The sequence below is a fragment of the Poecilia reticulata genome, chromosome 19 (assembly GCF_904066995.2).
Source record: "Poecilia reticulata chromosome 19, P_reticulata-male-v2, whole genome shotgun sequence".
Classification (NCBI taxonomy): Eukaryota; Metazoa; Chordata; class Actinopteri; order Cyprinodontiformes; family Poeciliidae; genus Poecilia; species Poecilia reticulata.
This window is the reverse complement of record NC_088848.1, coordinates 12,039,722-12,181,141: the sequence shown is the minus strand read 5'-3', so window position 1 is coordinate 12,181,141 and position 141,420 is coordinate 12,039,722. Positions and strand designations below refer to the sequence as shown.

Sequence of the window (141,420 nt, the reverse complement as noted above, 5' to 3'; positions counted from 1 at the left end):
CCTACGTAAACTTCAGAACACATTGAGAGAATATGACAGAAAAATTAAAGCGGGACAAGGCCGACCAATTGTTATGAAAGAAGCCGACAGAGACATAGGGTTAATGGCAAAGAAGTAACACACACACACACACACAGAGGGGCACCTGTCAAGTTAATCACTCAGACATAGTGACAGATAAGGGTAAGAGAACGACGGTGACTTGTCAGGCCTCCAACACCAGCCAGCACACATATAATGAGCTATTTTTGTCTCTCCTACTAACACAAACACTTTACAGCTCCACAAACTTAAAAGATATCATTGTACTAATTCATCCCTTAAAAAACAAACAGTTTTGCTCTGAGGGGTATTATTAATGTAGCTTTACTTTTCTCATGCAGTCTTGTTCATTTTGTAATTTTGTTTTTACTCTTTTTGTGTAGTTCAATTTTGTAGGAAGGATCCTGGGCCCACGTGGCCTGACAGCCAAGCAGCTAGAGGCAGAGACTGGCTGCAAGATTATGGTGCGAGGAAAGGGCTCCATGAGAGACAAGAAGAAGGTAAGGATTTTAATAAACACAGAAGGTGCACACTTTCTCCTTCCAATGTACATACTGTCATTGGGCAGATCAACGAGCTGACTCGTTGGTCAGTCACCTCTGACCAACGAGTAGCTTAAGTACAGGAATATAGTTTTTTACTTGCATTAAAGGTATCACATCTGATTGGCTATTAAATTAGATATTTTTACTAAAACAAGTTTATAGACATGTACATTTATGCATCAATGGAGGTAATTTTGAAAATCATTATATGTTGGATCTAAAACAGTTATGTTGGCAAACTTGTGCCTATATTTTCTTTATGTATGTCACATTTAGGCAATTGGTACTCTGTTCTGCATGTTCCTGACTTGAGTTTTAAGAAAATAATCTTCATCTTTAACGCTGTACCAATGAATCATCAGCAGGTGGAAAAACTGTTTGCATAACAACTTTATGCTACAGAGACTAATATCTACAGTCTTCCATATGTGTGGGCAGCTAATCCAGGAAAATTTCCTGGATTGGCTGCTTGTGTGAAGTAGCAATGTGCCTTGGTATTTTTACTTCCATAGATGCATTTTCTTTTGAATATTTTGAATATTTTCCTCTATGACAAAACTTTCACTAATAGGCACAATTTTCCACAAGGAATTTGTAGCTATGTTCCACAGATAAATCCTCAAAAGCTGAACCATGAATACTTGGCGGTCCACTGTACAGGTCAGATATCTTTGCCTCAATAATGTTTAGGGATTCTTTTGGCAAATATTAAAATGTTGAAAGAGAAGAGATTCTTAATAGAACGAAAGTGTAAACGTTTTTTACACTTTGGTTCTAATAGAGAGTGGACCAATGAAGCTAGGGATTGACCATGCTACCACCCTTCTGTGTACAGCTATCAGTGCTGAACAGTAATATTCACGAGTTCATTTTTATAAGTCAAGTCTTTGAAGGTAAAGTTCAAGTCGGATTTAAGTTTATAAGGGAGACGTCCAAGTTAAGTCACTTACCTTTCACCCCAAGTCAAGCTGATAAAGAGAAAGCCAAAGCCTGGTCCCAAGTCTTTGTTGACCAACTGTTCATATCTCATGTTTTTTACCCCACGTCAAGTCTCAAGTTCATATGTTAAAAGTCCAAGTGAAGTCTCAAGTTTAAGAGACAATTGTGAGAAGCAAATCAATGTCAAGTTTCAAATTGTGAGGAGCAAGATTGTGTCTTTTCTCTACAAGCGGCATGACCAAGTGAAGTTTCACATCTTTTCTTGATGTGAAGCTTCAAAGAAAGATGTGAACACGACAAGTTAAAGTCGTGTTTCAATTCTCAAAGGGACAACTTTACTTCAAGCCTTTAGTCTTTAATAGAAAAGACCATGTCATGTTTCAAGTTAATCCGATCTCAAGTGTTTTGCCGTATGTTGAAGTAATCCAGGGACAGCTCCACCAAATTTCTGGTCTTTCGCATCAAGACCAGTCGAAGTTTAAAGTTTTTGAGTAGCAAGTCCAAGTTGAGTCTCAAGTTTTTCAGTTCAAGTCCAAGGCGGCTCTCAATTCTTTGAGGGTCAGGTAAAGTGCCTCAGTCCGTCATGATCAGCTGAAGTCAAGCCTTTAGCCTTTAAGTGTCAAGTTTTGGTCAAGTTTTAAGCCTTTGAGGGGTCAAATCAAATTATTTCCACGTGGCTGAATGGCCGAGTCTAAGTCTACATCTAGAGCCAATTGGGAATCTGCGACAGAACTTGAGCATTTATTTTTATAGATGCTTTCCATTCAACCTGATTGCAAAAAAGGACGGGTGAAATCTCAGCTTCTACACGTGTAAAGCTGGAAGAGACAAACCCCAGAAGCTGTAAGTGCAACATAAGCGTCTCTGCAAGTATTTCCTCAGACGGGATGAATGCATCATCCCAGCACATCATAATTTTCAGATTTATATTTGGAAAACATTTATTTTCACCTTGAAATTATGCAATACAGTGAGTTACCTAACACTTAAAATGACAATAAAATGCATCAATGTTTGGGGTTGTAGCATACCAAAATGCAAAAGACTTCAACCGGTGTGAATACTTTTGCGAGACCCTTTGTGTATCCTTCTGGGCTGAGTTTTGCTTTCCTGTCCTGGTGTTCAGTCCATCTGTCCTCCCTTCCTCTCCCCTGGTGTCTGCTGTTGGACGGAGTCGGCTCCAGCTCTTCCAAACGGCAGGTGGAGCAAGTCCAGCATTCCTCCACCACCTCCGCCCCCCTCCCTTGTGTCTCTCGCTCGCTCTCTCTCTTCTTCTCTCCAGAACATTCCCTACCCTGCACGCCCCTCAGAGGGAGACACACAGAGAAACATGCAGAGAGAGAGAGGAAGGAAAACAGAGACACAGTGGGAGGCAACTGGGGAAGAAGAGAAAAAGATGTTGACTTTCAGTGTTCCTCAGAATGATACATCTCACTTGACAAAACAGCCTCAGAGGAAACCGTTTGCAAGAAGGCCACGCAAAGATACAAGATTCACAATTTTCAGCCGTTGCTTTGACTACAACTGGCTGCTATATGACCCACTTACATTCTTCACTATCTTCCAGTTGATAAAAAAAAAACCTCATAGAGGGTGGAGTGATCTTCAGAGGTTAAGGGTGATGGTTTTGATCATCTCTCGTCATCCAATCACAAGTGGACAGCTATGAGTACATAGGTTCACACCTGGCGCTGGAATGTGTCTCCACATATGTCTTCAGTCACCATTTGTGATGCAAACCTCAACTCCCTGCTGTGAATGTAAATATACTTTATTTCCCAAAGAGCATCGACTAACCAGGATCTGCGAACAACCAGAGGCAGTTGACCTATTTCTGCTGTTATCATCTGGATCCTTTCCAAACTTTGGGTACAAGTCCCACAAAGCTGAAACATATCTAAACTGATATGCTAAGTGTTTGCTTACTTTAACGTGGTTTAATCTTTTCTTGCGCGCTTGGACACATGAAAGTCATCGTTCATTTGTGTGGATAAGTGCCAAATTATTAGTTGTTTTTCATTGGAAATAAGCACGGATAATGGAGGACTATAACTCTCTTTAAAAGACTGATAGAGCTGGATAAGAAGTTGGGAGGATGAAAATAGAATATAAAAAATGTCTGTATCTCTATCCCTCCAATCAGCTAGCATTCTGGGATTGCATAATTTTCCTAGAGTTGTTCAGATAAGCGAGGACCTTGTGAAACCCAAATGGACTTGGTTTGATTGGGGACTAAAATTGCAACATTTGTTGCATTTTCAGCTAATACAGTTCACTTTCACAGTGCATTGTGCCAAACAAACCAAACCCTTTGAGAAACGTGTCCCCCCCCCCTTGCTTGTGGAGACCTGGACCAAGAACCACTGAAGGAAACAGCACAAAAACCTCTGAAGAAGACACTGAGCTTATCTTCCTTCTTTACGAAATGTAAACCAAAGTGGAATGGCATGAGATTTTAGTATTTGCAGGATTTACCTTTTGTCTTTGACAAAAGACCATGGGACATTTCTCCTGAGACTTGCACATTTGTTGTGCTTGTATTTACCCAAAATGTACTACACATTAGTTTGCTCCCTGCTTTTGGAACGGTCTCTGGTCCGCTTGAATTCACATAGTCATTCAAACCACACCAGAGTTCACTTCAACAGAACCAAGGTTTAGGTTTTCAGGTGGACCAGAGTTTGCTTTTTGTCCACATCAGTTTGATTGTGCATTCACACCTACCCAAATGAACTAGACGTTCTCTGCAAATGATCTGGAGTTTCATTAAAGCGGAGTAAACAGTCTTTGTGTGAATGCAGCCTAACTGAGCTTTTTGGCAAAATACAAATAAGACATGTCTTAAATATACAGAAAAATAGCCCATACCTACTGTTAATTTACATGGGGAAGCTGAGAGCTTGAGTCTCTTCTAATGGTCATTAGAACCTTGTTGGAGTACACAGCCTACTACATAGATGGGAGGTTTCGGGAAGTAATACACAAAGAATCAGAGTACTGAACGTCCACTAAAATGCAACATCAATCTTGTGTAACCACTCAGGGACAACATGGTCGTTTCATGAGACAAGAGCCCCCCCCCACCCCTCCAAAAGCCGCATTAGACAACCTTGAGTGTTTTGCGTGTTTGTTTGTGTGCGATCCAAAAACCAAGCCAAGTGAGAAGAAGAGGAGAAGAGAAATCCTGTTCTGAGATTGGCTGTGGCGCATTCAAATCAAAGGTGTTTAAAACATTTGTGTGCTTTTCAGGAGGAGATGAACCGAGGGAAGCCCAACTGGGAGCACCTCAGCGAGGACCTCCACGTCCTGATCACTGTGGAGGACACGCACAACCGCGCCAAGATCAAGCTCCAGCGAGCCATCAACGAGGTCAAGAAACTTCTCGTACCCGCTGTGAGTACCGGAGCAAAATCACGGACCACAAAGTTTTACTCGCAACGTTGCAGAAAAACACTCTGTGACTGGATGAGAGCTCACTGTGTTGGTATGCATGGAAGGGGGAAGGGGATTGTCAGTCTAAGAAGAGTGTGTGTGTGTCCTTGTGTGTATGAGGGTATGTGTAAGGGGTTAGGGTAATTAGGGAACATGCATAAAGGGGTTGCCATGGCAGCCCCGGGTTGTTTGAAAGGCTGAGGGAATGAATGGAGAGTCTGTTCACTCCTTCTCCCCACTCCATCACTCCTTTCACTCGTTCACAACTTACTTCGTTCCCAACTACCGGCTACAGTATTCCTTCTGCTCCCTGGGTTTTCTTTCTTGGGATTTTCGGGTCCTCACAAGAGAACATTTTGATGGCACTCCTCAACATTTCTGACATTCTCCGGCCCACCTACCGCCTCCCCACAGACACACATGCACATTCACTGATGTGAGGACTAAAAAGAAGCACATCAGAGGATGCGGACACACACTCTTCATTATCCGCAGTTTGACTCACATGAAGAAAAGCAGATATTTCGTAATCACAAGACTCCTTCCTTTTTCTTCTCTTCATTATTCACGACAATAGAGAGAGGCTGAAAGGGCCAGTGGGGTGGGCTTCTGTTGCAACAATTAGCTGTCACTTCCAGTTCCCTCGCAGGATAGGCAACCCTCACAGTCTATAGGCCGTCAGGAGCTGAGCACCTGTTAATCCGTGTTTGTGCATGTGTGCGTCTGTATGAGCAGCGAGCAAAGTCAATGATATGTGTTAGTTTAACCCAACTGACCTTTCACTCAGAATGTAAATCAGTCAAGCTTTTCACTGGGTTGTAACTAGAGCTAAGAAGCAAGCGTGTTTGACACTGAATATGTCCTGTGTGGTGAGGTGGTTGGATTTGAGCTCCGGGCAAGTCCGCTTCAAATGATCTGCGATTTGTTTTGTGACTGGCTTTAGTACGGGTAGGAGAACCTCATGGCGTGGTGACCTTCAACAAAAAATGCACTTTCACAAAATCAGAGTTTTTACTCCAAGTCTTATAAAGTAACCTACAATAAACAACTACTTTGTACGATACACTTTGCTGCATTGCTTTTGAACCGCCCTGATCCTCCTTGGCATAGATTCAACAAGGTGTCAGAAATGTTCCTCAGAGAGTTCTGTCTATTAACATGGAAGTCTGTTCTTCTGAGGCCATGTCTCTCAACCAGAAAGGAGTGAACTGCTCCCTACAAGTTGAGAATCCATTTCTGCCTCAAGTGAAAGAATTGAAGTGTCCTTGTGTCTTTTTTACATGGAATGTCAGGATGGAGGGGGAGATGGATAGATGTTTCTGGGCTCTGTCTGTGGCAATATTGGCACTGCATTGGTCTGTTGTGCTGAAGAAAGAGCGCAGCCAAAAATAGAGAGTGCCCATGCCTTGTCTATGTTTATGAGATATAGATCTTAACTGAAAAGATAAAGTCCCAACACAAGCCTGTAAAATTAACTTCCTGTATAGAGCTTCCTCCTCATAGAGTAGAGCCAGAAACACTGAAAGCAATCAGCTGAGGGGTTCAGGCATCAAGGTCAGGATGGCTCCTGGGTGACTGGGTGTTGCATGTCCCATAGGGAGAAAATATTTGATCTATAACTTAATGATGAGAATATATATATATATAGTGTCTCATCTGAGAACACAGTGGGATCTTCAGAATCATCAAGAGAGTGTTTTTGGGCATTAGGATTTCTGGGTTTCTAGATGGATCTGACTGAAACAAGCAGCACTATAGTTAGTTGTGTACTGTGGTGAACAAGCGTTTTAGCTTCTACCTTAACTCAACTGCAGTCTACAAGAACAAACTGCAGTGTATTTTATAAGACGACTTGACGATTTTAACATAGATAAAAGTGGTTTGTTGACAACATAGTTTAGTTTTGCAGATAATATGATAGTATCCTGTGGTAATCATCCTTGGAGGAGGGATTTTTTGTTCTTTACCCATCTAGTTGGAGATGCTGGCTGCAAAGTGCAATTGATTTGGGTTGTCATTTGCTCATTCAGCCAAATTCTTCTCTCCACTGTAGGAAGCAGTGGAGAGTTTTGACTGATTTAGCTGATTTTCATATTTGTATCTTTATTGGGTTTAATGTGGTATTGTAGATGTTATTATACTCAAATAATATTTTAAACTGCTGGACTGAGATCCAGTGACTTTGGAGGACTTTGGGCTAGACTAAACTTGTTGCGATGTTCAAAAAATAGCTTGAGATGATATGAGCTTTTAGGCATGAGGTATTATCTTGCTTGGAAGTATAGGCATCAGAAGAAGGGTACTACGGTTCTAACAGGGATAGACATGGTGAGCAATACTGGAAACTTATTACTGGACCTCATTTTTTCCTCATTGTCCTCTTCACTCTTCCTCCAGTCTCTGGCACCGTGATTTTCAAATGAAATGATACATTTAATTTTATCTTAAAAGGAGAGTTTTGGCTACTGGGCAGCAGTCCAGTTTCTGTTTTCTCTCGTCCATGTACGATGCGTTTGACTTTGTTGTGGTCTGAAGGGTGGCTTCACGCAAGGAATCCGTCAGCAGTAGCCCATGTCCTGGATATTGTCTGTGGTGTCTCTAAGCACTGCTGTCCATACCTTGTGAATATTTCTCAAAATCTTAAATGAACTTGGCTTCATAATCCTCTCAATGTCATGATCCGTGTTTCTATGTGTTTATTTCTAGTTTCTATGTGATCCTGTTCCCTGTTAGTCCTGTCTCTGCGTCTTTCCCCGTTGATTGTCTCCCAGGTGTGTCTCGTTCCCGTGATTGCCCCGTGTGTATTTAGTCTCCCCTGTTGTCTGTGTTCTTCGTCGGGTCCTTGTCAATCTATGTCGTCTGTTCCCGTAGATGCCTGTTTCCCGTGCTGCTCTCTGTTGTTCCTCGTGTGGATTATTGTCATTAAATTCATCATTTTTCACCATATCTGGGCCTAAGCGTCATCTCCTCACCTACCACCACACCGCCTCATGACAGAAGGACCCGACCAAACTAACGGTGAGGAAGCTATGGCCCATGAGGCGTGGATCCAGCAGCAGTTGGAGTTGGCACAACGGGATCTATATAAGGATGTAGAGATCCTGCCTTCTCCGCTGCTGCTGGAGGAATTGGGCCTACCCTCGGACCTAGACTTGCCCAGGAGACGGAAGCCGCGGCGGAGGTCTAAGGGCGGAGCAGCTCCTTCCAGCCCGAACCTGTGGCTGGGATCGCGGCTGATACGTTGCCCGCCCGAATATGGACCCCGCCGTTTCTGCCTTCCGGAGCCGCCGGAGGTCCCGGTCCCAAGACATCCAGGTCACCAACGCGACGACAAGCAGAGTCCCTGGTGGGGAGCACGTATGGCGTACTGCCCCCCAGGTGTGGGACCACGTCGCCACGAGCGCCCTGAGCCGCTGGAGGTCCCGGCCCCTGGGCGCTGGAATCACCAGCGCTCTGAGCCGCCGGAGGTCCCGGCCACTGGGCGCTGGCGTCACCATCGCTCTGGGCCACCGGAGGTCCCGGTCCCGGAGCATCGACGTCGTCGCCGCCATCGGCCTCCGAGGCTTCCTGCGCCCGCTGCCGGCGTGCAGCTCCCCGAGCTTCCTGCACCCGCTGCCGGCGTGCAGCTCCTCGAGCTTCCTGCACCCGCTGCCGGCGTGCAGCTCCCCGAGCCTCCAGAATTCCCCGCCGAGGCGCCGTCAGTCCCCGCTGCCTCCGGTCCCCGCGCCGAGGCGCCGTCAGTCCCCGCTGCCTCCGGTCCCCGCGCCGAGGCGCCGTCAGTCCCCGCTGCCTCCGGTCCCCGCGCCGAGGCGCCGTCAGTCCCCGCTGCCTCCGGTCCCCGCGCCGAGGCGCCGTCAGTCCCCGCTGCCTCCGGTCCCCGCGCCGAGGCGCCGTCAGTCCCCGCTGCCTCCGGTCCCCGCGCCGAGGCGCCGTCAGTCCCCGCTGCCTCCGGTCCCCGCGCCGAGGCGCCGTCAGTCCCCGCTGCCTCCGGTCCCCGCGCCGAGGCGCCGTCAGTCTCCTAGTGTCCCTCCAGAGCCTCCTAGTGTTCCCCCAGAGCCTCCTAGTGTCCCTCCAGAGTCCCCTAGTGTCCCTCCAGAGTCCCCTAGTGTCCCTCCAGAGTCCCCTAGTGTCCCTCCAGAGTCCCCTAGTGTCCCTCCAGAGTCCCCTAGTGTCCCTCCAGAGTCCCCTAGTGTCCCTCCAGAGTCCCCTAGTGTCCCTCCAGAGTCCCCTAGTGTCCCTCCAGAGTCCCCTAGTGTCCCTCCAGAGTCCCCTAGTGTCCCTCCAGAGTCCCCTAGTGTCCCTCCAGAGTCCCCTAGTGTCCCTCCAGAGTCCCCTAGCGTCCCTCCAGAGTCCCCTAGCGTCCCTCCAGAGTCCCCTAGCGTCCCTCCAGAGTCCCCTAGCGTCCCTCCAGAGTCCCCTAGCGTCCCTCCAGAGTCCCCTAGCGTCCCTCCAGAGTCCCCTAGCGTCCCTCCAGAGTCCCCTAGCGTCCCTCCAGAGTCCCCTAGCGTCCCTCCAGAGTCCCCTAGCGTCCCTCCAGAGTCCCCTAGCGTCCCTCCAGAGTCCCCTAGCGTCCCTCCAGAGTCCCCTAGCGTCCCTCCAGAGTCCCCTAGCGTCCCTCCAGAGTCCCCTAGCGTCCCTCCAGAGTCCCTAGCGTCCCTCCAGAGTCCCTAGCGTCCCTCCAGAGCTTCCTAGCGTCCTCCCGAGTTCCCTAGTGTCCTTCCCGAGCTCCCAGCTCCAGAGCTCCAGCGCCCGCAGCAGATGGCGCTCCGCCAGAGCTCCCAGCGCCCGCAGCAGATGGCGCTCCGCCAGAGCTCCCAGCGCCCGGAGCAGCCGGCGCTCCGCCTGAGCTCTCCGAGTCCGCTGCCGGTGAGCAGCTCCCCGGTGAACCTCCCGAGAATCCAGCCGGCCGTCCTGCCGGTTCCACAGCCTCGGCTCCGCCCGAGCTCCCAGCGCCTGCAGCAGCCGGCGCTCCGCCAGAGCTCCCTGAGTCCGCTGCCGGTGCGCAGCTCCCCGGCGCTCCGCCCGAGACTCCGCCCGGCCGTCCTGCCGGTTTCCCGGCCTCTGCTCCGCCCGGCCGTCCTGCCGGTTCCCCGGCCTCTGCTCCGCCCGAGCCCACGGCCTCTGCTCCGCCCGAGCCCACGGCCTCTGCTCCGCCCGAGCCCACGGTCTCTGCTCCGCCCGGACCCCAGTCTCCAGCGCCTGCAGCAGCCGGCGCTCCGACCGGCCCACCGCGGCACAAGCTCCGCCTCCAGCGTCGCCGCCCACCGCGGCTCAAGCTCCGCCTCCTGCGTCGCCGCCCACCGCGGCTCAAGCTCCGCCTCCTGCGTCGCCGCCCACCGCGGCTCAAGCTCCGCCTCCTGCGTCGCCGCCCACCGCGGCTCAAGCTCCGCCTCCTGCGTCGCCGCCCACCGCGGCTCAAGCTCCGCCTCCTGCGTCGCCGCCCGCCGGACCTCCCACGAGAGATCTGCCTCCTGTGCCGTGGTCGGCCCCGGAGGGTTTTGCGGTGCTTATTTCGTTTTGGATTTTTTTTTGTTTTTCTGGACTCTGGCCCTACCGTCGCCCCTCCGCCCACCCTGTTGGGATCTGGTTTTGTTTTCTGGACTCTGGCCCTCCTGCCGTCGCCCCTCCGCCCACCTGTTGGGTTTTTTGTTGTTTTTCGTTGGACTTTTTCTGTTGGGCGCCTGGTAGTCGCCCCTTGAGGAGGGGGTACTGTCATGATCCGTGTTTCTATGTGTTTATTTTCTAGTTTCTATGTGATCCTGTTCCCTGTTAGTCCTGTCTCTGCGTCTTTCCCCGTTGATTGTCTCCCAGGTGTGTCTCGTTCCCGTGATTGCCCCGTGTGTATTTAGTCTCCCCTGTTGTCTGTGTTCTTCGTCGGGTCCTTGTCAATCTATGTCGTCTGTTCCCGTAGATGCCTGTTTCCCGTGCTGCTCTCTGTTGTTCCTCGTGTGGATTATTGTCATTAAATTCATCATTTTTCACCATATCTGGGCCTAAGCGTCATCTCCTCACCTACCACCACACCGCCTCATGACACTCAAACCTGTGATAATCCTTGTAACCTTTGTCCCTTTGTTTTAAGATCACTTTTTCCTTCCACTCAACTTTCTTTTTACGTGCTTAGATATAAAACTTTATGAACAGGCAGCTTCTTCAGCAATGACATTTGTGTCCCGTCTTCCTTATTTAGGGTTCATAGGACTGTCTGCTGGATACCTGTGAAGTCAATGGTCTCCTCCATGATGGTGTTTTGAAAATTATTTTTGTTGTATTTATGTACAAATATTGGACTTTTATTCCAAGTAAGCCATAATTGTCCAAATGAACCAAAGTAACCAAATAACATATGACAATATTTGTGCTGTAGATCTGTATTCAACATTTTTTTGAATAATTTAGTTTCTTTCATTAGAGGGGGTTTAGAAGTATTATGGGAAAGGATGCGTAGCCCCGGTAGAAATTTAGGACTTTATTGTTGCAAAGAACAGCAATAACAACTGTACAGTCCTTCAATTGACTTTTTAATGAAATTATAATTTATTTAAATGTACCTATATAGCACAACTTATAAATATAATAGTTGCTTTTTAGTAAATGTCCTAATGCAGGTAATATCCCTTCTCTGACAAGAAATGCTGGGATCGTTGTACAAGCTAATTTTTTAATGCTCTACTTTTTGCACTTTGAAATTTGATCTAAAAACCTTTGAAACTTTGATATATCTCAAAATACCAGTCCAAATCCCAGCACCTTGTATAACTTCCAGACTTCTCCTGACAACATTTTCTTCATTTGCCTTTGAGCGTCAGTCATCGCTGTGATCTGATTGTGCTTTTCTTTTTGCCTGTGCCACTGCAGGCTGAGGGAGAGGACAACCTGAAGAAAATGCAGCTGATGGAGCTGGCCATTCTCAATGGGACCTACAGAGACGCCAATGTCAAGACACGTAAGCATGACCTCATAGTTAACATGTGGAGGAGGGTGAGTGGGTGACAAAGGAAGGGTCTCAGTACAGGACTTGACTGTAATATGAACAATGCCTCTGTTCCCCTTGTTAAATAGACTGTTTGTGCTCTCCTCTTCTTCCCTGTCTATTGTATGTGCGCTCATGTGGGTGTGTGCACACTTGCGTTATTGTACGTTTGCTTCGCCGCGCAGCCACTGCCGCCTTCCCGCTAGCGACCCCTCAGGCGCCTCGGATCATCACAGGCCCGACACCCGTCCTGCCTCCGACCCTGCGGAACCCTGCCCCGGTGACCACGCCCACCCTCATGCCTCTGATCCGTCAGATCCAAAGCTCCGCCCTCGTGCCGGGAGCCAATCCGCATCCAGCACTGGTGCAGCAAGGACCCGAATCTGGAATCATCTACACGCCTTACGAGTATCCCTACACACTCACGCCCTCCATATTGGAATACCCGATTGACTCAACTGGAGTATTAGGTAAATACCAATCAACAGTCTATCACTCTCATACATAGTCAATGGATGTATTACGAGAACTGGACACTGGACTCCAATGAAAGCAGTTTGTATTAACAGATAATCAGAACTCCAACTATGTAGAGTTAGTCAGAATATAGAGAGGGTGGAGCACTTGTAGCTTTGAGCTTCTTACTAAACTCTCTGCTCAATAGAAATATAGTAAAATCTTTCTGTTGCTTCTTTTTCCTTTTGCTTCTCATGTATTATATAAATAAGAAACATTCAGTAAGCCATGACCTGAATAAACGGCACAGTTTATACCCATACAAACACAAATACTGCTTTTAAAAATCTATTCACACATTATCAGACATGCTACTTTAGCACACCAGTTACATTAATAAGAAGTGCAGGGGCACCACTATAGCTACAGCTACAAAATAACTGCCTGGAGTCATACTGATAATATTCATGCTCTCACTAAACTAACAGTTAAAAAGTTAAAAACAGCAAAAGAAACAATTACAGCCATACTTGTGGTTTTTTGGGTCTGCACACATCATCAATAAGAGTTTAATGTTATTGTGTTAAAACACAGCCCTTATTGCGCTCATAATTGTTCCCAAACTAATGACAGAATAGATGCCCATTTCTATGAAGGTATATCCAACATTTTATCCAATACACCAGAGATAAACCCAAATTATCTCTGGCTGCAGTGATAACACACACCCTCCCCAACCTGTTGCTGTGTACCGCAGGTCAGTTGGCCTAAAGCCAACATAAAATATGTTTATTTTAAATGTTTGGGGAACAAAGTTCTCATATTGGTAATTGGATATTTGGAAAAAAAAAATCTGAAATGAATTTAAAAACTTTTGACATCTTTACCATTGATGCCAAAAAACTTTGTGTTGGGCACTCAAGAGCATCAAACAAATGACTTTATCTTTCTCTTATTTCTTTCCTCTTGGTCTTGGTTTCGTATCAGAATCAGGAACTGAACATTTTCGCCTCTGGCACTGATTGGCTGCCAAGGTCCAGTTCTTGTAATACATCCACATCACACACAGAAACCTGCTGAGGCTCATTGCTGGGCTAACAGTCCCTTCTCCCTGTGTTTTTGCAGGTATGGCATTCCCAACCAAAGGCTAAGCGATAGCAATCCCTTCCTAGCACACACCTGGACTGGCTTGCAGAGACCCCTCATCTTCTCCCACCCCCCTCCCCGTCACACACACACACACCCTTCACCACCATTCACCCCACACAAACACATATAGTTATCCCGCAGAGCAGACAGTCAGTTTGTTTCTACTTTAGGATGAGAGATTCCTGTTAATTTCCCTATGTTTGTATTAGCAATCTAGCATTGTGGTGTGACAACTACTTACCTTTTTATAATAATTCAGCTTCCGCTTGTAATTTTTAACACATTTTAGTGAACCTGTAGATGTTTTAGAGCTGTTCTTTGCGATTTAACATATGGTAAAAGCTTGTTTTGATCACAGAGCTATAAATGTGACTTTTGCTTAAAGCTGATTTTGAATCTACTAGTTAAGGTTAGTTGAAAACTAGCAGTTTGGATTAATATTTTCTTTAGGGAGCAGAAGACCACAAAACAACAAAAGATTCTCTTTTAGAGGCAATATATATATATATATATTTTTTTTTTTTCCCCCCTTTTTCACCCTCAGACTCAAGAACTTGTAAATTCCTGGTGTCACTGACGTTGGTGCCTTGGGTGGGACTGTCTGTTGTCTTTCTGATGAGTAACCCTTCTGTGTTTTGTTTTTGGGGGAAATATCAATGGCTGTTAGCAGGTGCCATGACCACTAAGGTACGACGCCACGACAAGAGAATCCATCCTTACCAAAGGGTAGTGACCACAGACAGAGGTTAGTTAGCTCACCAGCCACTCTATGTGTATATGTGTGTTAGTGTGTGTGCATGCAGACCAATGGACCAATTCCAGTTTACATGAGTCTTTAATACGGCATGCCTTAAAAGAAAAAGATGAAATCGCAGCAGGCAAAGTAAAGTGTGAAAGTGAAATATGTGATGGGATTGCGGAGGTGACAGCTGCTCACCTGTTTGCCCAAACCGGACAGCTCGCAGGGCCGGGGCCCGCTCATGTGACTCGGCCCTTGTGACTCCTCTGAGTCGTCTCTCTGAAAACGTTACGTTTCTCCTTCTAAGTACTACTTCTGATCAAGTAAACACTGTGGAAACTTTTATTTATACTCAACTTCATTCCACTAGATTTCCACATATTTTTGTTGTTTTTATATCTATATATATATATAATGAATTAAATCCTGTGTAATTCCCAATTCTTACATGACGGTTAAAGTAAAACATGAGAAAACACAGCGTGTGATAACTACTGAAGTCTGTGTTACGAGCTCTTTTGTATGAAATACTGTTGCTTGTGGTCTTATCAGTCGCCCACTGGACTTTATCATTGGGACTGTTTACATCTTTCATTTATTTCCTAGCCAGAGTGGTGCTGTTACCATGTATTTAGCTGCAAAAATAAATTTGTATATAGGGATTTTAAGGATTTAAGTGCTTATATGAAGCTTACGGAAAAAAAATTGCCTGGAAATACCTGTAGTTTTTTTTAGTTTGTAAATTTTTGTTTTGTTTTGTTTTATGATATGCTTTTTATAGATGAAGTGTCTCCATGTAAACTGTATTCAAAGTGTGTAGCTACTACTGTTTTAGTCACCGCGAAGGTGGCAATGAAGGCAGTGTTTTTCTCTGTGTATTTAAGATGAGGTGACCTTCTTGATTTCGCAGGCCTCCAGACTGTTATATGCAATAGAAATGGAGAAATGGATTAGCTAGCTACGATATATATATATTTATATATATATAGATATATATATATATATATATATGTGTGTGTGTGTGTGTGTGCGAGCAGTGGTGCTCCTATTGTATACGATGGACAAAAAAAAAAAACACTAAAAGGCAATAAAGATGAGTATTGAAACAAATCTCCAAAGCAAACCAAAGCCTGGAAATTCTTGTAGTTTAGCCTGTTTATTGTTAAATTGTTCCTCAAGTCCTTCTAAAGTCATCTGTTAACCTCTCATCACTGTCTTTACTGCACTAGGTGCTGCTCTAATACTTCATATTCAATACAGGTGCACCTCAGTACAGTAGAGTGTCCCTGATAATTTGATTTATTTCAGTAATTCAATTCAAAAACTGAAACTTCTAAATTTTTTTATAGATTCGTTACATACAGAGTGATATATTTCAGGTGTTGGAATAATTATGGCTTACAGCGAATAAAAACCAAAAACACGCTTCCTCTGAAAAGAAGGAAACATAGCATAAAACCAGTTAAAAGATTATTTTTAATACAGAAATGTTAGTCTGCTGAAAAGCCTGCAGTATACTGTGTCTGAATATGGGGCTCCTTTTGCATGAACCACTGATCACATTTTCCCACTGACTGTGGGAACGTCGCATTGGACTTCATGCAGCTTGGATTCTTTGCCTTTTCTACTCTTCCTCCAGACTTCGGGAAATGGATTTCCAAATGAAATTACAAGACTGACTTTAATCTAAAGCTTTTTACTTGGTGCAAGTGTGGTTTTAACATTAGGAATGCAATGCCGGGTCTTGAAGCATAGACTCCAACTGCAGTTCACAATCTTCTAAAGGCTGTCGCTGTTGCTTCTGCATTTTTCTCCGCTCCATCCCCCCATACTTTTCCCTTCCACTAAACTTTACAACAACACTCAGAGTTTTTTGTGATTTCAGTGACTGTCTGCTGGACAACGGTCAAGTCAGCAGCTTTCTCCATGATTATTTGGACAATATAATATTCTGAGAAAATGAACTTTTGGGTTTTCATTAACTGTAAGCCATAATCATCATCAAAATTAACCAAATGCTTGAAATATATCTCTCTGTGTGTGCATTAAACCTATTTTGAACTAAATTACCGAAATAAACTACCCTTTCATTGATATTCTGATTTATTGAGATGGACCTGTAAACCAATAATCAGTTAATCACAACTCTTAATCATCCAGATCTGACTCCTGCTGCTCTAAACAATAGCTCTACTTGTCAGTGAGTGAAAGGCCTGGAGAACTTTTCTTTGGACATAAAGGTCACTCTCTCACCCACATGAAACCATGCTGCCTCCCTCTCTTGTCCATGGTTTCACTGTCTGTCTGTGCTAGACGTAGCCCAGCTAGCATGAGTAGTGTCACTATAGCAGCAGTCTGGCAGCAGGAGGGGAAACCCTGCAGGTGCCTCCATGAGCACATGGGAGCATCTCTAACCAGCCGTTCCTTGTGTCAACACGCCAGGGTTGATGCGAGTCTTTGTGAATGGTTCTGCGGTGCTCATGAAGGCATTTTGTAACGACCCTCACGCTGCGCGGACCGCACTAGATCTGCCTTGTTGTCATCCCGACGCCACTAGCTGACACTAATCTCTCTTCTATCTTTTTTTCTTTTTATGTCCCCCCCTTTTATGTGCCCTTTTTGTTTCCTTTCCTCGTCTGTCCGTCTCTGTCCGTCTAACTCTAGCTGCCACGGCAACTAACCCATGACCCCACCCCCTCCGCCCCGCCCCTTGACCTTCTGACCTTTCCGCCCACTGATGACCCACCCATCTCTGCCCGCTGGCGTGCTCATTGGCCCGCGGCTCAGCCAACAAGAGACCAGAACATTGGGAACAAGCCGGCTGCTGCTGCTGCCTCTATCTAAACCAGCCAACCAGATGACAGCGATTCCGGGAATAAACCTCAGGACCCCACCCCACAGCCCCTTCCCATCACTTTACCAAACGTGCCTTCCTTCTAAAATCCCAAAGCCAGTCTAAGAATCTTCTCTGAATATCAAAATTACAATCTGTGACAGCTGTTTGACTTTACAAGGGGGGTGGGCCCCAAACTGGAGAAGGGCTTTCTAAACTGATTACTGTCCCGCTGTGCTGCCATGCCATGCAATAATGACTATTAATAACATGGTAACTATACTGATACCGGTGTTACTTATCAGCACACAAAAAAACCCTCCATACACACTAAACTGTGGGACATGTGTTAAGATTTTATTGCATTTCTCCCCTTAGTGAGTGCTTCTTTTCAGCGAGTTTTAACTGCACTGTAACATTTACAAACGGTGTTAAAACATGCATATGTTAACAAAACAAAAATCTATCTTGCCACCGAAAAAGCCATCATTCAGAAAAGGAAAATGCCAGCACAGAACCCTTTTCACCGTAAAGTGACAGGTGCCCTGCAAGGAAAAATGATCTCCTAAATGCCAGATCATGCTGTCCCGACACAAACCCACACCCTCAAACAGAAAAGGAAAGTTCTGTCCGAGTCCCTTTCACAATGATGCCTTCGCCTTTTTTCCACAGTACAGTATTGTACGACCTCGAACAACAGTGCCTTTATTTATTGAGAGTGAAGGAACAATGTTACACATAAATCTCTTCTTTTATTTGAATTGAAAAGTCTTGACGCAGAACAGAGGGCCAAAAATGTCATAATGCAAAAAATAACAATAATAATAACAATAATAATAATAATTAATTATAGTTAAAAATATATAAAACATATATACATGTGATTATTTCAATAAAATTTGAAATCCAATAATAAAATATCAGAACTTTAAAAAGTATAGAATTAAAATAAAAATAAAAATTATAAAATTTTAATTTGTTATATCTTCAATTTACAAATGATGAAATACATGATTAATCTTACTCTGGAATCCTCACCCATAAAAATCTAATGCAGCTAAAAACAAGGCAACTGATTTCTAGTTACGCTGTTTAGCCAATCTGCTGATGTTAGTGGCTACTTGTTGAGCTGCGATTATTCAGTGATGAAATGTAGCACAGTTCTTATAAAATACTTTAATGCAGAGGTTCCCAAACTGTGGGGCGCGCCCCATGGGGGGGCCGCCGTGCCATTGCAGGGGGGGCGCGGGAAGCCGTCTGGATGAAAAAAAAAAAACCTGAACACTGGATGCGCTTGGTTTTTACCTTAGAATGGCCAACTCTGTTATTCCTATGTCAATTTGATACAGTAGGGGCTTCCACGCTTCCCATATCTGTCTTCTCTGTCACTTTTATCAGCAGTTAAAACTGTTTAATCTGTTAACATGTGGTAACCTGTTTTTTCGAGCCGCCTTTAAACGCAACATGAGTGCTACGACACTTACGCTGGGTTTACACCTGTACGGCAGTGAAGGAGACCTGCTGCTGCTGTGCGGAGCTGCACAGGTGTGTGTTAGAATCATGGCAGCAAACCAGCAAAACGCAAAGAATTTTTCACAGTTTTCCCCCAAAACTAACAGACTGTTGAGTAAAGCTGTTGGATGCAGGTAATGTTAGCTGACTAGCTAATATCAATACATCACATTAAGCTTAACAAGTAGCCTGTAGGCTACTGATGTTGTCTATGTTCAGCTACGTAGATTCATTTTGCCCTCCCAAAAAAGTCGAATCCCCCACCCCCCTATGAGATGGGGGTGGAGAGATAGCCCAGAAAATGCTTGGAAACCACTGAGAAAAAGTTTGGGAACCACTGCTTTAATGAATAATACAAATAATTATATCTATGAGTTTTGAGTTAGATTGACACATTTACATAATTTTAATCATTCACATACTTACTACATATAATCATTTCTAATTTTATTGAAATTATCACAGTTCTCTATCAACCTATTTGATTTTGCCACTTTTGGCCCCCCATACCACCTCTGTGCCCAACCCCAAATTATATCATTTGGGGTTCATTTTGGTGAGTTACGAATGTAGGGAATATGAATCTGCATTTTTATTGTTTCCCCTTTTTTTGTGCCAAAATACAGAAGCATACAAATTTGTTTGCACCATTCGCAAAGATGCATGCAAACATTTTGAATATATTTATCAATATCGCAGTATCATAACAGTGAAAATGTTTGATTGTTTTATCATTTAAGTTAAGTAAATTTTTTTCAGAAGGAGAAAAAGTAATCTATTCTTACTGCATTCTTAATACTTTTTATTTGCTTCCATGGTCCAGTGTGTTGATCTGACGATATGCTTTGGATCATATACAGTATATATAGTCTATCAAATCTTTATTTTAAAAATTTTGCAAGGCCTTGCACCCAGTTTCTTACAAAAAGTTTGTGCTGAGCCTTATCTGATCACAGCTCCATTTAAAGTCTCGCACATCTTTAATCTTTTCTTTTTTTATGGAGACTTGGTAAACCTCACAATGGCTCATCATCTGATTCATTTGAACGGCATGTTCTCTTTTCACTTTCATTCTGAAGAGAATTAAGTCTGGGTCATGTCAAATTTGAACTCTATTACAACATTAAATAGGGGTTATGAATTAAAAGTTTCAATTTAGAAACTAAACTGTACCTGCAAAAAAAAAAAAAAAAATGGAGGCCAAATTTTTTTAACATTAGACTTTTTTTCCACTGACTGAATATACTGAAGATAAAGAGTGGAGCTTTCTGCAATTTCCATTAAGAGATAATGCTGCTGCAATGAAAATGATTTACTTTAAAGATATTTTACATGTGTTTTTCAGTAGGGGTGCCAATACTTTTGTTTGCAGTTGTAAGTATGAGCTAAAGTAATGATGCAGCAACTAAAAAGCATCTTTAAAACAAAAACAGTGTTAAATTTATCTTTGTTTTTTGTGTTGCTTGTTATTTTTTTTTCTTCTTGTTTTGCATGTGAATCTGCTTTTTGTCCAAAAGCAAAGTTTAACTTTCACACATTCAAACCAAGTGATGCCTTCAAATGAAAGAAAACCATGCAGTCATATCTTCTGTACCAAGTTGATATTGTATTTTTATATTCTATTTTGTACGCCAGAAAAAAAAAACATTAAATGACATTTTCAGATAAGAGCTATTATGCCTTATTATGGATAAAGAATCAGTTTAAGGTCAAACTATCCTTCATGTGCCATCAGTAATACTTATTTCCTGATAAACTGGAGTTCTCTGTTTTAACTTTTTTGAGCCTATGAGATCAGCATTGCTTGCCCTTTGTGCCTTTTTTTTGTGTATACGACGAGTGTGACAATTAACAGTGTAGTACAACATTAATCTACTCTTTGGTGCCAAGTTTAGGTTACTAACTGTTACCACTTCTGTGATTATTAACCACTTTAATGGTATCTGTCTCTGCCTCCTTTTTAAAGAATAAAAAGTGTGTCTAAGACGGTTTTTTTAAAAAACACGTGCTGAATGATGATCTTTTAACTTTTATCTGAGGAATAACTATTTGTTCAAGTATTAAACTCTTAGATGTAAAACTAACAAACTTTGTTGCTTCTTCTCTGTAGCTCTTAATTATGCAAAACAGCTTCCTTTCTGCATACTAATCGCCAAATACTCTTTAGATTCACAGAGGATTAAAAAAAAAACACCAAGTGGACTCTTTAGCCAAAATGCAGGGAAAAGGCCAAACTGTGTTTTTTCCCCACTTCTCCTTTTCAGTTTTTTTTTTTTCTTCCTGTGCAATTCAAGTGGACATCATACACACACACACACACATCCAAGTGGGTAATAAGAGAGAAGAAAACACCCAGCTCACCATGGTTTCTCACAGGCATGCACATGTTTAACAGAAAAAAGAAGGGGAGGGGAGCTGCAGGTTTGAAGGCCGAGCTGACCGGGGAATTGAAGGAAAATTGATTGTGCAAGCTCGCCCTCGAACATCTGCAAAAGTAAATATTAGACGGGATCAGAGTCTGTCCCTAAAGCCTCGGGAAAAACTAAGCTTTAACACCCTACACATGTCTTGGTGACTTACATTTGCTTGAGCTCATCTTTAAAGTCCCCCCCTTCCCCCCCCCCCTTTTTTTTTGTACAGTTCAACCCTCATGCTTTTGAGTTTGAGAGCGAAAATTCCCTTTAAAGTCTCATGTAAAAAGTTTCACACGCAGAAAAAAGGAGAGGAAAAAAAAGTAGAATCACGTGGGGGGGTTTTCAGTGGTGAATGCAGCAGTGGGTGGCTCATTCGTCCTCTCCCTGCCCTTCCTGCTTTCATTGTAAAGTTGGGGAGTGGGAGAGGGGAGAAAGAGGAGGGGGGAGGTCTGATATTGAACTTCATGTTTGGAGTTGATCCTGCTCTGTGGCTACAACCCCAACCCCCTGATCACGGACAGAGAAAGGACATAATGTGACCGCTGCTGACAATCCTCTGGACAGGAAGAAGCACGAGTGGAGATGGCGAGAGAGGAGAAGAGGGGTGGGGGGTATTAAAGTGTGACTGTGTGTGTTTGTTTGTGTGTATGTGTGGATTAAAATGGGTGGGGTCTGCGCGAGTGTTGGGCTGTGTGTGTGTCTATGTGCTCTCGTCTTTGCTTTTCCTGTTTTCTCTCCAGTTTTGTGCTGTTTTTCATCCCCCGTTCTCTTGGAATGAGACCCTCTTAAAAGCAGCTGGTAATGTATTCTGCAGTCAGCTCTCAGCACGGCCAGCACCGGGGGCCCAGCGTTCCCACAGCTCACAATTGAAGTGTGATTGTGCGCATGTGTGTGTCGGTGTCTGCGTGAGGCAAATAATAGAAGAGAGCGAAAGGGGAAGACAGGTTGGTTCAACATGTGCCCTTCGCAGATTTCTTCTGGTCTGGCTATTTTGTTTGTCAAACTTAAATGTACCAAATCCAGTTTTGATGTCATACAAAAAATAGCCTGAGTACATACCAAAAGCATTTTGTAAACGTTATTTATTTAGGGGGGAAAAAAGTTATTGAACTGGGCCCTGAGTGGAAAGAAGAAAAAAAATCTCAGTGATTTTTAAATCATTGACCTCTCATTTACATTTTCTTTAGAAATGTACAAATGGCAAAGCAGAGTCATTCCTAACTCTCCTATTTATTAAAGATTGCTGCTAAACTGAAAAGCTATTTGTTCCACTTATTAAGTGGGATTGCTGGTAATAAGCCTTTTACATTTTCAGGAATTTAGCCACATCCTTTTTTTGCAGAGTTGATTTGGGGTTTCCTTGTGTGACAAGGTCTGTTTAGCCTCATATCATAGCATCTCAATTGGATTTAGGCCCAGCCTTGGACTAGGCCACTTCAAAATCTTCACTTAGTGTTTTGTTGAGGTTAAGATCACCAACTGATGTCTGGGCATTCTCCCACAGGGTTTTCTGATACAAGAGCCGAATTCAATGGTTATATCAACTACAAAACACAGTAATTTCAGACCACCACCATGTTTGACTGTGATAATAATGAAACATAGCTTCAACTTAACTGTCTCTTCAGTCCACACAACATTTTCATGAGCTTGTGGGAGGATGTTTTCGGCAAATGTGGGATAGAACTATGTGTTCTTTTATGGTTAGCGGTGGTTTTAACCTTTAAGTTCTCCTGTTGGTGCCATTTTATGCCCAGTCTGCTTCTGCTTTTTTAATCGTAAACTCTGACCTTAACCGAGGTGAAGGAGGCTTGCGGTGCTTCAGATGTTGTCCTGGGTTGTTCTATGACCTCATGGATGAGTCATTGGTGTACTTCTGGACTAATTTCCTCCGTAGTAGGTTTATGTCATTAACTTAAGTGATTTCTTCAGTCAATTGATGAGACGGTTAATCGGCTTGGATGTGACGAGTGAAACTGTACTCAGCTTGCCAACAAAATGTGACTAATCACAGCTTAAAACCCAGTTTTATTCTGACTCTGGTTATCTTGTATGGCATAGAAAGTTACTAGATGATCTGATATACTTAGTTTTTGACCAAACAAAACCGAAAAATGAGAAGTCTGTAAGGGGACATCAATATTTTCACAGCACTGTATGAATTGACATAATGAAAAGCTCCAGATTTCTTCTGCCTGGTAAATATTTGATGACTGAGCGGAGGAGGAGTGATTTTAGTCCTGTAAGCTGCTCAAAAGTTGTATTTCAAACCCGTCTTTCTCCCCTTTCTCTCCCTTGTCCTCTTCCCATGTAAATAAGGCCAACTCCCCCTAACTCCACACACCCCTCGGAGGCAGTTTAAAGACCCAACACTGTCTCCTTGTCAACCGGCTTACACTGGGGTCCTGTCGTGGCCTCTCTGTCTTTTGTGTTTGGGAGCTCAGAGAGACAGAATGAAAGAGAGAGAGGGAGAGCTGAAGAGAGAGAGAGAGAAAAAGTAGGAAGCAAGGAGGGAGAGGATGAAAAGTTCCTGAAAAAAAGATAACAAAGATGACATCACAGCTATTTCATCCAACAAGTAAAAATGTGGTTTGTACCCCAGTGATGATGATTAGCCAGAAGCACAAAATGTGTGCTAGCTCCATCTGAGAGCGGAGAGAGAGAGGCCCACAGCTGAATGGCGCATTGTGGGAAAGACAGTGGGCACACTGGGCAGTAACACAGAGCACTAACTCACACATCATGCCAGAGAGTCTGAAAACACCCACACTGGGCGACAATGGCAAACTTCATCGCTTCGTTTGGCCCCTTCTGAATACACACACACAATGGCCACATCCAAATAAGACGCTCTGTTATTTGTGAAATTCAACACACTGCATTCCTTCAGAGTCTCTGTCCCTTTGACCGGCAGCAGATGTCCGCCTGGGCAGAGCTGCGGTGAACCTGCGTCTTCGCATATGCACATGCAAGAAGGATGTTTCAAATGAGGGTTGCATCATAAAGACTGCTATGAATCATATGGAAGATGTCTTTAAATAAATTGAGTGTTTCTACCTCAATTTCTCACAACGTCACGGTATCTTATCTTGTATCTGCATGTTCTGGGCCCCATTAAACTAAATCACTTAATCAAATCAGGTCTAATTAGAAAGGAGACTGAGGAGGACCGGGATAAACAAGTCTGACCCAATGTTTCTGGTCTCATCTGGACTGCTGGCTCTTTGCTGCTTCCCTGTGTAGCATGTCAGGAACTACAGCTGCTTTCAGGATGCGTTTAAAAGCTGAAACAGGTAAGAGAAGGAACATGAAGGACTACAAACCTGTACCTGTATTTCTGTACAGATGGGTTTAAAACGAATAGTTGTCCTTTTTGAAAAAAGCACGTCTTAGTAATCTAAGTTAAAATTATAGGACAGCATGTCAGCTATTTCATCCTACAAGTAAAAATGTGATTTACGCTCATTATGTCAAGATAAGAATTTAGTTGTGATTCTATCTTGTTTTTAAATTAAAGGACTATTTCATGTTTACCCAAATCCATTACATTTTCAAAAATAAGATTGAAGCTCATAAATGATACACATCTAAATCAAAGTTATGAAATGTTTAATAATTATTATTTAGATATATCAAAAATAATTAGCATTATCATGACTTACAGTTATGTCTAGGACTCAATTTTTTTCAGTGTGACAATAGATTTTATTAAAAATTGCCATTCGCAACACGCTATAAATCAGTGATTCTTGAGAATAGGGATAAAATGGGTTTTAATTTTCCCATGTATTCTTTTTTATCATTTCTCAACCTCATGTATTCAAATATGACAAATAATGTTTTGGAAATGTAAAGATGCTAAGGTACAGGCTCCAAGTTGCAACATTTTTTTAAAAATTTAATTTTTAATCGACCTGACCCAGAACTTTGTCATCACCATCTGACAAAAATAAATATAAAATGATTTTTAAAATACCCTGTTAGTGACATTTTTACTCATTTTACAGACAAATGCTTCTCAAGAAACAAAATAAAAAATTATTTAAAACAAAAAACAACAAAAAGTCCATCTGACAGAGTTGACAGTGCATGACGGAGTTGACACAGAACTGAAGGTGGTGACAAACTAGTGAGTAAAATGAAAAACTTGATACATGTGAAGTAATGCAATTTATGTAAAATACATTCAAATGAATTAATTGCACATTTAAGTGAGATTTGACAACAATTTCACTGAAAGAGTCACAAAAACTCTGGAGTTGACATCTGACGGAGTTGACGAAAAGCCAAACTACCTCAATTTATATGATGTTATTCTGAAGGACACCATATTGTAGCTCATCAGGTCCATGAAATCTTTACAATATACTAAAATTAAGCTTTTATTTCACAAAATTTCATCAAAGTTTTGTAAATTGTCAGTAATGGTGTTGACACATCATGGTTGTGACGAGCAACTTAGGAATAAAACAGAAGAAAAAACTAAAGAATAACATAAGCTAACCAGAGCTAACTAGCCCTCTCAGCAAAGGAAGAGAAAGGAAGAGGTCATGGGGTCCTCAGAAGTTCTGGTGCTCCCCAATAATGCCTGATTTATTTATTTTTTTACATTCTTTTCATGTCTGACGGTGTTGACAAAAACTAAGGACAAATTTCAACGGAGTTGGAAAATATCTAAAAATTGGACAAGGGATTTTACAGACATCATCCACCAACTACAATGTTTAAAATAAAAAAATATTCAGCAAACACCAGGAAAATATACATTGTTGTATTCACATGACACAGGTTAGTTTAGTCAGATATTTGAAAAACGTATATATTGTGTATATTTTATTAAAGTTTTGTGCTTTATCCATATGATCTGTTTTGTCCCTATTCTCAAGAATAACTGAAATATGACTTGACAAGTCATGGATAACTTTGTATAAAAAAAAACACAAACAAAACAATGAAAACAACATTTATATTAAAATTTTATATCCACGGGAAAAAAAATTGGCAAAACAAAAAAAAATAATTAATAAATATTTTAATCAAGATTACTCAAACTGAGCGAAAGAAATTTATTTGTAATATTCTGCTAGCAAAATTAAAGTAACAATTTAAGCACAATAAGTTTCGTAGTGGTAGTTATTTCTTAATTTGAATATGAGGAATTGTTTGTTTGCTAACAAAATCAGCATAAATAACTTTAGGTATAAACAAGTGATAAATATATTAGCAGAACGTAAACTTTAGTGCTCGTTTAATTCAGAAAATCCTATATATATAGGTATCCAAGATGGATTTGCCACTCATAACAGGGCGGATGCGCTGTCGTATCATTTTTACAGGGCAATGAGATCTACTCTTCCGTTTCAAAAAGCCATTGAGTTGTCGTAAATTTGTTCATGAATTTATTAAAGAGGGGAAGAAAACAAAAAATTTGACGCTTAAAATTCACTGCGACTTTTAATATTTAGGCATTACATTATACGTAGTGAAATATTTTTGGGGAAATGGGAGTTTTAATTTTAAGTCTTAACAACTTGGTTGTTGACGTAACAGTTTGTTACCGGTGATCGCTTTACGGCAGAGCGTGCTGCTGGAGGTCAGGGACATGATCACACGAGAATCTCAGTAGTTTCTTAGTAGTAAACGTTGATTTTGTAAGAAAGATTATACTGGAATACAGAATATTCTCGGATTGAATATTTTCTGCTGGTGTTGGAAAAATCCAGCGGCACGTTTTTAGAAGGTTCGTCATTTACTTTGTGTTACGACGTCTCTTGCTAAGGTTAGCCGCCTCGGCTCAGCTAGCTTCTTTTAGTTTACAGGCTCTAGTCCGAGTGTCCAGAGAGGGTTACAGCCATGGACAACAACTCTCAGGGCTCGGGAGGATTCAAAGGGGGCCTCGGGGGGCTCTTTGGTGGCGGTGGTGCTCCTGAATACTCCAACACAGAGCTCGCCGGTGTCCCACGTAAGTATCCTGTGATGCTAGCTGTAACAACACAGTAATGTTAGCTGCTGTCACATTGCTCACATGCAGTGTGGTGCAGATGGTTTTAAAACTTCGGATTGCTTTTGTATTCCAGTGACAGGCATGAGTCCTCTTTCACCTTATCTCAACGTCGACCCTCGTTTCCTGGTTCAGGTAGATTTCATCTCACCATCACCACGCAAAACTGTTGAGTTTTATTTTCCTCCTGTCTGTGCTAATCTAAAATGGTTGTGTTGCAGGACACAGATGAGTTCATTTTACCAACAGGGGCCAACAAGACAAGAGGGAGATTTGAACTGGCTTTCTTCACCATTGGAGGCTCGTGTATGACAGGTGAGTAACCACTCCTGTTCATCTGTAAACCTTATCTATTTAAGTGGGAACAAATTGCTGCTGAAGTCTGTAAAATTTCTTTCGAGGTTTAGCAGAAGTAATACTTCCAATGCTGAGAATATTCTACGCAATATTTGCGTTTCAGTGTACTCACACTGGAGTTAATGTCTTGCCTCACTCTAACACAGGAGCCTCACTGGGAGCTTTGAATGGTCTGAGGTTGGGCTTGAAGGAGACGAGAGACATGGCATGGTCCAAACCTCGCAACGTACAGTAAGCATGGACACAGTCCACTCTATGTCAATTGTACTGCCTTTGCAAAAGTATTCACACTTTTTCCATAAAACGAGATTTGTGAAGTTCACAAGTAACTGTCGTCCCTGGACAGATTCTCCTACATGAATTGTGACTCACAGATGAAATGCTTAAGGTTACTTCTGAAGAGAATTGGGATGATTACACGTGTATGTCACAGTTTTTGGATTTTTCTGTTTTTATGTGTCCCTTTGCTTCCATTTTATGGTTCGGAACTGCATTGTGTTGATCTATAACATAAAATACCTGTAAAATACACAATAGTTTGTGCTTGAAACATGATGAAATGCTAAAAAACGTGAAGGGTGTGAAAACTGTTGCAAAGTACCGTATGTTTATTTCCTCTTAAATCACTTCCCCTCTAAATGTTTTTACTTTTTCTTCACCAGAATTCTGAACATGGTGACCAGGCAGGGGGCTTCGTGGGCCAACTCTCTAGGCTCTGTCGGTAAGATTAGAATGAAAACTTAACTGTCACCAAACCAAACGTTTTAAAGGTTTGGTTTTTTTAAATTGCCTTTGCAGAGTCTTGTCTTTTTAACTCTGGTGCTTTTTTTTTATGTCCTTGCAGCTCTGTTGTATAGTGCTTTTGGTGTGGCGATAGAGAAAGCCAGAGGGGCAGAAGACGACATTAACACAGTGGCTGCTGGCACGTTAACAGGGATGCTCTTCAAATCCAGCGGTAGGTGTCTCTGCTTGGGCATTGGGCATTAATTTGGTCATCATGTTTATAATAGTTTGCCTTTTTTTTTTTTGTTTTTTAAATACCATTTTTCATGAACGTAATCTACATTAAAAAGATATAATCATTCTCAAACTAAAATTGAAAAGTAATGTTTTTTTAATTGGAAACCTGAAAGCATTTAAACTGTTTTTCTTGATTAAATGTGGAGCCAAATGAAGGAGTTGGGAGTTTATTTGGGAATTTTTTTGGGTGCAAACGTTGATTTTATGCAGTTTTTGTATGTCAACTTACTATTTATTTAATTTCAACATAAAAAAAAAGCCTTCCTGATTTTGGTGGAACCGATACTTGAGTTTTACAGAGTCATCATGTACAGATACCAGTAATTTTGAAACAGAATATGCTCTCTTGTCTTTCTCCTTTTGAATTGTCCAAGAGAAATTAGCCTCTGGATCATATCGTATTTATTTCCCAGGGTAACAGGAAGTCATGAGTGACTTCAAATTTTGCATAAACTTTGCTTCAACATTCATGCTCACATAATAAATAAAAACGCTTCAGTGAGATTAATTTTATCTGGATTGCTAAGAGTTTTCACACAACACATTCGTCCTCGGTTGTAACTGGGATTGAATTGCTCGGGTGCTAATTATTAACATAAAAATATTTGTTTTATATTAAAAAACGTATTTCTTGAGGCGTTTTCTCCCTGCTTAGTAAATGCTCTCAAACAGTGCTCTTTTTTGACATCTCATGTAAAAGATGAATTTATTATTCACCATTTCAATGGAAACCTGTGGTAGGTATCAAGAATTTAGTAAATTTATATATACGACAAAAATAACAGGTTGGGCATGTTGTAACAAACAGTTGACAGAGTAATAATTATGCAGATTCTAAGATGATCTTTAGAAAGCCTTTTAAAGCTCCAACTGAGCAGATTTCTTTGAGTTCCCATCCTGAGGTTAGGTCTTATTCACCGAACACCTAATATTATGTCTAATGATCGTTTTCAGAGATGATGATGATGATGATTCCATTTATTTTTTTCTCTCAGGGGGATTAAAGAGCGCGGCCCGTGGAGGTCTGGTTGGTTTAGCCGTATCCGGTGCCTACGCTCTTTACAACAACTGGGATCATCTCACCGGCTCCTCGCCCACGTCCCGCCTCTACTAGCCTCTTCCACGCCGTGGCTACTTCGTCGTTAGGTCCAAGTATCTGGAGGACACAGCCTTTAACCAAAACTGCTAGGTTTGAGTTAAATTCGGTGTTCTTTTCCCGACTCCTGTCACTCACAGGGGAATTGAGAGAAAAAGTTTATTCCTGTGGAAATCCAGATCATTTGTGTTAGTCCCGATCAGTGAGGATCTGGTATGAAATCCAGACACTTAAGTTTTATTGTTTATGAATGAGTCGTCCGTCTCCAGTGATGCCATGCTGAGAGACATTTAGGTTAAATGAGCCAATTTATGGGACAGCACCCGGAGTGTGGTCCAGACGAGGTGTTTTCAGACTGAAAGACTCGCCACCTGTAAAAATGGAACAAATCCTGATGGTCTGATGACTTGTATTTATTATTAAAACGTATGTTAGTGGTTTCTGCTCTGTGAGAGTGGAAGTCACCGTAAAGCTGTACCGGAACTGCTTACTTTTCGTGTTTCTCCATCAAGTACGCTGTTTGATAAAATGAAATAAAATGAAACGGAAATGTTCACAGATATTCAGCTTTTTTATCGCTTTTATTGCAGAAAGTATCTTGTAAATGCCGATGTACACAAATGAAAACTAGCTGCTCGTTTAGGGTTCATATTTACATCGTGAAGTGTTTGCTGGGTGGAAAAAGGAAAGGGAGCTGAGGTTAGGTTTTGCTGAGTCAGCAGGGCCCTCTCAGTGCAGGAAGAAGTCCCTGATGCGGGTCGCCTCTATCCAGGGGATGTAGGCGGTGGTGCGGGTGAAGACGCTGGGTTTGTTCTCCACGGTGCAGCCGATGGGGCCGAAGCTCACCACGCCGTGCACCTCCCAGCGATCACGGCCGAGCTGGCACAGCAGAGGACCACCTGAGTCGCCCTGAAGGGAAGAAAGCCGTGAAAAAAACGCCACCCAACAGACACAAAGTTTCTGTAAGCAATGGGAAGTCCTTACCTGACATGCCGCAGGCGGGCCCTCGGTGTCCCTGAACCCGGCGCAGATCATGGAGTCCCGGACACGGTCGCCCCAGAACTTCTTCTGCCGGCAAGTTTTGAAGTCGATGATGGGCAGACGGGCTTGATTCAGCGCTTCCGCCAGCGAGACGTTCTCCTTCCCTCCTGAAATGTGTTTATAGAGCGAGTAAAATTTTAATTGCAGTAATAAAATCTACAAACTTTGTATGTAATTCACTTCGGAGTTAACTCCTATACATCCACACACTCAGAGTCGGGTAAATTTTATGATTAGATGTGGTTCATCTAGAAAGAAATGCTACAAGGATGTTGTTAAGAAAGGGATTTTTTTTTATAAGGAAAAGTCATCATGGGAAGACTGCCAACTCGACAATTATCCAGCCAACAATCAAGGTCTCAGAGTGTGGAGGAAAGATTCTTCAAATCCGTGCTTTGAATGTCCGCAAGATAATTTGCAAACTGGATGGACTCATCACTTGGACTTTGGGATGATGCCAAAGAGATGATAAACTGCAGAAAATGTAGATTTAGTTGGAATTTCATCATTGTAAAATTTAGGAATGCACCGATGTTAGCATTTTGGGCCGATATTGACACAAGATGCTAATATTACTGTTATGACTGATGACCAATATTGTACACATTTCTCTACTCTTTTAACACCGTTTACAAAGAAAGAAACCACCACATCGCTTCTCTGCTTCAGTTAAACGTGCTGCATCACTATCGTATGACTGAATCCCTTCTCCTCCTGAGACTCGCATACAAAGATTAACGAGATGGAATCACTTAATAACATCGGCCGATACCGATATGTTTAAAAATGACTAACATCTGCCAACACTGATATTAATGTCGATATATATCGTTCACCCTTAGTAATGTTAAACGGCAATATCCAATTTGCCTGTTTCAGTGTTACTATTGTTGGTGCCCTACCTTTCCTCGGTGTCCGAGTCCCTCGTCCCCGACTCACCTCTGGTGTCTCCCCAGCCCGTCACCCAGCAGTAGTGCCCCGGTTTGAGGGGGCTCTGCTTGCGCGGCAGGCAGGCATAGCGGATGAAGTTTGAAGGCAGGATGTCCGTGCCGGCCTTCACCAGCGCGATGTCGTAGTCCAGCTCGCTGTGAGCAGGATAGCGGAAGTTCTCGTGCCGGTAGATCCTCTTGATGGGGAAAGTCCTCTCTGCAGACTCTGAGCGCTTCAGCTGGTGCTTCCCAAGGACAATCCTCCAGCTCCCAGGATCCTCCGCTTTACCCCTGAGAGTGTTTGACAAAAATAAAAAGATGTGCAGTTTATTTGTTTCTTTATCAGATGTTGTATTTAATTCATACAAACTTGCAGTTTCTTTAAGGTGTGAGATTTATGGAGTGTTTTTTACTTCTGGAAGCAGTGAGCTGCAGTGAGCACCCAGTTCTTATGGATGAGAGTTCCTCCACAGACATGGATGTAGTGTTTACTTCCTCTGGGTCGAACCTGTGACAGACAACCAGACAGTAGAGTCAAAATTTTTTAGTAAATGTATCTATTTTTGTCTTTTGAGTGCTGAAAATGGGAGCAGTAAAAGTCAATAACCAACTCCTGAAATTTTTAGGTTGTACATTAACAGCCTTTAGAGTTCAGGTATAGATGTGTCTGACTTGGATTTAATTTAATGCAACTCTATTTAAATTTACCACATTTAAATTAGGTTAAACAGTTATTTGTTTGCTGGTGTTATGTGATGTTGATGTCTGAAATAAATGAACTTTAATTCATTGCAATGTACTGATCTGATTTGATAAAAAAAAAAAATACTGAATAAAATTGTCTGTAAATAAGCAGAAACTATGACGTTTTCCTAAAAATAGAGGATCCTGTCTGTGTGTTTTACCTGCAGAGAGACCTGCCAGGGCCAGGAGTGAGGTCTGGCCTCATTTCCAGAGACAATCCTCTCAATCATGTTTGGCTTGAAGTGGGGCATGCCGCAATCATGTGGCCAGTCTAAAGAGGACAGAACCAACACATTCAGACACCACAGAGCCACTGCATGAGTAACACAAGCCTTGCTTTGGTGTTGGTGGAGTTTATTGGTTCTCACCCAGCTGGAGGACTTTGTGTTGTGGCTGTTGTGCTGGGATGAGCGTGTATGCAGCCGCAGGCAGGGAAGCCTTGCTCAAAAGCAGCAGCAGCAAAAGGGACAGAAACCAGAGCAGAGGAGGTCCTGATGCAGCCATCGTCTCCCACAGAATCACCGACCGGGCCACAAGTGGGCACTATTTATAGCAAGCAGTACCCAAATGTACGCAAACAGGTACAGTTCACACACACCCACCCACACACACACACAAGCACAACAGCAATCCTCCAGCGACAATGAGTTATTGTCACAACAAAAGCAGAGCACTGGATAGTTCTCATGTAGCTTTACTGCAGCTGAGAAAAAGGGGATTTTTTTTTTTTTTCAGGGGAGGCCCATCAGCACTTTCACATCCATACAGAATTCTCCCAGCACACGGACATGCGTGCAAGACAAAAGACATTGCGGTATTGTACACAAACAAGTGTATTTGTCATGTGACTGATTGGAGTGACACAGCGGCCTGAATGTAACCTTTGTCATGTTCGATGCGGGACAAGTGGAGCACAACAACTGCAGCCCGGTTTCTTTCTACATTTCATCACATTACAGCACCAAAAGTCAACAGCAGAAGCTACGTGTGGTTCTGGTGTTCCTGGAGGGCCAATCACTTTACGCCCTCTCCTTATAGATGGTGCATCTGTCTTTGTCTTTTTCTGTTTAATCCCGTCTCTCTCTTGGACAAAACTATTGAAGGAGCTACCTCTGCACTTAACTGTGTGCTGTCGTTCACTGAAACTGATGGATTTTCTCCTAGTACATGATGTCACTGCAGGACTTGCTGCTGCCATTAACTCTTTGCTTTTTCTTTACCATTAAAAGTATTCGTAATCTTATGTTGTTTTCCTCTCCCTAGCCAAAAAAACAAAAAGCATTCTGTCAGTATGATGCTACCAGAGCATAATACTCCCTCCCCATGCCTGTTCATCTGCCTTCTTCCTCCAAACAGGGCAAGTGGAGTTCATACTGAAAAGTTTTATTTTGGCCTCACCTGACCACATGACCTCCTCTGGATTATCCAAATGGTCATTGGGAGACGTCAGACAGTAGGTTTGTTTCTTAACATTACTAATTTACATTCATTTTAATAGCACTATAGTCGACATAACCCCGAGTAAATAGCTCGACTTTACAAAAAATATCTGCACACAAACATACATCTGTAAAAGTATGACAACAGTAGCTGCAGTCGAAGCCCCTGGTGAGCAGAGCTGTACTTGCTGCGGTGAATAAAAGAGAATGTGCCCGCTCATCTGAATGACAGAGCTTGACTGGTCAGATCTCACCACTGGGGTTCACCAAGTTTGCGTACAACTCTACTTTGAAAAACAAGCACGATACGGATAATTTAGCTTTAAAGCCCAGAAACAAGTATCAAATATACAACTTATAGAGGACATAACAATTTGAAATGGTCATGTTAATTTTGCGACTATTTTCCAATTCATAGTTTATGTAGTTTTCACCTGCCTATACCAATACCAGGTTAAAAAATATATTCACACAACCCTACTAATATTTAGTTAAATTTCATATATTTTGCAGGTATCAAAAAGTTTCTGATTTGTTGATTTGTTCACTCTTCTGAACAGAGCTTTAAACTCTTAAAATGAGTAGTTTCCTGGCACAGATGATTTTTTTAAAATCAAAATGTCCAAGTTACAATTCAAACTTTCAAAACTTGTTGAAATATTCCGACTTGAAACTTGGAAATTCTTCTTTCTACAAACAGAATGTAGCGATACATCCCTGAAATATTATGAAGTCACGGCTTTGAATAAAGTTCTGCTGTTTTATTATTCTGTCCTGTTATTTAAAATAACAACAACAAAAAAACCACAGGGACAACAAAACAACTGATGTTGCTACTGTTTAAAAAAATCTTTTAATGACCAGACTTTAATATGAATGACAAGAAATTAAGTTTATAGGTATCTAAAAAATACATACAGACTTCTACTGTGCTTAATTCATCAACTGAAAGTGATAAAAGGGCAAATCTTAACCTTTATTAAAAACATTAAACATATAAATACTGAAAGTATGGATGATAAGTAAATCCTAATTGGCTTTTTTTTTAATTGTCTTTAAATAGTTGTACTCTTGTCTCCCTTAAAAATAGTGAGTACCATATATAGACAATGACATATAGCCTGGATCAGTGGTGTTTGAAGTATTACAGTTCTTTTCCACCACTGCTGTTGTTTGTGAGGATACATTTTGCCACATAATAAATGATTTTCCTTTAGTGCAAATGTTTTCTCCTCCTTCAGTAAAAAAGATCTGCTGACGCTTGTAGATCAATAAGCTGTCACCAGTCCATTTTCCTGCATGTTCAGTCACAATAATTGGCTTTACCTGTTTGAGGTTTCTAACATATTATTAGCACTTGATGTTTTTGTCACACTTTTTGAGTTTACATATATTTCTCAGTTACAGAAATGCAATTGTATACAGCTGTCTTGAGCTAAAAGGCTTTACACAGTTGAAAGGGAAAAGCATAAAACCTCACTGAACGTCTATTCTGACAAGTCTTTATTTAGAGACTACATGATGAATCAGGTCAGTTTGACTCCAGTGGCAGACACTATCAGATTTACAGGAACTAAACGAATGCATGCTGTGGGAAGGCTTTGACCCCATCCTGACTCAACGTGTCTCTTCAAAACTCAGTTTTAATGCTACGCAAGAGTCACAGAGTCTCAGTCGTCCGTCTTTTTGGACAATCCGCACCATCCAGGCCTCCTCAGGGATCTGATCACTATTTTTTTCTTGCTGTGTCCACTCCCCTGTGTTGGTGACTTTACGCTATTGGCTGTCTTCTCTCCACCTTCCTCCTCTTCTATTTCCTGTATTTTGCCTTGCTCTTCTCTGCTTCTGCTACAGTTGGCCTCCTCCTTTTCCTGCTTTCTGCCCCCTGTTTCTGGCGGCACCTCGCTCGCTGCTTCAGTCTCCAGGTTCTCCTCACTCTCGCCCTCCACCATGCACTTAATGCTCATTGCTGGTGGGCTTGTGTCGGGGGCCATTGTTGTAACCATGTTTGATATGAGTGGAGGCATTGGTGCTTTCTTCTTCTTAGAGGAGCGCCTCTGTGGTTGTGGGCTGTTCTTGAGATCCAGATGTTTCTGTATGGCGGTGCTGAGCTCCTCGGGGTCCAAGGATGCTCCATGAATGTCCCACGTCAGCCCATCCTCGTCCCACAGCACCTGCTTCATGCTGCCCCTTCTGCCAAGCTCATCACAGTCTTCAGACTGGGCCTTCAGACATGATCTTTTTCTCTCCAGATACCGTGCAGAAGCGTCAGTGCCATCCCATTCTGGGGTGTTTTGTTGCTTCTCCTCCTCCTCCTCACCGCTGCTCACTGGGAACATGCTGGAAGACGCCGAGACCAGGTTGGAGTGGGATCCCACAGACGCCTTCAGGTTTAGTCTGGATCCGGGTGGAGAGCCCAAGAGCGAGTGCGAGCCACTGTTGGAGTTGGACATGTTCTTCTGAAAGTCGCAGCAGGAGCCCAAAGGGGAGCTTGTCTGCACCGCAGCATCCATCATCTCCAGCTGTGAGGTCATCGTTCCTTCCTCCCTAAGCAGTTCTGACTTTAGGTTATTGGCGGTAGCCTCCAAGTGCATCATGAGGTCACCCAACCGTGAGTCACTCAAGGAAGAAACAAGTGGTGTTCTCCAACTTTTGCCCGTCTGGCAACTTTGCTCCAATGACAGAAGGTAATGGCAACCTGAGAGTTTGGCCTTGAAATCAGTTTTTTCTGCAGAAGGACTTGGCTCTGGCTTGCAATCAGCTGGCAGTGGACTTTCCTCTCCTTTATCTTCCATTACTTGGGTGCCCGTGGGGCTGGGTGACTCTTTGCTCTCATCATTAACAAGGCATGCGGAATCTGCACACTGTCCTTCATCTGTTAAGCTTGCATGCGATTGGACTGGGGAAGGAAACTGAAATAAAAGTTTCTCAGGGGAGCTGCTGTTGTCTCTACAGGTTATCCGAGGGCGAGGTGAGTACTCAGACTCCCGGTGTGTGCTTGGTGTTAGTGGTGAAGAAGCCAAATGATCTTGAGGTGGTAAAGTAGGTGTGTGGAAGGGGGAAATCAATGGTGAGGGTGTGGTTGGAGGAGAGGTTACTCTGGACATTGGAGAATCTGGGGTGAAGCAGCCGGTTGCATCCTGGCTGAGACAACAGGAGCGCGAGGACCCATCCTTCCCTACAACCGTGTCTGGAGTGCTGCTGCGGCTGTGCGTGCTGCTGCTGCAGCCACTCCAGCGATGCATGTTGGAAATCCAGCGCTCACTGAGAGGCGGAGGGCTGTGCAAGTCCTCGTTCTGAGTTGTGACCGAGAACTGGTGGCTGTTGTGGTGCCACTTGTGATGGTGCAGCTGCTGCAGCGTCACTTGATTCTGGTCCGAGTGCGTGTTGGTGCTGGAGCTGCGCTTCAGATCCAGTCGCATCCAGGCTAGGTCTCGCTTGTGAGGAGGGCCTGTTGCTGTGACGACGTCTACTGAGCTTTTAGAAAGGGAGAAAATAGGAGTCCGGTCGTCTTCGTCCTCCAAAATGCCAACTTCACTGGACGAGGACAGTGACTGTCCGACCGAACAGCAGGCAGACTGGTAGCTCTCAGACGCAGGGCGACCAGACCTCGCCATGGCAACAGCACAGACCTGTAAGGACAAACACATATAGCATTTAAATAATCAACTCTTCAAAGTATGGAACTAAGATTTCCCTCTTGCTATTTTGGCACAGTTAAATATTTCTGATCCTACAACAAATTAGAATCAATAAGAGTAAAAGTCCAGGCCACTCTGAATTGATGTGTTAGTTTTACACCTGATCAAATTATCAAGTGTAAAAATATTCTAAAATATTCAGAGGCACCTTTATGAACTTCTGTGGGAATTTCTGTAACTTTTCCTCGGGGGCTAGCCTTAAGCCTGGGGAATTTTTATCAACTTCTAGAGAAAGCAAACCAGATTTGTAACTCCGGTTGGTTGAATACCGGTTTCTTCTTAGCCATCTTGGCTATCTCCTCAACTGCTAACCTCTGCTGCGCTCATTAGCTTGGTGCTAACTCTCTTTGTCACCCAGTTCAAAGCCCTGTAAAGCCAATAGAGGCAGCAGGATCAGATCTTAATTCTCTGCAGGTCCCTCTCAACAAGTGGCATGTCTCACGTCACCCACGTGCAACACTGCTCTAAAATGTGAGCATGGACGCTCCTTCAAATTGATTTCCAAACAATTTTGGGATGACACATTTCTCAGGGATTTGAATGAGAGCATTCAAACACACATACCCAAACACACAAAATCCAGATTAACCAAATGAGATTACGCAGCCCAGATTACTCGATTATTGAGACAAAATCAAGATTAATACAGACAGATTTAAATGTGCATTTTGCCACCAGAAAACAGATAAAATGATATCAAGTCAAATGGAGATATGTCACATGAAACTTTTGGGACAACATGGTTATTATTTGATTTCTCCTTGCAGTACAGACAGGTGTCAGCAGATTCCATTTGCAAAAGAATGAAATACTGTTGTATTCATGAGTTTTGAAAAACAAAAATATATATCAGGAAATCTAGCATCTCATTAAAAGTACAATAATGAATTCACACCATAGAAATTCTCAACAGCAACTGATCTGCACAGATTGCAAACACAAATAATCAAATCAAAGCGTATTTTCATACACACATGCCACCACGGAATAATGTTTGACAATGAAAATTAACCTCTTACCTGAAAGTTCACAAGTTGTATCCTGTTTTGCCCTATGCCCGGCCACAGTGCTGGTCGCTCTAATTGGTGCCTCTCCTTCCTCCCCTCATGTCTTCCACTCTTCCTCACGTCCTTCTTAAATGGCTTCCCTCTGTCGATGTCAATCACATAAAAAGCCTCTTGCGACCGGGTTTCCTTCGTTGTGACCCTCCTTAAGGTTGATCCGCTTCCTCTACCTCTGTTGGGCCACATGTGAGGTCGACGAAGGTGAAACTGTTTTTCTTTTTTCTTTTTTTCTTTTTAAAGGCGCATTGTTCGGTGCATTTGTGTGTGTGAGTGTGTGTGTTTGTGTGAGAGACAAAGAAAGAGCCATTACTCTATGCCTTTAGCCCAGAGGATTACCAGTCATCTTATTAGCTACTGTCCAATCCGGTCTTTGTGTGTGGAAGCGAACAGCGGGTGGCTTATAAGCACTTTGATTCAAATTCAGGATAAGGTCATCTGTCAGGACTGTCATTACGCATGATTATAGTTGAGCGTTAAAGGCATCCCTGTCTGAACTAAGCTTATTGCTCGTTACATTAAATCTGTATTTGGGTCAAATAACAATAGTGACGGTGTTATGCTCAATTTATACACAAAGCACAAACAAAAACTATTTGGCTAGTAACAAGTAGCATACAACAGCATTTACTTACCGTCTTAGTCTGAAGTAACGTCAAACAGAACTTGTTGAGTGAAAGATTTAAGGGTTTCTTTGTTCCTAAAAGGGACTAGGTTGTTCTGTTTCAAAACATGGCTGCCTCTACTGAGCCTGGTTCTGGTTTTGCTGGAGGTCTCTTGCTGTTAAAAGGGAGTTGTTCCTTTCCTCTGTCACCATATGCTTCCTCAACAGGAGCTAAAGCAACAGTCAGTGACTGAGCTTCCTTATAAAACTACTAACCGGTATTGTGAACTACATTTGTCTGCACTGTAATAGGATTATATTAGAATATAAATGATTCAATTCAACTATTTTTTTTAGAATGATTCATTCAGTGAATTTTTTTTTTTTTGAGAATAAATTTCTTTGACTTGACACTACATAAATAAATACATTTTTAATCAAATTATGTTTTGTATATACAAATACCGTGGTGTGGAAAAGTTTTTACCCAGTTCACAATTTAATTTTCTTTCTCTTTTTTTTTGCATGTTTCTCACGTTAGCCGATGTAAATATCAGTCAAAGACAACACAAATTAACACAAAATGCAGTGTTTAAATGAACATGCTTAATATTGCTATAAATAAGACTAGCATTTAATTCCAAAGTCAGCAAAATGAACCAACGTGTATTTCTGCCCAGAGGCCTGTTAATCCAGCCTTTTAGATAGCAGCATAACATGGTGAGAAACGGCCAGCTGCGTCCAAGTCTCACTGCTCTTTGTGGTCACTTACAGTTCAGGTAGGACGCTAAGTTGCTGCTTCATGTTTGGACGGCCATTCTGCCTCAGTTAAAGCTGACGAGAAGAACATTTGTCATGACTGGTGAGAATGAAAGCGCATTAAAGATATGTTTATAACTGAAGTGAGGATAAGTTTGGGTGTCTGATTGTTCAGACCAGGCGCTGCTGCTTGCTGTTTGTCTGTCCGTTGGCCTTCTGTTGCTAGTGCTGCTGCTGATTCTGACAATATGCTGCCTGAGGAGGAAGAAGAACAAGCAGGGTCAGTATCAGGAGCTGATCAGCGCGGTGCCATCGGTGCCGACCCACTCTGCTCCGGTGATCCCTGTGTCTCAAGGCTTTTGTGCCAGGCAAGTACCAGTGGCAAGTATTAGTGGATCTATTGAGAGTAACCCCAGAAAAATGCCAAACCAGAGGACCTAAATTATTTTATTTTGTTGTTGTTTATGCAAGGCATGGTGAAATCCCTTTCTCTTTACCACCTCGCTGTGTTCCACAAAATACCGCGGTTCTGAGAGATGCTGAGAGCCAGGAGAAAGAAAAGGAGGGAGCGATGAAGGTGGATGCTCAGCGAGACATTCTGGCTCACCGTGGGTCACTGTCAGTTAGAAGTAGGTCATAAGTGCTGCAGTAATTGCGCTAAAGAAATGCTTTCCATTTGAAATCTGCAATCTAGACTTTCAAAACTTACATTTAAAAATTAAACCTTCATTATTAACCTTCTGGTTGACGTAATAACTGCAATATGTTTCAGACAACTAATACTGATGCAACCTAGCCCAACGCAGTGAATAATTAAGATGTGAAGTACAATGTGTTTATATCAATGTTAGGTGTTTAAATTTCCAGCAGTTTAATTAGTAATTCTTGTTTCTGAATATACTTGATTGGTATTTTTTGCCTCTACAGTGAACAACAGAGAGATTCTCCAGTAGATCAGGCTAAGCAAAGAGTTGGTAGTATCCGAAAACTGTTTGTGTCCTGATTAATTTTTCTGCATCCCTGGTTTTCTTTAGGCTTGTACCCAGTGGGGTCAGTGCTGACAGGTCTCTACTCTATGACCCCTCTGAACGAGGTGGCGGCCCCTCCTCTTGGCATGGCCACTCGCCTCTGCTTCTCCGTAGAGTATCGTCACAGCAGCGAGCAGCTCGTGGTCTCCTTGCTCCGTCTCAGCAACCTCCTTCCCCGTTTCCACAGCAACATGACGCTGGTGGAGCTGCGGCTTCTTCCCGATGACCGGAGGCCCCGGCAGGCTAAGGCCCGGGGGACGGGGCCCGACCCAGAGTTTAACGACTGCTTGATTTTCCAGGCAAGGGCATGTGGTTGAATTTTCAACTTTGAGCTCACAGGAGCATCTATATACATAAGAGCATTATTGAAAAGTGAATTTACTTTAGTAATTGAGTTTTAAAGCTAATACATACATTTTAAACTCATTAAACTCAGAGTGAGAAATGACTAAGCTAAAAAAAACAAAAAATGCAAAAACCTCAGTCACAATCATAGTGAAGACTTAACAGCTGTCCAGCAGACACTGCTTCACAAGGAGGATAAGCCACAAAGGATAAATATTTAACAAAGCAGCTGTTCACACAGAGCTTTATCCAGGTATAATAATGGAAAGTTAAGTGGAAGGAAAAAAGCCAATACAAAAATAGATAATTGCATCCAAACAAGGATTCTAAAACAACAGCATTCCTTATGTCAAGCTCAGGCTAAGGATGAGCAAGACTAAACTGATCTTCAAGACTTCAAAATCTTAAAACAAAACGTTCATTTCGGATTTAAAACAGGAAGTAAGGTTTAAGAGTCTGCAGTACACAGGCGAACATCATAGTGTAGATTCTCAGTCATCCGGGCTATTTATAATCCTAAGTGCTTAAACAGAACATCTTCTATTGTTTCTTGAAGAGATTTCAGCTCTATCTTAAGTTCCTGAAATGGATAGATGGTAACAAGCTTATTAGGCTTGAGCAAGTACCAAGTTACTGGAAGTTCAGTGTGAAGTTTCCACAGTCAGGGATGATTTGTAATCTGCTGGTGTTGGTCCACTGGGTCTTATCAAGTCCGAAGTCGGAGTAGCCGACTATATCAGGAAGTAATATTCAAACCTTCTGTGAAACTGAATGTTGAATTCTTATTAACTGTAAACCATAATTACCAAATGTAGGAGAAATAAACACTTGATCCATGTGCTACAAATCTATGTAACCACAATAATACACACTCATCGTTTAAAAAGACATGTCTGCTCGATTTGTGTGTGTGTGCCTTACAGGTATCAGCAGTGTGTGTGTCGCAGAGCACGCTGAGTGTGTGTGTGCTGAGTGTAGAGAAAGACGGTAAACGGCACGCCGTGGGCAGAGTGTTGTTTCCCCTGGAAGGGGAGCTCGGTCAGGCCGGCAGAGTTCTGTGGAGGGACCTTGACCCTGAGGAGGAGACGCAGGTAAACACCAACACATCCACACACATCCACAAAGGGGTGATCAACATGCTCAGAATGGTCCTGCCATCTAACCTTCGCCAGTGTTCGGAGCTGGGCGATGTGCAGATATCCCTTAGCTACAGTTCGGCCCTGCAGCGGCTCTCGCTGGTGGTCCTGGGAGCTCGAGGCCTTCAGCTGCTCACAGACGCAGGTTTGAAGAATTTCATCAATAAAATCGAGGCTTTTACCTGCTCGGTGCACCACAGCGTGCGTCTACGCTCCCGCAGGTGTGTGTGTCCAGGTGGGCTTGCAGATACACACTCAGATGGTGAAGACGAAGCGTAGCTGTGTGGTGAAAGGCGAATAGGATCCCATCTTCAACTACAGGATGACTTTTAAACTGCGACCGCAGCACCTGGAAGATGCCTGTTTAAGATTTGAGCTCCAGCATCCGAACGACAACCACTCAGGTGAAAAAACTTTTTGATGAGTCAAAAAACATACATCTTTCTATCAGAACGTCCTAGATCATCTGCATTCATGGTCAAAAAGAACATTTTTAGGATTGCCAATAAGAGAAGAGCTAAGTAAACAATTTAGCTGCCCACCATCAGCATACTTCAGCGTTCACCATAGACAATCAAATCATGAATGGACTAATTCTCCTTGAGATTAGTCCACAAGGCTCAGTAAATGACAAAAAAAAAAAATGCTAGCCCTGCGTTTCGGACTTAACAGGCAGGCTGCTGCACATGTTAAAGTTCTCGACAACCAGACAGAGATTAAGCATTATTGCTGGTTTAGAAGCGTTAAAACACAAAGCCTCCCCTCTCTATAAAGAGTTGTCATGTTTCTGGCCTGTCTGCCTGCTATGCTCTTCTCCTCATTACTCCTCATCAAGCTCATCTGGCTCACCTGCATTCTGCTGCGCTGGAGCACAATCAGGCTCATGTCCTCCACCTGCTCACCAACTGTTATATTCAGCTCTCAGGCAGGCAGACAGTGCCAGATTTTTGAAAGCCTTAGAGTGAGTAGACATCCAGCATTCCTTCCTGACCTGACCACGACCTCGAACTCTTTTTTGTCCCTTGGATTTTCCTGCCTTGCCTTGCCCACGTCGGATTCTTCACTGGCTTCTGTTTTCTGGTCTCGACCCTGTTTCTGCCTTTTGACCTCTGCCTCCTGCCTCGCCCTTGGATATTGTCTGCCTGATATTACCTACAAGTGTCTGACCCTTTTTCCGCACCCTGACCACTGCTCCTCGTCTGACCCTCTGAGAGTTTGTTGCCCTGATCTGTCTGCCCCCATCCCTTGCCCTCCATGCTCTGTCCATTCCTGGGTGTGCTACGGGCTGCTACCACTGTATTACCTGGACCTCTCTTTCCCCACTACACAAGGAAGGTTAGTGATCCTCTTTCTATTTTTTACCTTTGGCCTCCCCTCCCTAGAACCATCCCTAACCTGTTTCTCTGTCCTCAGAGGTTCCTGTTCCTTGCTCGTGCTTGCCTCTCCTTACCCTGGTCTTCAATAAAGAATTTTCTGATTTTTACATCTTGTCTGACTGAAATTTCGGGTCCTCAGTTCTGATCATTACAAGAGTAGGCAACACAAATAAGTGTGTCATGTTAAATTTGAAACTAATGTTAAAAATTACAAGTAAATCGCTGACATTTTTGAGATTTCAACATGTTCTTGCCCCCTCACAGATTAGCTGTTAGCTTCCAGGACCAAATAATGGGCATTTATTCTAAACCAATCTCCTTCAGGTATTGGAGGTGTTAACTAATTATAACATTTTATCAGAACCTCACATGATTGCTTTAAAGTAAGACCTTTGTCAATGATCAGCTGTTGTTGCTTTCAGAACCTTCAGCCCTGCTGGGAGTGCTGGTGTTGGGTCCCTTCATGTATGCCAGGGGTCTTCAGCTGCAGCACTGGATGGACATGATCAACAAAGCACAGGAGCCGGTCAGAATGTGGCACAGACTGGGCCGGGCAATATAAATCCCAACATAGCATTCAGAGGCTAAAGGGGAGTAAAAAATAAAAAAAACCTTCAAATATTTGTTTATCTTAGGCTTAGGTCCAGTCTCCAAGAGCTACTATTAGTGACGGTGTGCTTAAAGCTGAAGCTCCAGGGCATATGTCGTGAAAAGCAACATGGTGGTTTGTAAGTCAAAGCTTGATTTGGTCGGCCACTCAGTGAGGTTTCAGAAGAATCATGGTATTGTTAGTTTGGTTCAACACGTTAACAGGAAGTGAATCATTGCTCAGACTACGTAGTCTGGAGCTTTGGTGTAAATTAAATTAAATTAAAGCTGCTCTTCATACTTTTCGCCACCAGATGCCACTGAAGAGGTGAAAAGCTTTGAGTAATTGATCTTTATTCAATAGAATCTTCAGAAAGCATAATTTGTTAGCAAGCCATTCAAAGGGTTTGCATATAAATGTATCAGGATAGCAGTTGTCAACAACTGGGCGGAAAAAAAATTAAGGATTTGCCAGTTTCTTGTTTTATTTTTTTATGATAAATTACCAGACCCTGTAGTTTAACTGCTCTAGTTTGTCCCTCCATTTGACCTTCTGTCCCAGCCACACCAATAATATCATCAAAAGTTGACATTAATTAGAGTTGGAAATGAAAATAAAGATTGATTGTCTTGAGGCCTTTGTATTTATACTTCTTGCATTTATGTATTTAATTTCCCTTTGGAAATAAAGTATTTTTTAAATGTGACTCCCACTATTTGTATTTCATTTATTTTATCTTGATTAATTTATGCTTCTGTTTGTAAACACTCGTTCTTCATTTTTCTGTAAAGCACTTAGAATAATCTTGTACACTAATCCTTGCCCAGTGGCGGAGCTAGACTTTTAAAGTTGGGGGGCCAAGGGGGGGCCAGGATTACCTCTGGGGGGGCAACATTTAAAATGTGTGTGTCCATCCATCCATCCATCCATCCATCTATCTATCTATCGTCCTGCAACTTTTACATGTGTCTCTGCTCAAACACACCTGGATCAAATAAGCTGCTCATTTCCAGCCTATTGCAGAGATGAATGAATGCTGGTGAGGAAATTCAGACATTTTGGAGCAGAGGTGAATCTAAAGGTTGCAGGATGGTAGGTAGCCCTTGAGGACTGGAGTTGGTGACCCCTGGCCTACTGGATCATTTCAGTGGAGATTTCAGACTGTGGCAGGAAGCCGGAGTGCCCGGAGAGAAACCTGTCAAATCTTTTTACATTTTGTCCCATAAATTTAAATCAGACACATGTTTGGTCCCAGTCAGATTTCTCCAGCTCAAAATGATTACTAATTAGATCTTCTAGGATTCTTTTCTTCTTCCGATGTTAATATTTGTAGCTCCTTTCCAAAGGGCCCTTTGTCTTCTTCCAGAGGAGGGGCTGGAGAAACTAACCTCTGGTGTCTGATCACTTCTTTTCGTAAATGTAAATGAAACCGTTGTTGATCATGTCTTCACTGCAGTCGCTGTCTGCAGTGAAGACATGCTCGTTGTCTGCCTTCACGGTTCGTTCTCCCTTCATTAAGTAACAGTAAATGTCTGTCTGCTTTGGATCCCCACAGATGACGGAGGACAGGTGGTACGTCTCCGCCCCACATTCTGCAGGCACATCGATGGTCTGAGTGGCTTTTGTCCGGTATTCCCTGGTAAACCTATGCAGAAAAAACACCAGGACCTTGTTATCGGTCAGACAGTGTTTCTTCTGCCAGGGTGACCCGCAGCCTGAACAACGGCGTTTGCACGCCAAATCCAACCAGTATTCAAGCAGTATAGAAATACTGGTTGAAAATAATACTGGTGGAAGTGAAATGAGGGCGCCGTCGTTCAGGAGCCTGAGGGAAGTGGCTCCACAGTTAGAGCAGGAGTCGTTGTCATACAACTCTCTATCTGTGTCGCCACCAAACGAATCCAGCCAGACCAGCACAGACTCCAGCAAACTTTTTGTGTCGAAATCCTTTCCCCCGCCTGATGGCAGCTTCTTCTCCCTCAGCTCCATCAGAACTGGGGAAAGGTCTTCCTGACTAAAATGCTTGCCGGGCTGGCGGACAGCTGAGAGGAGGAGACTCCCACAGCAGGGGATGGACGATGCCTCCAGAAAAACCCTTTCCTGAGCGAGACACCGCTTGTTGACGCTCAAGTTTAGGACGCTCTGGAAGGCAGCGTTCACCCAGCTGTTCTGGAGCTCATTGGAGAACTTGAAGTTCTCCTCCTCTTGTCCTGGTCCTGCAGATGTCGTCCCTACATCTGGCAGATCTGAGCCAACGCCATCCACTGCATTAACGTCAGGGGAACAGGAAACCTCGACAGCAACAGAGACATTTACATTTAGAGCTGGTTTTTCGGACAAACAAGCAACTCTGTTGTGTTCTGAAATACAACGATCCCCGTCCGGGAAACGTTGTATTTCAAAGGACCCTGAGAAAGTGGCCTTCAGAGGACTACTATCCTGTAAGGATGGGACCAGCGAAACCAAAGCTTTGGCTGTCACTTCAGCCACAGCTTTGGCTGCGAGATCAGCCGCAGACCAATCTTCCCCAGCCGGGTTAGATTTTTCTGCGACTGCAGTCTCACCCTCATGTTGTACCATCGTTTCTGAACAAACCTCCCCAGCCGGGTCGGTTTGTCCAGAGACAGTACCATCGTCCTCTGTACTGTCTCGTTCAGAGGACGAGATGGAGTCCGAGGTCCCAACATCCAGCGAACAAACCTCCCCAGCCGGGTCGGTTCGTTCTTTGGAATTGGATGGAAATCCATTCCAAAACAGATCGTCCTCTTCATTCTGATCGTTTTCTTCGTTGCCATCCTTACCTGGAAAAAAACGATCGCACACTTTCTTCATCCCAGTCGTCACGGCATATCCGATGCCCCAACCAACCGGGAATATCAGGGGAACAAGCGCTGTCGCAAAACTGAACATTGTTGCTTTACACAATTGTGAAACTCCAAGAAATGTAGAAATGTCTGGATCCTGACTGATGCTTAGAGATTCCAGCATTCAAGCATTAGAACTTCTTTGATCTACTGTGATGTACATAATGTCACCTATGACCTCATCAGTGAGCTCACTGGACTTCTGGTGCAACGCCTTGCTTCTGATCGTTGCTATGGAAATGATCAGCTCAGCTCTGCATGACTCAAGCTGGCATAAATATTTAAATAAAACATTATAATTTTTATTTTACATGAAGAGATTAAAGGATTTGTATATGATTTAATTTTTGCTTTTGTGGTTTTTCATACCTGCTGTGGTATAAATGTTCTGAAGCCTTTTTCCACTATAATTTTTAATTACAATTACGGAAATTTATTAGGATTATTAATGTATTAATAATTGCACAGTGCTAGGAACAGTCTGTGACTTATTATATTTATTTGTATACATTTTCGCAGACAATTTAATGCTGTGACTATTTTACGAAACATAAGAAACAACAGGATCCAGCCCTGCACTTATACATCATTTTATTGAGGTCCAAAACTTAGAAGTTCTTGTCTTGCGTCATTCAGGAGTCTTGGGTATAAAAGGGCTTCATGATTGTATTTCAAAGGCAGATTTCAAGAACAACTCGGGCAAGAGTTTGGGTCAGACTGTGCTATTCCGGGATGTTGAGGTGTGCAGGAATCTTCACTATATATATATATATATATATATATATATATATATATATATATATATTTAAATAAAACATTATAATATATATATATATATATATATATATATATATATATATATATAATATATATATATATATATATATATATATATATATTATAAGTCCCTATGTTACGGAGATATTTTATATATCTATATATAGGGTTAGGGTAGGGTTATATATATATATATATATATATATATATATATATATATATATATATATATATATATATATATATATATATATATATATATATTATAAGTCCCTATGTTACGGAGAGAAAGCTTCTTCAATCAAGACAGGGCTCGGATGTCTTTTACTGAACATTTCTGTTCAGTTTTTATTGAGGAGAAAACGGCCCATGCTGATAACGGCAACAGCTGTTCGTTACCTAGCAACTAAAATCAACAGAAGCAAGACAGTGACAAAAGACAGAACCAGATCCTGTTAAGCATTCTTCAAAATAAAAGACTTCCTCTATCCAAATAAATCACACTTAAATATGTTTCACTTCACCTTTTGTAATTATATACAATCATGTTCAATTCAATTAATAATAATCATCATGTAAATTTTGGTTGACATATAATTGTAAATCAGCCACTTATCATGCAAATTATACTTAACATATAAGTGTAAAGACCAGTGGCGGAGCTAGACTTTTAAAGTTGGGGGGGCCAAGGGGGGGCCAGGACTACCTCTGGGGGGGCAACATTTAAAATGTGTGTGTACATCTATCTATCTATCTATCTATCTATCTATCTATCTATCTATCTATCTATCTATCTATCTATCTATCTATCTATCTATCTATCTATCTATCTATCTATCTATCTATCTATCTATCTATCTATCTATCTATCTATCTATCTATCTATCTATCTATCTATAATTTAAAAAAATAACCAAACTGAATATTTGGTTATTTTTAAGCCCCTCTGTCATTTGACATGTTATAATTAACACCTTTGACTGGCGCACATGGAGACATGATAGACTTTATGCAGAGTTCATCGCAGAGGAAACTAAAATCAATCAAATAAAAGATCCTTTCTGAATATCATCTCATGGACACTGAACTAAATGCGTCTTTCTGACCGGGAGCTGACAGCGTGTTGAAGAGTTATGGACACCTTGGTTAGGAAGCTCTGTTTTGACAGGTAACAATATTTCGGGTCGGACCAGAATTATTTGCCTGATGGTGGTTCGGGCTTCTAATGAGTTTACATTTAATGAGTTTGCAGCACACAGAGAAAACCTAAAGAGAATGTGATCTACTTATTGTAGTTTAAGTAGAGGAATAACAGCTGACTGTTGAGAGAGGAAAGAAATTAAAGTGCAGATCCGTTAGGCAGAAACAAGCGCAGAGCGCTGGGCAATAAATGCGCGTAAATGCTCCACCGTTACGCTCCAACTAATCACACATGAGATGACAAACGCCAAATATACAATTTATAGTTACACTGCTTAGTTAATGGTGTTTTAAAAACAAAACCAGTAAAAAAGTTAATATGTCAGATTCCCTCCTCAGCCTCGTCTTGATAAGAACAGAGAGCAGTCCGCTGGTTTCTGTCCAGACTGTGGTCAGCTGACCACTTGGTGCGCAGACAGTTTCAACTTTACGCACAAAGAACATCGTGGAGCTCATTATTAATCAGACTAAGAACAATATCAGTCAGAGAATCATCTCTGATCTGGACGCTTTAACGGACCAGAGACTTTGGAGCTTCTAGCTCAGCTGATCCGCTTCTGTGGAGTTTTTCTCCCGCTGAGGGAAGTGATGCGGGATCAGGAAACGATCAGAGTTCTGTCGTCTTCTAATCACGTCATTTCGTGAATTGTTACCTGATTTCAAAAACGTTCTAACAGAGAAATAATAAATGTTTCGTTTGATGACTACAAATTGGAAATAAAATGATTTTTTTCTTTGACGGACAACGAAAAAACTCTAGCGCCACCTCTCCTCCAAACTACGAACTTTGTCGGCCCCTCTTCGGTTTTTTTCTTTTTTTTTTTGCGGAGGATCAATAAATAACTTATTGGTGTTTTACAACCACCAGGTATGAAGTGCTTTAGCCTTTGAGTTGCACCACAGCGCAGCAACTGAAACACCCAGGACAAGAATTTCAGCTTGTTTTTATGAGTACAAAGGAGGCTGGTATCGCGCCTGATCTAAATCTATTTATTTATGTCATCACATGGACTTATATAAAGTTTTATACATTTTCTTTTGATATATTTATTATTGTTTTTCTTCTTTAGATATTAGGTTGACTTAGAATGATTCCAAATAATGTACAGGAATAACCTGGTGCTGTTACATGTCAATCATCTGGGGGGGGCACTGGGGGGGCCAATCAGATGACAGGGGGGGCACTGGCCCCCCTGGCCCCCCCTCTGGCTCCGCCACTGTCCTTGCCACTAAATGGATTTTAACTGAGCACAATAAGCCTTTTGTTTTGATTTGACACTAAATAAATAAAGTGAATTGAACTACAATTAAAGTTTAAAATTAAACTGTTGCTGACATGTCAATAGATTTATGCTTCTTCTTGACGTGTGGCTGTTTAATAAAGGAGCAAATAGGAGACATAAAAGGATCACTCAGACATGAACGTACAGCTGCTGTCCAGCAGGCGGCGCCTAGCTAACATGGTCCACTGTGCGCAGTCGCAGTAGGAACCGCGGCGAGAGAATAAGGAAACCATCCTCAGCTGCTATGAGTTTGTTTGTAGCTGTCGATTCATCATGAAAATAAATGAAAACACATTACTGGAGGGACACAGAGTGCTACTGGTTCCATATAATGAAGAGCATGTCCCCAGGTCAGTACCAGCTGTTATGGTTCGGGTTCTTTTGGTCCGTGCAGGACTGCTTTGGTTACCCCGTAGAAACGATACGTAATTTGAATCTTTATTTTTAGCTAAACATGTTTAATTTGGTTCCAATATTAGTAATTTTTGAGACAAAGATGAACTCGAAATCAAAATGAAACAGAACCACTTGCATAAATCAAAGTGTGTTTAAAATGCACTTCAACTTATCTTAAAAATAAATCAAACTACTTATTTTAAATAAGCGTTAACAGTAACCTACTTGTTTTACAAACCGACTACTACTATTAGTTTTTTCATAAATGACTTATTTTAACTGCAATAAATGTGACAAGTATTTATTTTTAAAGATTATTGTTATTAATCATACATAGTTCAAACCATTGGCCAATAATCAGTGCTGGCACGTCCTCTTGTTTAACCCCAGATATCATGAGTGGATGAAATCTCCTGAGCTGCAGCAGCTGACAGCCTCAGAGCCGCTGAGCCTGCAGCAGGAGTACGACATGCAGAAGAGCTGGAGGGAAGACAATGACAGTACGGTGCCACAAACGCAAACAATAACTATGAACCAGTCAACGTTTAACAAATGTTTCACATTTTTTGTAATTTTCAAGCTGCAACTTTCCAGAATGCACATTTATTATCTTGGACAAGCAGCGCTGGGTGGACCCAGGTGTGGATGAGGAGCAGTGCATGGTGGGAGATGTCAACATCTTCCTGACCGACCCCTCTGACCCATTCTTGGCGGAGCTGGAGGTCATGATAGCAGGTGACGGCACATTCTGCTTTTTGTTCATAGCTTTATTCCAAAAATAGTTTTAAAATTTTTTTGAATGAATTTGTTCCTCCCTCCCTGAACAGAGCCCAGTTACAGAGGAAGAGGCATCGGGAAGGAGGTGACTCGCATGATGATGAGCTACGGTGAGAAGCTGTTGCCGTTTGTCACATTTAAACCTAAACCTTCCATGTGTTTTTTTTAAAACAAATTTTTAGTGTATCAAAAGGCAAATGACTGCAATGACTGCAGCAGTATTTGGCTGGATATAACATTCCAGGTGTCATGTTAAGGACATTAATCATAGCCAACAAAGAGAACAGAGAGGAAAATGTTTATTGATTTGTATTGGCATCAACAGTTAAATGAACCATGTCCTGCTTTTCAAAATTATCAAAATGTGATCAAAACAACATAGGTCAGAAATTTCACGTTATCCCGTTCAAATAAATACATTTGCATTGATTTGGGAATTGTGTGTTCTTCATCAGGAATCACCAAACTCGGAGTCAAAAAGTTTCAAGCAAAAATTGGTCTGGACAACCAAGTCAGCATCTCCATGTTCAAGAAGCTGCAGTTTCAGGAGGTAAGGAGGAGACTTTAGGTCGCTGCACAGGAAGATCAGACGGTAATCGCCATCTCTGCAGGCATCTGTGTGCAACGTCTTCAAAGAGGTGACCCTCGAGCTGATGGTGGACGACTCCGTTCGGACCAAGCTGCAGGAAGACGTGGCTTACATGAAGGAAAGGGACTTCAAGCAAACATGCAGCAGCAGACATGAGCTGGTTCAGCAGTGAGGTGATCTACCGGGAGCTCCATCGTCCAACCATTATTTGTGAAACGGAAACACAGAGGCTTTACCTCCTTCCCTCGAGGAAGAGAGCTCTCGTTTTGGTCCAGATTGCTCCCTGGCAAACCTCAACAAAATGCCTCCATATACTAAACAGGTGACTTCTGAAGGTCATCGTTTGTTGTATTCTATTAGAGTTGAAGAGGCTGAGTGTAGGAACACGCCACACTCTTCAGATGTTTATGAAAAGAGAAAGTTTGGACAATTTGGATCCTTTTTTTTTTTTTAACTGCCATTTGATTGTTTCCTGATGCAAATTCCCAAGAACATAGATTTTGAAAAATTTAAAAGGGTATTTGTAAGTAATTTGTTTAAAGTGTTTAGAGACCGGAAAAATGTAAATATTAAAGTTTTTATTTTAAGCAACATAAATTACTTATTGTTCAGGGACGACAGAATAAGAATAGATTTTTTGCTTATGGTGGCATTTGTAGAATTGTTAATGTGCACTGTCCCTCCCAAATCAATAAAAATGTAAATTTTTATTTGACTTTTATAAACACTGTTTCTCTTTCAGTTCCGAAATTTTAATGCAAATACAAATTTTTACACACAAATGTATTGGCTGCAGAAACATCTTTAAAAAAAAACCTTGAAACTCTTCAGCTTTTTTAATCTGTCTGAAATGTTTTAACTATTCCATTTTTAATATGAATCCATGTTAAATTAGGGCAGGTAACCTTTAAGATCTAGTGAAAACAATAGTTTGCTCCTCAGAAATGACATGAAAACTCACTTCCTTGCATCTTTGGCAAAAATGTGCCTGTTTTTTATTTGTCATGTAGCAAAAATGACTCAATTACCAGCTGCAAGCATTTACAGCGTTTACCTGCGAGATTCGACAGGAACAGCGACCTAGATGGAGAAGGCACTGCACATGCTCCGACGGCGACAAGCTTTGGCACGCGCACACACGTCTGACGACACTCCAGAGTAGCACAGACGTGTCCGCTTCACATTTAAGCTGGACAGCTCAAGGGCAGCCTGCGCTTTGATTAATGTAAAGTGCAAAACGCCGTCCACAGGGAGATATTTAGCTGATGTAAGAAGAAAACAGGCCAAATAAAGATTTTGACAGTAATTCCATAGGAATAAGTCTCTGTGCAGGAACTTCCACATCCCGGCATCGCAAATGGGAATGACGATTTCTACATGTTAAAAAACATCCCAGAGACACCAGGAAAAGCCTGCAGCTCTCGTCTCTGATGGCAGCGTTTAGTTCTTCGATGTTTGTGTGGACTCCAGGAGGTCCTTAGCAGCGGATGACAGATTGCGTAGCAGCTGTCTGACCACGCCCTCCTGCACTTTGGCCCAGGATAAACAGTCGTCCGCGGCCGCGTTGATCGGCACGCAGACCTCTTCCCTCCGCAGGTCGGTCAGCCGACATGCGGCAGCGACTCCGGCTATTCCCAGCGTCAGCAGGAGGAGGAGCTTAAAAATCCAGCCAAGGAGAGAACGCTGTGATTTAGCTGCTGGCTTCACGTCGACCTTTTTATCTGTGAAGACAAGAAAACAGATGTTGAAGCTTCTTCAGCTTCTGAAGCCACAGATTTGTTTTTGGAAAGATGCAACAATCAGAATAAAAACATTTTAGCCCCACTTGCTGCTTGCCCGTTCTTTTTCTTCTTCTCCTCGCTCTTCTTCTTCTTCTGCTCCTGCACAGCCTGAGCCGCCACCTGAGCGTTGTACTCCTTCCTTCTCCTCTCCTTCTCCTCGGCTTTCTCCCGTTTGCGAGCTTCCCTTTCTCTGGCCTCCCGCTCTTTCTGCTTCGCTTCCTTCTTCTTCTCCAGCTCTAAGTGCAAAAACGACATAAGGTCATCTCCCTGTTCCCGATTCATCATCACTGCGCAGATAAACGGGGCTCTGAGACATTTCGATCCATTTTGACAATGCAAATAAAGTGAATTTGTCTGTTTTATGGTTTCAGGCTTTAAATATGACAAACCACAGAGTTCAAAGAAAGTAGAGAGGTATGGACAAACTAATCATTGGAAAAAATTGTGATTAAAGCCATTTTTCTTGACTCAAGAACAGTGGCTGTCATATGTAGCTTTATGGATTTAAAAATATGTCCAAGAATAAAATCTTTCCTATTGGGAGGGGGGGGACCAACAAACATTCAATTATGTACCTTTTTCTTTCAACAGGCGTTTCTCTCGTGCACGATCATAGTCTTCCTGTATGGCTCTCATGTGCTGTAGGACCTGAAACACATCGACATTCGAGTTTTTATTTTTGAGCTGGCCTCAGTTAAGGTCAGAGAAACTGGTTCCACAAAGACCGGTATCACATTTTCCAAAAGAAACATCTTAGACGTCAGGGAAAATATTATCAAAGGACCGATGAGAGAAACGTCTAATTGCATAAAAGGTGTGTATCATCATGTCAGCATTGGAACATGGAGGTAGTAGTGTGATGGTTTGTGGCTGCTTTGTTTCTTCAGTACGTGGGTGATTTGCTCTAATTGATTTCAACCCTGAATTCTAGTGAAATTAAATCTCGATCTATTAACGTTTTCTGATGACATTAATAAAATGGGGAAAATAAAGAATCTTTTAGTTCTTGTGTGTAAAGCAGCTGAATGTGTTGCAGCCACCTTAGAGGCACATTGTTTGCACTGCTTCTCATCCAGACAGTCTCCTGCCGCTTTGGCCAAACCGGGCTCCAGAGGATTATCCTTCAGATCGAGCCACTTCAGACTCTAAGCAAAAGGACAAAAAGACAGGAAGTCAACAATACTGCTAATATGTAACATATTAGCAGTATTTGAGGCTTTTTGGCACAACTGTACAAATAAAATATGATACTACCCACCCTGAGCTGAGAGAAGCTGACAGGCAGAACCATCAGCTTGTTGTTGTAAAGGTCCAGGTGTTGCAGGTTCACCAGGTTCCCCAGGTCATCCGGCAAACAGGTAAGCTGGTTTTTACTCAGGTCAAGCTTCACTAAATGGATGAGGCTGCAAAACTCTGGCTGCATAAGAGGAATGGGGTAAAACAGACAACAATCACGTATATGAACTGTGTAAGTATGAGATGGTGAGCAGCTGCAAATATACATTTTCAAGTTCTGCTACAACTGAGTTTAAGTCAAGGATTTGACTAGACAATTCTAATCTCTTAATATGACTGAATTTAAACCAATAATTTAACTGTGGCTCTTGTACATTTAGGGTCTTTCTCCTGCTGCTAGAAGCAGCACATCTTCCCATCAACACTGACCAGACATGTCACCACCACCTTTCACCATGAAGATGGTTTGGTTAGGCTGTAGCGTAAGGTTTCCTCCATGCACATTGTTTTTCATGGAGGATTTAAAGATCAGTTTATGTCTCATCTGACCAAAGCAGCTTCTTCAGAGCTCCTATGGATTTCTTTCAACAATGGTTTTACTCTTAGTGGTGCTATCTAGAGGAGCAGGCGCCTATGCAAAGATCTGTCTGCCCTTTCTAGCGATTAAAGTCATTTAGGTCAAAAATGTAGCAATGTGTGTGTTTGATACTCACAGGAAGGGAGATGATGTTGTTACAGGAAAGGTCCACGACTGTGGCTTTAGTAAATAAAGACTGCAGGAGAAAACAAAGTATGATTTAGATGAATAAAAACAACTATATTCCTAATCATTGTAATTTATTTAACTGCATAAATATCTTAATTCCAAAGGATTTAACAGTGCGACTTTTTCAGTTTATTATTTCACAAGATGACTAGCATGTTGTCTTACATTGACTTCCTCCATTCAGTGTGCTAAACATGGCTAATAATAAAAAGAAAAATGCTAAAAAGCTTATTTAGGGAAAAGGCTAATGCTAATAGTGGGGGGTAGTGCACTGCTAATGTTAATGCACTGCCTTCTGATTTTTACTTTTGCAAAAGTAAAACTCACATGGTTACTTTGTGGCACTGCATTACCAGAAAACGCACTCATCTCTTAGCAACAGACTAACAACAAATATTGTTATTGTTCAAAGATTTCCTCTGCTCTTTTGAAATACTACTTATTTTATACTACTTACTACCTTAACAAGAAATGTGCAGTTGGTGAATTTGGCAGAAAAGTGATTTTTTATTTTATTCGCGGCAAGTATATTATAAAAGTAAAAATCTGATTTATACTTCGTGGGAGTTCGTTACCAGAAAACGCGCTCATCTCTTAGCAACAGATTAACAACTAATATTGTTATTGTTCAAAACACATAAGATTTCTTCTGCTCTTTTGAAATACTACTTATTTTATACTACTTAACAAGAACTGTGAAATTGGTGAATTTGGCAGAAAAGTGAAAGTTTTTTTATTTTATTTTATTTGTGGCAAGTATATTATAAAAGTAAAAATCTGATTTATACTTCGTGGGAGTTCGTTACCAGAAAACGTGCTCATCTCTTAGCAACAGATTAACAACTAATATTGTTATTGTTCAAAACACATAAGATTTCTTCTGCTCTTTTGAAATACTACTACTACTTACTACTTAAAGTAATTGATTGTCTGCAACCTGTTTATGTCTTTCATGGAGTGTTTACTATTTCTCTTTCTGGACATTTGGAAGTTTCACTGTTATTTGTTTTTCTAATAATACGTCTTCAAGCTTTTTAGGTTATGAGATAGGCTGGCAGCAATGTAAGTTGTAAATAGAATTAAGGGGCTGAAAATAAAATGTAATGATATTAGAATTATGGCAGCAAACCAGCACAACGCAAAGAACTTTGCACAGTTTTTCAACCAAACTAACCGACTAAGTTCAAATGCTGTTGGATGCAGCTAATGTTAGCTAAAAGATTACTAGCTAATAACAATACAGCACCTCGAGCTTGTTAACAAAGTAGCCCGTAGGCTACTGATGATGTTGCCTATGTTCAAAATTGGGTAGATCTGGTTACATTCCCTTGAGTAACCTTTTTGAAAAAGTACTCAGAGTAGTTTCACAGCACTGTACCTTTTTCTTTTACTTGAGTAATATTATTATTGCTTCGACTTTTTTTTTTTTTTTGTTGCTACGATTCATTTTGACCTCACCAAAATGCACTGAATATGGGACTGCAAATTGGTCAAACCCTTCTGGGTTAAACCGGTGGATTTGCTGAGTAACTGGTTGGATGTGGCGGTCCCATTGACACTTGTCCTACTATGCCTGTTAGTAGATAGAACCCAAATGACAAATAAAAATGGGTAGGACGGTAAAGTGGAGATCACTTACAGTTCAGACTTGTGGGAATAATGTATTTAGTGCCCACAGATTCTTTTTTTTTTCATAGCGCATGCTCACTGCCTGCTATTACTACCCCTAGAAACAGAAGCCATGCTGTTGACAATGATGTCATCAGCATGACTTTAAATGATGTCTGTGTCATGAGGCCCTGCTAAGGATGACTGTGATGTCAGAGTCCTCGACATGACCAACTGATCAGTTAATTCTCAGGTCAGTTAACAGAATTCATTTGGACATTTTAGCTAAGCTCAATAAAGATGAGTAACGAAAGCTCTCGGCTCACTTTTTTTTTTTTTTTTGAAAAACATGGAAAAAAGGCTCTCCAACAAAGTCCATCCTGGTCAAAAACCCCGGATTACAGGAAAAAAAAATTCTCAGTGAACTTCTTTGGAAAGTGATTGAAAAATCTGCGGATGGATCAACTCTGCATCTTGTCAGAGAAACATTTTTGAAAGAACACCACGAGGTTTTGATCTTACTTTTGAGAGAAACAGGAGAATTAAATGTGGATGTTCTCTCAGAGGTGTCAGAAGAGCTGAGTCAACAGATTTTCCAAAGCCTCGCCTGAGATGCTTTCCACTTTGTTTTTGGACAGCATTTAATTGGACTTCTTGATTACCCAGAAGGACATAAAGTTATTGTGGAAAAATTTAAACATCACCTGGAGAATTCCAAGATTTGGTCTTTTTCAATTTGCTTGAACTGGAGGACCTGCCTCCGAGTCAGGACCTGCCTCCGAGTCAAGACCGGCCTCCGAGTCAGAACCTGCCTCTGAGTCAAAACCTGCCTCCGAGTCAGAACCTGCCTCCGAGTCAAAATCTGCCTCCGAGTCAAAACCTGCCTCCGAGTCAGGACCGGCCTCCGAGTCAAGTCCTGCCTCCAAGTCAAAACCTGCCTCCGAGTCAGGACGTGCCTCCGAGTCAGGACGTTCCTCCGAGTCAGGACCTGCCTCCGAGTCAGGACCTGCCTCCGAGTCAGGACGTGCCTCCGAGTCAGAACCTGCCTCCGAGTCAGGACCGTCTTCTGAGTGAAGACCGGCCTCCGAGTCAGGACCGGCCTCCGAGTCAGGACCTGCCTCCGAGTGAAGACCTGCCTCCGAGTCAGGACCTGCCTCCGAGTGAAGACCTGCCTCCGAGTCAGGACCGGCCTCCGAGTCAGGACCTGCCTCCGAGTCCGGACCGTCCTCTGAGTGAAGACCGGCCTCCGAGTCAGGACCTGCCTCCGAGTGAAGACCTGCCTCCGAGTCAGGACCTGCCTCCGAGTGAAGACCTGCCTCCGAGTCAGGACCGGCCTCCGAGTCAGGACCGGCCTCCGAGTCAGGACCGGCCTCCGAGTCAGGACAGGCCTCCGAGTCAGGACGTGCCTCCGAGTCAGAACCTGCCTCCGAGTCAGGACCGTCTTCTGAGTGAAGACCGGCCTCCGAGTCAGGACCGGCCTCCGAGTCAGGACCTGCCTCCGAGTGAAGACCTGCCTCCGAGTCAGGACCTGCCTCCGAGTGAAGACCTGCCTCCGAGTCAGGACCGGCCTCCGAGTCAGGACCTGCCTCCGAGTCAGGACCGTCCTCTGAGTGAAGACCGGCCTCCGAGTCAGGACCTGCCTCCGAGTGAAGACCTGCCTCCGAGTCAGGACCTGCCTCCGAGTGAAGACCTGCCTCCGAGTCAGGACCGGCCTCCGAGTCAGGACCGGCCTCCGAGTCAGGACCGGCCTCCGAGTCAGGACAGGCCTCCTTTGAATTGCCTTGTTTCTGAAAATGTGCTATATAAATAAAATTAACAACAAATACTGTTATTGTTCAAAAAACATAAGATTTCTTCTGCTCTTTTAAAATACTACTTATCTTACACTACTTAACAAGATGGTGCAGATGGTGAATTTTGCAGAAAAGTGAAAAAGATTTTTTTTGTTATTGGTGGTAAATATATATAAAAAATCTGATTTATACTTTGTGGCAGTTCGTTACCAGAAAAACTCTTAAAACTAAATTAATAACAAGTAATACTAGAACATTTCTGAAGAAATTTAAATGGGGCGTGTCAAAGTGTGCCTGTCCTTTGGACCCAAATCAGGTGTTCTGATGCTAAAAATGAGCAACAATGCTAAGCTTAGCTAACCTATACCTGTGGAGAATTACATGTACTTGGACTAACATGGACTTATTCTATTCAATATGCTAAAACTTGTGTATAAGCTAACATTAGTGGCATATGGGGTATCACTAGCACGTTGTCTTACTTTGACTTGCTCCATTCAGTATACTAAACATTGTTAATAAATTTAAAAAATAGCTAAAATTGTTATGGGAAAAGGCTAGTGCAGCATTTCACTGCCCTCCATTACTGTCTGCTTAGACGCAGGCGGTGTCTTAACATTAATGTGGCATTAACATTAACAAAAATATTAATGCATTTTTGCATTAACATTCCTAAAATGCATTAAAAATGAATAAACCTGGGAGGCAAGTTAGTTAGCTAGAAAGAAATATCTATAAAATGATTATTTTAGGGAAAAGGCTAATATTAGTGCACCGCCTAAATACAATAGAAAAATCTGCAGTTTCAGCAATATATTTATTAATCCATACGGCCAAGGCTATACAAACAAAAATAGAACCAATTGACATCACAGTATTAGGAAGATGGTTATAATGTTATGACTGGTGATGGATGTGTGTTGCACTGATTGACGATTTGGTTACGAAGATTGCACAAAATAATAAGATAATCGGAAAACACAGGAAGAGAGTACTGGATTTAAGTTTGTAAATGCATAAATTGAGGTTTTATTCGCAGATAAACGATTAGATAAAAGCTGCTGGGAGACTTACGAGCTCTCTGACTGGCACTTCACTGAGGTTGCACAGGCTCAGGTCCGCCTCATTCCCGCTGATTTTATCCTTCAGGTTTAACACTTTGGGTTTACTCATCCTGCAGTCTAGAAGGGAACACGGCAACAGAGTTCACCAGATTCAGAACCGAGTCAAACTGTTTTACTGCACACACTCCTGATAAGCAGACAACATCAAACACAGTAAATCTTATCGCTTTACGTGACTGCTCACCTGGTACAACAGTCGGAGCAGAACTAAGTCCAATAATGACAAGAAAGAGACAGAAATCGAGCGTTTCGGGGTGTAAATATAAGCCAATCGAAGAATAATCTCAGTTAGACTTGTATATTTGGAGCTCTGACTGCCTCTCAATGAAAATCCACGTCATTGGTTGAGCAACGTGGCGACGCTAACGAGACAGCGCCCTCTACCGGGGCGGAGGAACCAGCGGGTAAACGAGTAGCGGCTTTTCTTTAGTTTTTCCTCAAAGCGTTATATATATATATATTTTCAATATATATTTTTCTTTTTATAAAAATTAAATCATAAATAATGTACAACAAGCGTATGCATTTTAAAATAAGCACCAATAAGAATGTCTGCATACCTGCACAGAAAGACTTAGTCTTTAAAGCATGCTTAGTCATGCACCTAATTAAATGATAATTTTAACGTTGAAGTAGGCTGGTTGCTTACCTGACTATTTACAGTATCTAATAATTTCCATGATTTATTTTCCATATAAAAACAAAAGTATGGCTGCCTTTTGTAGAAAACGATTACACAATTATTTTTTGTAAAATAACTTTTAACACAAAAAATATCAAACAAATGTATTTGTTGATGTATTTCAAAGGGATTGAGTAATATTTCCTTATGTATGATTTTTTTAGTCAACCAAGCGCTACACGTTCACAACAACTTGGAAAATTGTAGCCATACTTGTAATAATTTCATCCTCTTCGTCAAGATATTTTTACATATCTCTAACTACCATAATAATGGAAGAAGCTGCAAATTAAACCAGAAAATGATTAATCTAATCCTCCCATGAGCGTTTCTTGCTTTAGGGTTGTCTCTTTCAGTGAATATCCAGAATAATCAAGGCAACCAGTCATGGATGATAAACGATAGAAGTTTTTGGCTTCCTCAAAAAAAAAAAAAAGTGGTTATTTCAAAGTAATCCAAAGGATTTACCACAACTTCTCATCTGTCTAAGCCAGATAAATGATGTTACACAACATCTTTCTTCAGACTGATGGGGCCAGATGGGCAGTCAGTTTACATGCCTGGAGACATGTCTGAGTCTCTTAAATGGAAATGAACACAGTTTCCATTCATAAGTCTTCCACAAAGGCTTTAAAGAAAAACCCCTGTGAGCCTCAAATGTGACAAGCATGGTGCAAGATAAAATCATCCAACATTGTCAGGGAGGCAGAAATTTTCTGCTGTTGTCTAAAGAGAGTCTTTTTGTTGAGAGGAGATATCAAAAACTCCTAATGGAATAACTTTTTGTTGACTATTTTAATAGGTGCAGTTCAAAAATCCCTTGTTTGTTAGAGGAGAATCGACAGAGCGGATCAAGGTGATAGAAAGGCAGCAGTAACTTAATTAAACCACTCAATAAAAATCAAGGGATGCAAAATATAATCTCTGAATTTACAGCATTTTGAACTTTAAAGCAGATGAGCTACAGCTGCAGAAAACCAGACAACTGGGGTCATAATTCACAAAGACTCACCAACATTGGACAGAAACAGATTGCAAAAATATTGCCTGATCCAATGAATCTTTATTTCAGCTGCAACAATCTCATGAATCAGACCTTGGTGTCAACAAGGTCAAAACATGGATCCAACCTAAAAAAAACAAACAAAAAAGACAGACTACCATGTCATGCAGAACCACATTTCCATTTTAGCTTCAGTCAAATCGTTGTGAAGCCCGTGAAAATGAATCAGCTCCTCTGTGTGGCTTCAGACCACTTAGGGATTTTAAACCCAAGCCAATGATTTCGCTGCAGCACCGGGCTCACAGTGAACTCCCACCACAGGGTAAAACCAAATAATCTGCAGCCCCACTGCCAGTGGCAGCTGTTGCCTGGGCACATGTCCAAAAGAGGAGGAGAAGGATTGCACAAAGAGTCGCATCCTGCCAACGCATCAAAGATGTGACTGTCAGTAATACCAACACTGTTTCCCTGGAGATGGATGCTTTCTCTCCTTGGTGGTAAAAGTTGTGTAAGGCTGTGAGAGGGCAGTAAAAGAAGGCCGACACAGGGAGGCATTGTTTTATGTGCCATGACCTTTGTACGCAGGACGGTCTGTAATTACAGCTTCTCTGTACTGTTACTGTCCTACATATTCACCCTTTTTCTTTTGGACACAAGTGCTTTCTACCTTCCTATTTCAACTTGTTGAATTTTACGATGTCTTACACCTGGAATATTCAGCTGGAAAACCGACAGCTTTTCAAAATGAAAATCTGAGGCCTGTGACGCGTTCATGCTTTGGAGGACCACCATCTGTTGACAGTTTTCCAAACTCCTCGTGTTTTTATTCACATAAAACTGCCGCTCTATCCTAATTTTTTATTTTTTTTATTTTATTGCCTATTAGTTTGCGTGTAGGCGTCACCATTAACCCTATAATCAAAATAAGATGTTTCGTTAACACATTTTTTTTCTTGTGTCTTCTGTAGTTAATTTTTGTCTATAAAACAGGTCATGTCTTTGCTAGTGTTTATTTACATGACAGCAGATGGCTGCTGTGAGCAGACAGGTTGCATTTCAGGACTGGGCTCCGCTCCGCAGCGCCCCCGTCCGGCCTGCCACTGCACTGCGCGGAGAAGCTGTGCGTGTGTGAGTGCGTGTGTGTACGCGTGTGCGCCCGGTGAGCGACTGCCGCTGAAGAGACGACACCGCTGTCTGCTGTCAGGTAAGAAAACCGCCGACACATTTCCTTCATTTCACCGAATTAATCAGCGAGTCATCACTTGGTAATCGAAGACCGAGGCACAGACTCGAGCGGGACGCAGCGTCGTCTTTTCTCCATCGGCATTCCTTGTCTTGTCACTTCATATATTTGTGTGAGGTGGGAGAGGTTTGGCCTCCATGCGTTTCTACGGCCAGAAACATCCCGCTCAGGACTGAAAAACGCTTTTTCTTGCATCGCCTGTCCGCGCATCTCCTCCTGCACCCGCTTTTTCTTTCTTTCTTTTTTTTTCTTCTTGGTCTCACGTTTTCAGTTGTTTTTATTTTTGTGCACCATGCGCCGTCTCCATCCTCCTCATCGATCCTCTCCCACAATAAAGGCATGAAACGTGTTTGTGTTGCAGCCATCATCGCTCCAGCCCCGGAGCAGCAGTCGCCTCTCCATATAGCCTCGGCATTTCGCGTGTTTTCTCCTCATTCCCCGCAGGGATCAAATAAAAATGTCTCCACCATCCGTCTCGGCGCAGGTCCCCCGTCCTTGAACGCTCTAACGGCGCTAATCCGCCGGAATATTTATAATCTTGTTATTGCGAGGTCTCAGGAGGACAGTGATGTCATGCTTCTCGGTGATATTTACTCCAGTTTGGTGTCTGTGCGCAGTTCCTTTTGTTGTCTCCGTTGTCTGCTTCGAGCTCAGCGCGTTAGTGTGAATTTTAGGCAGTGAAGCCGTTCACGTTGCCTTCCTTGCTGCCCGTTATTCTGGATCTTTCGCTTCTTTCTTGCACCTCAAGGCCCGAATGGTTTCTCATGCACTCTTTTTTTTTTTCCTCCCTCACCTGTAAACATGCATTAAATTCCGCATCTTAATCACTGCAAAACACCCTCTACCTCCCGGTTCCCCATCTGACTGCAGTTGTTTATGTGTGTCTTTTGTGTTTTTATATAATGAGATTTATTTAAGAGCGCAGACAGCGTGGGCCGTCAGCAGCCTGTGCGCCTGTGCCAAGCCCATTTTTCATTTGCTCAACAGTGCAGCGAGCCAGCTTGCTTATCTGTCACATATGGACTCCACGGTAATCCACCTGAGGTCAGTGGACACAATCTGAGCCGGAGAGCCTTTAAACGTGACCCCTTTGTGTGCTTTAATTGGCTGTTTTTAATGCAATAACACCTGCGGGTTTGTTGAGCTGCATGGATTTGGCGCTGGACACACCTTGTCCTCCATCCTCTCCATCTCATACTTGCAAAGCATTGATTTTTATTTATTTTTTTCTTATGCACGGAGCGGGCATGTTGTAGTCTGTAACCACAGCTTGGAGCTGCTCCAACCTGCCAGGTGATCCATTGAAAGAAGAAGAAGAAAGAAAAAAAAAAGACGCTTCGGTGCCATCTTGTTAACGCTCCGATATACTCTTATTTCTGCAAGTTTCTGCAGCACTTTGGCTGGGATTGTTACTGGAGTGACGCTCAGGAATGCTCACACTGACACGGACGACTCCTCCCCTCTAAACTTTAGTGAAAACAGTGACTCTTCTGGACAGATGCAATTTACAGAGGCAGAAATCAACTGAATGTATTCTCTCTTTGTTTTGGCTTCTCATTGGACACAAATCTGGATACGTTTTGTCAGTACAGAGAGTATGTTTGCTCAGTGTGGCTATTTTAAGTTCAAGATTTTCCTTTGTGTCTAGGTTCAATATAAGAAGCACGTACAAACTCAAGTTTGCACACATTTAGCAAAGAACAATTTTTTTTCATGAGTTTTCTCCTCTGTGCTGAAGTCCACTTCTATATCTGTCCAAATTAGAGTTCCTTTACTGCAAAGTGGCAACCAACAGTTATTGTTTCTGGTCATGCCTTCTTACATTTAGTCCAACAGATAATGTTATCAATTTTCTTGACACCCTTGTCCCTCAGTGGGGTCGGGAGGGTTGCTGGTGCCCATCTCCAGCTAACGTTCCAGGCGAGAGGCGGGGTCACCCTGGACAGGTCGCCAGTCTGTTGCAAGGCAACACAGAGACACACAGGACAAACAACCATGCACACACACACTCACACCTAGGGGCAATTTAGACAGACCAATTAACCTGACAGTCATGTTTTTGGACTGTGGGAGGAAACCGGAGTACCCGGAGAAAACCCATGCATGCACAGGGAGAACATGCAAACTCCATGTAGAAAGACCGGGGCCGGGAATCGAACCCAGAACCTTCTTGCTGCAAGGCAACAGCTTTACCAACTGCGCCACTGTGCAGCCCTTAGTTTAAATATAATAACATTTAATCAACAGTCAAAAATATACTATAAGCAAAAATTGCAAAAAGAAATGGTAAGGAAACAAACAAAAATGTAAATTTCTAATATATTTTGTCTCATTTGGCATTCAACTACATGACTTTGTAGTATTTACCGTTTCCTTAGCTGTTCTATTGTTTTCTGTGCTCATATGCAGCATATTTCAATATAGTTCAGTTCAAGCTTTTGTTCCCATATTTCTTCTTACAAATTTCAACATGTGCATAAACTATATAATAAGACAAATATTTTGGCAGTAGTACCTTTAGTTTAGTTTTGTTTTTTTTCTTCCCAGTGTTGTCACCAATCAAATGGTGTGCCTCCTCAGCAAAGTGGTAAAAATTTTACCACTTTGCAACAAAACATCAGTTATGTGAGGCTTTTTTTTTCTTTTTTGTCGTTTAATGAATGTGTTAAGAAAACATTCAGAAGAAAAGAATGCAGAAAATATTTAATTCCATTTCCAGACACTTCCTTGTTTGTAACAAAATGAATAACTTATTTTTTCTTTTACTCCCCCTCATGTTAAGCATCTGTTGGACACATGTCAGGTTTCGCTGCAGCTTCACTCCATGTGCTGCTTGTGGAGTAAAACCATTATGAGGATGCCATTACCAGATGCTCCTCCTCGTTGATAATCCAGTGCATTCCTGCTCCCCCTCCACCCTTTTGGGAGGAGCTGCAGCACATGTGTCATGCAATCATCGTTTGTGCTGTTATGTAATTCTTTTGAAATGATTTTATTCAGGACCCTTAAAGGAGCAGAGCTCTCAGGCTCTAAAGTGGAAGATTTTTGTGCACTGAACAAAGGTCTAATTCACTTTTATAATTCAAATTTATTTTCTTTTTTTTTTTGTCTAAGCACATGTTTTTAGTTGAGCGACTGTTTGACAAATCATAAATCAAAACATAAATCACAAAATAAATAGTGCAAGAGAGCTTTAATATTTACAGTTTTGCACTGTGGTTCATCTGATGGTTAATGTGAAGAAAACCACGTTATAAATTGTCCTCAGTTGTCTATATCAATGTGTTAAGTATAACAATAAAGCCTTAAACTTGGAGCTTGGATGGTTTAAAAGCTAACAAGGCGATTTAGTGCCAAAGTATGATATAAAGTGAATAAAATATTTTTGTTTTAGTTTCTGAACACTTAGGTTCATTCAGCCTAGTAACTCTGTCACACTATATGAACTGTGGACATGTCAAAAACTTGTCCTGCATGAGTGATCCATCACCATTTAAATTTAAAAATGAACTGAAACTCAAATGTTGCAGAAATGATCTAATAATAGCATTAACTAATCTCACACTTTTCCATCTAATCGTTGCCGAATCTAAAGGAGAAACTGAGAGCTTAACCTACCTTCTGATTAGTTTATATAATAATTATCTGACTCTTTGGGACAGTGACAGAGCATTAATACTTTATACCCAAAACGGTACCACACCCCTGATCAAAATATACATTTTCAACATTTTCAAGTTTTCAGTACGGGGCGCATCGGAAGCCTCACACACACTTCAGAGATTTCATAGGACTTGATGTTCAACAAAATCCCTCTCATTTCCTCATTTGCATTTGTGTAACAATATATTTTAACTAAAAATGAACATTTAAGCAAAATAGAGTTCATACATATTTAAAGATGATTAAAAATTCAAATCAAGAGGCTTTCCTTGTTTGTGGAGACTCACTCAGCGAAACACTGAGAGGCCCTTTTAGGCTTTAGTCCAAATGTGACCGCATCCAGCAGCCGGCCTCACGTTGGACGGCTCTGCCCCGAGCGCTTAGGCTGGCAGAACCACCAACGTCATTGAAATTACTTCTTTGGATTGTATCTGGTATGTCTTTATCCTGAGTTTGACCACAAAGCTGGAACATTCAAGCAACTTTTGGCTACATGAATTTATATGGATTTATTATTCATATTCCAAATACAAAAAATAGTCATTATTTTGTTTTAGCTTGCTATAAACATGCTATCTTCCTGCCCGTGTCTTTGTATTGGTGGAAGTGATACAGCATGGCCGTGTCACTCTTTGATCATTTACCAATTAATTTATCCTAAGCAGACCATGGTGCGGCACCCAAATTATGCTTTGCATTGATAAAATTTTAGGGTTTACATTTTAAATAGATTGTCTGTGAAAACTGCATTTTCCCTCCCGTATGTTTCCATTTACTCCAAGCTGAAAACAGAGAGGAAAAGCTGACAGAGTCTGTCAGAAAAAGCTTCTCCTCATCAGACAGAAGACGAAAAGGCACAGCAGGCCTTAAAACTCTGCTGTTCTGCTCGGTTAATTAGCAGCATGCTGATTGAAGTCTGTGGCTCATTGCTCTTGCAGAACTGTGTGCTTAGATGTGATCTTGTTGCAGAGCATTCGGCAGTTAAACGATTTGCACAATTAAACCTCAAGAGTTCCTCATGTTTTGAATTCCTCATTGAAAGATTGTGGTTTAAAGATATTCGGCGTGTCTTAAACTCCTCTTCAGACTGGAAGGAAAAGTTGATTATGTCTCAATTGTTTTTCTTTTTGTTGTTTTTTTTAAGAAGGGCACTGTAACTTTGAAGAAGAACAAAGCATGTGGAGAGTGGGTGTGGTTGGCGCCATTAGACACAAAACTGCAGCGTGTTTGCGTTCGTCACTTATGAGCAAAAAAAGAAAGAAAAAAAACCAATGCATGCTGGCCAGTCTTGCAAGACACTATAGATGGAAAATTCAAAAATGCCCCACCTTCAGCCTTCCCCATCACCACAGCTTTCCTCACACTGCAAAAGTAGAGAGCTAGCCCCGCAGAAGCTGCAGGCTGGGAGACTGAGTGAGCCGGCCGAGAGGCAAACGATGAGGAAAGTAGGTCAGAGATACAGAAGCAATCAAGCATGAGAGCAGTGCAGCATCGTCGTCCTTCAGCTGAGCCAAGAGCTGCGCTGGTGAGGAGACGGACACGCACGCACGCACGCACACACACACACACACACACACACAATCCGAGTCTCCTTTGTTTTTTAGGTTTGACCTGACGTAGCGCTGAGGAATTACACAAGGAAGCAATTAGTGAAATTATGCAACATAACCTGTCAGGTTTTAATTTTGCATCAAGCAGAAGCACGAAACATCTTCTTTGTTTTAGCTCATGTAATAGACTGACAAAATATGGCGGGTTTTATGCATTCTGACTAGCTGTGAGGTGTCAGTAGAAAGAACAAATAAACCTCAGTTTACTCTCTGGACAACGTCTTTTACAACGTCAGTACAGCCTTCACAAAAAGGGTTTTCCTGATTTGTGTAGCTTCTCGTCTCATGACTCTGCTTATTCAGTCCACATGTATTTTGAGGAGCTGAAAAAGGCTAACAAACAAGTCTGCTGGGGCTTTTTGTGAAGGTGATGTGAGATTATGGGATGCTAGGTTGCTTTATGGTCCATTGGTTCCTATGGAGTACAGGATTGGTCAAACTCGTCACCAACCATTTTGACTGTGGGCATAGAGAGGACGGTGTATGATTTGACAAGTCTGCTTTTTGCAGATGATGTTGGTTCTGTCTCTTTGTTCACTCACTGTGTTCATTCACACCAGAAGCCAGTCTCAGCCTCAAGAGGAGGAAATCTACCTACTTCTGTCTTGGTGCCTTGCTCATGAGTGATGGTCGAATGGAGCATGAGATGGATGGATGGATTGGAGGCTTGTGTGTTGTAATGTGAGTGACGTTCTGGTCTGTTGTGATGAAAAAAGGACAAAAAAGTGAAGCTTGTGACTCACGTCTCAACACTGTCACGATCGTCAAATATGAATCATGAGGAAATTAATGAAGCACCATAACAAAAATAGCATCTGAAGCCTTAGAGATGGAGAACATAAAAGAAAAATGTAGTAGTTTTTAATTGTCAATTTATTGTTATCAGAATAATACCACAAAACATTGTGATAAAACCACCTACCTCGACTTGCAGGACTCTTTGGAAAGAGAGGAATGTTTGGGTTTCCTTTCTGGAGCTGATCCCCTGAGTACAGAGCCCTCCAGGGGACATGGGGAATTTTTTTTTCTTTTGCTTTCCCTCGCAATAATCTTCTGATCAGTACATGCGGCATAATTGAATACTGTAAGCCTTTCTTACGGTGGCCACTGTAATTTCTGCTTTAATACAAGCTTATAAGGTTTTTCCATGGACTATTGAGTTATTATCGCGGGGTAATAAGTCATCTGATTGTGTCTCTGTTGTGTTCGTCTGAATGGTTTAAAGAGCTGCTTTCAGTGCCATTCCATCTTAGCCTTAACAGATATAAACATGCAGTAAATAAATCGATTTTCAATCAGTTTTTTGCACCAAAGCATTAATAATAATAAACACGTTTTATTATTATAAAACACAGCAAACTAATGGTGGTAGAGGGCCGCACTGGGTTAACTCAGGGAATCTCATCTGTCAGTGTATCAATCAACTCCAAACCTCTTCTTTTTTCTGTCACAATTATCGATTGCTCGCTTTCTCATACACACAGAGCCAGCAGCCAGTAACCTTCCCATTCATACTTGATGACAGTCACGCCCACATCGACACACCCACCACCCAGGTGTCAAAACCGCTGCTCCTGTCATATCAATAATTACTTATTTCATTCATATGAGCCTCAGCGAAAACGCAAAATTTTTGCGAGGGAACACAAAAGAAAAAAAAATCCCCATGGGCTCCGTATACCTGAGACCTAATCTTGGATACATTTTCTTCCCCCCCTAACAGACAGAAGCAACATCCAGGCCAAGCTCCAGTCTATCGTCTATCTTCTGTAATACGTTTTTATTTTTTTATACATGAACAAACGTTTTTATCTTTTACACATGAACCAAACACAAAGTGGAGAAGATTAAAACTTTTTCACATAAGACTGAGACTTATCGCTCCATCAGGAGTAGAAAATCCATCTTTTTATAGTTTTTCATACAAGGTGTGTTGAGTAATAGTCACCATTTGGATTCTTGCATATACTGTATTTTTCGGACTATAAGCCACTACTTTTTTCCCACGCTTTGAAAACCATGCGGCTTATAGCCCAGTGCGACTTTTCTGCTGATTTTTCTTCAACCACCAGGGGGCTCTTTAGCAGGAAGTGAATCATTGGAAGTCAAAATTGGAAATAAAAGAAAAAAGTGCTCATTTTCATTTAGAACAAGCACATGCTAGCAGCAGGTACGACGGAGAAATTTCTTCAAACTTATACCCCCTCCTCATGGAAACCACACGAAGAAAAAGATGCCGCTGCACGTAAGCTCGGCGTGAACGAAATCATGGTTTGGTGTTGGAGATGCAGGGCTGCATCCTTAATAGTAGACTTATTAAGGACGCAGCCCTCTGCTGTGTCCTTGTGGAAAACCGAGAGCGGCGGAGATACAAGCGGGTTATAGCCCGGTGCGACTAATATATGTAAGTTTACAGTTTTTTAAAAAAATTGTAGGTGCGGTTTATAATAAAGTGCGCTCTATAGTCCGGAAAATACGGTATTCATTCGAGACGACAATCCAGGGCAGACCCAGAACTCTCTGGAAGAGATTATATATTCGTTTTGGCCCAGAAATGCTTTGGGATTCCCCATGAAGAGCTGAAATAAGTGAACCTTTCATTGACATTTCTTATTTATTGAGATGCAGCTATATATCTCCTTTGTTTGACAAGAACACAATTAAGAATAAAGCAATTTGAAAAGTTATATACATACTCAGTTGACCTGTCCAGTACAGCCCACTCTGTCAACCTGCACTGTGCTGAGAGCTCCTGGACCTGTGTCAACATCCCTGTTGACCGAGCTTCTTGCAGAGGCCACGTCCGTGCCAAGGTCTCATTTTCACACGCCCTTGAGAGGATCAAGCTGCAGCAGCAGACCCTTTCAGCCTTTTCCCCTCATGAAGCTGCAACAAACCTTTCCGTCATGCTCTTTTTCTGCAGGAGTTGAAATGTGTGCCTTTGTGTTTAGTCTCAAAACAGATCAACCTGAGATTAATGGATGCGTCCGGATAGGGGTTTGCCGGTTAAATTACCACCAGCCTCTCCACGTGGTGGTCCTAGCCTGTCACTAAAACGTGAACTCTTTATGAGAAGGTGGCTAAATTATAGCAAATTATAGCAACACACAGATGTGTTATTGTGACGAAGCTTTGTTCAAACTTTAACATCCCCAGTCTGACCTTGGGATGAGATGTGCGAAGAGAGACTCTATGGTGATGTGGATTACTTTTTTTTACTGATTCAATGTTTAGTAATAGTGTGTTTTCTCATGGGTTTTTAACCCTGTTAGTATATGTGTATGTCTGTTGAGCAGCTGCAGGAGCCAGCTCTCTTATCAGCGCTGGGTTTGTTTGCTCTCCAGCTGTCGGAGCTCCCGGATGCAGCGTGAACGGCCTCTTGGAGGGATTGTCTTCGTTGGCAGTGCTACAGTTTTCTTCTTTTTCTTGTTTGGATTCTGTCATGCGTGAGGCCACAATACGAGTTTTGTCCCGCAGCTCAGCGAGAGTACACTATTCATTGGGTTTTCAATGCTACACACACTCTGCCATTTATATTCAGCTGGTGTCTCCCTCTTTCACTTTACAGACTTTTTTTTTTATTATTACAGGAGCTGCTTTTATTCTGTGGCTCTCCAACAACTGGCTGTGGCAAAGTAATTCAGATAAACTGAATCAGTAAAAGTAATCCTTGTTTACCCGATTTTGATCGCAACTACACTGTGCAGGATGGAAAAGTTTTAACTGTTTTGTTTTTTGCATTGACTCGTTTTCATTAGCAGCTAACAAGTAGAATCTAACTTGTAAATTTTTTATTTTATAAATTTTTGTTTTAATTTTTTAAAAGTAATTAAAGCTACATTATTGAGGTGAAACATGTTAATGTGACTCATTAATTATGGCAGAAAAACCTTATAAATGAGGTAAATGATCACATTTCACAAGAACGAGCTGTGAAATCTTTGTCAAAAAATGTTTTCAAATCAATATAATGCATTTCCTCATCAGAGGAAAATGTATATAACCTCATACAATTTCCTTTTAAAGTTTTTTCAAACCAGTTTCATGTATTTTCTAACCATATTGTGAATGGTTTGCTAAATTACAACATATTTTAATGCAGTTGTTGACTCTAAGTAGTTGTAAAAAATGTAAAGGAACAATTTACAATTTAATATGTTAGCACCTTGAAATATTAAAAACATTTTGTTTGGTATTTATGATTATTTTAATCGTAATTTCAAGAAAAAACTAAGCCTGCAAAATGTTCCATGTAAAATAGTAATTGATAATCAATTTTAGAAAAACAGAACTTTATACATGTATACAAAACTTTACATGAAGAAATTAATTACAAGATAAACAGATCAGCATCTATCCAGTTAAATGAGTGTGTGCAGGTGGAATGTCCTTAGCATGTCTTTTTTTTTCTGGAGGAGTAAAATAACTGGATTTTATTAGGATGCTTTCAACTGTTTTCCACCGTTAATGACAATGGTTCATTTTTATTTTCCAATTATATCCTTCTCTCCCAGTTCGACCTGCTTATAAGGCTTCCTGTTATGGAAGGCAGGCAAAAACATGCAGAAACTGCCTGAACTTTTTGCCTGATTTTATCTGTTTCCATAGTTATCCCACCCCAAACCAATGCAGAACAGTAAAAATCTGAAACTTAAAGAGTCAGAGACAGAAAAATGATCTGGTCTCTGGGTCTGATTGTCCCTTTGCTGCCGTCTGGACCGAAAGTGGAAGTGTAAACAGTCATGAGGTCATAAGATAAGAGGGGAGGCAGAGTGAAGGTTGCATAGCTGAGCCAGGTGTATTTACACTCGCAGAGTAGCCAGGACAACAGTTTAGGTGTTGCTGCTTGTAAATAACAGTTGTGCTAAGTGGGAGAGATATTCCCTGTTTTTCTTTAGTAGGTGTCAAAAAATTTTGACTTTTACAACCTTCAGGAACTGAAAAGCAAATTTAATGAAATCCCAAAAGAAGAAGTTGAAACTACTTTCTGTTTACATATTCACCCAAGATTGGATTTCTTGCAAATATTTACATGGAATAAAAGTTTGTTCCCAATGTGTAGGCTCAACTCAACCAGTATTTGGGGTTTTGAGTTGTTTTTTTTTACTCAAAACCAAGATGTTTAGAATTTTTACTGTGGGATTCCTGTAAAAATTTAACAGGGTCTCATCTTTTTGTGTTTTCTGTTTCATAATTTTTCAGATGTTTTCACTTTGGTTTGGACTGAGTTAACAGCTGGACTCTTTTCAAACAAGAATAAGTAATAATATGCATCTGAATGCAAAGAGCAAGTCACCCTGTTCAGATTTCCCTCCTACATCCTCTTTAAAATGTAGATTTGAGGACGACATGCCTTCTGTGTGCACCCCAATGTTCCTCTCTTGTTTTCTATAGTTTGCTACTGTAGATTTCTTCCCATAATAAGACTCCCCAATTTCATGGAAAGCAACAACCTGACCCATTCTTGGCCAGTTTCTTGCAAATCAAATAATTTCTATGGCTCTCTCTGGTTGGCAAGTTGAAATAATTACCTCCAAATTGGAGCAACCGTGGAGAACTGAATTATTATTATTTTTTTAGGATTGCACGCTGTAATATTCAACTTCTAAAAGTTTGTAATTTGAATTTCAAAATCGAACCACAAAAACAGCTCCTGTCTTGATCACCGTAATTCACCCGAAGCATTTTGCAAAAAATAATACTTATACATTTGCAAGATGATTTTTGCATTTTGTCACATAACCACCACAAACTTCACTGTATTTTATTGGGATTTTAGCAGTATCAATTATTATAAAATTTTGAAGTAGTTTTCAAACTTTCATTTAAAAAAAAAAAAAAGTGTTATTGTACATATGAGTTTTATTCCCCTGAGTACAACATTTTTTTGCATTTAGACCTTCAAGTCTTTGGGGGTGTATCTTTAGTAGCTTTACACATCAGTAGGCATATAAACAAAAATATGCTTTCAAAAAGCAGCTTTTAGGGCCAGACATGCATTTTAAGTTGGATTTGGGTCTGGATTTTCTCTGGACCAACATAATGTCATCTAAACCATTCCATTGTAGCTCTAATTGTATGTTAAAGTTTGTTATCTTGCTTTCTGTCCCTTCTGGGAAAAATAAAGAAATCCCAAAGCATGATGACACCACTGCGTTTTTCTCCTTAAAGTAGGATTTTGCATTTCCAACTGAGCTGTGGATCTCTCCAGTTCCTCCAGAGTTACAATGCAAGACACAGATCAGCCAAATTTTATCTTAAGATATATACATCAGGGGATGCTGAATAAAAAAGCCGTCAAAAAGTAAAATGTTAAATGATTTTTAAAACTTACTTCCAATCAAAAACTATTTAGACTTCTCCGTCAGACCAATGTGTGTCCTTACAGTATGACCTGTCTACTGACAGCTGATGGATCTCAGCAACATCGTACCTCTAGATTAAACCGCCGTGTTGCTTTTCCAACATGGGCATCAGAGAGGAACTAAAGCTTAGAAGTTGCCAAATCTGCATCACAGTTTGGATGGAGAGGCTGATTATGGCATAAGCTCTCCACACTGCCGGGGTCTGACAGTTCGTGTGAGAGAGGGCATTAACAAATATGATTTGAACTGATGTAACCAGAGGCTTGGGCTTAATCTGATATGTAATCCTCTTTTTTTTTTTCCATGAGCTTTGATGTGTTGTGGGCTGGATGAAGGAGTGTCTGGGTTTTACCGTGGCGGAGGAGGAAGTATTTACATTGTGACGACTTGTTGGGAGTTTGGCTTCTGTAAACTCAAAGAGGTTAATCAGGAAGTGCAGCTTGTCGCAGTGAGGACAGCATTCACATGGGCTCCAGGGGAGGTAGAGGGGTAGGGCGTGGGGGGGATGCTATTTTTGTCTGTGAGGCTGTAACATGAAGCATTGACCCCACGTCAGGATGTATAAATAACCTGGGTTTGCACAGGCCCAGTGTCTGTTTACATTCGGAGGTGATGGACCTCAAGTGCGTCATCATTACCTTTAGTCCCTCCAGCCGGGCCACTTCGTTCACCGAAGCTGCCTTGCACGTGAAGTTTATGACTTGTTCGACGTGAGGCACGTTCTGGGCTGTTCTCCTGACTCCCTGTCGTTTCCTCTTTTGCAGCCTGACCAGTGACTGGCAATGGAGTACATGAACAACGCCTCGAACAGCTACGGTGCTGGAGACACCGTCAGTGCCTCCTTAACGAACATGACCATCAATGACCAGCATCACCAGGAGAACGGAGTCAAAATGAAAGGTCAGCCATCAGCAGCGGACAATGACACACACACACACACACACACACACAAGTCGCTAACCCTGAAAACATTTTTTTTTCATGACATGCACCTTCTTAAATGAACAATTGTGTTAGAAAAGCAATGGCTGCAAACAAACAGGAAACTCTTTATGATTTTGGGATAAGTGATATAAAAAAAATGGGAAAGTATCATGTAAGTTCAAGTAACTTTCCAGACTGTCTGGATATTTGGGAAAGAAACCTGTGACTCCAGTTATGTTGGTGTTTATATGAATTTAGATTCTTAATTTATTAGAACATCATTAAAACTCACTAAAACTATTCAGTTACATAAGTATGAATTCATTAAACATCATTCATGTTAGTTTTATTTTAGCCATCATCATTTGATGAAATTATCCAAACTGGTAATAAAATCTAAATATCTTTGGATTAATATAATCCAAATATTTCCGGGAATAGTTTTGATATCAACAAACAGTTTTTCATGCAAAGCCATAATAAACAAATGTAATAAAGATTTTAGATTTTTCTTTTATACGGTATTAACACAATATAGGCAGGCGAATAATGGCGTAAAATGTGTTTAAATCTCCATCCTTGTAAATTCACGTCAGTAATAGTAATCAATTCCCTTTTAATGTGCTTTAACTAATCCTTTTACATGTTTTTGTTGTGCTTTCCAACTTTGACGCCCACAGGTTGCAGATTAATTCCTAATTTTTTTTCATGTCAGAGCTTTAATCCCAGATTATTATGGTAAAGACTGTAAATGTAGATTTGTGTGAGGGTACAGTGAGGGGGGGCAGGGCCCGACTCCCTGACTTTCTGCCCTCTTTTTGTCTTAATCTTTTCACAATGGATTCAGTACATGATGGACTTCACTGGACTGGGTTCTGTAATCCGGGTATCTGGGTCAGACGTCCTTGAACGAGACCCGTGTTAGTCGTTTAAGTTGCTGCTCAAGCAATCAAGCATAGGGCTGCAGAGAAAACTGTTTTCTGTCAACAGTTTGTCTTTCTTTATGTGCTGATGTGATGTACAGCACAGCTCTCAGACAAAACGTTTCAGCATCTCTTTATGGACGTATGAATGCAAAAACTGCCATAAAAGACTTTATTTATTGATGGTGGATTTCAATATGTCTTTAACATTTTTTTCTACTATCTCTTTATTTTTTTTCTGTCAGCTGTCTTATTTGACAGTATACCATACAGATGCAAATACATTTGTTAAACATGTCTTCTGTTGCAGTAGCATTACCTCAAACTGAAATATTTAGAAAATTGCAACTAATTCGAAGTGGAACTTCTAATTACTTCTTCATGACTGTTTTCATGCATATAAATATGCTGTGACACAAATGTTTAAATAGGATGGACTGATAAGAATAAAGATGAGATTTTTAGTAACACACATATTCCAGTTGGCTTTGGAAAAAGAGGAAATGTGGGAACAGCACCTTGTTTTGATTGTTAAGCATAGTGATGGATCTGTGATGCTGTGGGCTCACAGAATAAACAGACTCAAATTAATGGTTAGATTTTAAAAGGTTTTCTCTGTTAGATGGTTCTGTAATAAAAGATTTATACATGTTCAGATCTTAATCTGCTGATAATTGTTTATTTATATCTTTGATTCTAGCAGGCATTTTATTTCAGCCAATATTAATCTGTTTCATACTCATCAGCAATATGGTTTTTCCAGTTTTTTTAAATTATTATTATTTAATTAGAAGCTAGCTCCCATTTTCTATTTCAGCTCTAGATTTTATTACTTCAAAAATAAATTTTTCAGTTTTCAACTCAGGTTGTAACAGTCTTACTACCACCTTGTCTTGGTGGAGTGGACTTGCGTTGCATGATAAATTGTAATTATGGTTCTAATTTCTTTTCATCAAGTCAAAATAGCAAAAATTAATTGCGTTGCTGTCATGTTGTCACTATTTGTGTTGACTTCCCTCCTAAGTGTGACGGAGTTTGCGAAACGAATGTCGCAGAAAAAAATCGGTCTGTTATTTTATCCATCTTGACATGGGTTGATTGTTTACATTGCTGATAATAATCAGTTTGAAATCCATCAGAAGTATGTTTTTTCCCCCCCCTAATTTTATCCCATTATACCTCATGGCTACTTAGTACGTAGCCTAGCTTTTCCCAGTTTACAGCCCTCACTAGTGCAGTCGTTATACCCATTTCCAATTCCCATTATCCCATGTACTAACAGGACACAGCCAACAGAGTCACGTTCGTCTGCAAAGCTAAACAGCTTCTCAGTAAGCAGTGAAACACAAAGTGAGTATCGATTCAACACATTTAAGTAGGAGATGTAGAGTCTGTACAGTGTAAAGTGTGAAGTTAGGCTGTAGTGGTTAGTCTGTAGAGTCCCTATCAATACTACAACCTTTTTGTCTTAAATTCTTAATGTAAATTACAAATATCTGAAAGATTGTTTTTTTGTCCAGTTTACTATCCAGTAATTTCATTTTACTTTTCCCCCTTTCAGAACTTGTGAAATTTCTCCAGATATTAAACATATTACTGTAGCAAGCTTATATCCTACCTTTACATTTGGAAGTCTTTTTACTTATTTATTTTCTTCAAATATTATTAGATTAATCTTCACTTAATGTTGAATGCAGATTTTTTATTTATCTTTATTTATTAAAAAATAATTGCAAATGTCTGACTTTAATATCTTTTCCCCTACTTTTTCCAATTTACTTTAATATAAAAAAAACTCATTAATTACTTGTTTATTACAGATACCCTGAAAATGGACAGTTTACATTTACTATATGAAAATCTCCTTAATTTGATGGCGTCAAATGTAACCTGCTGTCCTGTCATTTTAATTTATCTTGATAACATCAAGAAAAAGATGTCAGGCAAATATTCTTTATCTTTTTTATCCATGAAAACAAATTAAAAACAGACAACAACTGAGTTTAGCTAAAAACCGTGTCCTTATAAACTTTGATCTAAATTATTTATAATTTGACTCTTTGTGTTAATATTTCTTAAGTTCTCCTTCACAACTACAGTTCTGACAGTGCATAACATTCGGTGTCACTTTTTACTTTTTTTTAAAAAAATAAACTTCGATTTTGATTTCCAGATGAAGAAGCAGTGGTCACTGAAAACGGGCTGAAAACTGTGTGTGAACTTTCTCAGCCAGAGAGCAACCAATACGATGACGAGTTGCATCCTGGTACGAACGCCCGAAAAACAATCCCCGATCCTGACGTTTGAAAAGCTGCTTTCGACTCCCATTTCTACTTGGTTTACTTTGTGCTCAACTTATCCCTCAACTCCTTTCTCCTTTTACAGAGAGACACTAAGCTGTGTTTTGTTTCAGTCTCCCAAATGCAACCCACACTAATTGAATTTTTTTTTGTTTTCCTGCTTTAAACCTGCTCTGCTGTTCTGCTGCTGTAAGACGTTGTAATTGCATGTAGTCACCCGGTCGGAAGCCACGGCGACAGAAAATAGGGGCTTTCTGTGCTTGTTAGAAACAAGCGTTAAAACGTCATTCCTTCCTGGGACCAGCATGCTTTGATCACAGAGAGCGAAAGCTTCCCCAAAACAAAGAGACTGGAAAGGTTATGAAGATGGCTCTTAACGCAGATAGAGGACAATTCTCCGCTTGTAACAGATAAACTAAACAGATAAATCTGTTTAGTTAATTTGGAGACTGACTTTTAATTTTATCCTGTATCAGCTACTCCTGCAGAGAAAGGAGCAGAAGTTGCTTCTGAGCTCTCAGACAATAAAAGCACTTTGAGAGAGGACAAAGTTGGTATGCCTCCACTTCTGCTTTTCAGCTTCTCGTGCTTCCATCGGTTTTTACAGCTTTGTCAAAAAGTTGTTTGAATTCTAGATAAAACTAGAATTTAGTTTTAATAAGAATATGATTCTGCTTTACCGAGATGTATGTTAGCCTGTTAGCAGGCAGTTATTAGCACTTTTTCGGCTAGCTTCAAAATATATATATATATTTTTTTTAAGGAAACCTAAAAAGGAGATGATGAAAATCATTTCTTTGAAATTAAACATTTAATCTCAGTTTTTTTTATTGTTCTGAGTTGGGTAAACTTACTTTGGACAATAATTGTACATCTGCAGAAAGTCAAATAAAAATACAGGCACACAACCAAACTTGTTTTCTTTTTTTTTTCCAAAACAAGAGGGATTACTTTAACATGATTGAATAAATTCTGAATGAATTTTTTGTGTGACGTATAAAAAATTCGGTTTATTTCAGCTGTACAATCGAAACATGTATTTTTTATTCTTTTGGCTTTTCACTTTCTTGCTTCGGCGTGGTTTCTCTCTAATGCTAGCTCTCTGACGCTGCTTTATAAAGAACAGCAACCCAATCCTCACACTGAAATAGCAAAGAAGTCCTTTTTTTAATCTAGCTGCACATGATGGTTATTCTAGACTGAAAGAAGTGGCCGGATCACAGGCAGACCGGAGACTTGTGTAATTTGTTACACAGATTCGTGGCTCTGCGTTGTGGTAAAGGCCACACTAACATTAAGCAGCTGAAACACCAGCTAACATGGTCCATATGCAAGCCTTGTGTGTGTAGAAACCCGCTGTGCTTGTTTTGCTGTTATGCTCTTGCATATTTTCCCTTATGCCTTTGAATTTTTCATTACTGTGACTGACAGGTATTGGCTGCGGGCTTTCTGCACTGATTGAAGACGCGCTGTTTGCAGGCTTATTGATTTCTTTGCGATGAGTGAGTGCGTTAATCGGTCTTGAACAGCAAAAAGACATTACTGACTGAGCTCTCGTGTCTTTTCCATTTGTCTCACACCGGTCAACGAGCAGCAGGAGGAGCCTCTTCAACAGGTAGGCTGCTACATCTCTCATTGATTCCACTTAGAAGTCATTTAGTTACTGCAGAAGACAGATATAAGTACACTTACAACAGCAGCTGCGTAAGAAAGCAGCCCGAAGGGATTGAAAGGTCTTGGTGGGATTTTCAAGCAGGTTGTAAAGATGGTGTCGTTTATTGAACACAATTACTCTGCTCAGACTGGACTAATTAATGTTGACATGAAGGAAAATGTATATTTGTTTTATTATAATGAATGCATAATAAACATAAGTATTTTTTAAGTTTTAAATATAATTCTGCTTATGTTTTTGCACTCTGGATTTTGTTGATTTTGTATTTTCTAATATTTAAATTTTCAGTTTTTGAATGAAAGGATTTGTAAAACTGTTTTTGTCAAAGCAGTAAGGATTCGTTTTTTTATGCTAAAATTACTCTGTCCTTTTTGCTGTAATTTGTATAACCATAAACATTTTTTAATCTATTAAAAGGGAGGATTTTATTTGCATGTACACATTTCCACCAATAAGGACAGTTTTTTTTGTTGTTTTTTTTTAAGATTTTTATTTTTGACATCAGTGTCAGAATTTTAGAAGCATATTTACTGATTGTATTAATTTTAGGCAACTGAAATTTTATTGTTAAATGGCTCATTTTTCAATATAAGTTATCAGAATGCTCATAACTTTTCCTTTTTACCTGTGTTCAGCCTTGAAGCTCACAATGGTTCTTATTTGTTACTGTGTCCAAAATTTGAGGAATAACGTGACATTTGGCTTCAAGCTCATGTGACCCACATGGTGGTTGAGCAGGAAATATCAAGATGGCACCTATAGCTGGATGTTTTCCTTCATTTGTCTGTGCTGGAACACAGAAATAATGATGTTGCTCAAGCTAATTTGACTATTCACTTTTTTCTCTATCTTATACTTGACAAACTTTGTGCTTACAAACAGCATCCACATTTCCTAATGCAAATATGTGTCCAACAATGCAGTAGAAACTGTTTGTGATGCCTGGGGAGAAATCCACCCTCTCCATGCCTGCTTGTTTTTACTTTTATGAAGCTCACCAATGTTTCCCGCATGGATTATTTTTGTAGTGAAACATCATTTGTTTGTGTAAAAGAAGAAATAACCACACATCCACATAACATACTGTCATTGTAAGTGTTTTCATTTATCAGGAAAAGTTCGTTTTTACAGACATGGAGTTTCGACGGGCTTCAAGATGTTGCGTTAAAAATATGAGCATCTTCCCTTTTCAGCTGTTAAGACTCATAAGACACTTTTTGAAAAGTATATTTTAAACTTCCTTATCTGCTAACAAAAAACAAAAGAAAAACTGATTAGACTTTGATTTTTATGTTGTATTTCAGGTCTAAAATATGCACATTAACCGGCATTCAAGTGCAAGAGTCAGACGATAAAACAACTTTCAATAAAAACTGTTTTATAGTCTAATGGCATTCAAACATTAGTATGTTTTAAGCAAAAAAAAAGTTTTAGTTTCTAATCATAATATAAGAGACTTAATCTTCACATAACCTTGCTACAAGTTTAGCATGTCTGTCTGCAAGTTCAGTAGCTCGGTTAGTTGACCTGCTAACAGTAACAATGTAGGCTCCAACATTGAATTTAAAATGGTTTGAATAATTTTGTTTCTTTATATTTCATCACATGTATGTGTTTAGACACCATTATGTATCTTAAAACACCTTGTATCATTTGTTTTTCACTTCACTTCCACACTGGATTGTATTAATGGACAACATGTCATGCCATTTTGCAAGCAGTAGTGACAGTAGTGACAGTAGTGACGCTTTCGTGCTTCAGACCTTTTTCTGGAATGCAACATCTTTTGTCATTCAAGTGTTGTGTTTTACTGCCACGGTTTGTTTTACATTTCGTCTTTCAGTTCTCATTTTAAGTTTTTGTTGTTTCCTCTGTGATCTCATATTTTCCCCTTTTTTCACATGTCATTTTCGTTTTATGGGGAGGTGGAAAACAAGTGCTGTAAATGTTTTTTTGTTGTTTGTTTTTGTTTTGTTTTCTTAACGTGGTTTTTAAACCAAATTATTGAGGCCTGCTAATGGTGCGTTTGCTCCAGCTGAGCATGGAGCTGCTTAGAAAGTCATTGTCTTCACGGACGCTTCCTCTTCCCCAGACCCAGGAAAAAAGTCGGTGGGAGAGTGTGGGAAGAGGTTAAGTGAGTCTTTATGGGCCTCTGAAGATCTCAGCTGCAGGTCAGAGATGAGGCAGGACGTAGAGGCCAGCAGGGGGAGCCCTGAGTGGACCGCAGCTGCTGATTCTCAGAGGGCAATAAGTCTCGATGCATCCGAGTGCCTGGTGAAAATGAACGACACGCCTGCGACGTTTTTAGTCCGCAGCGCAGCTTTGGAGGACCTGACAGCCATCGAAGACAGAAGCCTGTGGCGTAACCAGGAGGAGGAGCAGATAAAAGATGGACTGCCTGTCGAAGGAGCTGAAACAACGTGTCACAGTGACTCTAGAAGCAAAAATATCCCTTCAGAAACAAAGCAAAGTCTCCTGAAACAAAGGCTGTCAGAATCTGGCTTCGATTCACATGCAGAAGATCTCCCTCCAACACACATCACTGGGAGCGTTTCTGGGAAGCGCCGTCCCTTCACCAAACCGCCATGTGACGCAGAGGCTGAAAACAGCAGTGAGTCATCATGGCCACACAGGGCCAGCGATTCAAAGCCTGACATTTCCAATGACTTACAGAAGACCAGTGTTGCTCAAGCCTCCTCCCAGCTCCAGAAATGTCCCTGCCCAAGCCCCGCAGCCAGAAGGTCTCTGGTGCCGGTCGCTGTTTTCAAAGGTCTGTTTTGCTGTCACGTTCACCAGTTCAGAACCAGCCCCTGCTTCAGTTGACTCCTTCCACATGTTTGATTTACAAATGCAGCTTCGCCTCTCTGTTATGCAGCACTGTTTCTCCAAATTATTTCCAAGGACGTTAGCTTTAAGCTGAGGAGCTTGTTGTCTCCTCCCCCCATCCCACCAACCCCACACTTCTGCTTTCTGTTTCCATCTCTGCCCACCCAGCTGGTCATGCAGCCCAAAACAGACACGTTCTGCTTGTAAACACGTGTTTTATTTCACTCTGCATGCTGCATACCCAACACATCTTATTTCATGTTCATCCGTTAGCCGTAATAGTGGTTTTTGATGAACACTTGGAGGGAAATGTGTTGACTTATTTCACCTGGAAGAATCGGAAGCCGAAACTAAAGCCATGGCATAAATTTGACTTTTGTCTTCTTTTGTAGCTCAAGTAAAGACAAATAATGGAGACAAGGTATGTGACCAAGAGCGTCATTTGTTTGAAATATGTAAAACATTGTTATGAAAGGATAATTCTGGTGTATAAAAACCTTTCAGAGTTACTGTTTCTTTTGAGTTGAGGTGTTCAGTCGTCTTTCAGAGCGCCACCTGTTGGAGGTTTCCCAAATAAGTCTTGCTCATTACTTTTTTGTCCCAGTAACATCCATTATCAGCACTACATTATATGTCCCAAAGTAGTCATAATATAAACCATCCCACTCTTAATCCGCTCGGTTTATTCCAATGTTGAGTCACTTTACAACCCAAACAGCTTCAACTCATTTAGGTAGACTTTCCACGAGGTCAGACACTGATGCTGGACGAGAAGGTTTGTTCTATCAGGTCCAGATTCTGTCACGTTCTTCCACACCAAACTTGCTCATCTTTGTCTTAATGGACTTTTCTTTGTGCACTGGTGTGCGATCACGTCCAAACCAGAGTCCAAATTGTTCACGCAAAATTGGGAGAAAGGAAACAATAAAACTGAAACAATAAAACTTCCTATTGTGGGAACTGAGGGGCACAGCGTTGCTCCTGAAAAATGAAGCCACACTCTAAGGCCTCCACCAAACTTTTCACTTAATCAGCCGTGATTACTGCCAAAACGAGTCTCTGTGATCTTACATGACGCTCGATCTTGTTCCCAAACGCTTCCACATTGTTATAATTTCACTAACTGCTCACTCTGGATTATTTAGAAATGAGAAAACTTTGCTGGCTGCACAGGTTGCATCGTATCGTGGTACCACACTGGAGTGATGAGAGGATACTTTTGTAATATATTATTGCATATAAACGTAATTTTTTTAAATGAATTGAAAGTACATATCTGTAGCAGTTCTCAAGGAAAACGTGCCACTCAAACTTGCACTGACATTGCAGTCGTCAAGAGTACAAATCATGACAATAGCATTTTGGGTAAACCTTCCAGCATATTTAGTTATTGTTGACTGCAATAAGGAAGAAAGAGGGTATTTAAAAATGAAAACTGTGACCAGTTTAGTACACCAGAATTATTCTTAGGCATGAAATCCATACATCTTTTGTTTTTGCCATCCTTGAGTTGTTAAATCATTCCTTTTATGTTTGGTATCATTTGATTTTTTTGTTTTTCATTCATTTCTTTCCTTCCCATGACAAAGAGTCAAACTGTCACCACACCACCCTCTTACCTTAAAAGACCCACTGTTGTCGCCAAGGGCAACAGAACACCCGGTTCCTCCCGAAACGGCCACAGCTCCATCCCCATTAAAGCCACCAGCAGCCCAGGGCCCCGGCAGCCCGGAGTAAGTACCGGTCTGACAGATTACGGGTCAGGGGTCTGAACCGGATGGAAAGAAAAAAGAAAAAAAAAAACATTGTTCCATCAGCCTGAAGGTTTTCCATCATGACAAGTCATCGTTTTTTTAATCTTTGTTTATCGTTTTTGACATTTTATGTGAACGCCATCCCCAAATAAACCCGTCTTTACTTTGAGGTTTTTTTTTTTTTTTTTTGTTTGTTTTTTTTTAAAGAACCACTTTTATAACTTTTATCCCTCGTGGAAACTAACCTGCTGTTATGCTGATTCTTTTTTTTTTTAGGGTGCTGGTGCTGCAAAGCCTCAAGTCCAAGGAGCCAAAACTACTGCCAGAAGTGCAGCTCAACCAGGTAAGAAACTGGGAAAAGCACAGTTCATTTCATTTCATTTTCTGTACTTAAGTTTAAAGATTTAAGAATGTGTTATTATTTGTGACACAGCTAGTGCCAAGAAACCCCCCACTCCAAAAAATGAAAAAGGTAACCCAAATCAGCAAATGGTTGGAGATTGCCTCTTTGCATGGCCCAAAAAAAAAACAAAAAAAACCACAGTCTGATCTGATGGATCAAACTTGGTCAGCTTTTAGCCAGTAGTGGCTTCTAGTTAGTGTTTACTTGATTCGTTTACCCTCAACCATTTATCCTCCACGGTTGTTTAAAACCAACTCACGTCTGATTTGCTTCGTTGTTTCAGATGCCAGGAGTGGGCAGAGCAGCCCCGGTACGCCCAAGTCCCCCGGCAGCCAGGCACTTTCCGCCGCCGAGGCCAACAAAGTGAAAAAGGTCGCGGTCGTACGTTCCAATCCGAAATCTCCGGGATCGCTGAAGAGCCGTTCTCCGGCTCCTCTGGCTGCTGCGGCGCCGCTGCCTGACCTGAAAAACGTCAGGTCAAAGGTCGGCTCCACAGACAACATGAAACACCAGCCTGGAGGTGGGAAGGTAACTGACAACAAACTTGCTACACCTGTTGGTGCATCTCAGCCTTTCTTTTTGTAATTAAGGATTCGGTTAGCGGTTTTCTCTACACCTAGCTAACACATGGCTTCAGCTGTTTTCTGAATAAGTTGATAGAAATAAACAGTACTTATGTAGTTTAGTAATCCTCAACCTCGGTCCTCAGGCCTCCCTGTCCTACGTGTTTTAGATGTGTTTCTGTTTGCATGACCTTCTCTGCATGCCGTGAAGCGCCGCTGAAGCATTTCAATCACCCAGTTATTTAAATCCGGTGAGAGGCAGCAAGGAGACACAGAGGACCAGGGTTAGGACACGTTACTGTAGTTGACTCAGTAGTCATACTTAGAATGCTTCCTCCTTGTTTTGTTATTTACAGCTGAAACAAGATATTCATTCATGTACACTGTTTAAAATTATTTTTTTTTTTCCCGTCCCTCTCTATCTGAGATTCTATCTCAATAAACAATTTGTCTTTTAAGCTGTTTTTGGAGCACGTCTCCAAAAATTAAGATTTTTGTCCTCAAGAGGACTTGCCAACTGCTCTCTGGGTTGATATGTTGCTTTTGGAGTGTTGCCTTCTTCTTCTTCTTTGAGTCGCTTTTAAGAACATGTTGATACAAGAGTTTTTCCATGTATTATTTAGTATTAAAGTAATGAATAAATACATAAAAACCCCTCAATACTCCGGAATTAAGCAAATAGAAACAATATCCTTAATAATTATTGCTGAATTAAATTAGGAAAAGTTGAATCAGATTTAATGTCAGTCAGTGAGGAAGACGTGCGTCTCTTTATGCTGCGCATGTAAATATCTGGTTTCAGGTCTATCGAAAATAACCTGACGTCAAAGGAAAGCTGTCAGTTTCTTGTGTGTTGCAGGTTTTGCAACCTTGGCTTATTTTATTAGAGCTGCGTCATACAAAACAAGCAACAAGAAATTTGATCAGTAGGGCAAAGTACATTCACTTACATTCAATTGTGACAATGACACACACTGGTAAAGCCTTCACAGAGCAACTGCAGCTGCATGTGAAAACACTGTTTCACTCTGCTTTTAGTAGCAAATGCTATTTTGGAAGAAGTAGTGTATTTTGCATGAGCTCTTGCCGCAGCAATAGTAATTTTTCATGCAGTATGTGTCAGATTATTTTTTTTTTACGTATTATTAATTCAAAGACTTTTGCTTTGATGTTTTGTCCTTGTGAATAGTTTTGATTCTTTGAAATCGGATTTTGTTTGTCAGATTTAAATTAAAATCAGTCTATTTTTCTGCTTTAAAAGTAAAGATATTTGTGGAAATTTGCTTACATTTCCAATTTTCATTTTAACACTCTGCACACCCAGATGGTTGGTGTATGAATATGTGACCGCTTTGTAAGATTGATATAGATAAGGAGGCTTATTTTGGAAACAAAGGTACTGCAAGCCTTTGGTCTAATTTTATGCTGGCTCAGTCACATGTCAGGTTCTCCCTGGCGAAATTAAAAGCATGACATGGACAGCTTTTAGCCAGTACTTAGCATTACTGGAAGCTAACTAGAAACTAGCTTCCAGTAGTTAGCACTACTGGAAGCTAACTAGAAGCTAGTTTCTAGTTAGCTATTTTGGTTCTATTTTGCAGAACCAAAATAGATAATCTTATTTAACCAGTTTAATCTATAGAACAACTTGCTGTTTTAAAACATTTGGAAATCTTTCAGCACTAAATTCAGTTCTGCTTTTGGACGCTTGTAGCACTTAAAGCTAACAGATTCTCCAGCCTGCATGCGGTTGCACGGATTCCTGCTGCTCAATGTGACGTCCGTTTCGGCTCATATCTTAAGTTGGTTTCTTTTGCTCTCCATCTAAAAGCTGCCGTTTTCATTTTTCCAGGTGCAAATCGTGGAGCAGAAGTTGGACTTTAGTAGTGTGCAGTCTAAGTGTGGCTCCAAAGACAATGTCAAACACAAGCCAGGGGGAGGAAATGTGAGTAACTGGGAGATGAACTCAAAGCCCTTGAGTTTGTCTGCAGTTATGACAATTAAATCCAACCTTTTGGATGATTAAGTAGTTGAAAAATTCTAAGTTTAAAAATGAAAGGTTAAGCTCCTAATAGCAGGAATTTGTAGAGTGAAATTAAATTTATCATTTAGGTATTTGCACCAAGAAAAATCGAGGTCTAAAAAGAGAATTAGAATAAATTAAAGCTGGCATTTGTAACTGTTTTGTAGCATTTTACTTTAACCAAATAGAGTAAATAAGGGAGCAAAATTTTGGCTTTAAAATTATGTCATCTGTAAAATATTGTTGGTGTATCAGGCTGTAAATTTGGCTGTAAAATTTTATCTAGAACCTTGGATGTTAACCCCGTCGTAAAAGTGACAGAAATTACATCCCAGATTATATTAAAGACTGTCACATTTTTACATTTTCACATGATATTTAGATTTTTTGCTGATTTTAGGTTAATGGTTGATTCGTGCACCACTTCAAAAGTATTAACACCTATTGAGTGAAATTTTTATTTCGTTTAAATTTTGCCACATAACAATTTTGAAGACAGACTTGGTGTTTAATTGTAAATAGTAGGGAAATGACACTTGCTTTTTTTTAAATCAGTAAAAAAATCTGAAAAGTGTGGCTTGCACTTAGCCTTTTTACTCTAGTGCACCGAATCGCCTTCACGAGTCGCCAAAATAATGTTACAGTTCCTAAGGCAACTTGAGTAAGTAAAACAAAAATGCAAATGGCAGCTTTAATACAAGGAGTCCAATTAACTTAATTTCCTAATTCAAAATGATTCCTCTTCCTCTTCTGCTATTCTTCCTCTGCAGATCCTCTTACCTGCCCTTTGTTGTTCTTCTTCAGGTCCAAATCCTCGATAAGAAGCTGGACTTATCCAACGTCCAAGCTCGCTGTGGTTCTAAAGACAACTTAAAGCACAAGCCTGGAGGAGGAAGGGTAGGAAACTTGTTGCACTTTTATATAAATATGGCTTCTATAAAGAGTTTCAGGATGTGTTGCAGCCATACGCATGGCTCCTTTTGAAGTTCTGTCTATCTGTATTTACACTTCAGAGACGTTACTGTGTCAAAACCAATCATGTTGAGTTGTTTTTATTATTATTATTATTATTATTATTATTATTATTATTATTATTTTGAAATAAACACAAGACAGCTACTTTCAGTGATTCTGACAATAACAGCCTCTTCCCCTCACTTCTGCACTTTTCCAGGTTAAAATACTTGATCAGAAGTTGGACTTTAGTACTGTCCAGTCTAAGTGTGGCTCCAAAGACTATATAAAACATGCTCCCGGTGGAGGCAACGTGAGTAGGGATGAACCCAACGCCGTCCTCAGCAGTTCTTCCGACAAATCCATCCAACAAATCTTCTCAGTGATCCAGTCAGGACACAAACAGGGAACTCTGTGACTAACCAGCATTTTTATTAACTTTCTTTAAAAATTCTAATATCTTTGTTTTACCAGGATGATTTATTTTTTCAAAGGATAAAATTCATCTTCAAAATAGTATCATTATTGGTCATTCCCTGAAAGCTTCAGATGTTTGACAAATGTTTTGGGTTTTTTTTTTCCCTTAGCGAATTGAAAGCCTCTGAAATCTTTAAAAAGATTTAACTTTGGCTCCAACGCCAAACTAAAGCCAACACCAACACACGTCATTTAACTGTTTATAGTTGTAAGCCTTTTAGATATGATTTTCTTAGTCAACTGGATTAGGCTGAACTCCACAGTTTTCTCCTCAGAAACTCTCCTCAATCTCATTTCTCTTTCTGCAAGATAACATTATGTTTTTCCCTCCACTAAAAAAAAAAAAAAAAAAAAAAACTATCCAGGTGCAAATTCTTGATAAGAAGCTGGACTTAAGCAGCGTGCAGTCCCGCTGCGGCTCCAAAGACAATATAAAACACGTACCCGGTGGTGGCAATGTGAGTAAACCACGGCTGCAGGTGCTAAATGCATCTCGAAGAAGAAGAAGGATTGCACGAAACCTCAGTCTCTGTCCAACCCGTTCTGACCTCGACACTCCTGCCACTTTTGACCTCTTAACTCCTGCAAATAACCGTTTGACCCCGGAACTTATGAGCAGTCATGAGCATTTTACCCTGCAGACCTTCCCTCCTCCGTGTCTCCTCTTGTAATCAGTTGCTACGAAGTGATTTTTGTCGGTTTTGCAGACCAGTTTGGTGAATAAAATGCTCATGGTGTAACATAAGCTCCATAACTGTTGAATGTGTCCGTTTGACTGCGACCAACCATCCAAACTGGGCCCTAAACCTGCATGCGTGAATCCAGTGTGTCCTGGGTGGTTCTTCCTCAAAACATTTTTTTTTTTTTTTACTAAAATTGAGTTGGAAACGTCTGAATGAAATGAACTAATTGTGCAGCAGGAGCTACAAAGAGCCTCTGTCCTCGCTCTCCTCTCCAAGCTTTAGCCTGTTGTCCTCGACCTCACGGAGGAAAGACTGAGCGCTTTGTGTTGCCGCACAATCGACCGTAAGATGAGGTCACTTCAGTCCAGCGCTGTGATGCACAGATGAGGACAGTGGCTTTTATCTTCAAATGACAAAAGTGCAACGTGAACGCAGAGTTTATAATGGGCATAAACGTTAAGGCCACGTGTCATCATTTTTACATTTTGAGTTCAGACTTGTAGTCATTTCCGTGACTGAAATAACAAGAATATGTAAAAAAGAAGAAGAAAAAAATAACTTAAACGGAGCTTCTTGTGGGTATTAGATAGATTTTTAAAGTAAAAAAAAGTGAATCGGAAAGTCAATAGGGCAGCTGAGAGTTGCTCAAGAGTGAGGCTGGTTCATTTGGATAAATACTGAAGATAAAGAAACAATCTGCAAAGTCTGCAGTTCAGATGTGAGATCATAATATGAATATTGAGGGGAGAAAAAAAAACATAGTTATTGATTAAACCTTATCTGTAAACATTGTCTCTCCACTGACACAGTTTGTTCTTTCCCTCAAATCTAAGTTTTTAATTGTTCCGATAGTCTTAGTTTTGGAGCAAAACATGTTTCCAACAGAGACAGTTTTGGTGGACGTTATAGCGTAAAAGACTGATGTTTAAATTATTTATACTTCGTAGCTCTTCCTGTTACACTTATCTGCTTTGAAAGCCGTGGAAAAATTACTTTGTATTTTATATATATTTCAGTTTTCAGGCTCTGAAATCTGATGATACACGCACTTTAAGCTTGGTCATTTTTTAGTTCAGTACTAACACTGGATTTAATAATAGTCTGCTCTCTAATCTACTGTTTTATTGACCAGTTTTTACCTTCTTGGAAACAAACTAACAGACCTATAAAATGCTACAGTTTAAAGTGACGTGATGTTTCAGTTTTGGTTAAATCTGTTCTTCTGCTGTCTGTTTTGTTTCTTCTGTAGGTTCAAATCGTGCACAAAAAGATTGACTTGAGCAACGTTACATCAAAATGTGGATCGAAAGACAACATTCATCACAAGCCAGGTAAATGTTTAAAAGTGAAAAATGCTCATGTTTCCAGAAAAACTTGCTTTGAATGGGTGTACTGGTGAAAGTTTTGGGGATTTTATTTTATTTTTTGTTTTTTTTTTTACTTTCAGTTTGGTGAGGTCTGGTGTTGAACTTCTGTAATTCATTAACTGTACTGGATTTCTTTTAAGGTGGTGGAAATGTGGAGATCAAAACCGAGAAGCTAGACTTTAAAGTTCAGTCCAAAGTCGGCTCCCTGGACAACATCGGTCACGTCCCCGGAGGTGGACAGAGGAAGGTAGAAATGTCTCATCCTTCCTGCAGTTGAAGATCTCTGTGTGTCTCTTCCTTCTTTAAGATTTAAGGAAAAAGAAAAAACATGTTTAGTGTGTCAGACAGCCCAGAGCCAACTTTTCAGCTGGTGGTTCGAACTTTTGATTTATTATTGATTTCTCATTTTACCCTTAGTTTTGCCTCTGAGGTGAGCATAAATTAGAGTTAAAAAGATAACAACAATTATGGTGTAGAGCAAAACTACAGTGCATTAAAATAGATAAAAATTATATTTAGTATTACCTTTTTAAATAATATGACAGATTTTCCATTAGTTAAGCAACGTTTATTGATTGGTGAAGATGCATACTAGAATATAACATGCATTTGGATAGATCAGTCGAATGTTGGCAAAGCTGTTTTTTTTTATTTTAAATTAGCTATGAAGTGGAGATTACTGAAAAGGAGCTGAAGTTCTGGTTCTGGTTGTATTGAGTCCCTTTCTTTATAGAAACCTATAATGTGCGAATCATGGTCGGGGGTTTAAACCCGACCAGCAGATTTCTGCAGCGTATCGAAAGCTCATCTGTTTCTCATCACCGCTTCCCTCCTCCCCCCATTAGAGCTTCTTTCATTGTATTTCCTCCATTTTTTTTTTATAATTTCATAACAAAGTTCTCATTATTTGCATTATTATTGGTCAAATATTGTGTTGTTTTCTTTTTCTTCTTATTGTTTCTGTTGAAACCATCCCATTTGTTTTTGTTGCATGCGTTGTCATTCCTCCCCGCCGGGGCTCCTCCTGTATAGCGGGAGAAGGGCAAGGACGCGGAGGGCAGTGTCTCAGACAGCATGTCCATCCCCTCCCCTGTTGCCACCCCCCCTCAGTCACCTCAGACTGTCCCTTCAGCACCTACCACACCCATCCTGACGAACCCTCTCATAAAGATTGAGGACTCGCGTAAGTATGTGTGCGAGCTGCAGGATTTCACGGAGAAAACGAGTTTCTTCTGAAACCCGAGCTGTTTGGGTTTCACCGTGGGGGCTCGTCGCCACGCCGCGTCGATGTAAATGCACTTTGTAGTTTTAGGGTGTTATGTTGTTAAAAATGTTTCCAGAGGTTCTTTCACATGTGAGCAACATGCTTCCCAGGCTGTTAAGACAAGAAATGTAAAAAGAAAAGAAACATGGCGTAAGTCATAAAATTAAGTTAGATGAAAAGAAAAATAAAACATTTATTTAATTATTATCATGGAAAATAGTCTAAATTTTTGAAGGATGACTGCACTTGTGCGTGTTGTCCAGCAGAGGGAGTCCTGTAGCTTGTCGCACTTCTTCAGGCCTTCTTTACTCTGAAAATGAAATTTGTAAATTTACAATAACATATTTTAAAATAAAAAATGTTATAATTATCACGTTAAAAATGATTTACCCCCCTTGTATTGTGGTTGTCTTGCTACCGTCACAAACTTCAGTGTATTTTATTGGGATTTAATCTTCTGAACCAACACAAAGTGGCACATACCTGTAGAAGTGGAAGGAAAATAATTCATTGTTTCCAAACTAAGTTGGTACTTTGAAAAACCCACCTTTGGCCGCAGTCTTAGCTTCCAGTCTTTTGCGGTCCACCAGCTCTGCATGTTTACTTACTCTTCCCAAAATAGCCTAAGCTGAGTCAGACTGGACACAGAACCTCTGTGAACATCAGTTTTCAAGTCTTGCTACATATTCACAATTTTTATTTAGCTCTAAACCAGGTGTCTGCACCCTTAACCACACAAAGAGACATTTCTGTCCTCAGTCTGGCCAAACAAAACTTAGTTAGAGATGCAAATTTTAAACTTTAAATGAATATTTAAAAAAAAAAAAGACAACTTTCATTTTTGATCAATATTTACTGTAGCAAATTGTTGTCATGTTTAAAGAACCACATTTCTATTTCTATTTTTAGATTTTAAAACAAATGAAAACCTTTGCAAAAAGAGGATGGATAGATTTTCTTCCATCAGATGTCGGTGTAGCTAAATAAAAGCATATCGTTTCCAAGCTTGTGACAAGAAAACTAGATTTAAATAATATAACTGATCGCAACTAAAACATGCATTTGTTCATTTAAAAACATTACTTCATTTTTAGTCAAAGTTTTAATGAGCCACTGTGGAAGACCCAAAGAGCCACTTGTGGCTCCAGAACCACAGGTTGCAGACCACTGCTCTAGACTTTGTCTAGGACATTCTAACACATATTAATATGCTTTGATTTGAGTTACCCTGGTTGGATGTTTAGGGTCAATGAAGCTCTTCAAACTGGTTTTCTTCCAGGTTTTTACTGTATTTTAGCTCCATTCATTCCCACAGCAGTAAAAACTTCAGGAGTTTCATTTCAGACACTGCTTTGTGTTGGTCCATTCATATAAAACACACCGAAGTCGCTCGGATTTCTTCCAGTGATCTGAAACCTCCTCAGAGTCTAATTACCTCAGCAGGGAAGGGGGTCATGAATCTGACCTTTCCTGCCGGTTGCAGATTGAGAGCCACAAGCTGAGCTTCCGTGAGACGGCCAAGGCACGCACCGACCACGGCGCTGAGATCATCTCCCTGGAAGACTCGCCCCAGCAGCTCAGCACCGTGTCGTCCTCCGGCAGCATCAACATGACCGACTCCCCGCAGCTCTCCACGCTGGCCGACCAGGTGTCCGCCTCGCTGGCCAAGCAGGGCTTGTGAACGTGCCCCCCCACCGCCTCGCCCCCGCTTCCTGCTCCACCTGCACCACACCACCACGTAGAGGAGTTGTATAATGCCTTCCTCATTACTTTCACTGGACTTTTTTTTTAAGATACCCATCACTGTTTGTCCTCCACTAACCTCTTAAATTTACTGAGGCGTTTCTTTTTAGAGAAGAACAAAAAAAGAAAGAAAAAATCTGAATAACAGGTAGGCCAAACTGTATTGATTTCTCTCTGTGGTCTTCTTGCAAAAATACGTAAACCTTTTGTAGTAAATATTTAGGAGTTAAAGCATCCAGCTGAGAAAAATTTCCCCAGCGAATCCGAGCGAATTGTTTCATCCCAACGCATCCTGATGAAAAAAACGACTTGGTTTCCTGTCACAGACTGTGAACCTTTACCAGTTTCCCTTCGATGGGTGTTCACTAATGTTTTTTTTAATTTATTTTATTTTTTTTTAATTTAGATACACAGAACATGAGCCTTGAGAGAGGAGGGCGAATCCAACTCTTTAGCTCCAGTTTGATATAAAGGAACAGTGACGGGCTCTGATGAAGGTTTGGGAGGAAAAGAAATGTCAAAAGAAAAAGTAGCAAATTTCTTGTCTAGCCAGAAAAATGTCTTGCAGACCTCTCTGCTTTCTTTGCTTTGTGTCCCGACATGTGCTACAGTAGGTGGCCGTGGTCGGTGGTGTGGCAAAAATAAGAACCACTGAGGAGCAAAGGGAGGCGCTGCCTGAGCTTTGAAGCTAAAAGGAAACTCTTCCCGGCCGTCACTCACTGTCTGAACTCAGACGTTCATCCAGACATGTGATACCCAAACCTCCGTTCACCCATTCCTCAGCTTGTCTATGCTCCTTCACAACACGACATTACAGTAAATAAATTCATGGCTCGAGGCCTTAGGTGTATTTACATTTTGTGCATTTTGCGTTTTTACGATGTTTACAGATTTGATGACCTTGGAAGTGCAGATAAACATTTTATCACTGCAGCTATTACTATCTTTTATCTTTGCAGCAGCCATATTGAAATTTGACAACACAAGGTGTCAAATAAAAATGGAGAAATCTGAAACTTTTTATACAAAAGAGCATTGGCACTGGAATAAAACAATTCAAACTTTAATTTTAGAATAGCGGGGAAAAAGTCAGAATTCTGTCTTTAATCTCAGAGACTGACTACTACTTTCTATAAAGGTTTGACAAAAAAAAGGTTAGTTTTTTTTTTGGTCCCTAAGCCTCTTCCCTATTGTGAAGAGGTAGCTGGAATTGTATGGCAGTAAACTATGTGATATTTTGGGAAGAAGATATAGCCCGCCTACTTTATGATAAATTGGCTTGCCATAAATACTGAACATGTAATCTTACCACAGTGTTTCTCAACCTTTTTCGGCCCAGCGCCCCCCCTAGCCTTTATCCAGGTCCCTCACCGCCCCCCACCAAAGAATTTGTAGGCTACTTTGCATGACTATTATTTTATTATTAATATAACTATTTAAAAGTTTCCAAAAATTTAAAAGTGCTGTGGTACCGTTGTTCTATCACTCAAACCGCACCATTTACAGCACCGGTGTTAATGCTATAAAATGAACGCCCTCTATCGAGGTATCACCCTTGGAGGGATTTCTTTATGTAAATGGGTTCATTTTTCAGAGGGATACAAAGTGAGGGTATTGTGATTTTAGTAATTACATGTTTATAAGAGCGATTTTATGTTGTCCTTCCATGGAAGCGGGCAGCTTTCAAACGGAAATAAAACACTTTTTAATATAAGTTGCTGCTTTGACATGATCACAGAGCTGCCAAAACATATGTACAAAAATACCAGGCAAAGTGAATCACAGCAACGTCATCAGCCGGTGTAACGCTAAACTGATGCGCTGAAGCTACTAGTAGCAGGAGAGCAGAGCTGCGCCAAGAAGCTAACAGAAGCTAACAAACACTGAATAGAAGAGCAGCTGTCATCGAGACCGTTGCAGCCAAGCATGATTTAATGTTACACAATACAGTTTTACCAAGTTGCTCAAAGTCTAAACTGGTATTGTTGTGCATATAAGGTGTAAAGTTTACCTTCTTCGACCAAACGGCCCCTCAAGGAATCCCAGCGCCCCCCTTTTGTAAAAATGTCCGCCAGCGCCCCCTGCCGTCCTCTGAACGCCCCTCAGGGGGGCGGTACCGCCCACGTTGAGAACCGCTATCTTACAAATGTACATCGAGCATTCAGTTAAAATGAATATCTGAGCGAACTGCGGGTGACGACCTTTCTGCGTCTCATATTGTCAACACAAAATATCCTCAGTGGTTTTATTCCTGGCACACCATCTTCAACAAAGGCGATTGGAAAGTTCGCTGGACTTAAAGGAAAAAAAAAAAAAAAAAGAATGGCTAGGAAGTTTGGTTCGCGTTGGGCCAGTTTTATAATCGTATTCTGTGCATATATGACATGTATTTGATATGAACGGACATTTGTATTGTGCCTGCTACTGTCAGTGTTTCTCTTTTTCTTTTTTTTTTACTGCTCCTACTGTACATGTGCTACAGCTTGATTAATGGGAAGAAAACCTTAATACAGGATTAAAGGGAGGGACTTTATTGTGTGCAGTATTTAAACCACAGTAAGCACCAAAATAATCAGAACAAGGCTAATTAGTAATTTAAAAAAAGCTCAACGTAATAAAGAGCCCATAAAGGCTTTACTGGCAGTAACTTAAGGTATTATTTCAAACTCTTACTAAATAAAATAGGAAAAATAACCTGTTGTTGCCAAGTCGATGGGTGGATGAAGGGATTTTTGTGTGCACTGCATCTTTAAGGTAAGCAAAAACAAACTGTAAAGCAACAAGTTCACCTCTTCAGGCACTTTATCAATACCTCTGCACGTCACCACTAACCAGGAAACACACATCGTCTGCTTCCCTTTAGATTCACCTTAAAACTGTTGATTTTATACATTTAAATGGGTATACATCCTTAAAATGATTTACATTTCCAATGTTATTTAAACACCTATATAAGGTTTCTGAAATTTAAATTCAAGACTAAGCTGGTAGTGGTTAACTAGAAAGAACATTTTGTTTTTAATTCCCTAAAAAAAAAGAAAAAAAAAAAGCCAATTTCGGAGAAAAAAAATGGACATTTGGCTTTGATTCCTCAATTTAAGTGTTAGTTTTGTCAAATGTTCCAATTTGTCTGCTAGAATTGCATCACCAGTGATCACAAAGACCTCCAAAATCTGGGCATATTTAATCTCTAAAGATGATACATTTAAGGGTTTATGACACCACAGAAACCCTGCATATAGTTTGATGCCAAGGCTCAGTTCTTCAGCTGTTATTTTCTGCCAGGAAAACATCCTTTTACACTCTCCAATTCCCTCGTGATCTATTATGGCACTAATGAAACATCCTTGCATGCTTTTAATGTAAGAGACAGCCGTCTGCTTGTTGCCTCCCTTTCACAGATTGATCTCCTGGTGTACCCCTTTTGTATCTGCTCCGGACTTTTTGGAAGGGCGTGCGAGTAAAAAGGGTCAAAACTCAGCAGACGCGTAGAACTCCCAAGGTGCGCTCGCAACATTATCTGCATGCCGACGTCTTTTAGTTGCAGTAGACCCCGTTCCGTCTCCAGAGATCAGGACAGAAAGGAGGTGGAGGGGAGGGGATGAGACCTGATCCCCCAGCGTGCTGTGAAGAGGTTCCTGCAGTAACAACACTCAACCTTTTGTTTTGTTTTTGGTTACTTCTGACGCTGTACAGACGTGGAAATGTGATTGTTCTCGTTATTGTGCATTGATCAGTAACTGGTTTATGATGATTCTTGTTGCTGTATATGTGTATTTGAAATAAACGCTGCAAAGTCACACTCACGTCTGAATGAACCTCGAATGAATGACCAAGCCTGGAACAATGGTGCCAAGTTAAACATAAATGTTTTAATGGTACTATTTACAAGAAAGAAAACAATTCTGCTTTTTGATTAGGTTATAACTGCTGCAACAATCGAACAGGTACATTGACATCTTAACTACAAAAAAAAAACAAAACAAAAAAAAAAAAAAACAGAACGGTTGTGGTGTACAAAGGAGGCGGAAAATGAAAACAACCATAGATTTTTTTTCTTTTTTTGCATAGCAATTAGTTACGTAAAGTGGAGGAGGGATGAGGTGAGAGCATAATTACAAGGATGTGAAAGTGGAAAAAACAAAATCTGGTTTTGAACTGACCATTCTGAGGAAAAGTGTCATTAAATTACTGTCCAGAAAGACCTGAGCTCGGGTGGCTTCTAATTGAGAGCTGCTACATTTTAAATGTTTAAAATCTTGTTAAGCTGAAAAAGAAACCATAAAGGGAAAAAAAAAAAAAAAAAAGCACATAGGTTATCGTGTTTATGTCGCCACAATTTCATTTACAGCCACAACTGTTTGCAAAGGAGTGAGATTAGCTTTTAGGATTACTGGTGTGATAAGACTAACATCATCTTTTTTCGTTTGTTTGTATTTTAGCATGCAGGCAGCTTTCTGCCGGGCAATTGCTCAAACCTGAACATAAAAATAGAAAGCAGCTCCCGGGTCTGTGCCGTCACCCTTTTTTTTTTTTTTTTTCCTTCTTTTTTTCTAAAACAGAACCGGCGGTGGGAACCTGTGCAGCGAGACGGGAGCTCTCCGAAGAGACTGTAGGAATGATTTTACTCTTCAAATAAAAACAAACTAATGCGATACACTGAAACAGACAGAACAAGATCAACAAAAACATGTCAGGAATGGAGAAAAAAACAAACAAAGAAAGAAAGCAAACCAGCAGAACTAGACTTGGCAGTACGAGAAGTGCTCTGGTGATTTCAGGCGACCTCTAGTGGGGGGAGGAGGGGACCACATCTTAAATGTACCTGTTTATGTGGATGAGGAGCAGGAGGAAGGAAGTGGGGAGGGTCTTTTTTTTGTTGTTTTTGTTTTGATATTTGTCACTCCACTAAAAATGTACATGGGGATTTACAAGCAAACTAGTCAATAGAAAACACCCTTTGGCCATATGTTGAGGAGTCGCTACATAGTGCGCTACAAGTGTACACGCGACATGAACACCACTAAGCCCCCATGTACATTGTTTAGCCTACTACAGAACTCACTTTTTGTAATGTTGTTTTATACTTTTTTTTTTTTTACATTTATCGTTTTTTTCCCTGTGACAAAAACAAGTGAAGGGAAAGGCTTCTATCTCCATAATGTTCACTAAAAACTGTGAAAGTATTAGACTGATGTTTGAATATCAAACAACAGGAACCCATTTAACATCTTATTCAGCTTTGAGGTTCTGCTTGTTAATGCCAGAGAGGAGCCGTGTGGGGCGGGGGAGGGGGGGCCGCCTCCGCCTGTCTGCCGCTCATCGGTGGGACGAGGCCCTGAGCTTGGGGCCGCCGTCGTCGTCGCAAGGCAGCTCCGCGTCGTCCGAGTCCAGACGCCCGTAGGCGGACGATCGGCACCCTGAGATGCTGCGGGCCCTCGGCCTGATCGGTTGGTCGCTTTCGGGCTCTGGGGCCGGGTCTTCTGGCAGGGGGAAGTTGCGGCGTTCCCACGGCGCTACGGTCTGGAAAATATAAACAGAAGTCAACCATTGCACCAGAATAGTTTTTTCTAATGCTGATTAAACTTGGGTCAATCAGTCAGACTAGGGTAAATTGGTAAGATAGTAGATGCATGTTGCTCTTTCAGATATACTTGCAGGGTGTGCCTTCTTTAAATAAAACACAAGCATGGCGTTTTGTAATTTTAAAACACTTTCCTGACATGCAGACTTTCAGAGCAAGAGTGTCCTTTTTCCGTTTTATCACGAGGGACAAAATTGTAAAAATCAAGCAAATAAAGTAGTCCAATTGTTTGTTTTTTTTTGTTTATTGTAGGGACGGGATGACTAACATGTCACTGTTGTAGAGTAATGGGCATGTGTTGTATTAAAATAACGGCAGCAGGTTTCCAAAACTTTTTGGCTCGAATGAACAAATTTATTGTCTGCATCAGAGCAGGATTTGGGTCACTTTCTTTTAAATCGCTTGCAGAATTTAGACAAGTTGAATTAATTGGATAAAAGCTGATCTGGGTGCAGCAAAGTCGACTTCTCAGTAAAAGTCTTTGGATAGACCTGGTTCTATGTAATAGCTGCCCTACCATATAGTGATGATGTGTCCAGCAAAGAGTATTTAGTTTAACATCGATGTTATGTTCATCTATCTCATTTTTGGAAACGTGGTAAACTATAACTCTGATGAGCAAAACAAAAACTTGGATGTAAATTTGCTGAGCCACTTTTTTTTATTTTTTTTGTCTCACCCGTTCCTCAAAGGTAAAGTCGGGCGTGGAGCACCGAGTGTCCTCATTGGACAGCAGCCTGTGGGAGTCGCGGGAACAGGGAGTCTGGGGGTTGGATGAGGCGTCGGGGCTGGGGGGGCTCATGGGCGACGGCACGTGGATGTAGTCGTGCAGCGAGGGGCAGTGGCCGGGGTCCGGCGATGCGGGCTGAGGGGTGGGTGGGTTGGTCCCACACAGCAGAGGCGTGGTCCGTCCATCCACAGATTTGTATGACCTGAGAGACACGAGTGTTAACGTCACGTGACTCGGACACGAGGAAGCTTCGGGTGGCGAGGGGGGAACCGACTCACCTGCTGCCCCTGCGTTTAGCTGGAGCCAGCGCCATCCAGGTCCAGCGGGAGCGCTCCTGGTCCTCGTGGGGCTGGTGGAGCTGGATGAAGGCGGCGTCCGTCAGGTCCTCCACCTGCAGGCCAACAGCAGCCAATAAAAACGCTGAAACATCTTCAGAAAGCTGCCCTCCACATTTTTAGATCAACTCTTTCTTAGTTGTAGCTTTTTTTTTTTTTTTTTTTTTTTACATCTACAACAGCAATTTCACTTTCATATGAAATCTGATTTTTTTTTTTTTTTTTTTTTTAACAAATACTTGAATTAGACAGATTGAGGGGATATGTGAGGAGGCTGATTCGTAGATGTTCTGTGTGATTTAAATGAAATGTAAAATGAAACACTGTTTTATTATCCTTTGGATATGATTATCAGAAATGAATTGCACAACTGCAGTGATTGTGCTCATCCGTTTACAGTTCTCTTGAAGAAAAGAGAACAATGCTTTTGTCTCCAACTCAAGAATGAAGAATATTTTATTAGGAAATGTCAGAAATCATGACTCAACTTAAATTAAAGCACTAACATAAATACAAAACACTTCAGGAATCATTTTATGACTAAAATCAGATGTTTGTCTGTCCTGATGAACAGTTTATTGCAGGCTGGTTAATACATTCCTTTTTTTTTTTATTAAGATGTTGGTAAACTTCGCTGGAAATTAGATCTGTTGTTAAATTAGCTCCTTATTGTTTTTCAATTCAATTATATCTTTTCTAAATACAAGAAGAAAAAAATGCTGGCACTTTTCCTGGATTTATATTTCTGAGATTAATTAGAAACATTTTAAATCCCTGGAGAAAAAAAGGCTATTAAAGGTTATTAGGAACATTCATCTCATCCAAGTCGGTTAAATATTTGACCACCAGGTGTCACTGTTTGCTCAGTTGGAATACAAAGACTTTCTCCAGTAAACTTCAGATTTAAATGATTACAGCCAAACTGGGAGCCATAAAACTGAGCAGGAGTGCCTACCTCTCGCTCGTTCTCCTCTGCTGTTATCGGCTGAGAGAAAATGTCCACCGATCGCCAACTAGCAGAACAACAAGACATGTTGAGCACAGAAACCTGGCAGCTGGTGAGGATAAGCAGTCAGAAGTGACAGCAGGAGCCGGTTACCTCGGAGTGAGGATCTCTTTGTACTGCAGCTTCTCCACTCGAGTGGTGGCCGCCACAGACATGGGGATCACTATGTTGTTGATGTCGAAGGAACTCTCACCACGCCTCCGCTTGATTGGCTGCTGCTGAAGGACAGGAAAACATCGACAAATGTAGCAGAGTTGTTCTCGACACAAAGTGAACATTTTTAAACTGTCAGTTGGTTTGATTTCAAGCTCTGAAGGGGCATTAATTATGTTTAATGTGAATTTTTAAGGAACTCTGAACATTTTGATTATTGTGGTAAAAACTTTAGACAGAAACTTAAAGATGTATTAAAAAATTTTTTTTGCTGAGGTTAAACTAGAAGCAGCTTGGCTCCTATAACCAAATCAACTGGATGTTTACGTTTTTCTTCTTGCGCTCCACCACCAGAAAAAGTAAAAACCACAAGCAGTTTCAGTTTGAGTCTCAGTCTCAACCAATGTTGCTTTTATCAGAAACTTTCAGGCGGTCTCTATGCGTTCGCGATCTGTGTACAGTTTGAAACATTTACAGTAAAGCTACGCCTCATCCAGCCTGAAGCTTTTAAATCAGGGGTGAACCACTTGATCTGCATCACCCTGAAACTACGTTTTTAGGCTTTTACTGAAGAATTGAAGAAAGATCAAGATCCCTCCGACATTCAGACTTAAAAACAGGACAGCTGCTCCAAGTGTTGACAAAAACAGATATAAATAGGACATGTTTGGGTGATTCTGAAACTAACTGAGTCTAAGTACAAAAACATTTACAAAACATTCAAAACAGACATTTGGTTTATAAAACTATAATTAGGTTTTTTTATTTTTTTATTTGTTAAACTATTGTCTCTAGCACATGTTCAAGTACCAGAGTGCAAAACTTTTAGTCAACTATAGAGGTGGTAAAGATCTAGCTTTAAAAGAATAAGCTGCAAATGTGCTACTATCATACCAAAGTTTGTTTTCTGTTTGTTCAATCTTTTGTGCATTTAAGACTAGGCCTCATTTGCATGTTTTACACTGAGCCTTTCGAAGTGGATTTACTCCTTAATGCTTCAACAGATAATTTTCATAAAAATGTATTTCTTAACATAATAGTTCAGAATGTCACTTTATCCTTTGGTAGAATAAGTCACAGATAATCTGAACAAAATTAAGGTTATTTGCCTCATTTCTATGATCCTATTTGCCATCTGCAAAATAAAAAATGCATAGAAAATGTGTGTGATGATTGCATGACTTTAGGAGTCCTGTGATGTCCACTGCTTTAAAAGGTTAAAAGGCGATGGCTTCAATAAATCTATATATTCCTCAGTCCTGATATGACAATGCTTCCAAAACTCTGTGACCTTTATAATCTTGGGTGATATTTTCAGTGCAAGGTATGGCAGTGTCACACCATTCAAAATTATACATTTCTTTCTAATTTGAAGCATAAATTTATGTAATGTTTTAATCCTTTGACTTGAAGCATCACAGAAAAAAAAAGTACAGGCATTAAAAAAACATTTCAACCGAGTCAAATAAAATTAAAACGGACAAATGCAGATAAGTGTGTGGTTAGGAGTGTACTGTGAGTGGTACACAGTACGCTGATTATCATTACATGTCCTGAAACAAAAGGATCAATATTGGTGTATATTTAGCAATGATTATTAAAAGGAGATTAATTTGTGCAGCTACTAGTCTTTTTTATTGTTTATTTGACTTATTAGATATATTGTTTCAAACCACCATTTTAATAAACTTTTCCTTCAGGTGCTGATCAGTCCATTGCCCAACACAGTGTGTGTGGTGGTGGGGGGGTTGTGTGTTTACCGGTGTGCTGGGGACGCTCTGGCTGCCGGCGCCCAGCTGCGTGGACGTATCTGACGACGTGGACAGCTGGCGCGTCAGCGGGCTGTGGAGCGACGGGTGCATGTTGGCCAGTGTTGTGCAGGGACTGCTTGTGTCCAAGAAAAGCTTCGGGGAAGCTATGGGGAAAAGACGCATGGATGTAGGAGATGGAGAGGTGTTTTAACCTTTGGTTTGTATTGACGTGTGTGTTGGGGGGGAAACTCACTGTCAGCCCTGTCCAGTGAGTGCTCTCTTAATCTCTTGCGGCTGTAGTTCTTGTCGTAGGGTCCTAACGGAGTGGAGAGGGTGTGCAGTCGCTCAGTTTTGCACCCACCCTGGTTGTCGAGTCTGGGCATGCTCAGTATGGCGCTGCTGCTGCTGTTACTGCCCATGCTGCCATCAACGGTCCTCTGCTTGTCAATGCGATTCTTACAGTGGCTCAGTCCTGCGACACCAACCACGAAAACGGCCATTTTAAAAAACTTTAAAGTATTTAAAGTCCTGATTTGTTGTCTACTTCCTGTTGGTCCTGTTGTAGGAAAAGCAGCATTTCCCCCCAACAGTTAGCAGAAATGTATGAAGGATACAGTTCTGAGTAACATCAATATGTCCTGGGTAGCATTTCTTAGAAAGCTTTTTCTAAGAAATAAAGTTACTGTAGAAACAGGCTTTAAAATTATCCAACATGTGAACAAGTTTCATTTATTTTTGTTGAGACTCATATTTGAGTCCCCCCCCCTCAGATCAAGGATTTACAACACAAAACCGATGAGATTTTATGACATAGTCATTAAAAAAAGAGAGGAACCAATATTAACATATCACTTATTCAAACTTCCCTGAACTGTAACATCATCAGCAACACTTTAGCCGTGTGTATCGAATCATATATATTGTTGGAAACAAATCAACATCCTGCAGGAAATCCCGAGACGCCTAAATATCTACAATGGTCATGAAAATCAGATAATGTCATCTAATAACAACAGTGTTATTTTAAAGAATATTTAGTGTTTGGTGTAATGTCTAAATATAAAGGACCTGGGTATAAATCAAGATAAAAAAAACAAACTAATTCAGGTTTACTGTAAACCCGGGTACTCACTGACTGCCATGAGGGAGCTGGTGAACTTGTGCTTCTCTTTGGATGAGGAGAGCTTGTGTTTGAGCGACAGCTTCTTCAGGGGTTTGCTCCTCTCCAGCGACTTGGACTGCCACTGGCTCTTCATCACCTGCTGAAGACGAAGGCCCACAGAAACATCTGGGGAAGATCAAATGAAGGAGGTCAAACCGGGATGATTTTATTTCATCAGCAAGATTCCTCGTATTCATCTCCCACACGATAGGAGGAGTCATACTTTATCCATAGCAGAAAAAATATGTTCTCAAACCATCACAAAACTTTTATTCATAAATAGCCCGTGATTTGCTCCAGTAGTAACTACTCAGTTACTCAGCTATTTCATTTAAAAGAAAAAAGAAAAAGAAAGCTGAAAACGTTGTCCAAGAATTTCCTGCCTGTCTGCCTCTTTATGGCCACTCCCTGCCTGCCTTCCTCTCCAAGATGTAAAGTAGGAAATGGCTGCATAAACTTCAGCGCTGCACTGACCATCAGGGAAGGAGAGGATGGGGTGGACGCCAAGATCCAGCCTTGACAGGCGCTCCAGGGTGGGAAGCTCGTACTGGGGTTCCTCTCTGGGGGTGGGCCAGCCACCACACACCACACAGCTGGGGTTCACCCTGCAGCTACACTGTGTACAGCTGCTCCTCGGGGTCTGCCAAGCGACAGCACAGGGGCTCGTTAAAGACCGCTTCATTTATACACACAATTCATCATACACATCATATATGCAGTCAGAGCAGCTAATCTGTTTTTGTTCCGGCATCATAGAAAAGTGATTTTTTAATTTTTTTTAAAATCTGGATTCTGCAAGTTTCTGTAACTTCATTGTAACATTATAAACTAACTTTTCAACACAATCTTTTTTTAAACTGCAAGAACGACAAAAATAGGCTTATAGCCTAAATTGTGCTCAATTTACCAATTAAAATCAGTCAGGATAAAAGTCTTGTTAAGTTGGTATTTTTCAGCTCTGGCAATGTTTAAATGACAGCTTTCACTAATTTAATGGAACCATCAACTTCAATTTGTGTTTTCCTCCTGAGCCAAGTGACTGGAGACGTTTTACATCGTAGCCAACTCGCTTTATTATATTCTTACCCCATACAGTAAAAGCTTGGTTACATTTACTGATGACCATCTGAAAATCACTGTTATTGAGTAAAGTCTTGTTAAAATTAAATTTGCCCATAACGAAGACGTGGGTACAAGATGACGCAAGTCAAACATGGGTTGTTTGTCTAAACACGCAATTTTAAGACATGAAGTCAGTTTTGCACATGAGTTTCCCAGTGAAGTTAAATATCAAGAGATTAATTTTCGACAATCATCGCTTCTCTTGTTCATGAGATTTTGACTTTTGTCACAACGTAACACTTTAATTCCTTAGCAACAACTGAACTAATGAATGTTTCCAACGTATTAAAAAGACAAGCTGATGCATGAATTGAACTGAAAACTTTCAGGAAAACACTTAAAAGTGCAATTTTAAGATCCTCCTGACATTTGGCCATTGTATTATTTGAATAATTACAAATTGATTGAATGCTGAACAAATGTACATATTTAAGACGCACCTAAACATAACAAAAACCTATGGTTGAAATTATAGACATATTGTAATTTCAATACGTCTGTAATTGAACTTGACATGATTATGTTTCACTTTGTAAAGTCCCTGCAGAAAACCTGCAACCTTTAAAACCATATAAAAAGATGCATTTACAAACTAAACTCTCATTAAATCAGTGACAAAGGTTCACAATTAACTCACTTTCCACTTCTCAATTAAAACCTGATCGCCCTCTTTTGTTGTGCAACTCACAATGCAGAGAGTTTTCCATACACAAGTCAGCCATTTCTTGTTTACTCAGTTATTAGGTTACAGGCCAGAAGGCACTCATCAAAGTGCAGTGGAACAACACAAGACGCTCTGAGAACAATGGTACATTCACCGCCGCTGAATGAGCATCAAATACCAGACGATTTTAGCCAGCAAAAGCCGATTCTCTGAGTTTTTAAAGCAAATGTATTGAATAAAAAATGAAGGATCAAAATTATCCGGCATTAAGATTCAACAGCAAAACAAACCAAAAAAGGCTGGGATGGGCAGACTGGCTCACCTTGCCGTTGAGGTTCGTCACCGTGTTCGGCTGAATGAGCCGCCGCCGCCGGCAGCCAACGAGCGGCCGCGTACGCGCCGCCACACACGTGCTGTCGTAGGCCGGCTGGAGCTTGCCGTCTGAGCTGTCCGCCATCCTGCCACAACAAAGAAGGGAGACGGGTCATCAGGAATGCCTACACCATGGTTTTATTAAAACTTTTTCTGCTTTAACGTAACATCTGGCCAAGAAGTTACATCTGGTCCGGTTAACATCCAGTTAACATTTCAACTAGGATAAAAACAGCTTAGAAATTTCCTGACTGGAACTGATCTCTAGTTTTGTTTTAAGATTTGGTCAATAGATTTTGATTTAATTTTCCTAAAACAGGCTTCTGGAAGTTGAGTCGTTGGAGCTTTGTTCCGCATAATCAAAAAACACCCCGGAAAGTGTTCGCCATGGTGGTTGTGACAAGAACAGGCGGACGACGTCAGGCTGAGAACAAAATCGCACAATTTTTGTCATGCTACTGAAACAATGAAAGAGCTGACTGTCGGTACTTCGACCATGCAGGCCGTTAATGCCAAGACAGAGGAAAAAGAAGAAAAAAAAGAGCTGAAAATTTTTAAACTGATTTTTAAACTGAATCTGGGAGAAAGTTGCAGCATTACAAAAATATCCCAGTTTATGAATCAAACCACATTTCCCTAACCTTTGGTTTTAATTTTATAATCTCATTTATCAAATAAAATTAAGTGAAAATTGACCTATTTTAGTCTTCCATCACTTTATTGTTTATGTGCCTTATTATGTGCCACTCCCTCATGATATAACAGTTGAGAGCAGTTATGATTAATGTTTGTTTTCCTCAAAGCAGACATTTCAACAGGAGCATTGTTAAACACCTCGGTTCCAGGTCTGTGTTGTAATGACCGAACCGTCAGCCTGAAGCCCCGTTCAATCAGCTCATCCAAATGAAAGCAGTCGTTTTCTTTATTAATTACAGCGCTGCTCTTTAGTCATGACAAGTCAAGATGTGGCCTGTAAAACAAACCCTGAGACTTTCCTGCTGATGAACAGATTCAGAGTCTAATCACTGCGGCTCTCGGTAACATCAGCATCTGATAATTACACATCCATTACTGCGGACAACCCGCTCTTCCATTTCTCAGAAATCTCAACATGAAGGTAATGATTAGCTGTACCTGCTGAGGACGCCGTTCACTGGCTGCCCGTTCTGACCTTTCCACGGGCCCTGCTCTGTGCCGGTGACGTGGGCGGGGCTTGTATTGTCCAGCCGTTCTGCACCAACATCCTGCGTCGACAGATAAGACAGAAACCAGTTGAGACTACACCTCGGTGCGTTAACTGGAACAGCCTGACCCCGCAGCGCCCAGCCGGGCCAGGATATTTAAGGAAACGACATAACAGATGAACCGAACCATCCCCATCCTGAATTATTCAGACAGATTTGTTAAAAAGGCTGGAATCTCCCAAAGCTAAAAAAATCGACTCTCCATCAGAATTTGCAGCTTGCTCTGCTTCACAAGCTTTTAATGGTCTTTCAAATGAGAAATGTCTTCACAAGGACACCAAAAGCATGCAGTTGGGAGCTTAAAATGAGAAACTGCACCAAGAATAAGAAAAACAAACCGTTCTCTACTTTAAACCAAGAGAATGGGAGCACGCACGCACGCACGCACGCACGCACGCACGCACGCACTACTTCAGGGCCACATTCTTTCAAACAATTTGAGTCGACGCAAAGAGAAGCACATTTTGAGACAAATTGACAAAAATTGCTTGTGTAAGAATGCTGAAAGAGCTTTTTTTATTTTTTTTTATTGAGATTATTGGTTGGAAGCTGAGGGAAAGAAAAATCCTTTCCTTCAGACGCTTATTTCCTTTCCATGTTTTCTTTGATTTAGAGAAACAAACAGGTTCATTGTTTCTCACTATCAGGGGAAAAAAAAAAAAACTTGTGTAGAGGAGTCAGCAGGAAGTCTTACGCTTACATACTAAAACACAGAACGAGGTGCTGCTCAATTCAAATATTTTATAAGCTAGTTTGCATTATGACCGAGCTCGTCAGTAAAACAAACATTCTCAACAGCGGCAGGATGCAGAACTGATCTGATTAGTCCTAACATTTATTACACTTTTTAAGTTTAAGCGCCTTAGCTTAAACTGCTTTACAACTTCGCTGGGGTTTCGGCGAGATAAAACAGATTGAAAGACACACCAAATAATAAAACCAAAAAAAAAAACACAACAGGCAAAACAGCATAATTAAACTAGAATGGGGTTTTAAGAGAAGCTATCCGTGATAACACAGTCGGCCTTAAGAAAGACTTTCAGTTTTAATCAAAAACAATAAAGGTCAGAGTTCAAAGGTTTATTGACAGCACTTTATGATTATTGCTGAATGCTACATTCACTTTGCCTGCAGCTCCTCTCAGAGGAACCTTAAGGTTCAACCTTAGAGAACCTTAGAGGATTAAATTTCAATCTAAAAGTTATTAGTTTTATTATAAGATGCATCTAAACAATCATTTCATTTTGGATAATTACATCTACACTACATTGGAACATTACGTATCACCACTACTAGCTGTAATAATAATAATAATAATAATAATAATAATAAAGATAAGAAAAAGCTTTTCCATCAGGACATCACCTGTCCACCCTACCAAAGGTACCAAGACCTGCTTTAATGACCGTGGTGTCACTGTGGAGTGGTGTCTATGGAGTATTGTAGAGATGAAAATGAGCAACACCAGATCCATTGAAGGAGACGAGCTGAATGATGCCGTTAAAGTAACCTGGCCTTACACAACACCTCAGCAGAACCTCAAGCTGATTACCTCCATGCCACACTGCACTGATGCAGTTATTTATGCATAAGGAGTACTGAGTGTGCATTCTGTGCAATACACTGCTCACATCTATGGTAAAAATCCTTTTTTAAGTCTTCTCATATTTCAATAATATTGTAGTGTATTGAAATGAACCTCTAAGCTCACCTCAGAGAATGAATATTTCTGAAATTCATTTCTCATGACAATAATACTGCAGAAGTGGCCTGTACTTGTATAGAGCTTTATCTAGTGTAGAGACTAGATAAAAGCCCTTTACACTACATTCAGTCATTCACACACTACATTCAGTCATTCGCACAGTTAGAGATGAGCTACATAGTAACCATAGCAGCAGGCAAAGTGTGTGAAGAGCTTTGCTCAAAGACAACGACAGACAGAGCAGGGATTTGAACTGGCAACGCACCAGTGACAGGAAAAATTCCTAGCACAGTTGCCCCAATGATGTGTTACAATGGGCTTTCAACCATACACCAAACAGAAAAAGTCAACTCAAATGCTGAATTTGACAAAATTCAATTTAATGCCAAAAATATTGTGAAAGTGAGCTAACAAAGGCAAGGCTTTGCTGAGTGATGTATCCAAATATAATTTTAAGACTTGCTACTACGTAACATGATGCACTCTAAAATGTTAGCCAAATAATTTCCGTTTATCCATAAAAGAATAAAAAATCTGATTTTAAAATTAGGAAAATGCGTAGTGATAAACTGTGGTTGTTTTGAATGAACAAATATTAAATAAAGCTGATTTTCTGGCGATACTGGGTTAGCTTAAATAAAACAACCGCAAGCCAATTTCTTCTTCAATCAAGTCATGAATGTGGCATTTGTAACAAAGCCGTGCAAAACCAGGAAAAATAAAGAGACACGTTTGCCATTTTAACACAAATCCTTGAACTGGTAGGAAAGGATTTTGCTCTGATAGAAGGTCGGCAGTATAAACACTAAAACCTGTTAGTTACCTGAGCATTTACAGCCTCCGTCTTCACTTCGGTGCCAGCTGTGAGCACAGCGCTGGGGGCAAGCCCTCCCAACTCTACAGAACCCTATGGATCAAACAGATGTGTTCAACTTTAACCACAAAAGTATACCCATTATGATACCCCTGTTAAATATCACAATAAAAGTATACATGCTAAAATACACTTCCAATTTCCTCCCTGCTCTCTACTGTTAAGGTGCTTCAAGTCACTCCTGACAAGAATAGTCGGCAGCTTCACCTGTGTCTGGTGAGAACAGTGAGACTCCGAACAGACTTAAAATACTACTGCCATGCAAAGAAAGAATTTATCATATTCAAGGCAAATATCGTCATATCACTATGTGCAATATTAATGTCAAATAACTTTTAATGGCACTTTATTTGTAGGAAATTATATTCAAAGTGTTAAAAGATGGAGTCAAAAATAACATGATGATGCTTAAGCTCAGAGATAAAAACACAGCAAGAGTTGGAAGCATCTCAGTGGATGCAGGTTAAAGCTCCAAAGTATAAGCAGAGCAAATCTGTTACATTCAATCAGGGTTTCTGTTACCTGCTAAAAGTCTAGCTTCTTGCTTCATCAAATCTAATTTTTAATACCTCACTGATACTAAAAATAGCCAAGAAGTCATCTTTCCTCAGCAATAGGTGAAACATCCAAGAGCATTTCTGTTGATGTTAGCCAATAGTGCTTAGTATGATGTGTTTACTGATCAAGAAGCCAAAAAAAAAAAAAAGTTTACGACTGAAGTACTAGCTTAAAAATTTACAAATGCAATCCAGATCATTCTAGCTCAGTTTTCTCTTACAAATATTTACCAGAGAAATACACATTTAACTATGCAGCCACAAACTACAGCTGGAAACTGTGTTCTCAGCTGCAAATCTCTTGGATCATGAGTTGGATATTCTTATATCCAATAAATGCACTGTAATTGTTATTTTAGTCTTAAACAGTGCGTTATTGTTACTATTATTATTACTAATCTTGTTTTTTGATTTATTGTTTAGTGTGAACCTATATGCACAACGCTGCTGTTGCATCTGAATTTCCCCTTTGCAAAACAATAAAGGCCATTTCTAGTTCTGTAAAAACATGAAAGTCCTCTTCCAATTATCCAGCAGCACCATGCAGAGGCGATTAGGAAGGAAATGGCAGGAACCAACCTTGCTGGCGCGGATTTGTCTGTAGATGTCTGTCTGCTGTCGGATGCGGTATTCCAGGTCCGAGATGTGGGCCTGAAGCCAGTTCCAGTGGCTGATGATACCAGCTCTCTCCACGGTGTAGCGGCTCTCTGCCCGCTTCCATCTGTAGGGGGGGGGAAAGGTTTACAGCTGAGCCACTTCATGGGACACAAATACACAAAATTCACTCTTCCTAAAGTCATTTTTCACACCTCTGGATTTATTAACAGGTTCCAGTAGTCAAGAGGCAGATAGGGTCATTGTTTTTAAAGTACTAGTAATACACACTGATCATTAAAGCAGCATTTCCCCCATCAGACTGCAGAGGTCAGTGAATCAGCATTACATATAACACCCACTAATGACAGCTGCAGGGAGCCTGGATGAGCACTGAAGCCAAAAGCAAAAACATTACAACTGTTTTATAGATGAAGAAAAACAAAAAAAAAAGGCGTTTCTGTAACACTGTTATCTCCGATTGTAAACACAGTGTGCAAAGCTCATAGCTGGGTACTCCATTTTACCAGTATGACACACAGAATGGGCATTTCAAAGGCAGACATGAGAGGAAAATGTCTGCTCCTGCACCAAAAGGCAGCAACCACAAGGGGAGCTGTTCTTCCAAAATGTAGGCCACAGTGACACTAGCTGAACAATGAAAATAATGACTCAGATGGCAGACAAAGATAGACCTCGTACCCCTGTGCATTCTCTTTCTTCAAACCTCATCTCTGTTTAAGTCTTCAACAAGGACCCGGTTAGAAACTACAGAGAGCATGCACCGCCGAGAGCACGAGAGGCAAAGGAAGAGGGGTGGAAAATGGGGACAACGGGGGCTGGGAAGCTCTGGCAGTCTGCAGAGGAACAGACGGGCTTTAAAAGCAATCTACAGGCCACAGAGTGCTGGAGGGGGTGGGGCTGGGTCAGGAAACAGAGGAGCATACACTGGGATAACCAATAATCCAAGCAGGGATCCTGCCTTATTGAGAAGCTGATCAGAGACAGTTCCTGTCCCCTAAAAGCAGATGCCAGCCACCAATCAGTTTAATCAAGAACCACTTAATTCCTCCCTTTTCCAACTGCAACATTTGCCCATCTATGACTCGTTTCACTGCAACACAGCATCAAGGACAAACAGCTAACAATTCAGCTGCAGTATTTCCTGCTAGCACCACTTCCTTTTGCTCTTCTACAGACTTAATCCTGTTCTGCTGAGGTAAACAGTCATGCTCTCCTTTCACAAACTACATGGTGACAGACACTGCGACAATCCTAGGCAACCACACGGCGCATCAGATAGGTGCACTGTTAAAGGTGGTTTATTAACATACATAAGTCATCATGGAGCCTTTTTCCAAAGCAAAACCAATAGGCTGAAGTGTGTTCGTGGAGCTGCTGGCTTTATGGTGAAATTCAGTGAGAGCTGGGTGGACATCTGAGGCAACAGAGGGAGAATGAGCCAGCCAGGTGCAAAGTCCCTGAGGGGGGGAGGACTGGAAAATGATGACAGAAATTCATACTGAAACAGAATAATGTGAGCTTAAACTTCTGAAGAGAGAACAGAAGGCAGATTGACCTGCCTATAAAGAAACCAGGGTTGTCATCAACAGTCAGAGGGTCAAAAACATGATTTATTTCACACATTGGGGAGTGGGGGGAAATCCCTGTCAACTGCTGATTAAAGCAGGATTATTTATATTGTTGCAAGTTAAAATACTTTAAATTTAGTTTGATTTATTCACCATGATCAAAGTTTTCATCAGTTAACCTTAAAGTAGGTTAGCACCACATGAAACCATCACAATCCAAGGCAGTAAATGTCATTTAACGCTAAATAGCTAATTGAGATTTCTGTATCTGACCTGAGAAGTACTGAAGTGATTTGGGAAACAACTCAGTACTTAGTACTGTTACTGGTGAGGATGAAAAAGGACAAAGTAGTCAAAGGACATTGCTCATGCTTAATCTAACGTGGCAAATGTCTAACATTGACAGCAAAATGTAATTTTATAATAAGGAATATAGAGATGAAGAATTTGAATATAAACTGAGGTAGCAAATCTGCTTGGAATGATAAACAGATTTTTTTACTCCAAGGTCAGGGTTTAGTTAAAAAGGTATGATTGCAAACACACTTGGTCATCGGGTAATAGTTATTAATACACTGGGTTTTTCCAGTGTATTATAAGCCTGGCGGGCCACCAGGCTTTACTTGTGTCCCTGCCAGGCTAAGCATTGCTTATTTATTTAGGTTTTTAAAAAACGGTCGGCATTTTGTAAGACTTTATACTTGGTGTTCAGATATTAAATCTTCCACTCTTTCAACAACACATAATTATCAAGTGATATTTTCAAATTTCCTGTTAACTTTAAACATTTTTAACTCAAAAACACAATGGACCGCTGGGTGAATCACTGCCCGAGCGCTCCAACCACCAGGCTCAGCAAGTTTGAGTTGAGGTGACAAGGAGGTAAAGGATTGAACTCACTTAGCATTTTTTCTTTGAAAATGTTTCTTCTTGTTTTCTCACTCCTTTCATCTGGCAGATGGGCAACAGTAGTTGAAACATCTACTCATTACAACAAATGCATGTGGAAACAGCGACTTATAAGGCTGCAGGCAAACTTTGAAGCAGACTAGCTACAACAAAAGAACAGGAACGCCAGGGCTAAGGTTCACACGGGTTTACCATAATCTGACAACAGATTGGAAGAAACATTGCCTGGTACGATGAGTCTACAGTTCAACTGCAACATCGTTTTTAGCAACGTTTAGTGGCATGGACTGGTTTCTTGAACGCTACAATGAGTTCAGTGTTCTACGATGGCTTCCACAGTCACCAGATTTCATACAGATAGAGCACCTTAGAGACGTGATGGAACATGAGATTCACATCATTGTGCAGCCGACAAACCTTCAGCAACTGTGATAAGCTATCATGTCAAATATGGACCAAAGTCTTAAGGGACAGCTTATTAAATTCAGGCCCAGGAAGATTAAGGCCAACCTGTTACTATCAAGGTGCAATTAATGAGAATCTACAGAATGTTTAGAATAAAAGGTCCTATTTTATCACTAATTTATGTAGGAGTCCGTGGTTAAACACAGAAGCTCAAACGTGCCAGACAATCATTTAATAATTTTGACTGTCCTGTACGTAATCTTTGTCAAAGAAAAACTTAACTGGAAACATCACTGAATTAAATTAATGCTAAAAGGAATCGTCTTTGTTCGCATATTGGACTTTCTAAGTTTTAGGGGAAATTACCTGGAAAAATAGCATTTAGATCGGTGGGATTCTAAACCTATTTCAGTAGATAACCATATATGGATGGACAGTTTTATTGCTTCTGTTCAGGCTTCATATCTTTTGGCAAACTTATGAGTCATTTGTATTGTCTTTGTTCTTTTACACACACACACACACACACACACACACACACACACACACACACACACACACACAGTACTGGCAAATGGTCTAGAAGTGAAATATGAATGTCAGACAAATATTTTTAGTTCTGATTTTTGCCTTTACATTTTAACTCACAAATCAGACCATAAGCCCTCTACAGCCTTAGAAAGGTGACTGAACGTTGTACTAAATTTTCAGTTCAAAGCACATCAATTTCAAAAACATTTTACTGCATATCCTGCCAGCTGATGTACACAGTTGTTTACAGCTCTATCACCTCCACCTGGAAATTCCAACTGTTGTTGAATAATTTATTTCCCAAAAAGACAAAAATACAAAGCTGCTGCTGAAAAGGCCTCGAGTCTTAGTACAGCAGTAGACCTGAGTGGCTGGTCGTCTCCGAGTGAAACGGATGAAAGTGGAAGGAGCACAGAGTCCGGATTTGAATGTAGTCAAATATGAACACTTGTAGGACATCACACATCCAATCACCTCAATCATCAGAGCCCCAGAGAAGAATGAGGAAGAGGGGGGATTGCTCAACACCCCCACCACCACTCTAAACGGGATGTGCTCTCCTCCCCCAGCTCCAGCGCACAAAGCACCAACGGCAGTCTCTACAGCTGCCGTTTCCTGGCTGTCAGCACATTCTGCAGCGTGGCGCTTCTCTGGATGCAGCGCACATGTGGTCCGCCACTGGGAACCAGTACGCTATATTGTTCCTGAAAAACGTGGCCCAAATCTGAGCCAAAACCCAGCAGGTCTCCCGAGTGACAGCAGCCCACAGAAACATCACTGATAATCCACAAATCATAAATCCAGGAGAAGTTTCCAGATGTAAAGGTTCAGTTTTCCCATGAATGAATCACTTCTTTATGCATTAGGCCTGAAGCTGTTTCCCTGATCGATTTTCACTCTATAACCACAACACAGAGCAAATATACACAGAATACATAAAAACACAAGGACATCTCAAAAGGTCTGAATTTCAAAAATGTTTTGTCACTTATTTCAGAAAGCAAAACTCAGATTCACGGTACATAGAATAAAACCAATCATTGACCGTGGAAACGTAGGATTCTGCACCTCTACAGTTTTCTTCCAGATTCATGGACCTTGATTTCCAATTGAAAATACGACCTTCAACCACAACGCAACAGTGCAGTCTCTGATTAAGGAGTGACTTGATACGAGGTAACATTTGTGTCCCAGGTGAAGGTTTTATCTGTGCGTAGTGGCTCTTTCCATTCAGACCTCAGCCTGAATGGATTTAGCCAGACAATCCTCTCAAGGATGTGATTATCACCATTGCACATTTTCTTACCACAGTTTTTCCTTCCAATCAACTTCCGATGAATATGCTTGGATTTAGTGCCATGAACAACCAGCTTCTTTAGCATGGCTTGTGGAAGATGTTAATGACAGTTTTCTGGATACCTGTCAAGTCAGCAGTTTTCCCCATGATTGTGTGATCTACTAACCCAGTCAAAAATCATTTAGAGGCTCATGAGTCCCTAAATATTTGGGTGTGGCACCGATATTTACCCCCTTTTTTTTTTTTTTTTTTACATTATATTTATTTGAAACTTTGAATTCTGGGTTTCCATGGTCGGCAAGACAATCAAAATTAAAACAAAAAGAATTTTGAAATATTCCACTTTCTGTGTAGTAAATCTATATAATGAGTTCAACTTTCTGAAATGAGTAGGAAAAAAATATTTACATTTTCTTGTACAATATTACGTTTTGGTAGATGTACCTGTATTTATGGTTTTTGCAGTTCGACAGAGGAAAAAACAAAAAAAACACAAATGATGGTATGTTGCTATGCAAGGAAAAAGTCGCATCAACTGACAAGTCTTTACAAGTCAAAATTCAGTGCAACATTATCTAAAACAACATGTTGCAAACATTACATGTTGTTGCATGTGTGAAGTATTACAAGTGGTTTCAATTTTTGAATTGAAAACAAAATAACTGAGCGGTTCAAAAATATATACCCAAAGAATGAAGTTTCAAAGTATTCCCACATTAAAGCTTTGCAAGTGTAAAGAAATAACATTCTGATCACTGTATTTTGGTGTTCCTTCAAAGTATGTACAAGTAAAGTTATTGGCAAGATTCAGAGATCATGGTGTACAATGGTTTTTAAAGGCAAGAGTTTTTAGAACTAGAGAAAGAACTGAAGTTCTCTGACAAAGTAAGGCAGATTAAGACAAATAAATGTGGCTTTTTTGGAAAAAGTTATAGTCAAGAAAAACCAAACAGTCATTAGTGGTGACTAACAGAGTGCCACCCAACACTATTTTGAAGGCAACACTGTTTTAAAACAACACTTTGCAAGCAAAGAGGAGTACATCTGGTAAGCAACTGACTGCATGTTGGCTGCCCTATCAAACAGTCTGACTAATTAAACCGGTAATATCAGCTTTCTGTGCCTCCAGTGTTGATTTATAAAAAGCAGAATGGCCAAAATATGCAGCATTTTTGAATAAGGCTCTACCAGTAAACTACAGAGAATATTACTGTATATTTTTCCTTAGGTCCATGTATAAAACATAGTTATCATAACACTATTGTAACTGCAACATTTAAAGCTTTTTTTCTTTTCTTTTTTTTTTATTACAGCAACAGGAATAATGGGATTTATTAATGCTTTGGTTATGTGTAAAAAGTAAATGTGCTTTGTGTCAATACTAGAGATGTGCCGATCAGGTTTTTTCCTGCCGATACCGATCACCCATGAGGGCCGATCACTGATACAGATCACATAATTATTTTTTTATTTATTAATTTTTTTTCATAAACACTACCGGTTCCACTATGTGGAAAAAGGAACCATGAATTCACCTTAATTTAAACAAAAACATGCTTTTTATAACTTTTTCCAAGAACTAAACAAAACAGGCATTCTGCAAATTGTACCGCTATCGGTAATACTATCTTTAACAGACTGATAACATATGAAGGCTCTGAAGAGACTAAATAATGCAAAGAGTTAAAATAAAACCTCTCAACATTGTCAAAAAAATTCAAGTATAAAACTTAACATTCAAAGGCAAATACAGGCTCCATTACAATAAACAATCCAGAGTTACTGAATGCATGGCGGCTAGCTGATTACTGCTAGTTCGAGTGGCTGTTTCTGACTGAGCGGAGTAATTATACAGAGCAGGGAGGAGATCGATTATTTTTTTAGAGATTATCTGTCTCATGTTAGGACAGCGAAAGTTTTAATACGCATGTAAAATTTATTTTTTTAGGCTAGATGCTGCAGCTTTAAACAGAGGTTCGCTGTGAGAGTTCACTACAATGTGGAGCAGAAGCGGCTCCGTCTGTGAAATATTACTACCTGTAGCGCGTAGCAGCAGTTCAACAGCGAGAGCAGAACCAGCGTCTTACATCGCAGCTCGAAGACTTAAATAATTTTGCGGGTTATTTGTTTAGCTTTCTGACCATCAAGCTAATCCGGGTAAGTGTTTGTAGCTGTGCGCTGCTTTACCTGCTATCTGATCCTCCATATGTCGTTTTTACTCCAGTGAGCCTTGATGTAGCCAAACTCCGTCAAGTGTGGAATTGTTTTTATGTCGTATTAGCTTCGTCGTGTTGATGCATTTTGACGTGCTTCAATTTTCCGCTGCAACACGCAAACTTCCCCATTCACTCAGTGCGTTATAGTTACACATCGCTTAGGATTTGTTGCTGCGCGTTTGCGCAGTGTGAAGGAAAGAGGAGACCAGCTGCACAGGCAGGCTGCGAAATAAGAAGCAGGTGATTGGTATTGGCAACAAGAGCCAATGATCGCCGATCACCGATCATGCACTTTTTCACGAAAATCGGCCGATTATGATCGGTGATCGATCGGCACACCTCTAGTCAATACAGAATCACATACCGCCCCATGCCTTGTCATGCATCATTAGACAGTTAGCATTTATTTATGCTTTGTTATAAATACAAAGCTGAATTTTCAAGTGGAACATTTACATCAAGGTCATCAGTTAAGTTTGTCTGCAACCTGATATATTTGGACTTGAAAAGCCTTCAGTCTCACTGCTATTTTAACTACTACAATGTAGAGTTGAAACGCTTATTCTGATCAACAGTGATGACTTGATTATTGAAATAATTGCAAACTAATTTAAGAATCAATTAATTGTTAACTGGAGTGTAGAGACTCAAACAACAAAGTCACTTGGTGAAAGAACAACAACACTAATACTAAATAAGCAAAAACTACATTGGCTTCAAGGTTATTGCATATTAAGGTAGAAAAAAGAAAAAAGCCCTTTGTAAATATGTTCTACCCACAACTCCTTAAGCGGTATTAAAAAAAATAAACAAAAAAAATCTCCTAGCACTTTGTGATATCCAATTATTAATCAGTTCATGTTAAAAAAAATAATTGATTAGCCCTGTGTTGATGTCAGGTCAAGCAGAAAGGACTTCACTTTTCAGATTTTGTTTGTCAGAAGTATTTTTTTTTTAGATGCAGATGTATCCTTTACTACAAATGATCAAGTGTACATTAAAGGAAAAATATATTATTTCATTTTAGACAATAATTACGGATGTCCTGATCCGACCATGTGACCTGAAATTCAGCCCAATCACGTAGTTTCACACTGGATCAGAATCAGATGTCACATCCTGGTCAGGGATCAGATAAACATTTACATTTACTCTAAACCAGTGGTTCATAACCTTTTTTGAGGTACCGAACCCTTCCGTAGTGATAAAAAATATGACCCACCCCCCCCAAATTCAAGACATAGGGGTGACCCGACTAGCAACCCCGAAAAGATGCGACTAAGGAGCAGATTTAGAAGTACACGAAAAATTACAGAATTTGGTAAAAACGGTGAGCTTTGCTGAAGTAATTAAAAACACAAGTTCAAATCCATGCCGATAGTGGAACTCCTTCAATCAGTGCTCTTCCGCAGCACTGATTGGCTAAGCAACGTAACGTGATCCTTCGCAGCAAGTGATGGCAAAGCGAACCCCTGAGACCAACTCATCGAACCCCTGGGGTTCGATCAAACCCAGGTTAAGAACTACTGCTCTAAACAAAACAAGAATATAACACTATCTACAGTTATGAGGTGGTACAGAGTCAGACCATCTTGAAACAACACATGCACAGCACTTTGCAGCAGTGGCTGCTGTAAAGCAGAGCACATCATCAGCTTAGAGTGGGAGCATTGTTCCCAACTTAGTGACTGTGTTTAGCAACTTTTTATCAAAAAAGTGACTAGTGACAAATCTATCAACAGTCTCCATTTTATTGGAGAATTTGGAGATAAAGTGAGAAAACACCAATAGAACTTCAGATGCGCTGCAAAGACCACTTGCAGACAGTCAGTCTGACTGCAGTAGAGCAGAGAAGAGACCCATTTTGTTTCAATGATGCAATGGAAACACAAATGTGCAAAACTGCCAGTGATCCCACTCTAGATTGCAGTTAATGAAGTTTTTTCTTTCCACAATATTTTTTGAAATATCAGATTAGGACTCCACCAGCCAATACTCAAAATAAAATGACTGAGGGGCAAAAAAAACAAAACTGATTGTGACATGCCTATTATTTCTTATTTATAAAAAGAAATACAGTAATTTGTATCTTAATGCATTTCTAATATTACAATAGTATAAAATAAACTTTAGTAAAATGAAATTTACGGAATGTGTCAATTTTTTTTATTCAACTAGTTGTCAGAATAATTGATAGGATAGCTGATTGCCAGCTTAATTATTAGCTGCAGCCCTACTTCCACATCTAAGCTGGGTGAAGGAATTTTCCAGCCTTGTGTTGCGAGTAAATTCAAACGTCAGACTGAAACTCTTATTGATTACTCAGATTAGTATAACAAAAATCTCTCCATGAGCAAAGAAGATCTGGATCAGTCTCAGGTATTCATGCACTTTGCAAATGCGCTTTGAAAACATAAGATACATCAGTATAATTCATCTACTATAGTGTTTTCACAGCTGCATATAGATGGATTAAATATGTGGCTATCCAGTGATAACCATGAAGGTTTTGCTCCTCACAGATTGGAGCTACCATACATCACAAATGTTTTTAAAATCTGAGTTCAAGGGCAGCTTGCATTTACAGTTCTACCTTTTGTAGTTTGTCTAAGTTACACTTGACATGTTCAGCCCTCATCTGTTAAATTTCAGTCAGAGGGTTCCTCCCGTTAGCTGTACGTTTGTGTACAAGCCTCCATCTTCACCCACTTTATGTCCCAGCAGTCCAGCTGGGTGGTGGGGAACAAGCAGGCACTCTTATAACCTTGCTGTCTTTTACGAGTAAAGATTCACTGTCATCAATGCTTGCCTGAGGAGAACAAAAGTGTGTACCAGTCATATGTTTTCATATTACTGCTCCTCAGCTCTCCTTGTGACCACTGAACTCTACCTTTTTGTGTCAAGAGTTTTTGGCCAAATTTTTTATTTGAATAATCTCTTTTCATCAGTCTTACAAATGAGCAAAAGCTTTATTTTTCCTCCTTGACAGATCAAAAAATCTCTACAACACAACCACGTCCCTGCAGAATAACGCTCCCTGAATGAAATTACACACTGCAGGAACGCTGACCACAACAGCTGTTTTTGGTGCCCTCAAAATAAATTGTTTACTGCTCTGCTCACATCTAATAGCACTGAACACAATCGCCCCATTCTTCTAGTGGAGCTTTAAAGTCTTTTTTTTTTTTTGTGAAGCTCCGTCAACCAGCAGACGCACCTTCTCCCTTGACCTCTTACCTCATTTCTCTGTTGCAGTGATTTCAAGTGTTGGTCAACTATTTCGAAACACCATAATAAAACTAACTTTACATGAAGTGACTTCTGTTAGTACAAAGAAACACGTCAGACAACTGATAGAAACCAGCAATTTGAGGGTCTCACTGCAGCTTGACGCAAACACATTGTTAAAGGTTTAAGTGCTACCAACTGTGAAGGTCACTTCTGCGGGCTTTGCTTTTGGCTCCATGACAATCTAACAGGAGTTTGATGCATTTGCCAAGGCTTGCAATGAGGAGGTTACATTTTTATCTCAACTTTGCAAACACTAAGCTGAAGGCCTGAGATGTTTTCTTTCTGACTCTTGGAACAAAATAGGGTTACAGAAAATGTAAAAGTTGTGGCACATTTCTGACTAAGAAGATTAAAAAACAACAACAACAAAAAAACATTGTTGAATACATTATGCTTAAACTCCTCCAGGTTGCCGTGGCACCAACAATCTTCGGTGTTGAAATATCAGTGAGTTGTTTAAAAATGATGTCAGAGGAAGCATAAAATATGCAAGAAGCTACAAGAAAGGAAACTATTTTCTTGGAGGCAAGTTGGCTGCTACAATACAGACTTCAAAAGACAATAAGAATGTAGTATAAAAAAAACTGCATAGTTTTTGCTCCGCTTCAGTCTAGAACAGAACAAACTGGATGAGGAAATGTTGGCAGCCTTTTGGAAATCTCAAAGCTATGGCAGAGGTCTGCTAACTGAATAAGACAGGGAAAGTCAGTAAAGTTTAATCCACTAATGGTTCTAAACGTTCGTGCAAAATCCTTAAGTTGGTATCAAAGGTCAACTGTAATCATTTTGTCTTGGTTTTGAAATAACGGTGAAGTCTTAGCTGACTGGCCTCTCACTTGGTGAAAATGTAATTTGCTGTTATTTATAGATCTTAAAAATCAAAGGCTAAAATCAGCACAAGCAGTTTGAAGCTTTACAAAATCAGCGGTTGAATATCAGCCACAAAATCTCTGATCGGCCCAAATTTACAAAAAATAAAAAAATAAACTCTCAAAGGTTATACACAAAGTATTTTTTTTCTTTTTTGTTTTTACTTGTGTTTTATTTTGGATATTGAAAATGTCTTCCAGGCCCAGTGTGGAGTGTTCTGTAGAAAATTGAAGTTCATCATTCTTTGAGAAGGCAAACTTAAGTTATTATGCCATTATCAATATATTTCTTGAAAATTGTCTCAAAGCAATATCGTTTATCGCAATAATTTCTGGGCTAATTTATTGTGCAACAAAATGTGTTACCATGGCAGGCATATTTACAATTTAGTTATTACCAATAAATGACTAAGAGGAACTAAATGAATACAAATCAGCTTATTCTCTATATTCCACAGTCACTAATTTTAGACTTGTTTACACAGCTGAAAAATTATCTCAACTGAAACATTAACAAGACTGGAAATTGTCTTTTTCCAGGTCCACGGATATGTCAGGATTTCCATCTGGGCTTTCACAGGACAGCTGCTTCAAGTCATCTTGAGGAGGAAACCGTTTGGGAACCGGGATTACAGATGAGGCCAACCAGCAGGACAGGGTGTGGGGCAGGAAAAACGAGAGGGTAAATTCAGCCGGAGAGCTGCAGCAGTCATTACATAAAAGAGAGGGGTTATGTAACGCCTGTGGGTTTGTGTTGGGGAACTTGGGTCGAGCTAAACACATCCAGATGTGTCAAGTGGAACAGAAACCTATAAAGGCGCTCGACTGCATACATACATGGACAGCAGCGGTGAAGGGAAGGAACAACACCGCTAAGTGACTCAGACTGCAGAGTAATGCTGAGCCATAAGCATGAAAGGCACGCTGTAGTCCCAATTACCCTGCAGATCACACAAGCAGCACATTGGCCGGATCATCAGATCATCTGGGGGTTTTTAAATACTGAAGAGAGGAATCTTGTTTTTTAATGATCAGATTACAGGAATTCTGATATTTTTATTGTTCCATAGGCCATTATGTAAGATCTGATATTTCCTGATGAGCATTTTTTTTGTTGCCTCAGAAACAAGAAACTGTGCCCACTCGTTTCTGAACACAGAACGCGCCGTGCTCCTTGTAACATGCTTAATCTAATGAGGACAACTTATTCTACGGTTCGAGCAAAGAATGCCATTAACATAAATTTCTGAAAGTAGCAGCACCCACCAACTGGTTCATGCCCGCCCATTATGGATCTCTCATTTACAACAGACACTAATCTTAAAAAAAAAAAAAATGCCTGCAACTTAAGCTTGCAACAGATGTTGGGTGAACACCAATCCTGAGATACGGGAAAGCACGACTATAGAGCAAGCATGGCCGACAGGATTACTTGTAAGCAACACGGCCAAACAAGCAAGCAGGTTACATTACCACACGGCTGTCAACCCACATGGCATTAAAAGAATTAGGAGGCTGCAGCTCGAAGAAAACATAAAAACGTTAGTAGTTAGTGGTATAGCCCCTTTAATTGTTAACAGAGACCAAATGTTAGATGGGAAAAATGTGGTATAATTGTCTCAGAAAAGCACACGCCTCACTTCCTAGAAGACAAATATGTTAACAAAGAGTCATGGCTGAACAGCGACGAGAACCAGTTTTCAACCTGTTGAATCACTAGCTCCAGGAAGGGACATCAACTTTAGTTTTCACTTCGCTCGATGAAACTCAAATCTTCACAGCTTCCATGTCAAATGAAACTGTCAAATGTTTACATCATATATAAAGCTCAGTTCCGTTAAGAAACTCGGTACATTTCATTTGTCTTTGTTTTTATTAAAGCGCAGATTGTATTGTATAACAGACACCAACAACCAGTGACACTCCCATAGTCTCAAAGAACAAGTTCTAACTAGTCGTGAGCAGCTTTAGATTATCTTTAGGTCGGAAAAACTGACTTCAGTGGGTTTAACAGTACTTGGGGAAAGTGGATGATTACAATAGTTTTAAAAAAAAACAAAACAGAATCAGCATCCAGTCACTGATTAATAACCAATTTTACTTCCTCCCCAAACAAAAGAGCATCTTACACAAGCACACATGATCTATTGCAATACAGATAACCATAGCCAAATGTTGCATCTAACTGCAGACCTCTTCACTGCTCCAACATCTTATTCCTGGAACAGAATCAGTGGAAAATGTGCCTTTACACTGAGTCACTGCATGTTAATGGAGACCAAGTTTCAGGAAGCTTTCGCTGCTTGACAGTAAAGCTGTTATAAAAAGGTGGACACTAGAAAGTTATTATGGTTAAAAAAAGCAGGAACAAACCATGACATGCTCGCTGCGATGAGAAATTAACTCCTCAGCAAATAGAAGCAACAAGGAAAAGATCCACTTCAATAAATATGAATAAAAAATAACAGTGCGAGTGGTCACATTTATAGACAGGAGCAAAAACCTACAACCTTTATACTAGTAATATTCCTTCTCATATGTTTGTTTAGAAAGTATGCTAGGGAAATAGTCATCTTTTTGGACTTTTCTGAAAACTGTATTTGTCTCACTGGGGCTAAACTTTAATAGCAGCATATACATATATAAAGAGCGAGATGCTACAAATGATTCCCAAGCTTTTCAGCTTTCAAGCCACTGAATATGCGCATGAGTACATGAATAATGCTAATACTGGTTAGCAAGACACATATAGCCTTGTCTGTTGATGCATTAACATTTTCCCAACTGAAGTATAAAAATTTACTTTTTAAAATCAACTCTCAGTAGGAGGGTAAGCTGCTTATTCAATGGCACGATGCAAATTCCAGGATTTCCTTAGATTTATAAACTTGTAGAGTTAAAATTTTACAGATAACCAAGACTGATTTGAAACATGTGTAATTAAAATTGAAACATATGTAATTAAATCTGAATCTGCCTATGCAATCTATTGACTTGTCTATATAGTTCAGTAAATGAATTTGATCAGTCTGTGCCTCAAAATGACATTTGTTGTAAGCTGACATTTTCTAAAAAACTGACCACCGATTGTTACAGTGATGTGTCATCATTGAAACAATCACTGAAAAATAAGTTCTTTTCAAGGAAATAAACTAGTTTGCACTGAAACACTTTTCATAAAAGAATTGAACAAAAATGAACATATTACTGCTGTAGAATTCCTTTAAGTGTTTCTCTGATCTCTTCCCTAGGAGGATGTAAGTTTTAATTTGAAAGCCTTTGGCAAAAGTTAGATTGTTCTTTTACAGCTTCATGGTGATTGGCAAATAATGCAATGCTTTTATTACCACCTGGTTGTTGTAATGAGAAATGTTTTACTAGGAGAGCAATAAAAAAACATACCGTAAGACAACACAACTGTTAAAAATAACTTAAAAGCCAAGTTTCTCCTAGCAAGAAACTTTAGATCAATTAATCAGTTATAACTACTTTTTTAAAAATATGTTACAAATAACTATGCATCTGATGGTGTTGAAGTTCCCAACTCTGGTTGCCAATCTTCAAATAAACTGTAACATCAAATAGAAGCATCAATTGTTTATCATCTTTGGTCTGTCCTAATCATACATTTAATAATCCAATTCCCAAAGGGGGAGAAATTTGATTGCTATTTAACAACAACTTTACAAACGTATTGATAAGCAATGGGGAATATCTTATGTAAATCTATCCAGGACAAGAATAGAAGACAAGCAGTGTAACGACTTCCACTTTTAGATCATAACAAAACCAAATGAATAAAGCTAACTATAGAAGATAAGGTCACTGTAGGAGAACAGAATTTGAAAGACTCGCAAAACTGACTTTTTAATTAAACCTTTAATAATAAAAACAAAAACAACTCATTGTTCAGTTTTTTCCCCGTTCCGAGATGCATTTTTAGAAACTTACATCACTCAATTAAAAAAGTATAACCTTTGTCAGATACATTAGCATTTTTCATATTTTCTAAATACATAATCAGATCTTAAATTCAGTTTTTGTAATTGAAATTTATGACACTTGCTAAGAGAATTTAAAACTGCCTCAAAGCTAGATTTTTCTAGTCAAGTCCTGAGCAACATGTGATTTGTCACTGTGTAAACAAACTGAAGTTGTTGACGAACAGTCTCATTTGTTATACACATTTACAGCATTAAATCTATAATCGGCACAAATATCTCCCCTATCACCACCCATATTAAAATTAGTCAAAATTTACTCCAGTTTTATTTCATCTTTTAAATTATGATCAAGTGTAAGAATCAGAAGCCTCTCTGTGAATTGTTTACATGTTTAGGCACATAAGCACTTCCTGTTAGGATATGATGATATTTAGGTCAAAGGTTTAAAGTCAACACAGCGGGGGATAATAAAGAGCTACTTTGTTAATAATCTACCCAATCCCACTCAGGCCAGTAACTCCATTAACACTGCCAAACCACCTGCTATACTGCCCACTCCCTCTCTTGATTCCAATGACACATGGATGTGCACTCTGATGTGAACTTCCCATCCCACACCTTTCCATGCCCCTGCTGACACAGACCTGCAAAAAACAAAAACCACACCTTCTCTGAACCCACGACCCCCTGCCTTGAAGTTATCTCAAGATTTTAATAAATAAAATTTAAAATATTTACATTTAAATGACTGGTTCTATTGGTGCTCAGTCATTTGCTCTAAAGATAAACAGAAAGTTCATTTTTAGCCTGGGTCTTTTCAGGAGGCAGAATCGTATGACAAGGAAGCTTTTTTCCCCCTAAGTCCAGTCAAGCTTGTGTGTTCTCTACAGGATCCCACCCACACGGTTACACATGCTGCATGGGTGAACTGTATCTCTACCCCTCCCTGGAGTTTGACCAGAGCACAACTGAGGCAGGCAGTTATAATTGCCAGTAGCACCTGCTATGCTGGAGTAGCATATTGCAGCGTTTGGAAATGGAGGGACTTTCTGTTGACAGTTGAGCAGCTCCAAGCACCATGACAGGCATGAGTAATGGGAGATGTTACTGAAAACCTTAAAATGACTGAAAATTTGTATAATTATGAGACGATTTAAAAAAAAAAAAAATTAATGAAGGTTTCAAATATTTCTGTAAGTTCTGACTTTGTCATGTACAGTGCAGGAGGTTTTGTTATTTAAAAAAAAAAAAGTGTGTGAGGTCACTGCACTTACATTTTGACATGTCGCTGCTCAATGTCCACTCTGGACAGCTCCTCCTCTTCCAGGTCAGAGTCTCCACCAGAGCTGCTTTCAGTTACATCAGAGTCAAAGGCGCTTTCTGCTGAATGCAGGTTGGCTGAGCCGCTCAGATACAGCCTCTCCAGCTCCAAGGGCACAGCACCACTCTTCAGGAACCGGCCCAGGCCATCCCTGCTGTTTGACGAATATTGCCGCCCGGTCCTCCACGCGGCCGAATGTGTCGCCGCTTCCGACTTGCGGCTCCCGGCTCGTAGCCTGCTAAGAGCCGAGTCCAAGAAGCCGCCTAACTGCTGCTGGACGTGCCGCTCTACCTGCTTGGCCTGAACCACCTGAAGACGTTTGCGCAGGCGCTGCAGGCGGCTTTCGATTTCGGCCTGCCGCTTGCTGTTGAGGGCCGTGCGCTCCCTGACGTGAGCGTCGAGGCTGTCCGAGGATGAACTGCAGGGCAGAGGCGGCTCTGGTGTGGCTGTGCATTGTGGGGATCCCTGCTGGCTGCTGCCTGGCCTCTCCCCGTCGGAACCCGGCGGTGGACCAATACGAGTCTGCAAATCGGCTTCGTTTGAATTAACCTGTTCTGTTGAGTTCAGGTTGTCATGGTTAAGGGAGGACAGGGCAGCAGAATGAAGCACTGGTGGTTCCATATTATTTCCGTCTGTGTTCTGAGGAGCACCGGCGGAATGCTTCTGTCTGAGGGCTTCTTTCACCGGGATGTGGCCCGATATGGTAGCAGTGAAGGTCTCCGAGTCCAACGGCAGGTTCTGGGGCTGAGAGTCTGTGGTGGCGGAAGGCTTGTCACCGTTCACCGCCACCATGCAGCCTGAGCCTGACATGCTGGCCAGCTTCTTGGCCAGACCGTTGACAGGTGCCATGGGCTGGCCACTCCCGTTGGTGCTGCCACTCATGAGGCTTTTAAGCTGACCACCAGAGAGTTCAATTGCCTGCCTCCTCAGGAGGAACTCTCCCCCACCGTTCAGCAGAGAACTAGGCAGAATTCTGTGGCTTTTCAGCACAGACTGTTTGATGAGGACTCCTTGTAGCTTGATTGACTCCTTATTTGCGGGGACAGATGTCACATCTGAGCATAAATAAGAAGCCACCAGTGGCTGGAGTTTGCCCAATGCCGAGGCCTGGGACACGGAGTCTGGTTGGGGCTGCTGCTCCTGCGGTTCCTGGTTGCCGCCGCAGAAGTCGAGAGGGCACTCTTCGGAGGCGACCTTGCACTTGCCGGGGCCGCTGCTGTGGATGAGGATGTTGTTGGCGTTACTGTTGTTCTCTGCACTGGCCGGTGAGAGACTCGAGGATGGGGCAGCCAGTTTGAAGCGGATGTGGTGAGCTTCGGCTGGGGCGTCGGTGAGAGCGGGCGCCATCGCAGCCATGCAGTGCAGAGGGACGGGCACCTCGGCCTGCTCCACTCCACCCGCTTACTGCCCCACCTGAGGACAGCCTGGAGACGACATGGAGGAAGAATAAGACAAGAACAAAAAAAATACCAAATGAAAAAAAATAACACGATAAACGGGGATGGAAGGTCAAAAACAACAAAAACATCTTGTATAATTTTGATTTCACAGTGTCACCAGCTACAATAATCAGTTCAAAATATATGAGAAGGAAGCTAAAAATTTCTATTAAAAAAGAAATAAAAATAAGATTTATTTTAAGAAGTTAAAAAGCAAAAACACAAAATTCGCAAATTCACACTAATGTATTGTATACCAATTTCAGAACTGTGAAACAATATGAACACAGCTGAACCTATATACAACATAAATAAAACACTTGCACAACTGGTTCGGTAGGACTACACTGTGACTGGAAAATTACTAACCAACACCCAATCAGAAAGTAGAAAGTTTTTTTTAAAAAATGGGACCAATAATCAAAGTAAAAGTAATAAAACTACTGAGCCCAACATGCTTACTCTCACTGAAATTGTAAAAATTAAGAATGTTACTCCTTTCCAACGCAATGTGAAGCAAACATGGTCAAAACAAAATATCTGAAGTAAAAGGAAGATCCTCTTTCAATAAACTTTCCAAGTTATTCACATCATTTGTACCAAATAAGATTTTTGATTAAAAAAAAATTATTCTAAAGAGGGCCAACTTCAAACAAAAATGAATAGAAAACGTTATGCACTGACCTTGGGCAAATAAGATGTAAAGGAAGGTTTGGAATAACAGAAGTCACCTGAGCTAAGGCCACTAAATAATTTCCACTATAAGCATGCACGTGTAAACAAGCCCTCAATGTCATTTACTTATAAGGTTGTAAAAAAGAAAAAAAAAAAGAAAAAATCCTGGCAAGGAAAGAAACAGGAGAAACCAATGCAAACTGCCCAAACCCCACTGCCCTACATGTGCCCTGGCAAGTCTGCATACAGCAGGGTTCCTTGCAGGCCATGTAAGTAGGTGGATTTAGGCCCAGCATTAGCTCAAAGCAAATGATGTCATCATGCCAGGGTTGCTCTGTCATTTCATCTCAACTCAATGTTTAAATCTCACTTTCTTTGATATTAAAAGCAAAAATGCTTTAAAAAAAATGCAGCATGCTAGGAGAATGTTAATGACACAGAGCATTGTTTGAATGATTAACATATCTTTCATGCCAGAGGCATGCTTATTCATGGGAAACTTTCAAACAGACTGCCTTCACATTGTAAAAGATAAGAGCTGCATCTCCGCGCATCATCGTCTGCATTCTCACATGAATGGGGGTTCAGTATTTCACCGCAGTTTCTAGTCGGCGCGCACTACGCCATGTTGGTGTTTCCGAAGCAGATTATGCAATGCAATTCATCCATCTGAAAACACCCATTCGGCTCCAAACACGCCAAATGAGTCCGGGGAACACCGTGGTAAATTTAAATGGTCAAAGATGCAACTATAACTCCCCGTGTTGCTTTTATGTAAAAAACGTGTGGCGAGATGCGACAAAAAATGTCCACATCCAACGTTAGCCAACCATAACGTAATCATCAAAATGTCTTCCTGGTGTTTACAAGAGCATTTGTGTACGTAAAAGGCAGCTTTGCGCCTCAGCGCCAAGTGTGCACCATATCATTGCACTAAATTTCAATTAGTTTAGGCGGAAAGGCAGCACATGATCACTTCGTATCATGAGGAGGTGTCAGACAAAAAAGGAAGACAGAAAAACGATCACGCAAACGCAAGAATCGACAGATAAATATTTGGTCACTCTGTAAACTGCGTGGAAATTAATGCGCTCCACTGCTGGTTAACGTTAGCCCAAGAAAGCTGCTGATGCAAGAAACAACCTGCTGGCAAGCTGGCGTGTCTCTCTCAAGCCAGCTGCAGTGAAACGACACATGCCCTGATCACACTGTTGTGTCGCTTTAATACTAAACTATTTTTATTTTCTGGTGGAGGTAGAGACCAACTTCGGAGTTTTACGTAAACCTCGTTAACCAAGTAAACATGTAAAGTGCCTGCGTAACCTGCGCGCACTTGCGGTGATAGTTTAGAGTAAATTACGCTTAGAGTTGAAATGTTTAATAAGAGCGTCGCTAAACACACAACAGTGAAAATAAAACAAGCTTCTGTTGCATTGAAGCTACTAACATGACCCTTGTAATCAGACATCTTTGTGTCTGATAAATGTTTTAAACAACGTTTTACGACCGATTGCACAGTGGAGACACGGTCTGCATTGTAATCAGACTACAGAAATAAACACAAGTAGCTTTTTTTTTTTTATCTACAGCACCAGTCCATGGCCTTACTTTTGTACAGAAGCTGGAAGGGAATCGGGCGGTGCGTGTAGTTAAAGCTGGTCTCTGAAAAGCAGAGAAGTTGGGAGTAGACCCAGGCAGTCTGGTTAGCTCGCTAACAAAGAAAAAGGAGGAACCTACCACGTGACGAGGTTGCACTATCCGAGGGAATTTCGGCAACAGTCCCCTGCAGTTTGGGTGGAAAAAACCCAAGAGTACCAACACAACACACGGGGCTTTTGTCGATCACTCTGCCATTAATTATTCCAAAAATACACAGCCAGGGTGCGGAAAGGGGCCCGCTTATCGGAGCCTCTCGGCTTCGTTCCGGATTCAGCAATGGGCGAATCACCGAGCTACAGCTCGCCTCGCCGCCACAGCGAATATTATAACCCTAGGCCGCGAAATAGTCCGTCCTATCCCCGATTACTTCAAATGTAGGCGATTCCACGGCAATCCTGAAGCGAAAAAACGGATTCCCGACGAGAGAGAGGTAATCCAGATGGCGGTTTGACGCGAGGCTTTTTCTCTCGTTTTAGGGAGAGACGCTTAGAAAATGGCGGCTAGCTCCTCTCCGTCGGATTGAGTCTGACAAACATAGAAGAGCTCTGCGCGCGCGTGTATGTGTGTGCGTGCGCTGCTGTAGGCGGGAGACACTACTCATTCTCACCACTAGAGTAAAAGGCAGATAAGAACCGACAGAAAAGCTCAAAGAAGATACCACAGGAGGGCATTGTCTTCCCAAAAACACAGCGCAGTGTCACTTTCACACTCATTATTCTGCTGTGATGGTGCTCCTGGTTAAACTGGAAATATCGCTGTCTCTGCTCAACGTGTATCCCGCATGCTCTCGGAACAACTGTTTCAAGCATATTCAGCTTCTGTCCACAAAACATTCACACAAATGGGATTGTTCAAGTTAAATGACCTTGTTCATTCATAATTTAAACCAAAGCAGTTAATACTCTTCAATAATCAATCATGTATCCTCATTTCTGTTAAACTACCAAAGTAAAGGCTCTGGTTCCCTTTAAAGCTAAGGCTGCGCGTTTCTCATGTCACTTTGAACAGGATCTGAATCGCCCACCACTACAGCAGCCTTCTGTGGAGGTGTAGCCTGTGGCCACATGAAGGAGCTCTTTCCCTTCAGTGTAATAAAACACCACATGGTGTCTAGGAAACAGCACCAAGCAGGACCAAACAGCTCTGACATAAAAGCCACTGCACCTGGACTAATGATTTGAATTAACCCTGTAATTACAGTATCAATCACATTTTCATTGTCAAATTTAACTGCCTCATATCTTGCTAATTCCCTGTGAAAAATCTGTGCAATAAATTGTGCCAGATTAAAAAGGACACAAGAAAAAAATATATTTCAAATGAAATACTAGAGCTTTTGTGTATTTTGCTTTTTTTACCTGTAACAATGTGTATTAAACCCAAACATCAAGATTTTGTCAGCTTCAGAGGACTGCTGCTTAAACTGAAATTTGCAAATCATAACCCAGAGTTCATTGCATAGCTTTGATCGTCTCAGGATTTCTAAACAGAATTCATTACAAAAACAGCCAAAATATGTCTTTATTGACATATTTAAACAAAGAATTTAAATAGGTACTATGTATGTGTAAATTTTTTCGTATTTTCTGTTTAACGTGTTGGTAGCTGCTTTAACATTTCAGCTTTTAAAATCCTACTGGCTGAAATTAGTTATTTGTAGAGTTCATTGTATGTTAATAATAGGAATTGTGCTTACAGACTAAGTGCATTGTACTCTGGTAATAACATTCAAACTAATTCATTTTAAAGAAGCACCATCCAAAACTGTTTCCTTTTCATTTATTTAGTATTAAAGCCAAGTATTATCTTTAAAGTGATAGTTTGGTTATTTGGGGTGAGGTTCTGTTGAGACGTTATGACCAGTTAATATCTTACCTTCAACAGATAACTCAGAGTTATAGGAAACTCCTCAGAAAAAGATAACTCTCTTCCAAGTAAGAGGGGAGCCAAGACAACACCGGACTTCTCTAAACAGCTTCCGTTTCAAAATGCCCATGTTTCACTTTTTGTACAAGGTGGTTAATTATGTAGAGGCCTTTTTAGATATTTGTAAACACAACTGCTGCATTTAAAACCCAAACAGCTAAATGAATAAGTATATATGGGCGCTATCTGAAAGAGGAGCCATCTATTCGCTATACATCGCTCACTTAATGTTTGTGGTGGGGTGAATGCTAGTGCCTAGTCTCTGCAGTGTTTAACCAGGATCTTCTTGCTGGGAGGTTAGAAGAGTAATGCAGAGTAAAACATAAAATCTGAAAAAGTTAATAAGTAGTGTGCCTCATAGTAATGCCATTTTGGTCACCAATTATTGAAAAAGCGACATTAGATTCCCATTTATTCCCAGGTAAATAACACAAAAATAAATAATAAAAAAAAGAAATGGGACTTATTTCAACCTGAAAGAATTCAACATTTGTCTTGGACCCTCTATGACTGGCCATTAAAAAATGTGTCTCTGTGAAGTTACAAAGAGTTGAATTCTGAAGACATTAACTGACCATATCCTCCGAACAAACTTTAAAAGAAAATCTTAATCACCCATCTAAATTAATAAACGTAGACATTAAAATTGGCATCATTTCTCTAAACAGTGAAGCAAAAATAAATTGTGTGCACACTGGCAGTATACAAAAAATAACTCAGAAGAATATTTTCAAAAGTTACTCTTAAAATATATTCAAAAAAGTTAATGTAAGATTTTTTTAACAAGGATTTTGTTACTAAATCATGGGCAAAATATGGGTGACATGTTTGTTTTTTCAGCATACAAAGACTGTCAAACAAACTATGTCTTCGACAGCCTATCAGAAATAGCCAATAAACAACACAGTTATTTTGGGAAATACTGAAATTATGATAATGTAAAACAGACTACCAATTCATTTAAAAAACAGCATATTAAGTAGCTATTCAATACCTAACTTGAATTTTAATTTTTACTAAATGTTTCAGGAAATTCCAGTCACTTCCTGTATTAGTCACTGATGGATCCCTCCGGGTTTAAATTTCAGACAGTTAAACAAATTTGTTGTGGCTGAATTGCAGTGTCGTACAGACACTATGGAGCATTAAACCAGCACATCATGCGTTAATTATATGCATCTGGGTATTTGAATTCAAAGTGTTACCCCACAAATAAACTGATCTTGCAGCTGCTGATTATTTCTCCTCTTCACATTACCAAAACTTTGCAGTTTTGGTAATTTCATGCCCAACTCATACCATGTACAAAATTGTGCCAACTACCGCGGAAATGTTTTATACCAACCAGGCAACATTTCATCCTTGGCAGACGGACGTTTCACCACCCCTTCACTTCTGTTTTTGCCAGCTTTACGGAGGCTGGCTTTTTCAAATCAAGTCTGCACAAGCAATTTGGTTTTAGACTTAAGCAGAGTCATTTAGACTCAAAAAGGTAATTGCTAACCTCAACTTCAAAAACGCTGTTTCCACTGTTTGTTGTTTTAGCTCCCGCTAAAGGAAAACAATATTTGAAAACAAATTGGACAGCTATGCTGAATATTTTTATGGGAGTGAATCCTAATCTTGTTTTTAAGATAAACAAATGTAGTATGAAGAAATTTTAAAAAATCATACTATAACTCTCTCTTTCCTTTCATAAAGTTTTCAAGACAGGCCTTCAGACAAGGAGAATTAAGCCTGCAGACAGACAGATTGTGATAGAAATTAGTCTGATGAATATAAGAATTTATTAAATGAGACTGATTTTTTTTTATATATGTACTAATACTACCCATGTAATGTGTGTAAGCTATAGTAAGACATTATCAATATTACATTTGTTGCAAATGAGATAAGCTTTCCAGTTTTAACACATGTTAAAGTCCCTGGCTCATTTGAATTTTCTCATGCTGTGGAAACTTCTGCACAAGCTGCTTGTGTTTATCTTTGGTCGTTTTAAATAAACAGTTGTTTATGACTTCCTGTGTACAGAGGAGGTTATCCAAGGCAAAACATGTTGCACAAGATTAATCTGGGACCTCTCATGTATTCTTAATGTTTAAACCAAGTGGTTAACACAAAAAAAACAAAACATCTGAAAATCAAAAAAAAGCTGCTTGACTCCAACAGGGCAAGAAGTAAAACTATCAGTCTCTACAGCCAGTTCTCTTCTTTTATGAACGTTTTAACAAGGAAATATAACTTAATATCTTCGATCTTTGTGCCTAGTTTTGGGTTACAAAAACAGTGCGTGCGAAGATGGTGGATTTAAGCGCTCCTTTGATGACCCCTCATGGATTCCAAGGCGTTGCCTACACTTCCTGAGATATTGTTCCCGTCTCAGTCGTCTGAAATACTTCCACAGAGATACCCAGAACCAACACATCTGATGTGGCTCCATCCCCAGAAGCCATTTCTTTGAGATAAGCTCTGGAGCTACCAAGAGGACGTTCATTTCATTCACAGTATCCGCAGAGCATCACTGGCTGACGGCCATAACATAACATCCCTGATGGTCTCAGTGAAACACAAACCAGAATAAACAGCAACATGCAATAATAGTTTAGGATTACCTTTAACTCCATTGTTGATATAATCCAGGTAGTAATCCAACGTACCATAAATCCAGTTATTAGTTTACACCTGAAACATAAAACGAACAAATAAATATTAGAAATAAATACAGATGTTAAGCATCAAGCAACAACTAATATTTACACATTTTCAGGACAGAGCAGTTCAATTGAATCAAAAAATATTATGATTCAAGGTCTTTATTGTTATACCAACAGGTTGAGTGGTTTGACCACAAAGACAAGTTACTGTCTTTTTTTTTTAATTCAGAATTTTTTCAAATCATATAAATTGTAGGTAGTAGTTTTACTCCAAAAATCAAAAGCAAGTTTGTAAACTTTTTTATAAACAGTTAAAGTGAACGATTTTTGAATGACACAAAAATAGAGACTTAAAGACAGTTAATTTGACAACAGCCCAATCAAGTGTTACAAAAATAAATAATGAGCCACTGCAATCACTCCCTGACAAATATACAACAAAATAATCTGAATATTTTTGTAAGATTGATGAATTTATGGAAAAACTATTTCTGCCAACACTACTACTAATAATAAAAATAAACATTTATGCTAAAGTTAAGATAACTGTACACAATAACGATACTGAAAATAATGTTCTACAGAGCGGCACAATGTGGGGAATCAATGTTCACTATTGCAATGACTATCAGCAATTAAGCCACACCATCTCACTTATCAGTTCCATAAGTGAGAACTTTCACTTTACCTCCACTAAAGGCACATTGGAGGGAGAAAACAAAATAGCTGTGTTGATGGTACATATTTTAGAGATGGAGAAGCTTAGTCATTTAGTCATTTAAGAACAGCTAAAGCTAAATAATTGAACCTTATCCAAAAAAACAGCTACTGGTGTAATTGTACGAGATAAATATCACTACTAATTATTACAGAACGAAGGTCCAGTGTAATGTAGATATAATTTCCTCCAGAGTTAATATGTGAGACAGGTTTGTAATAGCTGCACTCTTTAAGTTGGCCACAAGATGTCAGTAAGTTTTGCCCATTCACATTACAGTACTTACTGAAAAGAACACCGTGTCTCCCACAATTTTGATTGTAAAGCTTGTCACGAGCCATCAAGTTGTTGTGCATATTTTTCATATTTTGAAGAGAAACTCAATATAGTATGTTTTAGCTATAACATCAAAAAGCTAAAATATGATTGTTAAAAACAATAACTTTTACTTAAATTCTGTTTTTGAGCAATTTATTACAGGATGAAATTACAAAAATCCCAACTGATAAAGTAAATGCCCACAAAGTTGGATTTAATATCTGTTCATTTAATTCCTGTAAGTCAAATATCTGGGCACAATGTTAAATATTTGGTCCTCAAGATGAGTAGACTTTTTAAAATGAACCTACTAGTTTCAACAACTTGAAGTTTTCACCAACCAACAGATCAAAAACAATTGATCTGACCTTTAAACTGAATTAAAATTAGACAATTAAAAGTCAAAGAATTAAATAATATTTATCCCAATCATCGCAACAGCGAAAAATGTATTAAAGGACACTGTCCCAAATTTTGGACCAATATGTAAAAATATTTCACAGTTTTACGATGAATGTTTGCTTTTGAATCTAAGTACATTGACTTGATAATACGGTCTTTCAGTAGGTATATTAGTACCAACAAGTTTGTTTTTGGTCCAGTCTCTTGGTTGGTGATTACCTCTAGCTGCAATGTCACCTCAAAGAATATTTTTTTTATTTGTGGGTTGTAGATTCAAGAACTTCTGACTAGAATAACTAGAATATCCCTCCCTACCCATTTCTCATCCATGTTAACATATTTTATATTTATTGTTGAATTTTTGGTCAGATTTAGATGAGCTTCAGCACGTTTTTATATCAACCAAATAGCCTTTCATTGAACATTTTAAAGTACTCAGTGTTAGCGTATTGTTGATCATTTTATGAGTGGTCCGGTTTTCAAGTGAAAATAGGAAATAAATTATATTCTAATTTTAGAATGCACTTGAAAAATTATGCAAGCTGAATGTATTTTTGTTTTGAGGCCAACAAACTTTTGCAGCTCTTAATAATGATAAGCATATAATAGTAGTAGTAATTAGCATGACCGTTTGGGTGAATAAAGAGACTATTCTAAGTCAATTAATAGACATTTTTTCACTAAAAAGACACAAAAAAAACCACACAAAAATCCCTCATAAAACTTTAATTGCCAATTTAAATGACAAAAAAATAATCTAGGCAATTGCTTCGCAAAATTGAACTAGCTGGAAAGACATAAATTACCCCAAATTTACCAACATACTAGTAAACTATAAACATGATTTTGATATGTTTGACATACAACTCTTCAGAAAGTTTAATAGAATATCTTGATTATATATTTATTTTACTTGTGGTAATTTAAATATATTCAACTTATTATGGGTTTTGGATGGGTTTTTATGTACTTACTGACGCATCTTAGATACCATTTTATTGTTTTAAATATACTACAAGAGTGAAACTTAATGACTGTAACCTCGATAATTCCGCAGCTTTCCGCTTTAATTCATTCATTTCAACAGCTGAAATAAACCTTGCTGAAAACTAAACATATTAGTTAAATAAGTTGTTGTGGTTTTGAAACCTTTACTCACCTCGGTTTGAGGCTTCAGACACAGAATATCTCATAAAAGTTTAGTTTTTGACTGTGGTGGAATCGATGAGTCTGTCGCGTCCAGCTGCCAAGCTAAAGCTAACGGGCTAACTACATTAACGTTACCGTTGCAAATTTTAAGATGAAAAAAAACTTTTTAAATGTTGAATATGGTCACCACTGAGGTGGAGTTGAACGGTAAATCAAATAAAAGGCACATTATTAAAACAGCGAGTAAATAATTGAATTATAACTGTTTCTTTATTTTATAAAAGGCACATTAACATTACTTTATCAGAAGCTAACGTTAGAAAGCTAACATGCTAGTATTCGTTAGCTGTTTGCTTCCCGATCTCAGACTCCTCAATGAACACCGTTCCATTTGTACATACGGCAGGAAAAAAGTACATAAAAATGAAGCCTTCTCAAACAGAAGAACCAGTGGTTTAACCAAAGTAAGGGTCATTCTTGACAAATAGACTGTTACTCAATTTTTAAGAAAATAACAAGACAAAATCTTACTTACCTGCTTGTCCTGTTACAAACCACCGATTGTATCCTCCCCCAGCTTCGCCATTGGCCACCTCTTCAAATCCGGGCTTTCTATTGGCTGCCGCAGATGTCAGTTTTAGCAAATACCCGTACAGCGGAAATGTGTACGAAAGTTCATAACACAAAACTTCATATTCAAAAAATATTGTTTTTATTTAAAAATGTTCACTTTAGTCTCACAACTTCTCCTTCATTCATAAAAACCTGCTTTCGTTTCGGCGCAGCAAGAGTGTTGTTTACAGCGTAGGCATGCTAGCTGCTCTCTGTCCAGCCTAATGTGTTTTCACTCAGATAAACAAGCTGCTATTTTAATGCTTTGTTTTCTAGGTTTGGCGCTGCAGTGTGCCATCTATTTTTCATTGCGCCTTTCACATTAAAACAGCTGAAGCCGACAGCAGCGTGTGAGTTTGTTCAGAACATTTACCTGAAGGCTTAGCACATTGTCTCACTGCTGGGGTGAGATTTGACTGGTCGAGTAATCTGTCCCCCTAAAAGCAGGCCAGGAGACATAAAAGCGGCCGAATTATTGACCAGAGAGCCGTTCAAACAAATGCTAGCGATGCATATGTAAAGCTAAGTGAACATAAATACAGATTAGTGTTTCAGTGATGCATTATCACCACAATTTATCATTGGAGTTAAAGTTATGATCATTTCACTTATTTTCACAGAGAATGTAAATAGCTGACATGCAGCTCCACTTCACTTATCCATTTTGAGTATTCACAGGAATTTTTGTAACTAACATATCAGCAAAACAACATTCAACATGTTTTTAACTTGCAGAAGATT

General features: G+C 40.5%; 9 protein-coding genes and 1 long non-coding RNA gene across 33 annotated transcripts in view; 5 read left to right on the top strand and 5 right to left on the bottom strand.

The window, feature by feature from the left end:
• Positions 1-20,624, top strand: part of qki2 (QKI, KH domain containing, RNA binding 2) — a 27,827-nt gene extending 7,203 nt beyond the window's left edge. Inside the window, exons 3-9 of one of the 3 annotated variants that reach the window (XM_008437238.3) lie at positions 426-542; positions 4,776-4,919; positions 11,817-11,904; positions 12,117-12,401; positions 13,489-13,512; positions 14,204-14,281; positions 16,940-20,624. In XM_008437238.3, coding sequence (XP_008435460.1) covers positions 426-542; positions 4,776-4,919; positions 11,817-11,904; positions 12,117-12,401; positions 13,489-13,512; positions 14,204-14,281; positions 16,940-16,962 — 759 coding nt within the window. In that variant the 3' untranslated portion in view covers positions 16,963-20,624. Of the gene's footprint in view, positions 1-425; positions 543-4,775; positions 4,920-11,816; positions 11,905-12,116; positions 12,402-13,488; positions 15,386-16,939 lie in introns of those variants that run through there. The other 2 variants (XM_017310945.2, XM_008437243.3) reach the window with 2 other exon arrangements.
• Positions 20,625-26,043: 5,419 nt separating this feature from the next.
• On the top strand, positions 26,044-30,062 carry timm23a (translocase of inner mitochondrial membrane 23 homolog a (yeast)). Of its 2 annotated transcripts, none has more exons than XM_008437237.3 (8): positions 26,044-26,774; positions 26,854-26,996; positions 27,112-27,170; positions 27,257-27,350; positions 27,539-27,623; positions 28,055-28,113; positions 28,237-28,347; positions 29,408-30,062. In XM_008437237.3, the coding sequence occupies exons 2-8, from the start codon at positions 26,888-26,890 to the stop codon at positions 29,524-29,526; spliced, it is 636 nt and encodes a 211-aa protein (XP_008435459.1). In that variant the 5' UTR covers positions 26,044-26,774; positions 26,854-26,887; the 3' UTR covers positions 29,527-30,062. The 2 variants fall into 2 exon arrangements, with proteins under 2 accessions (XP_008435459.1, XP_008435458.1); XM_008437236.3 differs by having other exon boundaries at positions 26,050-26,774; positions 26,847-26,996.
• Positions 30,063-30,070: 8 nt separating this feature from the next.
• On the bottom strand, positions 30,071-32,829 carry LOC103481623 (chymotrypsin-like elastase family member 2A). The gene is made up of 6 exons (XM_008437234.2): positions 32,591-32,829; positions 32,384-32,493; positions 31,892-31,986; positions 31,489-31,769; positions 30,493-30,656; positions 30,071-30,417 (listed from the first exon to the last, which is right to left on the bottom strand). Exons 1-6 carry the CDS (start codon positions 32,724-32,726, stop codon positions 30,238-30,240), a joined length of 966 nt encoding a protein of 321 aa, XP_008435456.1. The 5' UTR covers positions 32,727-32,829; the 3' UTR covers positions 30,071-30,237.
• Positions 32,830-35,141: 2,312 nt separating this feature from the next.
• LOC103481622 (uncharacterized) lies at positions 35,142-38,612 on the bottom strand. Its single transcript, XM_008437232.3, has 2 exons — positions 38,382-38,612; positions 35,142-37,293 (listed from the first exon to the last, which is right to left on the bottom strand). Exons 1-2 carry the CDS (start codon positions 38,610-38,612, stop codon positions 35,332-35,334), a joined length of 2,193 nt encoding a protein of 730 aa, XP_008435454.2. The 3' UTR covers positions 35,142-35,331.
• A 1,035-nt stretch (positions 38,613-39,647) lies between these two features.
• Positions 39,648-44,966, top strand: syt15 (synaptotagmin XV). Its single transcript, XM_081600626.1, is given in 8 exon segments — positions 39,648-39,889; positions 39,962-40,154; positions 40,258-40,415; positions 40,821-41,113; positions 42,083-42,250; positions 42,332-42,440; positions 42,517-42,699; positions 44,094-44,966. Coding segments are annotated over 8 exon segments (1,251 nt in total). The 5' UTR covers positions 39,648-39,882; the 3' UTR covers positions 44,234-44,966.
• LOC145549107 (uncharacterized) lies at positions 41,564-42,410 on the bottom strand. The gene is made up of 2 exons (XR_014085066.1): positions 42,323-42,410; positions 41,564-42,233 (listed from the first exon to the last, which is right to left on the bottom strand). It is a non-coding gene; the product is annotated as an uncharacterized LOC145549107 (long non-coding RNA).
• A 5,570-nt stretch (positions 44,967-50,536) lies between the features above and the next one.
• On the top strand, positions 50,537-53,457 carry nat9 (N-acetyltransferase 9). 2 transcript variants are annotated; one of them, XM_008437227.3, is made up of 7 exons: positions 50,537-50,734; positions 51,171-51,280; positions 51,375-51,515; positions 51,608-51,667; positions 52,013-52,107; positions 52,169-52,319; positions 53,157-53,457. In XM_008437227.3, exons 1-6 carry the CDS (start codon positions 50,658-50,660, stop codon positions 52,316-52,318), a joined length of 633 nt encoding a protein of 210 aa, XP_008435449.2. In that variant the 5' UTR covers positions 50,537-50,657; the 3' UTR covers position 52,319; positions 53,157-53,457. The 2 variants fall into 2 exon arrangements, 1 of the variants encoding a protein (XP_008435449.2); XR_014085131.1 differs by having other exon boundaries at positions 50,538-50,734; positions 52,169-52,468.
• On the bottom strand, positions 53,108-60,856 carry lrrc59 (leucine rich repeat containing 59). 3 transcript variants are annotated; one of them, XM_008437228.3, is made up of 8 exons: positions 60,639-60,856; positions 60,405-60,511; positions 55,877-55,936; positions 55,186-55,344; positions 54,968-55,072; positions 54,503-54,575; positions 53,972-54,163; positions 53,108-53,867 (listed from the first exon to the last, which is right to left on the bottom strand). In XM_008437228.3, exons 2-8 carry the CDS (start codon positions 60,501-60,503, stop codon positions 53,587-53,589), a joined length of 969 nt encoding a protein of 322 aa, XP_008435450.2. In that variant the 5' UTR covers positions 60,504-60,511; positions 60,639-60,856; the 3' UTR covers positions 53,108-53,586. The 3 variants fall into 3 exon arrangements, with proteins under 3 accessions (XP_008435450.2, XP_008435451.2, XP_081456995.1); XM_008437229.3 differs by lacking the exons at positions 60,405-60,511; positions 60,639-60,856 and adding an exon at positions 56,257-56,551; XM_081600869.1 differs by lacking the exons at positions 60,405-60,511; positions 60,639-60,856 and adding an exon at positions 56,095-56,243.
• Positions 60,857-63,167: 2,311 nt separating this feature from the next.
• mapta (microtubule-associated protein tau a) lies at positions 63,168-98,705 on the top strand. Of its 15 annotated transcripts, XM_081600859.1 has the most exons (17): positions 63,168-63,343; positions 75,785-75,920; positions 79,041-79,133; positions 80,762-80,782; positions 84,061-84,089; positions 85,258-85,401; positions 85,699-85,765; positions 85,856-85,894; positions 86,109-86,353; positions 88,241-88,333; positions 89,216-89,308; positions 89,586-89,678; positions 90,208-90,300; positions 91,775-91,856; positions 92,033-92,139; positions 92,925-93,075; positions 94,640-94,779. In XM_081600859.1, the coding sequence occupies exons 2-17, from the start codon at positions 75,803-75,805 to the stop codon at positions 94,642-94,644; spliced, it is 1,473 nt and encodes a 490-aa protein (XP_081456985.1). In that variant the 5' UTR covers positions 63,168-63,343; positions 75,785-75,802; the 3' UTR covers positions 94,645-94,779. The 15 variants fall into 15 exon arrangements, with proteins under 15 accessions (XP_081456985.1, XP_081456987.1, XP_081456983.1 ...); XM_081600857.1 differs by lacking the exon at positions 92,925-93,075 and having other exon boundaries at positions 63,174-63,343; positions 80,765-80,782; positions 94,640-98,705; XM_081600856.1 differs by lacking the exon at positions 92,925-93,075 and having other exon boundaries at positions 63,174-63,343; positions 94,640-98,705.
• A 46-nt stretch (positions 98,706-98,751) lies between these two features.
• On the bottom strand, positions 98,752-140,622 carry LOC103481617 (KAT8 regulatory NSL complex subunit 1). 4 transcript variants are annotated; one of them, XM_008437207.3, is made up of 16 exons: positions 140,603-140,622; positions 137,439-137,508; positions 129,081-130,551; positions 112,738-112,879; positions 111,551-111,634; positions 108,913-109,022; positions 107,729-107,864; positions 106,095-106,260; positions 105,591-105,746; positions 104,712-104,930; positions 104,468-104,622; positions 102,648-102,772; positions 102,504-102,561; positions 101,492-101,604; positions 101,163-101,415; positions 98,752-100,422 (listed from the first exon to the last, which is right to left on the bottom strand). In XM_008437207.3, exons 3-16 carry the CDS (start codon positions 130,481-130,483, stop codon positions 100,219-100,221), a joined length of 3,324 nt encoding a protein of 1,107 aa, XP_008435429.2. In that variant the 5' UTR covers positions 130,484-130,551; positions 137,439-137,508; positions 140,603-140,622; the 3' UTR covers positions 98,752-100,218. The 4 variants fall into 4 exon arrangements, with proteins under 4 accessions (XP_008435429.2, XP_008435428.2, XP_017166366.2 ...); XM_008437206.3 differs by lacking the exons at positions 137,439-137,508; positions 140,603-140,622 and adding an exon at positions 132,979-133,693; XM_017310877.2 differs by lacking the exons at positions 137,439-137,508; positions 140,603-140,622 and adding an exon at positions 132,979-133,693 and having other exon boundaries at positions 102,648-102,769.
• Positions 140,623-141,420: the final 798 nt, after the last annotated feature.

Coding starts and splice junctions, on each gene's coding strand:
- timm23a (XM_008437237.3), top strand. CDS start 26,888: ATGGACAACAACTCTCAGGGCTCGGGAGGATTCAAAGGGGGCCTCGGG. Junction 28,114..28,236: donor CAACTCTCTAGGCTCTGTCG/GTAAGATTAGAA, acceptor ATGTCCTTGCAG/CTCTGTTGTATAGTGCTTTT. Junction 28,348..29,407: donor GATGCTCTTCAAATCCAGCG/GTAGGTGTCTCT, acceptor TTTTTCTCTCAG/GGGGATTAAAGAGCGCGGCC.
- LOC103481623 (XM_008437234.2), bottom strand. CDS start 32,726: ATGGCTGCATCAGGACCTCCTCTGCTCTGGTTTCTGTCCCTTTTGCTG. Junction 31,770..31,891: donor GCAGCTCACTGCTTCCAGAA/GTAAAAAACACT, acceptor AAACACTCTCAG/GGGTAAAGCGGAGGATCCTG. Junction 30,657..31,488: donor GGGCTGGGGAGACACCAGAG/GTGAGTCGGGGA, acceptor AACACATTTCAG/GAGGGAAGGAGAACGTCTCG.
- LOC103481622 (XM_008437232.3), bottom strand. CDS start 38,612: ATGTGGCCCAACAGAGGTAGAGGAAGCGGATCAACCTTAAGGAGGGTC. Junction 37,294..38,381: donor TACAACTTGTGAACTTTCAG/GTAAGAGGTTAA, acceptor TTGTCCTTACAG/GTCTGTGCTGTTGCCATGGC.
- nat9 (XM_008437227.3), top strand. CDS start 50,658: ATGAAAATAAATGAAAACACATTACTGGAGGGACACAGAGTGCTACTG. Junction 51,668..52,012: donor TCGCATGATGATGAGCTACG/GTGAGAAGCTGT, acceptor GTTCTTCATCAG/GAATCACCAAACTCGGAGTC. Junction 52,108..52,168: donor AGAAGCTGCAGTTTCAGGAG/GTAAGGAGGAGA, acceptor CCATCTCTGCAG/GCATCTGTGTGCAACGTCTT.
- lrrc59 (XM_008437228.3), bottom strand. CDS start 60,503: ATGAGTAAACCCAAAGTGTTAAACCTGAAGGATAAAATCAGCGGGAAT. Junction 55,073..55,185: donor TCAGCTTCTCTCAGCTCAGG/GTGGGTAGTATC, acceptor CCTTTTGCTTAG/AGTCTGAAGTGGCTCGATCT. Junction 54,576..54,967: donor GCAAACAATGTGCCTCTAAG/GTGGCTGCAACA, acceptor GATGTGTTTCAG/GTCCTACAGCACATGAGAGC.
- mapta (XM_081600856.1), top strand. CDS start 75,803: ATGGAGTACATGAACAACGCCTCGAACAGCTACGGTGCTGGAGACACC. Junction 75,921..79,040: donor GAACGGAGTCAAAATGAAAG/GTCAGCCATCAG, acceptor TTTGATTTCCAG/ATGAAGAAGCAGTGGTCACT. Junction 88,334..89,215: donor ACAAGCCAGGGGGAGGAAAT/GTGAGTAACTGG, acceptor GTTCTTCTTCAG/GTCCAAATCCTCGATAAGAA.
- LOC103481617 (XM_008437207.3), bottom strand. CDS start 130,483: ATGGCTGCGATGGCGCCCGCTCTCACCGACGCCCCAGCCGAAGCTCAC. Junction 105,747..106,094: donor CATCCTCTCCTTCCCTGATG/GTCAGTGCAGCG, acceptor GATCTTCCCCAG/ATGTTTCTGTGGGCCTTCGT. Junction 101,605..102,503: donor CAGAGGAGAACGAGCGAGAG/GTAGGCACTCCT, acceptor GTTGGCCTGCAG/GTGGAGGACCTGACGGACGC.